Below are 144,179 nucleotides of genomic sequence, written 5' to 3'. Positions count from 1 at the left end.
TCCTTTGGATTTTTAAAAAGTCAGTATTTTAGCTCCCCCAGAATTTGCTCATGGAAAATTTTAGTGTGTTTCAGGGTGAGGTATAGCCACAAGGAAGATGCAGTTCTCCTGAATCTTGCGTTTTAGGTGAGAAGTGGGCAAGTGGAAATCACAAGGGCAGGTCTGCAACAGGGTAAAGAGCAGCACCAGGAAAAGAAATGGTTTGTCTAAAGCACGAGTAATAGAACCGAACTTAGTGCACCTGAAATCTTAGTCAGTAGCCTTTTGATAGACTACGTGGTTTTATGCCAGTAGATATTATAAATTTAAATAAGGAAACAGATCAATATCTAAGAATCATGTGATTAGCACTGCATTTTCATAAATGTGTTGGAGGAATTTCCTGTGCCTTTAGCAAGACAGAGTTAGGCCATCTCGATTGATTTTTGGGAATATTATGCCTGTACTTATATCCCTGGTGCTATCCCGTTATCTTACTTTTCTGCAATTAATCACTTCTCTCTAGTTTCTAACCTAGCCATTCTGTTTTCTTCTGTATCTGCCATTCACCTCCCTGTACGCCCTCAATTTCTTTTCTTATCAGTTAGGTTGAAAAAACTTCTTGCCTAAGTAGCAATATTTAAGACTGAGTAAATAGATGATTGATCTGGCATATAGACAATTCAAAGGAACATAATTCAGTTGTTGCCTTCTTAAAAACAGGCAACAACAATTTCTTTTTCTTATTTCAAATTACTTTCTGGCAAGGTCTTGGCACCTACCTGTCTAATTTTTTGGCTTTTTTTCAAGGTCATGCACTGTCTCTGTCTGTTCATTCTCTGTTCTATAAAGGAACCCTTTTTTGTCTGTTTTATCAGTGGTTTGTTTCACTGCTGATGAAACACCATCAAGGGTTACGCTACTCCCTAGTATAGCAATGCTGTGGGCTTTCACTGGATATGAAGCAGTAGTTTTTGCGATCAGAACATAATCAGTAGTTCCTTAGAAAACTTCTAGAAAGCCAGAATTGGAATTTTGCTTCACACCAGTGTCGAAAGGGTGAGGATGATATGTATGGAAAGATTCATTGTTATTATTATGTGGTGTTTATATGGTTAAAATGCCTTCAGAATTAGACGAGGGACAGGTAATACAGAATCATTGCAAAGAATAGAGAGATGCCATCAGTTTTGTCACCTCATACATGAAAATTCGAGTAAAAGCAATGTGTGGTGTGGGGAGCCTTTAACACAAAGACTCTCAATAACAGAAGACAAATATGTAAATCTTTGCCGTGTCCTGTACAATGTCAGTTGATTTAGTAAGCTAAATATGTGATGCAATACAAGGCAAATACCAGTAGAGGTCATGGAAGCAGGAGTAAAAGCATGAAAAACACCAAGAGACTTACAGAAAAGTTATCTGTGAAGGGTAAAAAATAAGGGCTGAAAAGCAAATTGAACAGTCAGAGAAAGTGTGGAGTACCAGATGAACGTCAGTAGCTCACAAACCTATATAATATATTGCACTAATTGCGAACTTAATGAAACTTTCACCATCTCAGAAACAAATCAAACTAATAAATACCAGTTGGAGTTTTAAGGTGCATCAAACTGCAGTGCAAAATTATCTGCTAATGAGATATAACTGAATCTTATACTGGATTAAAAAACATTCAGGAAAGTATTGCAAAAATTAAAACCAAAAGCAAAGTGCCATTCATCCCAATAAGAAATGACTGTTTTTTAATAAAGATCAAATTTGTATTCAAGGAAAAAAACCTTGGTTCAGGTAAATTATATTTGCTTATCCAAGCTTCTCTTTGTAAAATGTCAACATCTATGTATGCAAAGTTTTCATGATAGTATGCAGTGAAATTGTTTCCATTTGATTATTAAATCATGAAAATTACTTCTATTGGAGACTGGGAAGGTTAAATTTAGTTAGAAAGCTATTACATTCCATTTAATTATCAGGAGGAACTTTCAGTAGTCTGATTTAGGTAAAATATATCAGACTGTGTGCACAGTGCCATTATTTTTATAGAGCAAACAAAGACATATTAACAATAAAAAAATTAAAGTCCGTTTGTTATTGTAAATAGTTTGAAAATGTGTTTACAAAAATTACTTCTGTTTGCTGAAGTTCTGAAACTCTAACCAGGAAATGGCAATCAAGGAGGAAGAAGGAAAGCTTACTAGCACCTAGATTCGTGGCCTCTCTTCCCCTACATTAACGAAAGCTATCAATCACTTGGGTGTAAAAGTGGAATAATTTTTAATACCAAAGGCAATACAGAGCAATTTCCCTAAATGCCTTTTATGTTTTAAATGGTACTACAATGATTTCGTTAGAATGAAGTCAAGCTCCATTAGAGACAAATCTTTAGTTTTTAATGAATCTGGTAGTGATCAACCTGAAAGGTTTGAGCCAAACTTTTAAGCAATGGTCTCTATGTTTGCAGGTCCACATTTTTGTATGCTTCTAGTTTGGGAACCACTGTTTGGTTTTTCTTCTTTGCAAACGTGTGACTTTTATTATTGTAGATTACTGTATCTTCCAAAAATTCAAAGTTTGAGGCTTTGGCATATTTTACCCAGTGTTCATTTTAAGTTGCTGAGAAAAATAACCCACTTTTTTTTTTTTTTTAAGAAAGATTAATTTTCATCTGTCTCATTAAGAGATCTTTAATTGATTATACTGTGGTGAATTAGACTTGCTTATTTGCTCTGACAGTGGACAGAAAGAGGGGAGCTAGCAGTTCAACTCCTTAGTCTTTTTTTCATTTCAACTGGTCAGCCATAAATGAAAGTACACTTGGGTTGTAAAATGAGCAACGAAAATATGATTTCTTGATAGATATTAAAAATTCTTCCTCTGGAATCTGCCATGTTGTGATAAACATGGCAGGAGCAGAATCAATTATAACATCTTTCAGAAAAATGACAAATTTTAGAGATAAATATGAATATTCAGAGGGTGGGGTAACTTTGAGTTAGAAAACTTAATTTCTGGTACTTCCTTTTCAAATCAGTGTAGTCAGGATCGGAGTGATGGCAGCTGTCACCAAGCTTACATACTGTAAGTGGGAATATGATCTGATGAAAATGAGTATGTTCAACGACTTTTATGACTTCTGCTTGGGGAGTCTTTGATCCTAATTTGTAATTGCAATTAATTATCTATAAATTGGTAATTATTGCTTTTTTGGAAAAAATTATTCATTACTTTTAAATAAGACATTCAAGATGATATGTATCAAATTAGCATAAAAATAATTCTGTGAAAAATCAACTATATGACTAGAAAAATGACCTATAAGATGTGCACTGTTAAGATCCAATATTAAACTTTAGGTATGATTATCCTGATCCAAAGTGAAGCTTGTCAGCTATTGTGCAGGCAAGGAGGTTGTCCATTAAAAGGGTGATAAATTTAGCAGTGGTTCATAGGAGTAAATCACTTACAGTGAAGGCAGCAGTGAGAGTCTTTAGGAGTTTTGTCAGCTGCTCATGGTTAGGATCCTTTTGCTTCTGGAACAAGTAATGCCTATACATTTTATATCCTGTGTATCCATATTATCCATATTAGAGACATTGTGAAGCAACCAGCTAATTCTGTCTGAGTATGAGAGGTCTTAAAGAATGAATCGTTTTGTAAATACCTTTACTAAATAAAACAATGAAGCATGAGAAGTGCTGACTGATAAACCTTAACATAAACAGTGATCAAACCTGCCATCACTGGTATTTTCACGTGTGAACTCTTTGATGTGTAATCAAGAGTGCACTCCCACTACAGAATTAGAACAATTCAACTTTGAAAAGACAGTTAGTCACAAGATACAAATTACTGAAAACCGGAATTTTTCGTGCCAGTGATTACAGAACTCTCCATACTTAAGTTTGAGCATTTAATATTGTTTGATAGCAGTGACGCATTCTAGCCTTAGCATGTGATTCTCACTGCACTATTAGCATATACCTTCTAGCTTTACCGATTTCAAGAACATGTAACAAGTTCAGGCCACTGTAACTTTGTCTTTGACATTTATTTATTTTGGAATGCATATTTCATTCCGTTTACAAGTAACGGTACTCTCACTTTGTGTCCCTGTCCTCAAGGTACCTGCCCTTTTCACCGTGCCCCAGCAGTAGCTTAATACATTGCTATGGGTTCCACGTTTTAGATTTCTACTGCGTGATTATTTAGGTGATTGCCCCTCTGATCCCTGTATGTCTTCGCTGGAATAATGTGTGTGCCCCAAGTAGATGTGATCAAACAATATATGAGAAAGAAGGAAAGTTTTCAGTTTTGAACAGAAGCAGATATCGCAGAGGCTGTCAGTCGTGAAGTGGGAGACTTAACATCACCAGTGGGATGTAACTGTTTTTTGACACCTCTCTACCTCTTAGGTAGGAAACTTGCAGGAAACCTTAGAGAGGTCACAGACAAATGCTAAGTTAATTTATCTGAAATAAGCCGGGAGGCATAGGTTTGGGGAGATGCCTAGAAATAAAGATTTTATTCAACAAATCTCTTTAAAAAGTTATGACCCAAAATACATTTCATGAACTAAAATATGTGGTGAAAAAAGGAAAAAATCATTGCCAGAGGCATGCTGCAGACCTGACTGAGACTTTCCAAAGATAAGAGATTCGCAACGCGTTTGGTAAAATTTTGTGGATGTAAATTTGATCTGACAAACAATTTATTAAAATTTGGAATGCCATGTCTTTCCTGGAGTCAAATTGAGACGCACCTTTGGTAGGTAACGTTTATTAATTCCAGGGGGACTTGTGAGTAGAAGCAGAAAGAAAATGGGGTGGTGGAGAGAAATTGCTTCTGTACCAAATGGAGAGTAAATTTTAGAAAATGTGGATTTTAAGTTTCTCTAAGGAGTTTGAGAACAATATTTTTCATGAAAGCTGGAGTAATTTTTTTGGCTTGCCAGCAGTGGAGAGGATGTTTTTCCGTGGTTTGGTTGGGTTTTTTTTTTTTTTTGGAGGGTGGTGGTTAGAAAATTCCTTATGTTAGTACTCCTTTGCACAAAGAATGTGGGACGTCTTGTCTGCATACTACCATGCATTCAACCTTTAAAAATTAATATTTTAGTGCTGATTTTCCACTGATGTAAATGTAGTTGAGCTGTCTTCCGTGGATCTACACTGCTTTCTGGCAGCTGAGTGTCTGCTTTGTGGTATGCATATCCTAATTATATAGATTTATGCTCTTCAGTAGGCAGTTTCTTAATTTCTTTCCATGTGTCCATTATTTCTATGTAGAAAAAACCCACAGGATTCTACTTTGTACATCATATGAGGTACATAATGATTTTTAAATTCTAACTTAAAAAAAAAAGCTACGGAACCCCTTCACTGAAGAGTTCTTTATGGTACAATAGCTACTGTGTGAGGAGTTATGCATTAAAGTGAACATGATTATTGTTGAGCTTTGCCTCTTCTGCAGTGTTGAATAAATTGTTCTTCATCTCTAATTCTTCTGATTAAAATCTTGGCCCCTCAACTGTTCATGTAGATTGTGTACTGCACTGGATAATGTTTTGTCACCCTCTCTTATTTTCCTTTGGTTTTCCTTCATCAAATTGTTTAAAAAACAAAACAAAACAAAAAAAACCCAAACAAGCAAATGCAACTCCCCTTATTTCTTTAAAAATTTATTTCCAGCCCCCTTAGTTAAATTCTAACCAGAGTTACCTGCTTTAAAAAAAGATTCACAGTACACTATAGCACTGGAATTTGTGAGATGTAGTATTTATGTCAGTGTTCACAGAATCAGAAATTAAATTACGCTAACAGTATGTTTCCCTGAGATCCCAGAAGCTAAACAAAATGAGAATGAATAACCTTGCACTAGCTGTAAAAGTAATTTATACTGCAAGATACTATACCTGATTTGAAAGGATTTATATTACCTAGATATCTACTGGGTAACAAATCAAATAAACCCAAGCTAGAAATGCTTTGACTGAACTTAGTACTCGTACTAAACTCTTAGTACTTGTACTGAGAAACCTATACTTGTGTTGCAAAGCACTTTAAAATGTGAAACACTAATATTTCAGTAAGGGGGAACTAATTATGACTGATAAAAAAAAAAAAAAAAAAAACAACAAAAAAACCCCAAAACCAACCAACACCAATGTAAATTGTTTAGACCCTAGAGAGTGTGTTTGTGCACCACTGGACCAAATTTTGTCTTTGTTAGGCAAAACCCTTATTGTGTTTGTGACCAGAGGAGGTTCTAAGTTAGATGTTACTGTAGAAATGAGCTGTAGGAAAGAAAAAGCTTAGAGTACTTAGTGGCTTAAATTTAAACTAATAAAGCAAGTACAATAAATAAAAGCAAAAGGAAAAAAAAAATCCACATAAAAATGGGATGTATAGCTTCATGAGGATGTTCTTGGGGTTGAAAACCTCCACCTAAACAATATTCACATTCAGTTAATGTTTTTAAGGACGGGGAAAAATAGGAATAACAGAAGTACAGAATGAGTCAGTGCTAGCTAATGGGAAAAGTGAAGGATCCACCCTTGAGGGGAATGACAATTGGTGATGACTCAAGTTTCTGAAATGCTGAGCTTCTGTTTAAACTGTGGTTTTAACAGGGAAAATAGTGACAAGAAGTTGAGCATTTAGGCCACAGTCTGAAACGTACTGACCTTGACAAAATTGTCCTTTTTAATTTGAATGCATGCTGAACTATTATGGTAAATAAACATAAGGACCTAAGATAAGAAGCATTATCAAACGTAGCCCGTCAGCATGGTGAGATGCATATGACCAGGACAGGACCTAGTTTATCAATTCACCATAGCTCTTTCTCACCTACTGACCGTTTAGATCCTTAGTTACCAGGTATAATGAAGTAAATGGGACACTGTGCTTGACAAATCAATATTGATGAGGAACGTCTCATGGTTTTTAACAATTTATAATAAGGACCATAGAGGAGGGTGCCTGAATTCATAAAGGTATTACACAACTGTATGGCATGTGGTACTTCCTGATGATAATGCTCTTGGACACAGAGGAACACCACCACCTGCTTCTGAGAAAAGTGCCCTGCTTCTAGTGGTTCTCTTACTGTATTTTGACTACGCTCTAACCTCCCTAAAACTTACTTGTTTTCCAGTTGCCTGTTTTGCAGCTTTGCACAGCTTCTGCTCAGAAAAATAAAATAGAAGAATTAAAGATGATACCTGAATTTAAAAACAAAGATACTTTTCTCCTCATTACTTCCAAAGTAAGTTGTGTAGGACTCTCTTCTCCAACCCAAAACCATTAAGCGAACAAGCTCTCCATGTCAAAACCTTACCCTCTTTATACAGAAACACCTAATTCTCTTTCAGATGCAAATGCTGTAACAAATGAAAACCAGTTAATTTTCTTGTAGTGATTTATCACAGCATATATCTATTAACCATCAGGGAATGAGGAACATTGAGAAATTTTTAATGAAATGAAAGTGGCAGCTGTGTATGTTTTAGGGTTTGGGGTTTTTTCCCATGTTCCCCCCCCCCCCCCCAAAAAAAAAAAGTAATATTCTGAGGGAAATGGAGACTGGCTGCACTTGTGAAATCATTCCCTAGATCTTGTGACTTATTAGATGTATGTTACCAGAGAGTTCAAGAACCTAAAAGAAGGAAAACAACAAAATAAAGCATTACTTCTCAATGGGAACTTGGGGGTAGGGAAGAACAACTGCCTTTATTTCTAGAGTAGGCCACATGGAGATGGGCAGTGGCTCAAGGCTATGAGAAATTTTGCAGTAGAGCTAGAACACAAATCCAGATTAGCACCTTTAACATATATCTAAATCCATTGTCATTCCACTTTCTTCTGTTAATCTCTTGCCGCAGCCTTACCCGTCACCATTTGGTTGCTTATGTTGAAAAGCACACTAAAATACCCTGCCAACTAAATTTCTTGTATTCTTTCCCTCCAGTTTTTTATTCTACTTGGCAGATCTCTTGTGTCACAGGTTGTCTGTATCTTGTCTGGGTTTTGACAGAACTGTTTTGTTGTAAAACAAGTCACTGGGATTTCTTTCATGTCTATTACCTCTTCCATCTGAGAGAACCTTCCTCCTGTGTGTTCCACCAATTCATCTTAGTTGCTGAGCAGCATTAATGTTTAGTTGATTATATCAGTCATACTTATTTGGGCATTTTCAGTTATTCCGTTAGAAAACTTAGCTCCATTGTCTGTTTCGTTTAGATTATAAAGTCCATTGAGAAGGAGTTACACATGTTATTCTGCATATTGCATATCATTTTCTGCAAGATGGGTCATCAACAATAAAATCAAAAATAGGCTTACTAATAATAATGCTATGTTGCTTTTGGCAGTAACCTGATAGAGCTAATTTTTTTTCTAACTGATCTTTTTTTTTTTTTTTTTCCCCCCCTTCTCAGGAAACTAATCTTAAACTGGTATTGCTTATGAAGCTATAGTGTAACAAAAGTTACTTCTTTAACTAGCCAAAAGGAAGGGAAAATGCCATTATTTCCTCTCAAGAAGTTTATTTACTTTAATCCAGGACTATGAACCCTCTTATTCCTATTATCGACCAGTAACTCACATTTATAGGGAAAAGCCCTGCAAGGGAGTGCTCATCCATGAAGCAGGCTATTTCCTACCTGGCTCACAGTCAGACAGAACTTGAAAAAAGGCTGCCCCGACTTGGCCACCTGTCAAACCTCTTACTTTATCGACCATTGTAAAATAAATCTCCAAAGCATATTTAGTTTGCAAACAAAACTGGTATTGCATCTCTCTCTGTGGGCATTTTAAACCCATTGTTTTGTTCTATGTGATAATGTTTTCTATTGCTTATGACAATCATTAATGTTTTATGAAGTGCTGCATTTATTTACTTAATGTTATTCCAAATCTTGTCTAAACAGCCCTGAATCGGGCATGCCTGACTGCCTGGAATGCTGACAATATCAGTGCTCATGGATGGTTAACTAGGCAATGAGCTATTTACCACCCCAGTGTGGAACATACTGTATTTTTTTGAAAGGCATAAGAACAAATGCATTTCTCTCTCATGCAATACAGAATGTAAATTAGATTTATAGCTGGCAATAGCAGAAATAGATTAATTGGTATGGCTGATACAAGCTAAACTTTCCTTAAGTTAGGAAAGAGCACAGCACATGGCTTGTTTTCCAACAGAAAACTCCTGTCCCACCTGGTAAATTAGTTGGCTATTTAAGGGTCACTCGTGCACCAGAATGTATAGGTGGTTTTGATGTATGTGTTGTACCTGCGCTACAGCACCGTGACTCGCTGGTAGTTGCATAAACTGCTTCTTCACCAGTGATGTAAAATCCTACTTTGCTCATGTGAAAGGATTTCTTTCCTCCTTTGTTGGTCTGTTTGACTCTTTCTACAGTACAGCTCTAATTTGAATCTTCCTGGGTGTAATGACGGTGACTAATAGATATTTCAATAATATCTTTATTTCCTGAATTGACAGAAATATCTGAGATTAAAAATGAGTCATGAGAAGTTCACGTGTTTGTCCTGGTGAATTTACTGCTTGAAAGCTGGAAATTCACCTAAGAAATTTTAAATCTGAAGGGTTTTATTTATTTTTTTTTTTTAAAAAGGTAAACCAAAAAAAACTCATGCATTAGTATAGTTGGCATATATTTAAGCTTTGAGATCTTGGTTCCCAACCAAGCAGACAGTGGAGATTGGTGCGGCTTATAGCAGTCTTGTCCTTGATAGTAGATCTTCCTACAATAACCCGAGTATGTGGCAAAGCGGATGGCACAGTCAGGTCTTAGTGCAGAAGCAGGCTTACAGAAAGTAGTAATGTAGTAAAGCTGTGGGTTTTGTCAGTGACACTGGCCACTGAGCTGAATTCAGGGTTATTGACTCAGGCTCAGTATCTTGCAGAACAGAAGCATGCTAAATTCCCTGACCTCTCAAAATACACAACTTTAAACTAGCTTGCAGCATGTAATTTTAAAAAAGGATTGGTTTATTATTATTATTAGTATTATTTTTAGAAGCACTGTATTGACTTTGCTCTAGGCAATAGGTAGAAGGATAATGGCACTGTGTCTCAAGAAAGGATTGTTTGCATTCAGTTAGAGTAAATGATTGCTGTTAGTATTCAGCTGGAATAAATTATTACTGCCAAGAGACAGCTATACTGCAAACTCTTCAGCTGTTCTATTTCAGTGTTACTGCATATAATTGAAGGGCCTTCCAAAATCTTGCATTCAGTCTTCCAGAAGAGTTACCAGAGTACCAGATTTCTACTCTTCTGGGGGACTGAAGGGGGGACGGATGGAAATCTATGTGTTTGAATGTTTGGAATAAAGAAAAGGCTATAGTAACTTCAGCAGTTAGTTAGTTGCTTTGTAATGAAACTATCACTTATATGTTGATTAGAGGAGAAAAAGTTGGTGAGAGGTTAAAGGAGAGACATGTTTGCTTGTGGCTTTTTAAGTGTAATACCAAATGCAATTGGCCACCTACAGACAGAATTCATTAATACCAAATTTTATTTAATGTTGGAACAGCAGGAATTTACTGAAAATAATTGGGAAAAAAAAATGGACCATTTAACTCCTTTCACAGAAAATCTTTCTTGCAAAAGCTGCTATGAATTGAAAAAAAATGTAGGTCTAGTATAGCTACCTGAGGAAAGGGGGAAGAAAGGTAGTCTAATTCTAACAAAAAATACAAAATAAGATAATGTTAAATTAAGCCATGCTGTCATGAGGCGGGAGAGTCACTTTGTGTTGTCTCATTTACTGGGAACGATGGCTTCTAAAGATTTCAGTGAACACACAAAATATAATCACATAGCCCTTTCAGCTTCAATCATGCAGGTAGAATGCACAGTCCTTTGCAAACTGAATTCTCTGACCTCTCAAAATGTGCACCTTTAGCTCAGCTTCTAGAGTAAGATTTTAAAAAAGGAAGGATTAGACAAAAGTAATGTCTATTGAGAGTGGCAGTCTGCCGGAGGGGATGATGGCTTTCGACTTGACTTTGTCTATGTAGAATGACCCTGACTTTTCCAGCAGTATAACCTGGCCAAACAGCCAATGTCCAGCTCCTGCCCACGTCCCAATGCTGATGGTGGTGCAGGGCAGAGCCAGAGCTGCTGCCCAGAACTGGAGGGTGGCTGCTCCCAGCAGCTGCCCACGTGGCATTAGGAGCAATGGGCACTGCTCACTTGTTCTCCCAGCAGCAGCAGGAGGAGAAAGGCACTGCTGCGAACTCTTGATCCAGTTCTGCCAGCAGGATTTGAATAGTGAAGTCCACAGTATCACTTACATGTGTTTTCTATAGTTATGTTGCTGTCTACTTGTCACTATTCTGAATCTAGGTCCTGTTTCTTTAGCTGTCGGTGTGCAGGCTGTGATCAAAAACTTCAGCTGTGTGGAGCCCTGGGAAGAACTGAAAGTAGACTTTTTGGAACATAAGTATACCTGAAAGAACATTTCAGGCTTGCAGAAGGCAAGATAGGAGAGAATAATGCAGGAATTCTTTAATAATTCAATATATAAAAATTCAATATATAATTTAATTTGACAAGAACCTGTCAAATTTGAGGATTTACCATTACCTTCAAGTAACATAATTTTTCTTTTGAACGCCACAAGAAAAATAGCTGTTAATTGTGTACACAAAAATGCAACTGTCGTACAGAGCTACTTCAGTGTACGTGTTCATTTAAACTTTCTTACACAAGAAAATCTTGCCTGTTTCAGCTGTTGGTTTTACTGATATATTTCCCAAATCAACTTTCTGGTTTTTGTCACAAGAGTGGTTTTTCTATATTTTAGGTTAAAATTCTTTCCCAATCAAAAAGGTTACTTAAAAAAATTTGGCATATCTGTATTTTTAAAAAATAACACAATGAATGTGCTTATAAAGGAGGTATATCTGACTAGATTCAAACAAGTATTCATACTTCAATATGCAGCATATAGCATTAGGAAGGCAGGGAGAGCTGGCTTCTTTCTGAAGCTCTACAGTATGAGAAGGCAGGATTTTTAGCTGTAATCTTGTGCCTGCTTAAAACCAGGTACAGTATCGACAAAAAAAGATATTGGTTTAGAAGCCTTTGTGAATGTGCAACAGATGTTACACACTGATCAACTTTTTCAGGAAAGATGATTGCCAGTTATTGAGATTTAACTTTAGGCCACCAGAAAAACAAAACAAAAAGAATGAACAAAGAAGCAAAAGCCCCACGGCTCTTTCTTATCTTCACCTAATCACCTTGTAGTTACAAAGAACCCTAATGCAGCCTGCGGTGGTGCACTTTTCAATAGGTTTTGAGCCCAGCAATTGATATTCTCAATATGACCTAAGTATATAGCAAGCTGTTGAGGAAAAGTTATAGTGTAGAAATTAATAAAGGGTTATGAGTGAACAGTGCTTCACTGAAACACTGCCTTTCGGAGATAACAGTAGGTAGAAATTTTTTTGCCTCCTGAAGGCAAAACATAATGCTTCAGACATAGGCACTAAAACAATGTATGTAAAGGCAAGTTCATACATAGAGTGAGGACCACATATCCTGGTAGTTTTATTAAACTGTTCAAACTCAGAAGCACAAGGCCGATTTTTAACGCAATGGAATTAGTGGCAGGAAATGTATTTGGTTAAAGTTTGGATACCTGTGTTGCGTTTGAGAAGGAGCCACACATTCACACTGAACACAGTAACTTTTTTGGAGGAGCATAACACGGTCCTTAAATTGCTCTAACAGAATGACTGGAACTTCTTTCAATATTTATTTTGTTACCATTGCTATTACTGTAGCTGTGTTTACCCCCTGCTGAGTCCTGCTCCTAAGCTGGCAAATATAGCTCGGTGTCTATAAATAGCTGTTATTCATCGCAAAAATTCAGCTCCTGAAAGCAGTCACATTCTGATGAGTGTTTAAGTGGCAATCTGAGACCACGTATCAGCACCTGATAATCTGAGATTCATTTTACTTTGAAATTCACTGTCTTAAGTAATAGTATTTCAATCAATATATGTTTTAAAACATCTTGCAGTCTTTCATAAAGAGAAAATTTAATGCCATGAAAATTCCTTTAAATAGGTACTTTTAAATACTTGCTGGCCTATTAATCAGTGCACAGTAAGATATTACGAAGTAATTAATGGTATATTCTTGTCTTTGAAATCAAGAATAAAAGCCTTACGTAATTGTCCAGAATTCTTTCCTTGCTCTGGTATTCCAGCATATTCTTTTAGCACATGTATATACACTGCATTTTTCACTTCAGAAATCCTGTAGCTTGCATTGCAAAGTTAAATCATAGGCAGCTCAGTTTGTACTCTTCACATGCACTGAAGCAGCCATGTATCAGTATTGACTTCATTTGTCCACTGTGTCTTTAAAAAAATACATAGTTTGATGTCTTGGATAATTCTGGAGAGTCATAAGAATGGGCAACAGAGGAGGGATAGTTGCCATTTGTAAGCCATAACTTCTTTCCTCTTAGGCAAACCTTCATTATGTATTTGTTGCTCTCCTTTCCCTCTAACCTTGACCTTTTCAACTGGCTATTTAATTCAGGATATTAGCAGCCTCACTATGTTCACAGTTTATCACCTTTTTGTACAGTTTCTCAGACAACTGCAAGAAAATTGACTTGAGGTCTTCTGAATACCTTCTTTTCTGTGTAGGAGCCTATAGTTTGTTTTTCAAGGAAGCCCTCTGGTAGTCTGTGACAATTCCCTTGAACTGAACAAACTTAATACAAGACCTCTCAACTCCCTTGTCTGTGTTGCTCCCAAACAAATTCAGATTTTCAGATGGAGATGGAGTGCTAGGGGCTTAACTCTGCAGTTGTAGCTTGTTATCACTGGAGGCTCTTTATAAAGAGCCAACAGTGCATTTCAAACTTTAGTAGCTTTTGCAGGAGAGTGGGTTGGGGCTAGGTTTTTTAATTATTATTTGTTTTCTGAAAACCAACTGGGTTTCCTCTTTTGAAGATGTCCAAAAGTTACAATCTTCATTTGCTTTTAGTGCCTGTATGCAAATATTTCTCAGCTGTTTGATGCTGCAATGACTGCAAAACAGGCATTCACTGGCTCCCAATGTGCACTGCTTCAGGTGTACCTCTACCAGGTGTACTCAGATCTGTCTGACAATACTGAATATTTGAATAAGCTGGCAAAGGAGAATAAGTGCGTCAAAAGAAACTAGGTGCTCCAAATTCCTTTTTACAAGACAGACTGCTGCTTCCATTTTCCAGTATAGCCACAGAATTAATTTTCATTTCAGGTAACACTTAGGATGTGTTTAATCACCTTTTTTTTCCTCTCTCGAGTGGTAACAATTGTTGCCCATGGGGTTTTTTTGGTTTTGCCTTTTCCTGGTAAAAACATCAGAAAACCCACACAAAGACACAGTTCAGATGGCAATGAAAAACTCGCTGTTTGTTCTTAATGCTTGGGGGTCATCTACTGGAATCAAAGTGTGCAGTTGTGTGTGAGGACTGACCAATGTAGTATTGGCATTGCTGTATGCAATGATTAAGTAATCAATTTTGCTCAAAATATTCTAAAGGATCTATCAGGGTTAAACAAGTTATTTGAATTCAAGGTGAAATGTGGTAGGCAGGAGGGCTTCAATATTTTTAAAAGCATTTCTTCTTTAGTAATCATCTTGGACACAAGTTTACTAGAAGAAGTGTTCCTTTAAGCAGGCAAACAACTGTAAGCACCAAAGAGAGATTTTTATAGTGACAAAGTTCAGTCCCATTACTAAGAAAATGAGAACTTGACTCTACAATGAAATCAAAACGTGCTGACTGTAGCACTGGCCTCCAGATTTAGTGAAAGACTTTAAAAGAAGGAAAGTTAAGTAAGTTTTTAAGTAGTTTTCTTGTGTGCTAGTATGAAGTATCTCCAGGCAGATTTACCCACTTCAAACTAGATGATTCCATTTTACGTCTCCTCTTAAATGTTGTTTTTTTTTTTTTTTAATTGTGAAATGTTTGAGTTTAACCTACTTATAACACAGATAAGTCTTACAAGAAAGACTTACAGAAAGGTTACTTTCCAATTTGTGATGCCTATGGGCACTACATCGAGGCATAGATTTAGACCAACTCTATTCCATCTGTACCATCGCAGAAGTAAGAATAATGGATGTATAAGCTAAACTAGAAAATATACATAAACGTCATCCTTTAAGTTGTGTTAGCGTAAGGTGCTAGAAAAGTGACTGAGGCTTTTATTTGTTCACAGAAGATTTTTTTAAAAAAAAAAGCCTTAAAGCTTGCAATGTCAAAAATCAAACAAAACTACACTGCTCTAAGGCAGCTGAGGAAGAAAAGGTATATATTGTCTGGTAGTGGTAGCACTTCTGTTAGGGAGTTAATTGTAAGTGATGCATATATACTTATATAGACAGATCCATACTCTTTTACAAAGAATAACTGTATTTTCAACTGTATTTAATTTTAAAATAATATTATCTCATATTTGTCTAGAGTAAAATTCTAAAAATTATTTAGGAAAGTAATGGGCTTGGATATAAATTGCCTCAAACTGCACAGTACAGTTTGCATGTGACAGATATATTACAAAATAGGCATGGTCCTGACCAAACAGGATTTATGACTGTGAAGGTCAGCAAACTTTGCAATAGTTTTGCTCTAATTTGAAATTTATTGTGCTTATCTAGGTTGCTCTAACTTCCAGATGGATGATAAATGGTAGTGTACAGATGTTCTCACAGATTGTAATGCACATTACCTCTTAGGTTATTCTAATGTAATTAACAGAGGTCTGAAACCTATTACAAGATCAGTATCAAAGAGCATTGATTCCAGAATTTCCTTCCTCATGAGTCCAAATACAGATTAAGAAGGTACTTTTTTTACAGACAGTATGAAGAATAGGAGGGTAAAGACGCATTGACTTTATGCTGGAATGTGTTTTATAATGCATTTGCAATTGCTAGCCTTGTTGGCAACCAGGTTTCTCCTAGGCAACCACAGCCTCTCATTCGGTTGCCCCAAATAGTTTAGTTAGAGAAAAACAACATCAATTTAATTATCTGTGACTGATGCATCTGAATGTGAATTCGCATATCATAATTGTTCGAAAATGTGCTTTAGGCAACCCTGCTCTAGCAGGGGAGTTGGACTAGATGATCTCTAGAGGTCCCTTCCAACTCTGAAGATTCCGTGATTCCGTGAAAAGGACTTGCAAGTGTCTGTTTCTATAAGCAATGAGCACCCAGATATTCTAACTCAGGGCATCACTGATATCTGAGAGCTGCAACTAATTTGCATATCATTAAATTATGAGATATTTTGCAACCCCATAAAATTCATCTAGCATGTCCAGATATTATCTGTTCATAATTCACAATGGCTTTGTTGTGGGATCTCAGAAAACAGCTAAGGAAGTGTAGGATACTCTGCATTGCTTCTCTAAGTGAATTGCTTTCTTATCAGCTGAAACTCTGTTCTGGCACCATTGCCCCTTATGGATCAGAAATAGTGTGGATTATTTTATTGGCTTTGTCTGGGATAGTGTCAATTTCCTTCGTAGTAGTACTTTCATAATTTTATTTTCCCAAATGAGACAGGAAAAATATGGGATTTTGCACAATGGGCTAGTGGTTTATTGGGTCACATGGGCTAGATCGATACAAGGCAGCTCAGAAGGAAACACACAACAAAGAATATCCAAGGAGTCTTGATGTGAAGTGAATGTAGAATGTTAAGTAGATTTGGACAAAATCTACTTACACATAAGAAGCACTAATACATGATAAGTTTTCTATCCTAATTTTTATTAAATAGGGGACAGTACATGAAAACACAAAGTATTATGGTTTGATGTAATCCAGGAGAAATAGCAGAACAAGTTACAGAAAAATATTTTTATATCTAAAGTGTGCGCATTCCATATCTTGTAACTAAATGTTTATTGTGTTTTGGATCCTGCAGACGTTATTTAGGGCAGTTTTCCTAAAAGTCCTTTAATATCAGCAGGAATCTATTTAACTGTAAAACAGTTCCAGCAACCATGTGTTTTATGAAGATAGTAATAACTAGACATTCCAAAAACATTTAATTTTGTTATAAAATATTTCTTGACTGTTAATTTTATGATTTTGTAAGATTTATGGTAACGCTGCTCTACCAGGACACTATGTACAAAGAGAGATAGAAACTTACCGGCTTTGTGTCAGAATAAATATTTGGTGGCGAATGAATAGATTGGCTATATTCTTTTTGTAGTGGGTATCAGTAACAGTGGCAGATGAAGTCTACTATTTTCATAGCACAGCACTGAAGAGTATTCTGAAGTGCATAGAACCCCATTTCTTCCTCATTTTCAAAACTTGAATAGATTCATAAACTACAGAGTATAAGGAAAAGGCAGAGCAAGTGAAGAGGATAAACAGAACACAATGATGTGCAGTAAGAATGCTATGGGGCTACTATACAGCTGGGTTTCAAGTGGAAGTAAGTTTCTGATGAAAAAAAAAAACAAACAAACAAAACAAAAAACACCACAAACTGCATCCTGAAGAGAGTACTGTGACAGAGGGATTGGAGTCTCTTGGTAACATACTTTATATAGGTAGGAGAAATAAGTAATTTTATGATTTAGAGGTAATGTCATGCTGCTTCTGCAAGCTAAGATAGAAATCAGATCCATGAGCACCAATAGGCAAGAAGACACAAAAAAGTCAATCGTTTTAGTGGGAGGCTGTTGCACCACTACAGTAAAAGTGTAAAAGCCAGCAGCTATGAGTAACAAGAGGAGGAAGGGGAATAAATTGTATGATGTGTTATAACAATGCAGTTCTGTCTGGGATTGGGATTATACTGATGTTACTATCTCGATTAAAAAAAAAAATAATTTTAACTGGAAAATTTACAGTACTGCAATAGTTAGTACCTTTCTGGGAACAGGAAGCTCTTCTTTTTGTTTTCCTTTTTTAATTTTTTTTTTCTTTGTGCCTTAGCTGAATGTAATACAATACCCAATAGTATTACTGGGGTAATACTATAAAAATCCAAGTAATGATATAATCTACTTGGGTTTATTCTAGTGCCCATGATATAAATGGTTTATTTTGTTGCATTGCATTTAATTAAGCTGGTTTATAGAATGGGCAGATGTTCTCATTAATATTTTCATATAGGTCCTCCCAAAGTAAAAGGGATTTCCTCAAATTCTTCAAATACCCAGGGTAGGAAGGTTCTGAAGTCCATTCGTGATACCAGTCTTTAGAGGAGATTACAGGGGTATCCTTTCCCATTATAGTGCATTAAGAAAAATTAAGAGATTAGAAAAGACTGAACAACTTGACCTTGTCATTGGGCTGAAGGTAACGGAGTGGGAAGGAGGAAACGCAATACCATTACATTAAGAGGGAATGAAAGGTGAAGGATGTGAAACAGTCGACTGAAGAGACGTTTCTTCTAATCGTGACATGGCTTTTAATAATACTAACCTAATGCTGCTCTGCACTGCTAAACTCAGCACCTCATTAATACTGCTGGTACTGTTAACATTTAAACAGGAGATTCCTAGCAGGAAAGTCTCTTTAGGCAATCTTACTGTCATGTAGTGGGATAGGAGTTTATATTGCGATAGGTTGAGTGGAGACTCAGTTTGATTTGACTTCCCAAATATGTTGATATGCCTTTTCATAACCAAAAACTAAAGTGAAGGTGCACCAGATGGCATTTGGACTAATATTAGTGGCTACTTTGTAGGAATATTTCTTCTTTGTTATTGAAAACTAGAGTCCCGGCTCAACTTCTGTAATTTAACAGCATTCTCCCCTGGAAATTGCCTGACACGTGGTATTTTCCAGAGGCAACATAATTACTCCTTAGAATTACTTTTATCTACCTCCAGGAACAGAAGTGATCAGTGACAGAGATGAGTCAGTACTGAAGGCCGGGGCTGAGCAGGTACTAGCAACTGGGAATTTGCCACAGTACTCTGTTTCACTGTTACTTTATGTTAACAGAGGATGCCCAGAACTTTGTCCAGAGTTGTAACTGCAGTTCCTGCAAGGAGATTCAGGGCATCGTCTTTCCTGGGAGTGAGCCATCCTAGCCCTCTGAGTAAGCTAACTAAACAATAAGAAACAAACTATTGGATTTTAACCCTTTTGTGTTCCTGAATAATAACTGGGGACTTACTTTGAAAGAGAAACAAAACCAGAAATACTTTCTCATATTTTTAATGCTTGCCTACCGTTTATTTTTTCTGTGAACTTTTTCTCTAATGTTCAAGATAAGAAACTTACTTAATGTATATACATTAGATTTAAATGCTAAGCCAAAAGTCCACAGAAATGCATTTGCAATTGAAATGTAATTTGCAGCAAAGAGAATGCTCTCACTTTAAGCAGTATTTGTTATTTATGCGAAGTACCTAATCAGAAATTAAAAATATGACATTGCATTACTTCATTAACACCTCATACATATTTTGAACATCAAGCACTTGTGATAACTACTCCAAATGAGATTCATGGACTCAGATTTGTTTGCTAAGGGATAGGATCAAACATTTCAATTGATAAAGGAAATCGCAGGCAGCTTGAGAACGAAAAGAAGAAAAAGTAACTGACTATAGTTCATAACAACTCTCAAGATAATATTTCACAATTTACAAGCTAAGTCTTGGTTAACTATGCTTGTTCAGTAGGAAAATAGCAAACATCAAATTAAAATTTGCAATAGGTCTTCAAACCCCACATTTGGCTGGGGTGGCTGCTAGCAACATTTTTTGCCATCATGAGGGACTAGATACAGTTATAGGAAATGCTCTGCCAGGAGGGAGGAGAGACAACCAGTCAAACTGCTGCCAGTGGTCATGTCCCCTTCCTTGATAAGAAAGATGAGCAGAAGTCACTCGTTTGCTCTTGGTAGTTAGGAAAGTAACCTCTTTTTTTTTTCTTCTTCTTCTTCTTTCCTTTCTGCTACTTCTACTGTCCTTTTTCTCTATCCTTATGCTTCAAGCTCTGAGAACCAATTTGGAATTTGAGCTGTGATTGTGGATAGGGAAAGAGTTTCTTTCCTGTGTCCAGGCAGCCTGTATTACACCTAGCGGTCAGTCTCTCAGTTGGAGGACCCTATCCACACTTAGATACTGTTCGTCAGGGAAGACACAGAGCAAGTGCAGAGATCTAGGAGAGATCTTAGACCTCAAGAAAACCAAAAACTAAAAACCTCACCCCTACAATTGGGAGTGACTAAATGAAAGAGTAGGGAATTTTTTCAACCTAAAGATTAAGATAACAAATTCTCCAAAGTCACAAGGAGTTATGAGCTTAAAATATGGAAGTGGAGTTTCAGATTTGATGAGATGAATTTTTTTGAAGACAAAAATAATGAACCATAGAAATGCAGTGTCTTTGGATTTTCCATTGCTGCCAATCTTTAACAACAAATTAGATAAACATTTCTTGGAAGGACACTGCTAGGCATAGATAAACCTGCTTTGGGGCAGGAGAATAGACAATATAACTTAATGGAAGCCCTTCTTCCTTTACTTTTTTTACTATGTTATAACTCTAGTGTTGATTTTGTTGTCATTGTTCTGGTCAGCCCAAATGAGGGGACAAACATTGGGGCATTTTCCTACTTTGCTTTATTCTTCATCAAAACAATGAAATGCTTTCTCTGTGTTTTAAAGGAGGCATGTTTCTAATAAACTTTAACAGGTTTGGTATTTGTGAGCAGAAATAATCTAATAACAAAGGATAACTTTATAGAAAGAGTTATGAAAATACATACTTGTTCAGACACATAGATAAAGTTTTCAAATGCATGCCGCTGAACAGGTTATATATTGTATGAAGATGTAGATGGTTTGGAAGTAGACAATTAGTATTCCCAAAGACCCTCCTTCTCCCAAATGGATAGTGTTATTTATGAGGCAATGGGAGTAAAGATGCTTATTCTCTCTTCCTGATATGTCTGTTTGCCAGTAAGTGAATTTTAGTGTGAACATAACTGCTCTGAAGTTGGCAGCTACATCTGTCTATCCATATACTGTACCAACTATGACTGTCTTGGTGCTATGTGGGAAGATGTATGAGTGGGCTAGCAAAAAACTATGTTTTATGATAATGAACTGTAACAGCTTGGGAAAATGCCTTTCTGGCATGGAGCTGTCTGGACTGAAAGCAGGCCAGGCACATCAAAGGAATTAAATCCCTGACAAGGGGTTTAAAAAATAGGTCTGGGTATACAGAGGAAAAAGAAGCTGGCAAACGTGGAAGGGAATGGAAGTCTAAAGGATAATGTGCAAAAAAAAAAAAAAAAAAAAAAAAAAAAGCTTGAGAATGGATACCTCTTTCTAGAATTCAGTTGTTGCTTTGCTGAATGCTTTCTCTTAGAGGGGTTTCAGAATGATGCTTTCTGTCAACCATTCCTCCTACACAACTGCTACTTTTTTTCTGGTTTTCTACTTATTTCTAGTTTTAATGAAAGTCTTTGAAAATACCTTTTGAGAATTAGACTGGCTTGTATAGTTTGTCACCTTCAAGAGAATAAAATCTTTTCATGCGTCAAGAAAAATAATAAAGGATGAAGGCTTGGAGTTGGGAGTTGGTATCTTTTTCTTATTTGTTGTTTTCTTAGGAGACTTCAAAAACAGAGCAGACATAAGTGGGCAAGGAAACTGGTAGGAAGAGGTCCAGGAGCAGTAAACTACACTTTTTGAGATGGTAGCTGTAGTAAAATCATCAGACTTTGGTCAAGGAGTTGAATTTAGTATCATTTTGGGGTCATGCCACAGTATTTTTGTCTGTGAAAGTGGAAGTAGGAAGTGATGCTTGAAGAGAAAATACTTGAACAGCAGCAGTGCAATGCCTCCCTCCTCAAAATTAAACATTAAAAATATATACTCCACTGGACATGGTTTTAAATTTCTGTTTCATTTGCTTGGGCTAGCTCTGGGAAAATGGATAAAAAGAGAACTTGAAAAACAAGTTAGAAATCTGACTTGCTATGTTATTTGCGGTAGTTCTGATTGTGGTGAAGCAAACGGGAAAACTGTGTCTTTATTAATCCAGTATATTTTGCTGAGCTTCCATTTAAATCTACAAGCCCTTCTCTTGTCAGCAATGTATAATCTTTCGCGTGTTTGTGTTCATGTGTAAGGACATTATACTTAATCAGTTAAGCCAACATGATTCAAAACCAATCTTTAGGGATTTTAAAACTTTTTTCTTTAAATATTCTTATTGCTTCTTCTCTTTTTCCCCCAAAATAACACCCTGTTGTTTTCATCCAATAGTTTTTCATTCATATCCATTCCATTGTAAAAGTATTTTAGGCAATTTTCCAGAAATCTTTTAGATTTTTTTTTTGGCGGTGCTTATTAGTGATAATTTCTCCAGCAGCTCTCTTTCTTCTATCCTGCATCAGCAATAATTTTTAATACCTAACTGTTACTGGGCACTTGGCCCAAAACTACTTCTGGTCACTTTTAGTGACCTGAATTTCAGATCTGAAGGCAGTAGAAGCTGTTGGGCTCAGAAGCTATGAAAAATGAACACAAAATTAGCTAGCTTGAACATAGTCATCTTAGGCTTTCATTTGAAAGAAGAATTTTAGTTTTGTCTCCAAAAATCACTGCAGTGACCTGTCTTTCTGACAACTGTCCCTTTTGTAGTATTTTCCAGGCAAGGCACCAGCAGATGTGTTGATACTCTCCTGCCCTTTCTGGTCACCGACAGCCCAGTAACTTGTGATTTTCAGTCTCTCTCTAATGGATTCATACACAGTTAATTACAAAGGGCCATTTTCCTGGACTACAGCCAGAGTGTAAAGCTTTCTGAAAACCACTTTTCTATTTGTATCTGAACTTTTTGCTCCCAAAAGGTGAGGACAGTGAAGTTTGCTGTTCATCCACAGAGCAGATGGTAGCAGTGCCAATTTCTGTAGGACCAAGTTACATGAACCCTGACATGGAGGATCAGTCCTGTGGAATGAAAGGTTAATTAAATGTCTTATGCTTTTGAATCCTACTTTTTCTAATGATAGTGCTGATTTAGTCTCGCTGCAAATTTGAATAGAGACAACTTGCCTGTAGCAGCACGTACCATGTATCTCCATTGTCTTTCAGCAGTCTAAGAGCCAGACTCTGCAATTCAGCTAGACCTATTTTACTCTGTTTTCTAGTGAAAAGTAGCATTCAAGTTTGAAAGATTCACACTGTGTGAGGCACCTTTGGGCCAGCAGAGATACTATAGAAGCATGTCTTGTGTCAGCAAAACACTTCGTAGTAAGAATTAAAGAAAGAATATTACTAAGATGTGGTGGGACAGCTCACATGACTGGAATGCTGTCATGGATGGCTATGTCCTTTTCAGGAAAGACAGGCCAGCGAGGCGTGGTGGTGGAGTTGCTCTTTATGTGGGAGAGCAAACTGGAATGCATCGAGCTCTCACTGGGGGCGGATGAAGAGAGGGTTGAGAGCTTATGCGTAAGGATTAAGGGGCAGGCGAATATGAGGGACACTGTTGTGGGTGTTTATTACAGGCCACCTGATCAGGATGGGGAAGCTGATGAGGCCTTCTGCAGTCAGCTGACGGTAGCCTCGCAATCGCAGGCCTTGGTTCTTATGGGGGACCTCAATCACCCTGATATCTGCTGGGAAGACCACACAGCCAGGAATGCGCAGTCCAGGAGGCTCCTCCAGTGTATTGATGATAACTTTTTGGCACAGGTGGTGCAGGAGCCAACAAGGAGAGGAGCGCTACTGGACCTAATACTAACAAATACAGAGGGACTGGTGGAGGACATTAAGGTTGGCGGCACCCTTGGCTGTAGTGATCACAAGAAGATAAGAGTTCAGGATCACGGGTACTATGCACAAAACATCAAGAAGTAAAATTACAACCTTGGACTTCAGGAGGGCTAACTTAGACCTCTTCAAGAAACTGCTTGGAGAGATCTCATGGGATAGGGCTCTGGAAGGCAAGGGGGCTGAAGAGAGCTGGTTGGTATTCAAATGCCACTTCCTCCAAGCTCAGGATCAGTGCATGCCTAAGAGCAGAAAAACGGGCAAGGAACGCAGCCTCATAGGGAAGCTTAGGAATTGTGGGTTAGATGAATGGACAGCTGTGTGGATAGAAAACTGGTGGAAAGACAGAGCTCAGAGGGTCATGCTTAGGGGCACAGAGTCTAGTTGGAGGTCAGTGACGAGTGGTGTTCCCCAGGGGTCAGTACTGGGTCCAGTCCCCTTCAATATATATGGGTACAAACTTGAACATAGGAAGTTCCACCTAAACATGAGAAGGAACTTCTTTACTTTGAGGATGGCAGAGCCCTGGAACAGGCTGCCCAGAGGGGTGATGGAGTCTCCTGCTCTGGAGACATTCAAAAGCTGCCTGTACGCATTACTGTGCAACCTGCTCTGGGTGACCCTGCTCTGGCAGGGGGGTTGGACTAGATGATCTCCAGAGGTCCCTTCCAACCCTACCATTCTGTGATTCTGTGGTTAAAACCTTTTTGAATATAATTTTTGGCTTGAAAATGGAGGAGAGAAGCATAGTAGATTTGTGTTTAGTTGTATTTACTTATATAATATAATATCTTGGAGAGAGAAGATGACTGGATACTCGCTACAATTTGTTTTTTATTTCAACATAATGCTCTTTCACTTAGGCTGAGGCTTCTGATAGGAATGTAATTGTTGATTAAGTTTTCAGGAATAAGCCTTTGAAAAACATACGGTAAACTCTCAATGCACTTTGAAGGGATTTGGACTGTGAGGACACAGCTGAGAAATCCGACCATTTTCCTTCTAGAAATTTTAGGACGATTTTGCTCTGTCATCAACAGAAATGAAAGCAAGTTTTTAAACCATAAGTTTTGGTAAAAGGCATAACCCATCATGGCTTGCTTGTTTATAGAGCGAGCTCAGTCTTATGAGAGGTGATGGCTCATTTTACGATGGCTGTAAGATACTTTTTGTCTTGCGCTGCATTTCCACTTGCCTGCTCATATTCCCATCTCCATCCTACTGAGGGGACTCAACTGTTTGTGTAAGGATTGCCACCGTTTGCAGTGCAACACATTAGCATAGCCGAAGTCAGTGCCTGTTTACTGTATGATGATTCAACAGTTACTTCATAAACAGCTGAAAAGTCTCTGCGGTGGAAAAAAGAATTTTTCAGAGATCAGCAGAAATATATAGAGCAAGAAATGAAAAATTCCCGGGATAAGATCTTCCGTACTGATGAGCGAACTCCTTGAGTAACCTTATGATCTTGGTGTAAGTCAATGCTGCTACTGTGAGGCTATGAATTATGAATTCTCAGTACATCCATGTCTTGCAATTCTCTACTCTAAATCAATTCCTGATATTTGGGGTTTTTTCCCAATTAATTCAAGATTAGCAGATTTTAAGAGCAGAATGGACTACAGTGAGGTCACATGCTTTTCCTGAACTAATTAATGAATAAACTTGTGATAACAATTTCTTCAAAAGGGGAAAAAAAAAAAAGGTGTCCTATTATTCTGGCTTAAGGAAACTAAAACCATATAGAAAATAGAAAAACATCAACATTTTCAAAACGAAATATTACAAATTTTTGTTCTGAAGAAATTGAAATGAACATTTTAATTTGTTTTTTCATTACTGATTTGAAACAGATTATGTATACAAAATACTTAATACTCACACATACCAGAGGTCTAAGATTACACATTTTGTAAAAGAACCAAAAGAACCTTCTGTAAATAATTACCAGATCATAGACAGAGGCAGTACTTGTCTACCTGTTGCATTTGGCTGTGAATGCAATTTGTATACTTTCAACCTGAATGATCATTAAAAAAAAATAATCTTTGGGTTTTGGACTAACTGCTTTGTTACAAAAGTTGCAAAAGGTTCCCTGATGGCTTTTAGGAAATGTTCTTTTTTGTTATTGTTTAAAAACTAAATGTTAAAAATGAGGGTTTTTTGTTTCGAGTCTACTTAGAGTCCCCACAGCTGACAGTCCCTACTTACAGTCCCTCTTGTTCTTAAATTTCTAAACAGCTGTTACAATAGAAGGACTAGGAAACAATAGCTGAATTACAGTTTGGGGATGGATAAAGTCCTAATCCTGAATTTAATAGGTATTGTATTTCTATTGGGATATCCTGTTCTCCAGTCTAGATAACTTTTAGTATTTCAGAAGTTTCTACCAAAAGTAGTAATAACTGCTTTGTAGGGTAGAGAGGGATGCAAATTTCTTCCTTTTTCTGGCATAGTAGCTGCTATCCTGAAAGAGACACTAGCCTCAGACTAGTGAAACAAGAGGGCTATATGGTGTACAGTTCCTTTTTCAGAAAAACTTGGAGCTTCGTGAGTACAATTACTACATAGTGGGGAAAAATAATTTCTAAGTATTTTTTAACTGGAATACTATATCGACCGTATTTGCCTCTCTCATACAGCCTCTTCATAATCTCTTTTGCAAATGTGATTTGGTTTGTGTGAATACTGATTAAACATAAATTTTGATATAGTACTAAGATTTGTGTAATCAAGACATGATTTTAACAAATAGAAATAGTTTGCAAAGGTCAGATCACACAATTAGGAACAGAATCAATCTAATCTGACGTTGATGATCACAGTGCAAGGACTAAATACTTGAATAGTCCAATACACGTTTTGAGAGTTCTCTATAGCTTGAAATTCATAACTTGTAATAAATTGATAAAATATAGATAGTTTTGAGGGAGAAAAAGGGTAAATCAATTAAATGAATTGTTATCACAATGTTTTTGTATGGCTGTTCCGTTCATAATGTCACCACAGAATTTATTTAATTATGTGTTTAAGGAAAGAGTTTTTATTTTTTTTTTTAGTTGCAATTTTTAGATAAGGTTGCCTACATCAATACTGGAAAAAAATAAGCTGTCATGTGTTTACTACATTAACTTATTTAGAAGTTCAAAGCAAAAACTAATGTGCGGTACACACACAATTTTTTAGGTTAATCAAGAAAGTTAGAGAAGTTAAATAGTGAGCAGAATGTTTCGTGATGCCAGAATAAGCAATATGGGTATTTTAGTGTGAGTTTGCTGCTAGAACACCCAACTATTTCTTGTTGGCACTAGATGTTGAAAATTAATACAGTAATTAACAATAATTTATCAAACTTTTATTAATTTACATTTACAGTGGCAACTGATGCCATTTAGTCGCATCATTAATCCTATGTAATATAAATATAACCCGTTATAATCTGAAAAATCTGTTAATTATATTTATAGTAATATTTTTCCCTGGGGACTTGTGTATTTAAATGACTCAAAAGTTTAGACTCCTAATAGCTACCAGAGTTGGAGGCTCCAAAAGGAGAAGCAGATAAAGAGCTATCCACTAGCCCTTCAAACTGGGGAGTTAGGAAAAGGTTTGCAAATTTCTGTATTCCGTTTAATAGATCAGATTGCTGTCTATGCTAAGAACTTTCAGATACATGTGGTCTTTTAGTTTGATTCAAATTAGTCAATGATAAACTTAAGACATCTTAGCCTGTTAGAGGGTGCTCTGTGTGCAGGATGATGATTGAGGACACTATTTCAGCCAGAGACCTTGGAGTAGAAAGGCATGTAGAGTCAGACCGCTCTCTATTCAGCACGGTTAAATTACAATACAATGGAGCAATGGTTATGACCTGCTGACATTTTGTTCAAGAGGAAACTGAAAACAAATATGTCCACAATGTTAGAAAGGGATGTCAAAGCTTCAGGGAGTTGTGGAAGTATAAAGAGAGAGAGAAAGATGTAAACCAAAATCACAGTATGATCTTGGGGTGTTTGGAACTATCGCTGTCAAAATGATGCTTCATATTTCTGCCGAAGGAACCAGTATTTGAGACAGTGGTGGGTAATGTCAGGTTTCTTCCCGGTTGTAGGAGGTTGTCACCCCAAAGAGATGAATGCCACAGTGCACCATCCTTTCCAAATCCCAGTGGAAGAAATAGGAGGAAGCCTTCTAGCCATCTCAGGCAACAGCTATGGTACATTAAGAAAACAGAGCCATGGGATCCAGAAGAATGAAAACAGATGGTTTTGCCATCTCTCCACGCCCCTAGGACTTTTAGCCCAAACAATTACAATCGCTGTAGACAAACAGAAAATGTTGGCTCGGGACAGCTCACATTTTATACTGCGTGGCCACAGTACACAACTGCTAATGTTCCACTGCATCTTCCAGGCTTCAAGGTGATTTTGAGCAGAAAACAGATCAGGGATTTTGGCTGGTGAACATACGATATAAGCTGATCTATTTTCTACTATTAGTGAGATTTAATATGATTCCATTCTGACCTAGTGTACGTGCAGGGTTGAAGTACATTGTCAGCAGGTCTGGTAAGAGCATAACTTGTGGTGGAAGTGGGGAACTCGGGTTTCTATGCATTGTGACAGACCACTGTTATGCTCTAACGTATGTGGGAGCTCCTCAGAGTTTTTAATTGTGTTAATTGAGGTACAGCTTCTGTATCAAATTGGATTTAAGATACTTCCTCTCCATATTTGCACATTCAGACATGGGGTGTCCTAACAGGCTTTTATTCTCAATAAAGTTTTGTTTACCCTCTTCTCCCTTCCCACAAACTTTATTAGAGCTCTGTATGATTTTAAGATACCAAGAAAGGGGAAATGAACTTGCGTTGCCTAATTGTTATCATTGTGAATACTCCATGAGTAGTCCCAGGGAAAATTACAAGGGCTGCAGAATCTGTTAAAAAACCACTCGTTTATTCAGGAGCATTTGCAGAAAGTATTAACTGCTCCTCTGTGAGGGATAACAAGATTTTTTCACATATTTTTAATTAAAATGAAAACTTCCATGTTTGCATAATAGGCTGGTTTGCTTGCTTGCTTTGTTGCATACTCTTTTTGCTCTTTTTAATTATTTCTATTTCTTATGCAAGAATCCTTTTCACACCTTCTCTTTGCTCTCTCTAAGCAGTTTGTTGTTTTTCACAGTTTGATCTTCACTGACAGCTTTCTTTGCTGTGTTTTTGGTGCATAAAGAGCAAAACATACATTTCAGTATCAATGACTTTCATTTTAGATTGGGAAAACTGAAATACAAAGTGAGAACAAATATAAAATCTTCATGAGAGAGAAAGCAAAGAATCTCTAAGATCTGCAGTTTAAAAACCTCTGTAAAATCTTTCATCTTTAATCCTCTTATAATGCTGTCAGTGGCTGACAGGCAGGTGGAGAGATTTTTCATTTTATGGCATAGAAAGGACAGATTTGTGATTAAGGCATAGATTTGGTCTTAAAGGATTCTGGTTCAGTTTACATCTTTTGATACAAACTTTGTATGGGTGTCGGTTTAGGCTTCACTTTGCCTGTATGCTTTCTTTTCCTCTTCTCTGTAATGATAGCATTCCTTTGTCTATTCAGATGTTGTAATCTCAAAAATGCTGTCTTTTGCGCAGGAGCTGTTAACTTTGCTATAATCTGAAATTTAGGCCTGATAAATGTTATCCAACAACTCCCATTCAGGGATGCAGTTGTACATGTGCCTAATCCCTTTGGAAAGTCAGACTAAGAGCCACTCAGTGTATGTCTTCATACACTCGTCTGAACTGATGCCGAAGGAGGAAAACATACAGTAGTTTTCAGAGAAATTAAATGTACTGAACAATGTGTCTATTAGCAATATTAAATCTGCGTGGTACAAACATTAAGCGAATTTCTCTTCAGTGATGTGAGAAGTATGGGGATAGGTTTATATTTAAGTGTGTTGCTAACTCTGAACTCTAAGTACAAAAAAACTGTTCATCTTTTTGATGCCACGCAGACAGCAGTGGATATTCCAAAGGCAACTTCAGTAGAATTTGAAATGTGTATCAACATTTTAAAACAGTCTTATTGGAAGCTGTTATTTTTTTAGTCATGTTTTCTGACATAAAGGCAATTTATTTTGATGTTGTTCACATTTAGTTTTTGTTATTTTATATTTCATCTGATTTTTGTGCTCTTCAAGTCACCATGAAACCAGGATTCTTTTCAGCTAAAGAGTATCATGCCTTGTTTTATTTTAGTCCAGCTTTTGTGCATTGGGAAGCTATGCAAGCACTCACATGGTTTTCAGTCTTCTAGACTTGCAGTATCAGTCAAGTGAAGATCTCAGCACCAGTAAAAAAAGTCAATTTGTGATGGTTCAGCAAACAGAACAGATTATGTTTCCAACTTAGGAAACTAGCAAGATGGTTTTTAATTGCACATTAAGCAACCTTAAATGGTTCCTTGAAAGCCATCTGATATCAATTCCTTACAATTTTAATATCTGTAGGAAAGGAGAGATGTCTCAAGCTGGCTTTTCACTTCATCCAGAGTCTGCAAAATAGGCTTAGGAGGAAAAAAAATCAACCAAAAGAATGGAAAAAGAGAAGCAAGAAGAGGCTTGAATAGATGGCAATTGCATTTACCACTTCCTCCAAGAGCAGTACCATCAGAAGAGTTCTTGGTGAGAAGAATTGCTTGGCAGTGTGAACCAATTTATCCACGTTTTTCTTGCAGATCATGGAGTCTATACAGGAATACGGGATGCAAGTTCTGTGCAGGTGTCCAGAATTGCTGCAATTGCTCTGCCTTCCTGATTCTTTTGTCATTTTGTCTTAGAAGGTATAGGAACTGAGTCATCCTCCTTTTGTCCAGTGGGTTTACAGGCATTTCATGTTTTTATTCTTATTCGAAAAAAGCTTTCAGAAATACATTTCTGTTCGTCATTGCCTCCAAATATGCATTTCAGTCTTAAAATGGGCAAACTCAGGGGATGCAAATAAAAATTTCCAGATCAGCTGTAGAGTGAGTACACAGCCTTGGTTTCTGTGGTAGCAAAAGGAATTTCTTAGAAGATTGCCTGTACAAGTTAATTCAACGTACAATTTGTATTATTAGCTGAGTGTGATTGCTTAGAGGATGATGCTGGTTTTAACTATTGTTTCTTGAAACAGAAAAATCTTGATTTCATGTAACAATATTAGTCAATGATTAGGGAATCATTATGGGGTCATAGAGACTAAAATCTGTGATTTTTACTGACTGTGTGCGTTTTTTTCTGACATGTGAGATCATACTTGCCTGGTAGCAGCCAAAAATAAGGATTATTAATTTTATAAGAGTAATAAATAAGCTGAAAGAGCCTGGACGTAGGGTATAGGTTGCTATAGATTTTGTTAACATGAGGTAAAGGGGCTTTTTAGATTCAAAAGAGAAGGATTAATACAGTCTATATGGCATCCCCCAACTTGCAAAAAAAACCCAAATCAAAAAGCGCGCTTGAGACAAGTAGGGTTGCTGCTGTCTTGAGGTGACATTTGTAGTGCTTCTCTCCTTAATGGGGTTAGGCAGTTTGCTGGACAGGTTGAAAATGCAAGGCAATGCTTCACCTGCTCTGGGAACACATCCAGGTGGCATGATATTTCACAAAGAATGCCTAATGTTTATGAATGGCTAATGTTTATGAATCTCATAAAACAGAACACTTTCTTGTTTTCAATATTTACTGCAAAATATGTACTATGATAAAACCTAAGATTGTTTAAGAAGATGGTATACCCAAATGGTGTTCTTAATTTCAAGTGGTAGAGCAAATGCTTCAAAGGTATGAGTGAGGCGCATGCTAATGAATATTGTTGCCGCCTTATACACCTTAATATATAGCTTTATATAACAAAATGTGGCAAAGAGAGTGAACTAATAACTTTTTAATTCTGTATTTACCTGTCCAGCAACCCTAGAAGAGGAAAAAATACTCATTAACTCCTGAAGAACCTTGTAACTGTTTCCCAACATTTCTTTTTATGCTATCTATGTATCACTGTTGTCATCTATATATCTCTGTGAGCTTGGGTGTAGTCAGCAAAATTCCTGACAAAATGCCACAAGTCACAACAAACTGATAGTTCTGTAGTTTTGAGGACTATTTTTGCTAACACAGGTTATAATATTCTTCTGCAGTTGTGTGCTTCTGTTGTAGATCTCCTCAGGGATTTCTTTGGTACCTCTAAGCCCATACAGATGGGTGTGTGGAATCTTAGACTAATTACAAAAATGGGCATGTGTCAGAAAGCGACTAGGACCTTTATCAATTTAAAGGCCATTTCCCCCCCAGTTTTCCAACATATGACAATGAAATATTGGTGTTTTCTCTATAAAAGCTATGGAGAAAATGTGAAAATATGGATTCTGAAGTTAACATGGATGACTTAAGTGGCAACTCTCCGAGTTACATCTTCCTTTTAGTTTTCTAACTTCTCTCCTTAAGTTTTGGTTGTCTAAGTGTACTAAGAAACAGGTAAAATGAGAATGATTTTAAAATCATAAGTCATCATAAGACATCCATAAGTCCATGGGCCCTGACGAGATGCACCTGTGAGTGCTGAGAGAGCTGGCAGGTGATATTGCTTGGCCACTCTCCATCATCTCTGAAAGGTCACAGAGAACAGGAGAGGTGCCCGAGGACTGGAGGAAGGCCAACATCACCCCAGCCTTCAAAAAGGGCAAGAAGGAGGACCCGGGGAACTACAGACCGGTTAGTCTCACCTCCGTCCCTGGGAAGGTAATGGAGCGACTCGTTCTGGATGTCATATCCAAGCACGTTCAGGAGCAGGAAGGTATTGGAAGTGGTCAACATGGATTTACCAAGGGTAAATCATGCTTGACCAACCTCATAGCCTTCTATGATGTTATAACTGGTTGGCCAGATGAGGGCAGAGCAGCAGATGTCATCTGCCTTGACTTCAGCAAGGCTTTTGACACTGTCTCTCATAACATTCTCCTTAGGAAACTTGAGGAAGTGTGGACTAGATGAGGGGACAGTGAGGTGGATTGAGAGCTGGCTGTGTGACAGGACTCAGAGGTGTGTGATTAATGGAGCAGGGTTGAGTTGGAGGCCTGTAACCAGTGGTGTCCTCCAGGGGTCAATACTTGGACCAGTATTGTTTAACGTATTCATCAACGACCTGGACGAGGGGACAGAGTGTATCCTCAGCAAGTTTGCTGATGATACCAAACTGGGAGGGGTGGCTGACACCCCAGAGGGCCGTGCTGCCATCCAGCGTGACCTAGACAGGCTGGAGAGCTGGGCAGAGAAGAACTAATGAGGTTCAACAAGGACAAGTGTAGGGTCCTGCACCTGGGGAGGAAGAATGTCAGGCACCAGTATAGGTTAGGGGCGGACATGCTGGGAAGCAGCTCTGAAGAAAAGGATCTGGGGATCTTGGTAGACAGTAAATTATCCATGAGCCAGCAATGTGCCCTTGTCACCAAGAAGGCCAGCGGAATTCTGGGCTGCATAGGGAAGAGTGTGGCCAGCAGGTCAAGGGAGGCCATTGTCCCCCTCTACTCTGCACTGGTGGGGCCACAACTGGAGTACTGTGTCCAGTTCTGGGCTCCCCAGTTCAAGAGAGACGGGGAACTACTGGAGGGAGTCCAGCGTAAGGCAACAAAGATGACTGAGGGATTGGAGCATCTCCCTTACGAGGAAAGGCTGAGAGAGCTGCGACTCTTTAGCCTGGAGAAGAGAAGGCTGAGAAAAGCAAAGAGAAGGCTTTGAAAAGCACCTTATTCCTTATAACTGATAGTAATTGCTGAGCATCTTTAGAAACTGGCTGTTGCTGTTTAGAATAAAATGCATTCTGTTCTACTATAGTATGAATGATTTTGATTAGCATTTTGATTAGTATTTTGCCTGCTACCTATGAATTAAAAAGCTTTAAAAGTTAATAAGATCTTTGTCACTGAAATTGAAAAACTGGTAGTCTCCCTTTCGGTTTCAAAATGTTCATCGAACACGTTTTCTAGGCAACATCAGAATGTCAGTCCATTTATTGGAATTGTGACAAATTTTTCAGGCAGGGTAAAATTATTTAATTGTACTGGTACTCAAAATGATGTAGGGATCTAGTGCACTTCACATAGGATTGGTTGTGATGGTCTTAGTCTACCAAGGTTAATTTTCTAAATTATTAGCTGCTTTCTAATTTTTTAAGATTTTTAGTAAGACAAAAAAAAGCAAGTAGGCTGCCAGTACATTTCTTTTTCTTTATCTAGAAAAGTTGATTGCAGACTTAATTTAAAGTTTTTCTATTCTAAAAGTTCACCAAATACCACTTTTCAGGTCTATGCATTTTATTTATTTATTTTTTCTAAAAGACAGGGTAAAATAAAGGCATCTTTGAAAAGCATTATCTTCTCACATTGTGCTCTTCCTTTGCACCACATATGAATTCAAGTGTTCTGAGGGCTACCTCCTTCTGTGCCTAGGTGCCAAGGAGAGTGGGAGGGCAGGTAGAAGGAGCAATAACTTAATACTTAGCATTTATTTGGCAAAATCCTCAGAGGAAATTTTACAATTGTCTCAAATGAGCATGGGATGTGAACTTCAAGCTGTTTCCACAGCCCGTGTGTCTGCATTAACTACTCGGCATTATTGGCTGTTCCTCTTTGTACAGGTAGGAAAAATAAACTGGAGACTAAATTATATGCTTACACAATGTGCTTGTATCCAGCTCATCCTCTAGCAAATTTTACCATAGCATATCTTATTTCAGGTTTGGGATGAATTTTAAGACTTCCCAGGAAGATCAGTGTTTTATCCTTAATTATCCTTAAATTCCCTGTAAAGGACAAAATCACACAAAAAAAGTGGATCAAATGATTCTCAAATTGCAGAGATCTTGATCAGAGTTAACGACTTAAATTTTACTGGGCAGGTATCCTGTATTTTTGTTCACTTCACAATAGGTCTAAAATATGCAATTACAGAGAAGATGTATGCTACCATTTATACTTGGCCAATTTTTTGTCCCAACTGATACCATTACTAAAAGGAGCAGCCACAAACTAAACAAGAGTGGTGTAGAGTAATTAACAAAAACTTATGATTCTTGAAATTATATGTAGAAACCAACATCAGATTACGAATAACTATTACTAGATAATAACACTGAATCATTAATAAATTCTCCTGTTTATCATTGATGCTGTAACATTCTAATCTTACTGCTTTTTCCACTATGCTTTTACATGCTGCCCAGAACTTGTGTCATTGTGTTGCTTTAGGATCACTGGACCAGCAAATGTGAGTGAGAAGGCACCAGTAGCACTTGAGTAATGATTCAATAGGGCAATGGACAGTGTATGCTAGCGCACAGCTGCTTACACAAGCTGCAGCACACTTAATGAGAACCATTTTTCCATGATCTAAATTCCTTCACGGGCAGGTGAGAAGGCTCTTTAGAGGATTTTGGAAGAAAGCAATGATTTTGATTAAACGAATCTCTCAGATGTTTTGAGATTTCTGTTCAGTCCTAGTCTCAGATATATTTGGGACTTGGATTTGTTTCTTTGCACGTGAGTGGTAAGGTATGAGGTCAACGACAGCTGGAAGGAGGAACTGCCCTACCTTTTCTTTAAAGTGAATGCTGCAAAGGACAGAAAAGACTTCCAATGCCTAAAAATGTTATTTTATTTAAACATAGACTAATGTATAAGAACAAGATGACTCTTCAAATAGAGAAAGTTCTGATCAACTATGGCAGATCATACAGAGTAGCTTGAAAAAAAATCTCTCCGTGGATATTAAGAGTTTGCAAGGTAGGTTCTTTGACACAGTTTTGCTTTCTACTGTACAGATTTTGGATAGATTTGTGATTCGAACTAATGTGTTTCCCCACGTAGCATTCTCTCAGGGAAACCACTTGTTTTGGTGGTTTGGACCTGTCTGTCCAAATACTCCATGGGACCTAGAGGGGAGCGGAACAAATATGTGTGTACTCCCTGTTGCTTAGTTACCTTTGTAACAAAGTCTAACTTAGAATGCTTCTACAGTTAAATTAAAAGTAAATAAATTATCCTGATAAATTGAAATTAGAGGTATACTTGATAGTCCTTGTAGTTTGTTTTAATACGGATAGTTTCTTTTTTTTCTTTTTTGCTGTGGTATTTTTGCAAAATGATCTGTAGAAATAAAGGGAATTAATGACAGCTTTTTTGGTGTGACCATTGTCTTTACTTTCCAGAAGTATTTGAGGAGCTTCAGCATCTGTAGATAGTATCGTCAGGTGCTTGACACCAGGACGAATGCTGCTACATGGGGAGGGCACTGCTTTGGTGAGATTTATGCCACACCTAGATGTTGTCAGTGTCAGGGTTTGCAGGTTTTGCGAATATGGGTACTCTCTGGGCTATTACAATTCAGTGTAGAGATACTGGGCCTTAACAAGAGCTGGGATCAGCTCTCCTGAAAATAAGTAAAATAAAGGCAAGCTTGAAGTTAGCAATGGGTCTGTCTTACCTCTTTTTAGCTTCCTAGTATTGAGTCCATTAACTTTACAAGTTCACCTAAAGTTTCTCTAAAATTTCTAGTTTTCAAACTAAAATAATTTTTCAGGATTAAAATGGAATCACAAATTTGGGTGAAGCTGTGGGGATGGTGTTTATGGGACAGAAGCATTATACATGCAAGAAATATCAAGAGCTATCAAATTCAGGTGACTGTTCAGTGAGGGCAAAGGAATTGGAAAGAGCAAAAGGCGAATGCCTTTTTCTACAAGAAATCTTACTGTGTCAGCAAATTAAAAAGCACTGATATAAGTAGAGCAAGATCAAGAAGCAGAAAACCCTGTGAAATCTGAATAGATTTGTGAGATTATAGAATTGCTGGTATTGTCGGTCTAGATTTCACTTCAAGTCTTCAGGGAAACACTGAAATGAATTCTGAGAATTTATGAATATGCATTATTTGTCAATACAAACATGCAGACTTTTTTCCTTTTTAATAAAGGCATGTCAAATGTACAGGTGTGGTTTTTTTTTTTTTTCTTCTTTAATACACCAAAGTATCCAGCTATGCTAAATCCTCTCTAACAGGTCTATCTGACTTTCAAGCAGTTTGTAGCCTCATCTGGTATTTTTATAGACAACTTGTAATGAGAAGTCTTGGTTTGGAATTTTTTGGGAAGAGGTGGGGTTTTTTGTGGTTGTGTGTTTTTGTTTTTTTTTTTTTTTCTTTCTTCCTGTGGGTAAATTAATGTTAGGCTTCTCACAGCAAAATGACTGAATCTATAGTTAGGCTTATAGTGTATACATGAAAATTCTAAAGAGAATGATAGCTGATTAAACCTCATCAGATACAGATTTCAATATGCCAGTATCAAAAAGCATATGTCTGGTGGAAAGATCAGTATTTCTAATGTTTATCATACTGGTTGAAGTAAAGCTCTATTAATCTTTTCTCATTTCTTATTTTCCTTTTTCTCATTTTGATAATTAAAATGAATTTTATGTGAGTCCAAATAAGAAAATCTTATCCAATCTTATCACACTGTGCTTTTTATTTTCCCCCTACAAGAAAGGCAACCTTTTCTTATATGTTTTTCTGAACTAATGCAACATTCTGGAATGAATTATTCAAATGGGTTTTGCTGGCTTGTAAGCAAAGCTTTTAGTTCATGTCTGTTATTCAGGACCTTTTAAAGGTCATGAACTTTCTTTTACATATTCAACAGATACGTTTTTCACTGTAAATCTTGACTTTAAAAAGAAAAACACAGTAATGTGTAAGTAGAAAATCTAAATATTTTCATCTACAGGATCCTTCTAAATAAGGAGGGGAAAGTGCATTGGCTTTTAATTTTTATAAATGGAACAATAGGTCTCTCATGGGTATAATACACTGATTTACCTGTGATGCTTTTCATAAGCTTTAATTAAATTAGCTTTGCAAAGCACCTGAAATTTTGTTTGAAAGACAGCACTTGCATTTTAAAATGTCACTTTTCCCCTGGGCTGTAATTAACTTTCATTTAGATGGCTCCTTTATATTTTTACTCCTCTTCTTGTGTTCATACTTACTATTGGATTCTGCCTTGGATCCCATAGTTTAAAATAACAGGCTTTATTCTTCCACCTGCAGAAGGCCATGAACAGGCTTTATTTTTCACTAAGTCTTTATCTTGGACCCAGCTTTTCATTTCCAAATAACATTAACTTTCTGCCACAGCATCACCAAAATCTGTTTCTTCATCCATGTAGATGAAGCCTGAACCTTAAACATGCACTATTCAGTTCGGAGAACAATCTTTATTATCCTGGCCTTGACAATTATATTTTCTATGGATCACATTGCCTCTGAATTCCTCTTCTTAGCTTCTTGCTTTCGGCTGCCTCTTTAGTCCATTAATGTACATAATTCTTACGTAATTCAGCAAATTATTTTGTTTGCCTCTAATTCAGTTCTCAGCTGCAGGCTGGATAGAGCAGATCAGCTCAATATTGACTTCAGCCTCTGTGTCACAGTTGTGCCTTTCCTCTGTAGCATGAGAAACACTTCAGCAAACCTGAAAAAATGCTTGCTTATCCTCATTCATATCCCAATTTACAGCTCATCTCTACCATGATCCTAGATTTTTGTGGTAAGGCAGAAAATGTAAAACTGTATTTTCCCAATTCTTTTTTTGGTTCCGTGTACAGTAATGCTATCTAGTAAAATTTGTGCAGTTAACAAAGCTTTCTTGCTCCATTTCTCACGTTATTCATTTGCTTGAGTATCTTATAACTATTCTTTTGCCTTTTTCTATCTGTGTTTTTAGACTGAAGGCTTTGGGGGCACAGGAGGAAGGAAGTCCAAATATTTGAACCTCCAAGATATGCCAATATTCACTGCTATAGCTGCGTCATTGAAACTGATACACATAGTATATTTGACCAGTCCCTTCATGTTAGATAGATTTATGTGACTCTGGGAAAGTGAGGTAGAAATGAATGGATTAAAAAAAGACCACTTGCTTTTCTTTTTTTTTTTCTTTCTTTTCCTTTTTCTGCATGTGTGTATATAATCTGTGCTGGGAACTGCACCTTTAGGAGCTTTATCATTTTTTATTGTGCAGAGGCTAAAATTATTCTATACTGGCTAGATAACATATAGTCTTTTTTGGTTGCCTAACATTGAAAATAGGAGAACTGTAGTTGAGTCACATTGTCTCTCTGAATACCAGCTCTTTATTTACAAACTGGGGTTTGTAAGTGTTATAAATGTATAAACATTTATAAATGCTTGGAGGTGTTCTCTTTCGTCTATATATGACATTATCCCTGGGACAACAATGCCTTGTCTCAGTCAGGACATCTACATACTCTTGGAATATAAATAGTAAGTAAATAATTGTGCCACTAGTGTATACTTAATAAAACTCTTAATGACCGTCTGAGCATCCTCAGACATATCCCAGAGCAGTAATAGCTATCTGCAATACCAAGAGCTTGAAAACATTTATTAAGTCTGTTGCATCAGGAGTGAGTTTCTTCCCTAGACTGCAGCTGAGTTAATGTATATAATGTATATATTAATATATTTTATATAATATGTATGTGTGAATGTGTCTACATAGATAGGTTTGTGAGCAGTTTTCTTCTGAATTGTAATCCTCATCATACCCAACTGCTATTTTCTTGCTATTTTGTATGTTGTGGTGGCGTTTTGGCTTGACAATACAAAGGTCATCTTTTGATTCTGTACTGAACAGCTAATTTAGTCTCTATTCAGAACAACGCTATACTTTTTGTTTAGTGAGCACTAGATTGTGTTTTGGTGTAATTTTCTCACTAGGAATTATGTGTTTCTTCATGAACTGTCCTTTGAATCTCAGCCATTTTCCCCAAGAGGAAATGACAAATTACCTAAATAAGTGTGGCAGGAGACAAGGCGTTGGTGTTGGGTAATTACAGATTAAGGGTTTATTTCCTTTACTTATTGATATAGGGTGAGAAAATTTCACTCAAATCCTTAACTGTAGGTGTGGTATTATTGAGAGGGTGGTATATCAATCTTTTAACTAAACTCCTCCCTTGCTGGAAGAGGAAGGACAGCTTGCACAAGTGAGGGATCCATTTGTTTGCTCCTTGTTACTGCATCTGATTCTTGAGTGTTGCAGGCTTTCTATAGGCACAGGTAATCTGGTGACTGAACTAAGGTCAAGTACTCAGTGTCACTGAATTCTTAATTTCACAGGCATTTAAAAAAAAAAAATCTAAATATGTTAACTGAAATGCACTTGGACTGAGAGAATTAAAGGGCTGGGTTGGGCTGAGATTCATAATGATCTATATAAAACCTATTTGGTAGCAGGGAAAAGATCCAGATAAAAATTGAAACCTTAAATTTGTAACATCAGCCACTCTTATTAACTGCAAGGAACTAACAGAAAGCCATTAAATCACTGACCACTGAAAAAAAAATAAAATAGTGATCTGTCTGGCACCAGCTGAAACACATTTCCGTGTGGAAGATGACTGACGCTCATTCAGGGAGCGGAGACACTCTCTGCTTTGAGTAGATAAAGAAAGGTTATCTCTCTTCATTATGATACTTCCAATTCAGTGATTTCTTTTTATATTTTTTTTTTAAGAATAAGATAATCTTAAAAAAGGTTTTAAAGATTTAGTCTCCATCCTTGAAAGTCATGTGGGTGAGCCATTTGACTACAAAATGAGACAATGCAGAGGGTTGTGAGAATTATAATCACTTATATTTAGGCAGTGGATGAATCAAACTAGTCAAGGAGTCTAGTCTTTGGAGCATGCTTTTAACAAACTAATCACAAGAAAACTGGAATTGAGTGCAGCAGTTTTATTGAAAAAGTCCACAGGTGTGTGCAATTCCTTTATTAAAATGTTTTCAAATACATTGGACAAGGAGCAATTGATGATCAAGAGTTATTCCTTTTCTATACATTTTTATTTCCAAAACTATACAAACATCGGAAAACTTTCCTTTTTCCTCCATTTTAGCTATTAATAATTCTGTAATGGTAAGTTATATATCTCCCTTTTCAATATGCAAGCCCACTTTTGTGGAGGTGACATTTTACATCTTTGACAATTAAAAAAAAGGTCAGTCATATTTACATGTGCTTAAGGTTGCATAATTGAGCATCATACAGGTTCTGAAAACCAGTGGATAAATGGGTTTCAAGATTCACCCAGGTGGGTTGAAGGTTTTAAATACACATAAACTGCATACCATGTGATTTAGTAGCCAAGACACCCTTTGTTCTCTTTTATTTTCAAGGCTATCTATAAACTGTGTGCTAGCCATGGTAAAGGTTTGTTTTAGTAAAGGTACTCACTGAGTGAAAAGCAGCACTGACAACAACTATTGCTAATCAAGGACATGAATGGGCAGAGAATTGAATGTGCATATATAATACAAAATCAAATGTTTCAAAACGAACTTGAAGCTCTTATGTAAAAATAATGTCTAGAATAAAAGCTATTTCCTGGACTGGATTAAAGAATAAAACCCCACAAACACTTTTGTAAGGAAAAAGGTGGAACTCAAGGTAGGAAAAGAACAGTAGAAGCACATGGATTAAATTCAGAAGCTGATCTTGCAATGTATAATTAGTGGAAATTCAGTTGAAATATAGCAACATTATCAATGGAAAATGAAGGCTACAACTGCAGCAGACACATACAATATACTTTATGAGCTATTATATTGGCCATACAGATTTGTCTACATGTTATTTATTTGAATCCTTAAGGCTTCTCTAATGTCTTACATGAAAGTGCTGTCTGCTTGGATCTTCCATGCATGAGGGAAAGGGGTAATTTTTCAAGGAAAAAAAAAATATTGTCCACATTTCAATTACGATAGCACATCCAGAGACACAAAATAAAAGACAATACTTTATGGTACCTTTGTTTCATTTATTTTGGCCCCCAAAAGATGCATGCACTAGACTTTATGTACTACAAGGTATTGAAATATTTACAGCATTGTACATGTGCTCTTAAAGGGATGGCAAAGGGAAAGGTCTATTTTTATCTTGGTGGGAGTAGAAGTTGTTTTCTTAGCTTAATAATACCTATTCAAAGTGAGAGATGACTCTTCCAAAAAGAAAAGCCCACAGAGAATAAAGCTATAGCATAATTATAGCCAATGTTAACAAACTGTACAGCTCTTTACCTGGGAATTCTCCTCTCTCTCACTCCTGTTTGAAATAGCAGTACCAACTTTTAAGTGATGTTGCCACGCTCCCCTTACGCTGTCTACTCGGTTTCTCTCTGTTCCAGCAGGTATAGCTGTATATTACCTGTTTATATGATTTTTATTTCAAATTATTTCAGCATGTTGAATGGACATTTAATTCACAATAACCTGATGGCAATTTGTGGACTAATGATATGATTGATATTTACCGGGTTATGGCACTAAAGAATTCAGACCACTATAAAGCGTGTCGTAAATACTTCAAGTGGACATAGGAAACCATCTCTCTAAGAAATTCAGTGAGTAAGGCTCATATCACTGATTTCCTTCTGCTTTTAAAGGTAAAGATATGATACCCAATACACCAGGTTAAATAAACAGAAGGCAGTTGGGAAGAAGATGCGGGCATAGGAGTCCATTTTGGCAATGCGGATGTGTATTCTTCCATGCCTCCATGCTCCCGTTCGACAATCCTCAAAGCAGCAAAAAAAACTGGCACAGTCCTTGCCATCAAGACACTCATACCCATATTCTTCATCCCTTTCTTGGAGGTGTGTAGCATTGTTCATTTGAATAGTAGCTGATCGAGGCCGGATGTCAATTGTAGGTGCCTAAGGTAGTGTGGCAGAAAAAGAAAAAGATGGCAGGAGGGGAGAGACTGTTATTATCACCAGACCAACAGGGAGATAGATAGTAATGGTCAACATGTGAATGATGGTTCTGTGGGTGGTACATGGGAAATTGCTGAGGAGTTCTAAAGGTAATATTACCTTGAACTCATTAAAAGTAGCATCATACATTATAACTTTATAGGAAAGCAGCACAAATCAATATACAGTTAACAGCTGTGGACAATTTGCTTTAAAGCCAAACTAAATAAACATTAGAGGTTAAAGGGAAAGATTCAGGCATGTAATTGATGGTATTTTGAATTTCTTTGGTGTTTTATATGTTATATAGCTGCTTGATATCTGAAGGCAATTTATGTATTGCACATAGAAGGAACTGAAATAATCAATTGGAAATGCAGGATTTTAACATAGAGCTGGTTCGTGTTGAGACATGAGCAAATATATATACAGGAAAAAAGGCAAAACCTGAGTCTTTTGAATAGATTAGGAGACTCTCTATAAGACTTTCCAATCATTTGAATATATGCAGTTCATCGTGTACTAACGTTTACCAACTAGAAGGTTCAACATATTCCAAATTTTATATAGTAGCTGTAGATATATATATATATATATGTATATATTTGCAGTGAATTCAGCAAATGAAGCATTTAAAACACATTTGAGGACTTGGTAAACATTAGGATGACAGGCATTGACATTTTCTGCTGATAGTTAGGGTAAAATAACAACAAATTCCATGAGTAAGTAAATTTCTTGTCTTTGTTTTATGTGGCTTCTTTTTTCCCCTGTTTTTTTGTTTGTTCATTTGTTTGGTTTTGTTCTTTGTTTTACAAAATCTCTGCATTTCTAAATAAAGATAGGGTTTAGATGTGGAACATAGCTAGATATATTTGCTAAGAGTGTGTTGATCCAGGGACAGCATTAAAAATATATGTGCATCTTAAACCCTTTCAAAACTCTGACTTTATTGCATAAGGAACAGCATTTGAGTAATCGATGATGACATTGAATTTTGTTCAGGTCAACATCAGGACAGATTTGGTTTCATAATTTGGAGTGAAATCACAGAAGTTATAAAGGGCGGGGTCAGAGCTGAGTTCTAAAAGGGTGTATTGCAGGCTTCTGGTGTAGCTGGTGGTATTGGATCCCATGACAAATTGAGAAAGAGAGGAGCAGAAATGTTTCAACATCAAACTCTCTTAATTCATGCGATCCAATAACGTTGACCACTCTTGAACTTGGGTAAGTTCAGAACCATAGTGAATCAATATTTGGGCTGCTGAATCAACTCTACAGATTGTTTAGAAATATGTAACCATTCTACTTAATTAGGAAGTTACCTTGAGTAGAATGCTTAGATGTCTCATTTAAAAAAAAAAAAACAAAACAAACAGAAAACAAAAAAAAAACCCCAAAACCAACAAAGCACCACTCTCATATAAGCTCTAGTAGTTAAATTCAGCAGTCGCATGCAGTGAATTTCCATTCCAAAAAACATTATACCTTGAAGGAAAACATCCGAAGAAGCTTTCATTTTGTAGACAGAAAAGAGAGGGGTTTGTTTTAAATTAAAGAAAGAAAGGAAAGAAAGAAAGAGACAAAAATAATGTAAATTAAAAATATGTTTCTAAAACATAGTAAGTCAAAAAGAACTAAATTTATAGAAAGGTTGGGATAATAGCAATTTAAGCAAGTATCTGTAATATAAAACCCGCACATTTTTGACTTTTCACTATCTTGTAACTACAGCTGGTCCAAAGACGTAAGATATCAAACTCCATTTAGATCTTTTCATATTCTCAGGGGATTCCAATCTTTTATGTTGAGCTGTTTTGAGAGGAGACCATTCACAGTTTATAAAAACACTTTTTAGAAAAAAATCTTTTTACCTGCAGACTAGGTCCTGAACACTGTACTTCTAAGTTTTTTAGACTCTGGGATTAGGATCCAGGCAATAATTTATATTTCTGTTTGTCCCCAGATGTTCACAGATAAGTAACGTAAAGAACAAGTAATCTGCCCTTATATGGACATCTTTAAGTGAAACAACTAAATTTGAGGTAGTTAATCTTTGCTCCTTTAATTGACTGTGAGAGACACACGTGCACACAGACGGCCTTTTATTTCGGCCTAAGACAGGCCAAGATGCATCACCGTCCGGAAGTGCCTTTCTTTTGACCAAAAGAGAGGTCTGTGATCAAATCCAACTTTAGCATACCTAAAGTTACGTGAGAATTCTTCCTCTGTAGTTTTATAGATGTTTTTCTGGCTGTTTATTCACCACGGAGTACATCTGATTTGTTGTTGGTTTTTTGTTTTTTTTTTCTTTAGAGTCTACTTCTCAACAGCATTTTGAAATTACAGCAATAATGTGTAATAAAAGGTTCTTTAATTACTATTTTTTCTATATTCTTATTGTGCTGTATGTTATAAGTAAAAGAGAATATCTTCAAAAGTCCTTGAAGATTTTAGCAGAGCATATCTAAGTGACTTCATTATTTTCTAGATGCCTGAAATAGATTTAAAAATACTCTCTATTAATGTAAAATACTTGTTCTTCACATTTTTCACAGGCATATTTGGGGTTTTTTGTAGACTATTAGGCTACTTTTCCCTCTAGGTTTTCACACTGCTTCTTTTCACCTCAGAGATTCTAGACAACAGACTTTTCAGCTCAGTTGCAAAAGGAAAGGAGAAATCTGTCCTGGATAAAATAAGCAACAAACAACTTCTCTATCTGGGCAAAGCCCCAAACCCCTGCTGTGGGTATTTCCAGGATTTTTTTTTTTATTGTGGCTATTACATACATTTCTTTATTATTGTGTAGCATGCATCCATCAGTAACATTGTAAACTACTAGCCAAATCACTTTCTAAGGGAGAGAAGTAGATAAAGGAGGTAAGAAATACAAGAAAAAGACGATAAGGAAACAATAAAAAGCAAACAGATGCTTAAGGGGGGATTAGAAAAAGCACATTCTGTAGTTTGAATATAAAAGTTTAACTGTTAATCCTGATAGTAAGAAAAACAGTCATGTCAATAATACAGGCATAAGTTACTGGCAGAGAATATTGCTAAAGCTAAGACTGAGAAACTGATAATTCTTCCATAAAGGTCACAGCAAGAGCTCTGTCTGTAACGTAAATAATGGTTTTGGTGGTAATTGTGATTTGCAGAACACTTTGGTTAAAAGGATCCTTATTCTAAGAAATTAGTTTCTCTGGCATCCAGACAACCATAATATATGAGCTTTTCATTCTCAAGGTGGGTGTTTGCATTCCTATTAATACAAAGGAAGAGTGTATATGTAATAGCAGAATCTGAAAAGAAAGTACAAGCATAAAGAAGGATTTAAATGCTCTCTCAGAAAACCTAATTGAATTTTAGACCTTCAGACCAGTAAAAAGATACATACTGGATTTTTCTTCTTTTTGTCTTTATCCTTGCTTGGCTTTCTGTTGCTGACAAAGTAGTGCAAAGTTCCATATTCCACCAGGGCAGAGAAAACAAAAATAAAGCAGACTGACACAAAAAGATCCATTGCTGTTACATAGGAAACTTTGGGAAGAGATTTACGAGCAATTGTACTTAGGGTGGTCATTGTCAGGACAGTTGTAATACCTGGTAGATAGATAGAAAACAACAGAAATATTATTATTTCACGTAATAAACTGGTTTTGCCAGTTATCTCTCTCTGACTGCTTTTGAAGTATGCCTGGAGTTCAAACATATAGCAAAGATATTAAACAGCACATTCCAGCAGTGAAATGTGGATTCAGTGAGAGCTTTGAGGATTAACACAGGGTATGAAACATTTTTGCATGGTCACTGGAAGTGCTGCTCTGCAGAATACAGATGGATTCTGATTCTAAGAAATCTAATTTAATTTTTCAGTTTTGTAGTTTACTTCTAGGGGGCCTTTATTTTTAATTGAGAAGTTTAGGGTTTGTGTGCTCAAACCCTTAAACAGAGCTAGACAGAAGACAACTTGTGTCAAAGTGAGAAAATCATGACGGAGAATAAAAATGGCTTTACTCCATTCTTCAAAGTAACATCAAGACCAATCTCAAACTTTTTGTGCTTTTTGGATGAGTTTTGCTTATTTTCAGTTGCACGGTAATCATACCAGTGTCAGTAAGAGACACACTTGCAGCCATTCTATCAGTTCATGTAATTCAGCAGGAACTTCAGGACAAAATGTGTGTAGATTTGTACGTGTGCTACACAAAGAAATAAAACTGTTCCTTTTTTCTTGCCTAAATATATTCTAGTTGTATGCAAAATATGCTGGCCCCACACAAATTATCTGCTGCTTGTTATTTAAGTGATTTCTTTCAAATAAAGCTGGAAGGGAGAGTTTCTCTGGGCTCCTTATAATTGTAACACTGTGGGGTCGGATTTCTCTTGGTGCCAGAGCTGCGTCTCTTCTGGCCTTCCTAAGTGACTGTAGGCTATGACTGAGAAGTACTGTGACATGCCTAACCATCCTTCTCCTTTCAGAACATTATTTCCTGTACTAGGATGTGAAGAACATTAAAAATGCATCAAAACAGTTAAAATCCATCACATTTTATATGGAAAATTTCTTATCACTGATTTTACCTCCTCAGTGGTACAAATGGACTAATTCTCAACGGAGGGACGGGTCTATCTAAGTAAAACTTAAAATAACAGCTGAATGCTTTCATTAATTTTATACTTTTTAAAAGCAGATTTTAGAACCTCTTTTTAGAGAGGATGTGAAAAGGGCAATAAAATGCTTAAAACTTTCTGTCATGGGAGCCTCTGTTCCTGTGTTTCTTTCAAGGGAGTTCTGGAATGAAAATGCTGTCCCTCATTTTGCACTCCAGTGCCGTGTGCTGTAGTTCTATGAAGAAATGAAAATGCAGAAGGAGAAACTAAAATGATTCTCACTTCTGTTGATTTAATGCAAAAGTAGAAAATGTATTTAACTTTCTCTAGTTGAATGTTTCTATTTTGCTAATTCTTACAGCTGCTTTGCACAAGCCAGGTTAATTTAGTCTCTCTTTTAGTTTACTTGTGGAATAGTTGCTAAATGTGTAGAAATTGCTAACGCTGATTAGTTACCTGTCACGTTTTCACGTATAGGATTTTAGATACCACCAAATTCAGTTGATTTTGTGTCCTGAAAGCTATATTTGATTGTTGGTCCCTAAAGCAGAAGTCAGGGTACTACATTCTCCCCTTTTTACCACTACGGCACACAGACATCCAGAAAGATTGATTCCCCTCTTGGTATTTACTTCATTTGTATTGCTAGTCACCATGATATGGAAGTAGAGCAAATAAAACTAATGTGTCCCTGCCTCTAACCCAGCAATGTTCTCCATCCTCTTCATGTTTATAAAAATACTGCTGTCATCAGAAAAGATGCAAAAGTTTTTATTGCAGGCAATCTACAATACTCAGAGTTAGGATGTGACATAGTAAAAAGGAAGAGATGCAAATATGGTTTGGGCTGTGTTATTCCCTGGAAATGACTACATCCCTCTAAACAAGGAAAGCTCATGGGAAATTGTCTCTCCTCTTACATTTACAAACTTGTGATCCGCAGAGGTGTCAATTAAACATCATAACGCTCGAATAAAAGCAGGAAGAAAAAACAACTTACCCAGTGATGTTCTGGCGGGAACGGCATCCTTATTAATCCAGAAAGAGACCCAGGACAACACAACAATAAGTGTGCAGGGAATGTACGTCTGAATAGTGAAATAACCCATTCTCCTGCTCAGGTTAAAGTAAACAGACATGACTACGTAGTCTCCTGTAAAATAAAAGCGCACTGAGATAGAATAATATTTTAAAAGCCCAACATAGAATTTTTATATAATAGCTGGGGTTTTCCTATTCTATGTCTGGGGTATATATGTTAAGCTGATTCACCAGATATACTGGTGGCAAATACATGCATGCCTCTTCTTCAACACTGGCATAGCTCAAGAACTAGTGAATTTTCCACACTATGAAAGTAAACAGACTTGCAGGTTCAGTTAGGTGACTTGGACTTTAAGATTTCAAGGGTAACCTCCCTTGCATAGCACAGCAGGCTTCTTTCTACCCGAGTCACTCCTCATAACTTGTAAATGCCTGGTATAGTCCTCTTGGAGCAACTGAGTGAGTGGTGGTGGTCCAGCAAACCTCCAGTCACCATGCTGTCCCTCTTAGCGTGCTCTCAGCCCTGTTCTCAAATAATGCATGCTTTCAGATGTATTTCTAAATTATTCATGTTCTCAACTATTCTTCAGGGCTAGGCTGTGTCAATAATTAATTTTTTATTTGCTTGCAGATCTTCTGTTGTATTATCTCCTCTAAAAGCATTTGAACCTACATCTCCTAAGTGCCCAAAAAAGCCAGGCTATATGTTACCCTGGTATGCATAACACATCATTACCATTCAATAGTTTTGTGATTCTATTTCCAGTTTGTTTTCCCCTCTCAAGCTATTAATTTAATTCCATCTGGATTCGGGAATACAGCAAAGCTTCAGTTTTTGACGCATTTTTTTCTAAACTAAAAAACCCCCTCATTCTGATCCTTACTTCAGATTGCAGCACTCCTGGGAAATCTTGATTGCAAAAGAACTACAGAACCCCAGGCTACAAAAGACTTCATTGCAATTTGGTGAAGTGCAGTCCAGAGAAGTCTCCAATTGCAATGGAACAGGACTTGCAAATTTAGACTGAGATACTTTTCCAGCATTATCAAAGATACTCAGTGGCTAATGTGTATTCTGCTTAGATCAGTACCTTTAGTTAACATCGAATTCTCTGTTTTCAGGCATAATTAAAATTTTAATTTCCTCCAAAATAATCCCTTTGAACCTGGTCACAGAAGAAACTTCAGAGATCATTTTTTAGCTGTTGATTCTTTGTTATATTATTTTTTTTCAGTGTGCATGTCCATATCCTAGGGATTAACTGGTTTTAATTTAATTATATTATAATTAAACCAAGAACTTAAGAAACAAATTATATGTGTGTGATTTATAAGGAGATACGGCTGAATAAGGAGATATGGCTGAATATGAGCAACCAATTTTAGTAACTGCTGTCTGATTATCCCCTTAATTCACAGATAAGTTTGCATTATATGTGTATGTCCTTCATATACCAAAAAAACCTCAACCCCAAAAAAATACCACTGATCAGGAACACTGTAAAACTGAAGCCATAAAATTACACTATGACTCATTCCTCGTCTCTCTGGATCATGTACTAACTTCCTGAGAAGTGATTATTTTGTCAATTTTGGGAACTAACTTTTTTATTCATTCACCTTCATATGTGCTATTAATATAATCGGTATTTCAAAACTGTTTAGTGGTTTGGGGTTTTTTTTTGATATACTATGGTAGAGATTACTTTAAGCAGTAGCTGTATTACTTCCACGCAAATGGTTTTAAGAAGGACTTTTTCTTAAAAGACAAAAAATTATCAGAAGAGGTGAAATGTAAATCTGAACATAGATGTGACCATAAAAAGGTACAAAAGATTAGCTCACAACTGAAATTAAAAAATCAGCTGTTTTCTGTTATTGCTTTTTTCTAAAGCTGCAACTGCTATGGACTCTTGGAGTAGCTGAACAGACATATCAAATGCTAGGTAACTACTTTCTCCATATTTTTTGTCCTGTACTCAGACAGGTCTTTTAGCTCAACTGTTTTGGTAGTTCTAGCACTCTTGCCTTGTAGGATCTTTTATTCAAAAGAACAGAAAATATCAGAATGTAGTACACAAGCCAGCACTTTCTTACAGGTATTGGAGTCAAATCCAAAACTCAGCGCAGGTGCTGAGAAAACAGACACATCCAGATGACCTAGACCAGGGCGTACTGTAAAGACTTCATGCATTGTCCTTGTTTGATAACAGCCTATGCAAACCAAGCCAAATGGTGGTGTGGATAACATATGAATATACATGTATGTGTATATAGAGAGAGTAGCCTCAGTCCTTCCATTTTGTAGACTATTTCCATATACGTTGTTTTATCGTGTTTTTCTAGAAAGCTTGCTGGTGATCATCTGGTCTTCATGGAGACTTGTTTGGATTTTTCCCTTAACACAGGGAGGTTTTTTATACAGTAAGCTATTAAAATAATATTTTTACAATATTTTATGCATTATTTTAAAACAGAAACATTTTTTGTTTGACATGTTACGTACAAGAGCTTTTAAAATGTTAACTAACTTGTAAAGACCACAGTCCGTTCAGCAGCAATGAAACATCTCTTTGAATTCTCTGTTGTCTCAAAGATGCACTTCAGAGGACAATCCATTTCCATAGAGCAACAGCAGTGTCCTGTCACAGAGCTTTGGCTGCACAAGCTGGAGACACTCCCGGTGGAAGTGTTTTATGTGTAATTGAACATAGTTCCCTCTGCGCTTTTTTTTTTTATACTGGACTTCTTAACCAAGTATGGTTAGAAATAACATATCTCTGCTGACATGTTCCAATAAGTTAAAGTGATGTAATCGTTCTAGATTTTGTTCAACCCTCACAAGTGTTATTGTACTTTCCTTTAGGCAAAGACTTTCTTTCTTAATGGATAATTGTGTAAAAAAAATCCCAAACACTCCAGAATGCTATCCATAGGGAACACTGTATCAGCTCCTAATATTTATAGACAAAGTCCACAGAACTATTCTGGCAGACCTTGTTGCTCATGTCTCGTAGAATTGGAAACATTTTACTGAAAGCTCAAGGAAACGAGAGACCATATATACTTTATATGGGCTTTAAAGTTTCTACTTAATGGCAAGATTACATCAAAGGAAGCGAAAACTTCAGTGTCAGCTATAACTTGCCAGGCAGTGTGGAGTTGACCAGTCTGAAGAAGCATTCAAGGATGCATAAATTCTTTTAAATTACATTTTGCTTTCTAATCTGAAAGCCTGCTGGTGCTGCAGAGACACTGTTGCGTTGTGGAATGAATTCCACTATTTCAGAGAATCTTACTAAAGGAAGAAATAATGTTAACATCACAAAGAGGTGTTTTGTCTATTTCTTACCTTGCTTGGTTGGGATTCTGAAGAGTGAGACTAACAAGTATAAGTTAGGAAATGCCAAGACAGGCAAGCCAATAATTCTGTAATGTACTGAACAGCTCTTTTAGCCTTGAAGTTAATACAAACAATTGTAAATAAAGCATTAAGGAAAAGAGTGGTGGGATGTTCCAGAGAAGCATTTAAGTTTACGTAAGTGATGTTGGAATGATGTAACAGCAGGCCTTCTCAGATTTTGAATAAGAAAAGTACTCTGAGCGTACAAACTAATGCAAAATCAAAGACGTGCAATTTAGGACCTAATAACAGTTATCATAACACATACATGCAAAATGTAAAATGCATTAAGCCCTCTGTGGAATGTGGACTCATGGACTTGACAGTACTTTGCTTTAATCATACCTTTCATGATGGAATCTTGCCTCAGCCCTGTTTTTATCCACATTTGTTTTTTCTGACTCTATTCATGGACCTCTCTGCTCTTCATCTGGGACCACTTTAAATATTCTCTGTTTTTTTCGGATTATCTCTGTGCCTGAGGTGATTTTTCACTCCTGGTGTGATGCCTGCATGAAGCTGTCAAACTAAGACATTATTTTAGTAAAAAATGGCCAGACTTGATCCTTAGCATGGTGTCATTCATTAGCCCTCACCTGGCAAATTGATAATCTTTTCATTATTACTTCATCCTCTTTCCCAGAGCTCTGGCTCTTGTTTATCCAATATTGTCTACTGCAGCAAGAAAGCTTCTCAGACTGCCAGATTGCTGTTTGGAGGGCTAATATACTTTTGGATTTTTCTAGAAATGAATGTTAATGCAATCTGGCAGTATCTTTGTAAGACAATATACTCAATTACTCAATATTTGGCCCCCTAATTAGAAGATTTTTGATTATTTAGCCTTTCACCAGAGACTTTACAATCCTGCTACCTATTCAAAGGTATATATAAATCTTACATATATCTAGAAAATAAATCCTAGATAATTTTCAGTTTTTAAAGAAATACAAAATTTCCCCAGAAAAAATAATTTTATTACATTGAAAAGCATAGTAAGTCATCCTTAATATATCTAGACCTCATCTCTCCCTCTGAATATATGTATTTTTCCTTTTCCTCTGTATTCATCTATGTTTGTATCGATAAAGTCTTCCTCATCTGAAGAGATGATAACCAGTTAATCAGTTCCTTCAGTGACATATATTTAAATCAAAATGCAGTCCCTCAGGAAAATGCTATCCAGGTCATGTTTATCCTCATGTATAAATACTCATATGATGTTTTCTACGTGAATGAATGGATATTCCTGCTAATTATGTTTTGGAAGATCACAAGACTCAGGGCAGGGTTCTGACTTGAGCCACAGAATCTTCATACTGCTGCTGTGAATGGGAAGTAGAAGATATCTCTTGGTGGCAATAATCCCTGCTCTACGCAGAGAAAGTGCGCGGGCCTAAAGCCACTTCTAGAGTAGGATGTGTTTTGCAAAGGAGATACATACCATCAGTATCTAGTGATCATGATCTTACATGACCTTACAAAATATTTTATTTCTAACAGTCCTGTGCCATCCTAATTTACATAGATTCAAAGCAGTCTATGTGAACTTTGGAAATAGGTAAGCTCCTCCTACCACACACTTGTGTGATATAGTAATTTGAATACCAGGATTCAGGCTCTGTTAGACAGTAGGGAAGTGAATTCCTGATTTGAGGAACCATCTGTGCATACGTCCTGGCCTAAGTCCCAAAGGTTCGATAGAAGGAATTAGTCGTGCCAGGAAGTATAGCCAGGGGGAATGTACACTGCACTTAACGGATTTAATCAGCACAGTGGGTGTGATCCTTCATTGCTTCCTGGTTGTGGAATCATTTATACCTGTGCGAAGTCAATGGGAAATTATACCCATTAGTACTCTCTTTATGCATGTTTAAGTGACTGTGCAAAGTGTAAGGTACTGGGAAAACAAGCCTCTAATTTGTACTCAGAAGTGATTTGGAAGCTAGTACAAATGCTAGAGAAAAGAACAGCTTTCTAGCATTACAGGAAAATGGTGTCTTAATTATAGTTCAGGTAGTAACACTTATAGCTAAGATTATTTTACACTTACTATTATAAGATTGTTTTCTGTTGTTTAAAACACTGCTAGATTTAAATTATTAAAAGAACTGTAGAAGAGCTTCAAAAATTACATGTTGACCACCTGGTCAAGTTATTTGTGTGTGTGTCATTTCAGTTCATTCTCATAGGTGGTTTTGGTGTGGAAAAAATTCAGTATTTCATTTCTGTTAAATATATGGAGAGGCTGGCCTTTTTACATGTTGGCATTTAGGTGAAAATCTTTCCTGGCAAAGTTAAAGGTTTTGGAATACAAGCAATGTGTGCATAGGCACGTGTCCATAGATAGAAGTTTTTTGAGAGTTTATAAGATGACTTTGTTCTGACTAGCCCCGTGCTATCTCTGTTTCACACAAAGCTACACACCACTCTAAAGGGTACAGCAAAACCAGATGGATGGTAGAGGTCGCTCTGTTCTTCTCAGACTTTATTTGTTCCATCATACAGTCTACTACCTAAAATCTCCAGAATTCCTGTGTGCTGAAAGTATACAGCACACGAGCTCCTCACTTCATTCTGACTCTGTGGTGTCAGGGAGCTTCATTGTGGAGCTCTGCCCCAGGAACTGTTCTGTCCAGGGCCTGAGCAGATTTTTCCTTGAGTATGTGGTTACCTTAAGTATTTTTGCCAGTGTTTAGTAGTATGAAAATCAATATATGCTTTAGTAATTCTGATAATGTTTATAATTTTTGCACTTTTTATGCCTAAAATGTAAAAATCTGTGGCAAAAATAAATTATATAGGAGAATATTGATGATGAAGCAATAATTGGCAGAAAAATGCTACCAAGTATTTTTATTATATCTTTTTAAAACTTGACGTTTTCCTCCACTTGATAGATTTGTGAAACTGCCAAGAAAAAAACCCAGGAGAAGAGTAATGTATGAGCCAAACTCTCCCAAAATTTCAGGCCATTATTTGTTCTTTAAGGACTTATCAAACGACTAGCAACTAGGATTAATGTAGGTACCTGTTTACATGGTAACTAATAGGCACAAGTTTGTTAGTGTGGCCAGTAGCAGCCACATGGTTCATACAGACCCAGACATGTACCAGCTGTCCAGATTTCCAATGGGTTTTTCTTTCCTAATTTTACACAGAAAACATACAGAAAAGAGCAAGAACTTTTAGAAGGTTTGTTTAGAGAACCATAAGAAAACATAGATAGAAATGGAACCTTTTCTCAAAATGAGCTCATATAACAAGTGCATAAATAAATTACTTGTTTATATATGGCAAACCCTATCCAGTTAATCTTTCTGGATGGAGTATATATAGGGAAAAAAGCAAATAAAAAAAATCGTGCCACAGGAGGGCACTGTCACCTCAGAATAGAAATGAGAAACAATTGCAAGTCTGCCAGTGGAAAACCGAATCTTAAAAATTTCTAATTATTCTCCCCATTGAGTGTTTATACAAACACTCAAATGGCATAACTGACTTTTGTGGCTCTGTTAATAGAGGAGCACTTGTAAAGAACTAAACCAGCTCTTGTATGATAGAAATATTACCGAAGTAACATCACCTTTATGCTACAAGTAATGAGTATAAACTACATAAATTGTTAATGAAGAACAACTGTGTCAGCAGAATTTGTCTTCTTTTCCTCATAAATAACTAATAGATACATCCTTGTTCTCTCTCTCTTTTACTGTTAACATGGCCAACAGTCTCATTTTCTGTTAGGCAGAGATCACAGCTAGCACTGTTGTTTGATTTTTTTTTTTTTTTTTTTTTTTTAAAGAATGAACAGGTAAATAGTAGCTTAATAGAAAATATATGTTTTCTTGGGTTTAGTCATGATACACGGAAATACCATTAAAATAGTAACATATGATTTCTATAAATACCTTTTTTTAAGGAAGGAGCTTTATTGTAAGTCCATTGTTGTCAGTACTCTAAGTAAGCTCTCACTCTGAATTAATCATATTTTTTTAAAAAATAGACACTTGATGAATTTGGGGAAAAAAAGTTTTTAAAAAAGTGTAAAATATTTTAACATAACTGAAAGGCTTTAATCATTGACCATTTTGTTTCATAATGTACCCACACATAAAACAAGATGATCCCAGACCCAAACCAAAGGGTTTATTGGCTTAGTCTGCAATATTCAGATTTCTAGAACATGTGAAAATAACATCTGTTATTTTTCTAGAGCTGGTATTACTGCATCTTGCTGGGTATTAGTTCAGTGCCTTACGTTTCTGGGCTGGAGCTACGTACCCAAATCCTATTGAATACCAGATGAACTTCCAGTTCTCTCTCGCTGTTCAAATGCTAACCTACTGGATCAATACTGACTATAAAAATAGTAGCAAATGGGACCAAAAGGATCCTAAATACATCTTCCTCCTTTAAAAAAAAAAAAGGAGTCAGGCTTGGTGCCATTTTTATGCAGATATACTGTAATAACAAATAATTGGTAAGCTTGTGGGGCATTTTGTGGCGGTCTGCTCTCCCTTTTCCCCCTTTTTCCCCCCTCGGCTCCTGCTCAAGCCATGGCCATCAGCGGGAGTTGTTCTGAGTTGCACTTGAACTGTGGGAGATGGCTGGCAACATAACCAAAACACTGTCTGGAGTGGGAACCTAGGTATCTTGTTCCCATGAGAATATGACTATAGGTCAATTATCTTACTCCATAAATAGCGGACAGCCCAAGAGCCCTTTGAGCTCTCCTGCACGGCAGCGGGCTGCACGACAAGATCTCCCCTTGAGTGGGGACGCTCGCTTAAGGCTCTTCTCCTCGAGGTTGAGAGATTCCTTGCCGCCACAGATTCTCGGTAAGTGACTAATTGCATGCTAAACTCTGAAATCTTAGCTAAGTGATATAAGGATTGATTGCGCATATATAATCCTTTAGACATAAATGGTTGACCAAGTCTGGGACTAGGATTGGGTCCATCCGCACCTAGACTCCTCTCTGAGAAGGAGTTTAGAAAGCCAGGGGGTCCTTTCTGAACCTCGGGACTCAACGGGAGGGTCTCCCTGAGAGCTTGTCTGACCCTGGCCTCTATGCAGTAAATAGTCAAGTGTACCCTGGCATCGAATCTCATAAAACAGTGTTGCATTCACGACTAACTTGGTTAAATCACTGTTTTATGTTAATAAACATTTCACTGCTTCTCTCTTACAAGTGAAGTTATTCACTCCGCCCGCAACACCATTGCCTGTAAAACAACCAATTTATTTCACGTTGTGTGCTCTTCATCCACTTCCGGCAGACTGGAGGGCAGCAGGATTGCCCGAAAACTGCTACGAGTGGAGAAATAAAATAAAATAAAATAAAATAAAATAAAATAAAATAGAAAAGGTAAAATATGGGCAAAGCCTTTTCTCTTTCATGTCAAAACAGGTGATGGTACCAGATCTCTGGTGTATACTCTGCTCAGCAGTGACTGGATGCAGTTTACTGCTCCCAGCAAAGGCAGAAAAAGGGGCAAATGGGAGAGCGGAGTCAGATCTCTCTCTCCCAAATCAGGCTAGTGTCAGACTGGACTATATTCTACAGTGTAGCACTAATCTGGGATGAAAAATCACATAAATAGTTCAAGATTGGTGTATTTGTCCTGATGCATCTTCATTTGGCTTATGTCCCCATCTCTTTTCTTGTCTTGACGGGGTCTATATTTGGAATTCTTCTGGCATTTATTGTCTTGGTGAAGGTACTGAGTCAGCCTGAAAATGCAGTTCAGTGTGATGTCTTGCACTGTTACTGTGGTATGAGGAAAACAATATTTTTTCTAAATACGCAGTTTTCTATGAGGATTCAGATTTAACCTATTTAAATGACTCTCTTGTATAAAACCTGAAGTCACCTATTTTTGATGGGTTTTTCTTCTTCCATCAGATCAGAAAGTCTATCCAGTTCAGTACTAATGAAACAGTTCTTCTAAAAGTGGTCATTTATCACATGAAGAAATGATATTAGCTCCTACAGTGCAATATATGTTTTTACGTATATCACAGAAAATAATTTCAGCTGAAGTATTTGATCACTGGGGACATGAGTGAATTTTCATAAAGATAGGACAGAACTTTGATCACGGTGTTGATCATAAGCTGATATTTATGAGATTTATTGGTGTCCACAGCTAGAAATTAGAAGTCTGGGGAAAAGGCAAAATCAGAAAGACCACTGTCCCCTGGAAATCTGACCATGAGACCTTCTCATTATCTCATCCTTTGCTAAATGCCCTTTTCATTGTTTCTGTCCTTCACAGTTTTTTGTTTCTTTCGTTGACTCATTTTTAGATTGCATAAGGGCCAGACAGTTTCAAAAAATAATTAAGTCTCTTCCTTTTCAAAAATGCTTGACAATCTCTTTCCCTCTGAGGTTTAGCAGGAAAATGCCGCTATTGTGTCATAGGGAAGTCATGATGTGAAATAAAATACAGTGAATATTTAGCCTTTAGGGCAAAGAAAGAAAGAAAATCTGCCATGGCATTGTAGATATTTGCTTGCAGCAGACTTGAAGCACTTGGAAATGTTGCTATTCTCTACCTGACTGTTGGCACTCACTCTGTCTGGGCATTACGTAAAGAATGGGGCGATTCATGGTCACTGCTGATACAGCACAGCAGCTGTACTAAGTGATTTCACCCCGATTCTAAATATCCATTTCTAAGCCGTGATTAGAGCTTGATTATGTAATGAGGTAAAACAATATTAAGACTTTGACAAAGCCTGCACTATAGTCCATTTATATAAGATTATCTCTGGGATTCAGATAGCTGCAAGCCTGGTTTTCAATTTACATTCCAAAGGATGAATCCTAACTACATTGCAGAGCAGGGTGGAGGGCAGGGGATGGGAGCAGATTTTGTCTTTTTTTTTTTCTTTTTTTTTTTTTTTTCTGTTTTTAAAGAGTAACGTGTATGTCTATATGTGAATGTGTCTGACATCAAACACCTTGATTTCCTGCGGGAGCAGGGAGAAGAGAACTGAAATTAGTTTATGTTTGTGTGAAATGACAACCCCAGCTGATGAAGCTCCTGCAAAATGAGATGAATCATTACAGCCATCCAAACAAATGAAATTTCTTTATGTATGACGTGTCTTTCTGCCTGACAGTTCTCGATTTTATTTGGTCCTTGGCCGCTCATTCCACTTGAAGTGCTGTTTTCTCAGTTCATTTGACAGAATGTGTTCCACTTCTCATTAGTTTCTAATTATAGGAGGAAAGAATGTAATGACACTAGACAGTAATTAAAATCTATTACTGTTGTTCCCACCTTCCCTTAGAATTCACAGAGACAAGATTCACCCTAAGAATTTTTTGTTGCTGAAAAATGTCAGTATGTGGAAATGTATTGAGGTAAGGTAAACTTATGTGTGTTTGTTTCTAAGGTTCCATCTGTGAATACTAAAAGTTCAAAGGGAAAATGAACATTACTGACCCTATATATTTACATATGATTTTTTTCCTATTTGGGGACATAATTACAAACAACTGATCTTTTTTGTTTGTTTTTGAAGGCAGCTAAGCTACTATACTGGCATTAGCAAATACAGGAGACTTTTTAATGTGCAGGATTAGTGTTCAGATATGGCAGCAACACGATGTAATATAGTTCAACTGCTGTGAGTGAACCGTTATGCTCCAGTGTGTAAATAATCTGCAAATTATAGAACCTTCTGCTCCCTTTCCCACTCCCCTCCTGCCTAGGAAGCATTATCCCAGGGTGAAAGTTCAGAGTCTCATCTCTGAATGCTTAGGAGTGGTTAGGTTTCTAAATAACCTCTTTGACTTACTGTGACAGAAAATTGGAACAAAGAAATGAGAAAATGTGAGGATGACAGAAATCTCGAGTAATGTGAGAAAGTAGAGAGCCACAATTTCCAGGTAACACAAGCCAGTTGGGGTGCTGTTCTGTTAGAAATCTTGCTGTGCCTGACACAGTCAGGCATCCTGTGTCCTTGGCCCTTTTGGATGGCTGGTTGTTATATGAATACCTAAGGAAAAGCTGTCTGCTTCAAAAAAAATATGCACCTACAGATAAGGGCTCCATGCACGTTTAAAGCACTAACTTGATTAATTTTGAATATTTCACATATTATCATTACAATAATAAAGGTTTTGAGATATGGTGAAATCACCACTGTAAGCAAATAAGAAATATGTTTTATTAATTACATTCATTTCAAGGTATCCAGATAGTATACCCGCTTCCTGGCAACATCCAATTTACATGTTCTTACATACAAGGAGAATTGGAAATAACTGGTTTGTTTCCATACTCCAAAGCATGAAGTACACCACATCTCTGGTACTTTAGATCAAACACGCTATCAGGATTATGAAACAGCTTGAAATAAGAATTATCAAAGCTATGTAAATTTTATCTTGTTGAAATTTTCAGCAGTTTGCACCAAGGAAAAAAGCACAAAAAGCTGGGTTTTCTGCTTTGCAAAGGTGGTAAAGCACAACATTTACACGATATCGCGGGTCTACATGTTTGGACTTTCTAGACAAGAATGCAAAGGATTTGTGTGAAAAGGGAGTGTGGGCAACTCCAGGGGTAGTAAGATAAATGTAGGATGTGAAAATGGGAATGAAGTTAAATGTGGCACTTTGAGGCCTAGGGTAAAAACTGCTAACATTGAGTACCTGAAATAACAAAGTAAAAAGCAAATGGTCAATCAAGAGGGACAGAAAACTCCCAAAGGGAGTCAGATCTTACGTGGACCAGTTCCCTTCGTGATCTCATCTCAGCTAATCCGCTATTAGACATCAGGGCTCTGTTTGTAGTCAATGGATAAGTCTGTGGACAGAACTGCTGCCATACTGGCTGAACAAGAGACCCAGCTGCCATCCATGGACTCTACTGTAGGCTTCCCAAAATTTCAGAAGTGGTTGAAAATTAGATACAAACCTATTTGGTGAACGCGCCACAAGAGAAGAAAAGAAAGTATTTAATATTTTTGGTCTAAATAACAACAGACTTACAGACATGTTAGAAAACTCCCCTGAAATTAGTACTGTTTAACGAGCTTTGCGCATGTCCTGGTTGCTGAAATGACTGCAGAGGACTAATGCAGTTCATAAAACACCACTTCTCAGATTTGCTTTTACATCTTTATAAATTGTCTTGCATGGCAAAGGTCATTCTGGAATTCCTCTGAAAGCCTTTCTTTCTGAGAGAAGAGGAATTTGAGGATACAGTACATTTAATCTTTGATCTTGATGTTTCCAGTTATTTTCAGAGCCAAGAGACAGTATTATGTAACCCGAGGCTGCAATAAAACTTGATGTTTTCTTCTACTTCCTCTCCAGAGGAGAGAGGGCATGACTGCATGGGGGCAATGTTCTGCAGGGGAGCTACAGATTTCACAGATTCATTCTGTCTGACCCCCCAGCAGAAGAAATATTTATACAAGAAAGTACCACTTGAACACCAGCATCTCACTTCCACTGAATGCACAGGGAGATTACTGGAAAGACAGTACCATAAACAAAGCGCCCGAGGGATGCTGGGAGGAATACAACATGCTTTTTGCTCAACTTACAGCGCTATTTTTTTTTTTTTCAGGACTTCAATTCCGTTTATTTTTGGCTTCCTTTAAATATTTTAGAAGATTTCATCAGCAAATATTTAGTTTTAAACCCCCGGGAAACCAATCTAAGTAACCAAGAAAAGACTAAAAATCACTTGGGTATGAAATCCTGGAAGGCAAAACATCAAGGGGCAAAAGTAGTACAGATCAAACCCAACTTTCTTTAGAGCTCAGTATGATCAGCTACCAAATGTCATGGGCTTCAGAGAGCTAGGGCAGCTCAGTAACAAAAGATGATGACTTTGAGCACAAGAAGTCAACAAAGATAGGTAGTAAAAAGTAAATTGGCTTGTTGGAAAACAACATAGCCCAAAAATACCTCAAAGAAGCAATGTGGATTATTGATTAGGACACTGAAGAAGCAGGCAAGGTATCTCAGGTTTAGTCCCACTGCTCTCACTGAGCAGCTGTAGGACAGCTATTTCTCTTATCTCAACCCATCTTTACTCTCGTGGAGTTTCTTTGGAGCATATGCACACTATGCTTCAACAACATCTGGCATATCAAATAATAAATATATATTCTGTTTCTGCTGATACTAGAAAGTACCAACGTAGGCACGGTCATGCAAAAAAGCAAAATAAAGTAAACTCACAAATATTCCTATTTAAAATCAGAGCCCATAATCATTGCTATAAGGATTGTCCTGAAACTTTCTGCATTTTTCCAAACTTTTTTTCTTAAAATACAAAGAAAAAAACCAAACTTCATTCAGTTTTGTCATGTTTCTGGGTTGCCAAAAAATAGCAGGCTGTACTCTTTGAAAAAGAATTTTAATGCAACATGGAAACAAGGTGACACCTATGCCTATGATGGTAAGAAAATTCAGAAAACAGAATTTTAGAAAAGAATAAAAACCCTCATGCACTGGGGCTTACAAAAAATTAAGACTATTAAAGGTGACAGAGGCATGAGAGTTAGATTATTTCAGTGTTGTGTAGGATTGGATCTCTGCGCCTTCCACTGAAAAACTTGTCCATATTCAGACACTAAATGAGATCAGTTCTTGAATGATTATGGTAGTATTGAACTTCCCGATACTCCTGATTCTTACGGGATCCCACTATGTAGTTGAAGGGTAACCAGATCATTCATTTAGGAGTTAATTAAAATGTAAGTAAGCACATAAACCAGGTAGTGATTATGCCATTGAGAGAGGCAGTCCACGATTTTCTGTTTCTTGTATCAATGACAGACACAGCAATGCATAAGTCCGTTATTTGTTTCTGTTGAATATTGACTTAAAATGAAATTCCATAGCAAAAGATAATTCTATTGCTTAAAAATTCATGTTTTTATCATGAAGGCTTTCAATGTTGAAATTCCTTGCAGAATTCTGCAGGGAGTCCTCCTAATCAGCTCTCTAGTTTTACTTGTTGACAGATTAAGTTCTTTAGAAACCTGTTGTTTACCCACATACGCAGGTAGGAAGAGAGGATGTTTATGCACCTTGTTAAACTGAGTTCTAACGCTAACTTCTTGTTTAAGATTTACTGGTATTTGTGTAGGAATTCCAGTGCATATCTTAGTATTCATCTGCATTAGCAGACGAATGTATAAATTGGTCATACCAAGAGGAGTTGCTGTTTGAATGAGCCTTGAACACGCCTGCATATATGTATAATACATAGGGTTGAAAGGAAGAAGGGAGAAAAATAGTACACTTTTTGTAACTATTTGTGAAGTTCTAGTATTCATCAAATTATTATTATTTTTTAATTATAATAGTGATTACCATCGCAATTTCACTGTCCGTATGTAGCAGGGTATGGTCTGTTTGTATACTAGGAAAGTGAGCCCTGTGCTCCTGCTGCTGATGTTGTGTGACACCTTTCTGAACCTGCAGCCAAACGCAGCTACTGTCAGGGTTCCCAGCATCAGTGCTACTCATTTATGGGCTAGGTAATTTTTCTTTTCTACTTACATCTAACACTATGTTACTGTTTGTGAATGGAATGATTACTTTTTTTGAGACATGGACACTGGTAGAATGACCCTTAAAAACAGTTGCCTGACAGAAGTTACTGGTTTCTTAGACTTATCAAGTACAAGGAAGCTTCCCACCTGTGCCTGCAACCTTTAAAGCTTCTTCAGTTTTGAGTCCCTCCCCAACATGTTTTACAGTGGCAAATAGTCATAGATCTATGTAGATTGTGTTAGGGTGTTTTTAAAAGTGGAGAAAAGCATACTTGTCATTTTCCTCTAATTGTTAATACGTAGCTGCCTAGAATTGAAGCTGAGACAGTTGCATTTAACTTCTACAAAACGTTCAGTTCAGTTGCATTTAACTCTCACAAATAAAACCAGGAATTAAACTAACCCATAGTTAGTCCATGCTCAGAGTTTGGTCATTTTGGTGAACATACGTTCTATTTTGCCAATTTATGTATGTCTGCATATATGGATTTAAGCTTATTTTGTAGGTCCTAACCAGAATTTTGGCTTGTAAAAATCCACCATAGCAGAGTAAACCCAGTTTGGACTAGTTGAAAGAGCACCTTTTGACCTAAGAGAATGAGTGTGACTCAAAAGAAATCAGTTTTCTAACGTGAAATGTAGGAAACCTGAAAAATATGCTGTGTTTGGCTATTACAGAGGTCTTCATTGCTCAAAAGAACAAAACGTTTTTCTTTACTTCACGGCATGGGAAGAACAGCATTCTCTGTCTCAGTGAGTATATATCTGTTGCCTACCTACTTTCTGAGCAGTACATGCTGTCTCACACAAGTACCTTCTCTCACACGAGCTCTACTTTTCTCCTGCTGTACATGTAAATGGCTGTATCGGAGCAGGTTATTCCTGTTAATGTACATGTTTCAGGAAGATATGCATCTGCCTCAGGATTGTTGCTGACTACTAGGATTTTGAGCTCTAGAGTTAGTTTGCCATGAACTGAGTTTAATAAAAGATCATTTTTTTATGTAATATACAAGACACGAGGTCATGTATACTACATAAGTAAAATGTTACATCTGTGACTATATTACATACAGTCGTACACACGTGACTTTTAAAAAGCTTTCAAAATATCATAAGTCTACACACTAAGGCTTAGAATGATTTTCATGAGAATCTGGATCTGTATTTGGGATCACTTGTTTGAGAGTAGCTTTTTCATTGTCAAGATTTTGTAAACGTATAAAATTTATTAGAAACATGCTTTAAAACTATAACATCTGGGTAATAAAAACTGAATTTTTCTAATGAGAAATGTGGAGTATTTTCAGAGACATTTTGTTCAATATACTTAAGTAGATAAATCCATTATATTGCTGTAAGAGATTGCCAAATTACCTGGAAAAGAGTGTTCCAGAGTTCACATCTACAACTATTAAAAATAAGACACTCTGAATCCTACTTGTAGGTTTTTATAACTACTTAAAATGATTTCAAATAAAAATATATTTGTTTGTATTTGTATTTGTTTTCCACTTTGAGACGTTCCTCCAGGAAAGGCTATTGTGGACTAATGTTTGAGAGGTAAACAGTATCCTCATTCTCCTGCTCTCAGTTTGCCCAAGGACAATGCCTGCTCTGTGTGCAGATTCCAATTGTTTCTGGTTTCTTAAGCATTTGGTCTTGCAGAAAGCAGGTGCAAACCTTCAGCAATGTGCAAATTAATCTTGTTCACAACCAGAGCTAACATGTAACAGCAGAAACATCCACTGGCAAAAGTAGGTGTTGCAAAATAGTCTAAGGTGTAATTGGTGAGGAAATGAAAGGGAAAAAACTATGTCTAACAGAACAGTTATTTATATACTAAGAAAGGAGATGGCAAATGTGTTTGGGTGTATTTTTAACCTCTTGAGCTTTCTAGGAGGATGTTATTGACATCAGGTGGCGTTAAAAAAAGTAGATGATACCGGAGATAGTGAGACAGGAAGAGAGAGAAACTATGAAAAATGGCAAACAATGACATGATGTCCTAAAATTACACTTAATACAAAGAGCAGGAGTAAGACAGGCTACAGGCCTGCATGCAACAGGCCTGAAGGGAAGAATAGAGATGAAGAGGATGCTTAGTTTGAAGATCATGTCTCGGAAGAGACAGCTATGAATCATGAATAATTTATAACCAGCATTGCCATTTGAAGTCAAACAGATCAAGCTTAGGATGTAAAAAAATTCTTTAAAGACTACTGATACTATCTTGAAGTTTCAGTTACCAGCTTCACAGGAATAAAGGCAGAGCTTCTAGGTGTATCTAATCACCCTAGTCCAAATCCTACAAGGTATTTAAGTGGCTTGGCCGTTTCAAGAGGAGGCCTTTGAAGAATTATTTATGTCTCAAACAGACATATTCGGGATAACATTCACAGCTACTACAAAACAGGTTCCCCTGGGAGTGTCCATTCCACGTCACAGTGTGAATACCATCACGTTGTATGTTTTCAGGCCAGGAAGTGCAACCTCTTAATCTTTTCTTAAAAGTGAGGTTATAACACTGTGAATCCCTTGGGTTATGTTAAGACTTTTCTCTTTTAACATTTGAAAATGTTATGTCCTGGAAAGCTTTTAGAAATGAACTGGGAATTCTGAATCTGAAACATTGTGTGGCATACAGAGAAGGATGCATTTGGAGTCCCACAGGACTGTGGTGAGGGAACTGTGGATTGAGCTTTACCACATGGGCTGGAGTGTACTCTACATATTGGTGATGTAATATGAAGTCAGTGGAAGCTAGATCTCTGTAAGCTCTCCTACCTTGTTTTTTAGAAGTTAAGCTGCTATGTATCTCCACAGAGAGGTAAGTCTGCAACTGGTGCTAGGCACCAGAAAAGGTTAATATGCTCAAGAGAGTCAGCTATTCCTTTTTGCATTTATCTTTCTGTGGAGGTTGCTGTTGTAAAAGACTTATGAGTTGAGATGATAGGTTGGATACAGAAATGATGCAGTGGTCATTCATATCTTGCAGGTGTAGCTTGTTAGAGAGATTCTCTATGAGGCAAAGTCAGTCATGATGTTACCTCAGATGCCGTAAGAGAGAAGGATACTCTAAAGCCAAGAGGCAAAGCAATAAAATTGCAAGCAATAACTTCTTACACCCAACAAAACAATATTTGTTTTGAAGGAACTCATGAGTTTCCTGGAAGGGACGTGGATATGGAAATGCCACCCAGTTTCCTTCAGGAAACCAACATTCCCACCAGGCAAATGCAGCACTCCTCCTCCATGGCGCTGTGCCCAGCAGCAGGCCTCCATTTTGGTTCAGCTCTGCTGGCCCCCTTCCTTAGCAAGCACTTTGCCATTGATACGCACATACAGCAGGTGGGAGAGAAAGAGTAGACAGAGCCAAGAGAGCATTCAAAATACTTCAGCAGAATGAAAGAGAGAAGTCCGAGTTTTGGGGGTTTTGTCATGACTTCCATTTTTTACCGTGGAAATTACATCAGTGTTCTCAAATTGCATTTCAACAGTTCCCAGCCAGATGAATTTTAAACATTTTATTATTTCTAGAAGTAAAATAAGTTCAAAAGAAGATGACTGATGGTAGTTTTTGAAAAATACGTTTTACTGATGTTGTTTCTTCCCTGTTTCTTGATCCTAACAACTCTATGTGAACACCTTTCTAAACAAAGTGAATGTTTGAAAATATGAACCCAGGTGTAAACAAAGTTCTCCAAGCAGCTCTCAACATGAAACAGTTTATATGTTGTTTAGTTGTATTACCAAGAGCTAGCAACCCTGATCTTGGATAAAAATTTCACTATCGTAGAAATTATGGCTAGTCACTAGCATTAAGACACACAAAGGGTGTTGTGGTACTTTATGCATTAAATCTTGAAAAATATTTCAAAATTCTCTTATGTAGGGCATGATACAAGAAAGTAATATTACATAAATTTTATCCTGCAGCTCTTTAGCCTTAATTATGCAGTCTTCTTGAGAGTAGCAAAGAACTCACTTAATAGACTGTATCACTTTTTGAGATAAGTGGCATATTTATAGCTTCTATAATGTACATCGAAATGAGGACGATTACGCCTTGTTTAAAAAGGCAATGCTAAAACACACACTATTTACAATTAAGAATTTGTTTTACTAATAAAAATGAGGGAGTTAATGTTTGTGAAACATAAAATGATAATGACAAATATTTGAACATTACTACCTGCTTAACATTATCATAGAATAGTTTGGGTTGGAGGTGACCTTTAAAGGTTATCTAGTCCAACCCCCTGCAACGATCAGGGACATCTTCAGCTAGATCAGGTTGCTCAGAGCCCCCTCCAACCTGACCTTGAATGTTTCCAGGGATGGGGCATTGACCGTTTCACTGGGCAACCTGTGCCAGTATCTCACCACCCTCACAGTAAAGAACTGATTCCTTATATCTAGTCTGAATCTACCCTTTTAGTTTAAAAACCATTACCCTTTGACCTATCACAACAGGCCCTGCTAAAAAGTTTGTCTCCATCTGTCTTATAAGCCCCCTTTAAGTGTTGAAAGGTCTCCCTGGAGTGTTCTGTTCTCCAGGCTGAACAACCCCAACTCTCTCAGCCTGTCCTCACAGGAGAGGTGCTCCAGCCCCCTGATCATCTTTGTGGCCCTCCTCTGGACCCTGTCCAACAGGTCCATGTCTTTCCTATGCTGAGGGCCCCAGAGCTGGACACAGTACTCCAGGTGAGGTCTCATCAGAGCAGAGTAAAGGACAGAATCACCTCCCTTGACCTGCTGGCCACGCTGCTTTTGATGCAGCCCAGGATGCAGTTGGCTTTCTGGACTGTGAGCGCGCATTGTTGGCTCATGTCCGTCTTTTCATCCACCGGTACACCCAAATCCTCCTTGGCAGGGCTGCTCTCAATCCCTCCATCCCCCAGCCTGTATTGATACTGGGGGTTGCCCTGACACAGGTGCAGGACCCTGTACTTCGCCTTGTTAAACTCATGAGGTTCACAAGGACCCACTTCTAGAGCTTATGATCCTGTATTCCTCTGTGAGAATATGTTGTCAACATTATAGGATAGTTTTATGGAATTGTAGATAACGTATCTAAAAATGTAAGTAGAACGTTTTATAATCACAGTGTACTGCAGAGAGTTTAGAAGTTTGTACATACTATACATATTTTCGTTTAACACCCTAGTCTATTTTCTTTCTGTTTCTCCTATTTTATTTGATACAAAAAAATTAAAAATCAAAGCTCCCTGGGAAGGTCTCTTTAAACTTAGTGGTGTTAATTAGTTTCATTTGCTTTTTACATGGGATAGTTGGCTCTATTTGAGTATTATTAGCTCCCATTGATGCCGCCTGACTCAGATGCTCTTGTTACACAAACTTGTATGTCTTACTTCCACTCCGTCTTTCAATTATGTCTATTCAAATACAGTGACAACCTCCCCCACCAAACAGCATCTTAGATAAGTTGGTTACTAAAAATGCTATGTAATGACATGCGATTGAGAAGCTAGAAATTGCACTTGCAAACTGAAGGGATTTAACTGTATAAGAACTGCCTTAGAGGCCTATGTTTAGTATTTAGGACATATATGTGCCCCAGGCATATCCGAACTTACTTCAAATGAACTATCCCTACACTATACACATAATGAACATCAAGCTGTCCTCACCTTCAAACATCCTTGATGAATTTGTTTTTCTCCATTGAAGGAGCAGGAAGATGGTAATAAAGGGAAAAAAAAAAGTGAAAGAAATTTTCTTAAAATATTTGTACTACAAACAGTTTTTGAACACGAAAAGTGTCTGGAAGTGAAAAATCAGTGAGGAAATCTACCGTCAGTGCTATGCTGATCAATGTACAGGTCCCAAAGGTTACATTGTGACTCTACAGCCAAAAGGCTGAAGTGCTCAGGAGCCCTCCAGTTTATCACAGGATTGTTTGAAGTTTAATTATTTAAGCAGCACAATAAAACATTTATTTAAATCAATATTTTGAACATACTTATTCACTATGAAGAAAAGTCTTCTGAAAATGCTCAATATTCAGAATTATTTTAATGCTAAAATAATTGTGAATATACATTGTTTTTTAACTACTAAGCCATTGTGTCTAATCCTTTCGAACCAAAGATTTCTCACCACAACTCATTATAATTAGATCTAGTTCCAGTTGCAAAGTGTGGAATCATAGTGATTTTCTCTTGTGATATTGCAACAGTTTCTGTGGAAGTCAATGAGTGGGTGCCATAGGATGATTTCATTACCAAACAGGAATTACAAAGGGAGATGGGATGTTAATATGCTTTGTGTGTCAAAGATTCATCAGTTCGTATGAAAATACATTCGTGGGGCATTAGAGGTATCACAAAAATTTGTATGCTTAGTTATTTGCAGGAGAGGCTATAAGACATAGAGTCACTTTGTTAATTTGCTTATTTTATCCTAAAATTTAAAAAATTCAAAATTTTGCTTTTTATTTCTTTTTAAATGATTTAAATTTCCTAAAAGATATAATTATTTTCTTGCTGTTAAATGAACAAATATTATTTCTTAAAGCCGCTGTTCTGTTATACCTATGAAACTACATTTATTACAAAACCAATCTTGCTTTTAACATCTGTGCTTTTGCAATTACCCTGCACTAGATCCAGTGGAAATGCTTATAAGATTCCACATTATCCCTTATTCTCTGGTTACTTGTATATTAAGCCTTTTTATCCTTACCTGACCTTTCTAAAGCTCAGTTTAAACTGTAGCCAGCTATGCTTTCAGATAGGGCAAACCTTCAGAAAGACAAACTCAGAAAAATAAACTTGACTCTCAAGAGTCCTTGTTTAATTGGGAAGTCATGCTGGTGTGGGTTGAAAGAGGATTCAGGCCCCAACAACCCTTTTCTTCAGGGATGGTCTTGATTTTACTTTCCTGGGGTGACTCAGTTGACATTGAGCATAGGAAAAACTGAGAGTAAAAAAGGGCTGAATTACTGTCACTGGAATTTTAAGAAAGCCTTTAACTCCTCACAAAAGATAAAAAGTAATCATCAAAGGGCCTTTCAACTCTTTATGTGATTAGTTAGAAGCAGGTGAACTTGAATACTTAAACCTGAAGCTATACAGATACAAACCTCAACAGAAAAGTCAGATTCTTTCAGTCTGTAAGAATTTTAAATATATTGATTCAACAGGAATAGCGTTTTTTTTTCCTGCCCATTAAACCACAAAGATCTAGCACATCACTGTGCAAGAGACAGAAAAGTTAAGGAGTGTTTGTGCTCTGGATGCTTTTTTGCATCAACACCAAAGCAGTGATGGCCGTTCAATCCTCACTCGCAGTCACTACTACCATGGCTTGGCGTGTCTCACTGCGTATCAGCAAGCTCTGCCCAAGAAGTCTTACAGCAGCTAACAACATTACAGAAACGATTCACATGGGTGCAACCACACTTGCCACATAAACTGGAAATATCTTTTTTATTGTGTTCATAACTGAGCGTGGAGCAGGAAAACAGGCCAAAACCAGCTATTAATTATATCTATTACTTGGACCCACAGGCTTTCTTGTTGGATTTGTCATTTGTGTTAAATCCCTGCTCCTTGGCCTATACTGTTAAGTGGCATGGATTTTCCTATTGCTCTACTGTCACAGGAATAGGACCATAGTGATTTCAAAACCAACTACAGACCAGATGATGAATAGGGAGGTGTTTGGATGAATAAAGAAAGTGGGAAGGCAGCTGTACAGATTTTCTCAGGTCTTTCAGGGTGTTGCCAAGGGCTGAAGCAGCCAGTACAGAAGACACTCAAATACAGTTGACTCAAGTGCTTCCCAGCCATTCTGGGAGAGGTCTCTGTCCCTCTTGTCTGCAGCTCATTGTTCAGTTTCTCAGGAAGCCTTCAGCTTATTCCTGTTGTCATGTCTGCCTCACAGGGATTATATAGGGATAAATGGTTCTAAGGTGTTCTAATTTTGCTGTTCTGAAAAAGTGCATGTACATAGGTCTTGGATGTCTGCATGACAGCGAGGAACCAAGGAGCCTGCCTACTGAATTTATGCAATCATGTGAATTCATCTATAAATGCTCATTTGCCACACAATTAGCCAAGTTGGATGAGAAAATGTGGAGTATAAAACAGGTATGTGGAGGGAATTGTATTACATCTTTACTCTTTAAAGACGTGATCCTGAGAAGCAGACTAATCCTTTTCAACAGTTATAACTTTAGCAAAGTTCCTTAACTGCTATGATTTGATGAATGACTGAACAAATAGGACTATCTGGATTATTTGAGAAAAGTTCATTATTCATATTTGATAAATCTGTTATTCATTGTCCTTCAAAAAAATATGCAGGAGTAGTTACCTTAGACTGGTTTTATTCTGACAGCAGTATCAAGCTGTTGTAAGCTACCACCAAAACAAAAATCCTCCTCCTCACAGAATTGTGTGTAACCCTTCATAATGGGGGTATATGAAAGTTAAATAACTCTGCTCCTCCTGTATTTTCTTTCAAATAATGATATCTTGGGTACAGCGATGATAAACGGCGGTTCATGTGACTTAAAATAGGGGAGACTTTAACTAAAAAAATTTAAAAAAGGACTAATTTATAATCAAAAATGCTCCCTGGTGCTCTCTTTCTAGACAGGTGACAAGAATATTTATATGAGGAGTAAAATCTCCTAGCCATTAGGTGTAGCCATTAAGATATTTTAGGATTATCTTAAGGATATTAATTTAGAGCTGAGGATTTCCTTTGAAACAGCAAACAGAAAAATAGGCCTTTCAGTCCATTGTGTCTGCCTACTGCTTTAAATGTTTCCCTGTCCTACAGAGACAAGACAGACTTTTAGCAAGTATGTGTAAGGCAATAATTTAATATAGCTTTTCAAAAAACAAGGATATTGAGATAAATACCTTCCTAAACTATAAAGAGAACAATACGGATACACAGAACAATTTAATAATAGGCTGGGTTTTCTGACTTAAAGCTTGTGTCATCATTTGCTCCTCTGCAAAGTGGATACAAAGTGTGTTTGGAAGGAGTTGCAAGGGACCTTAAAGATCATCTAGTTCCAATCCCCCTGCCCTGGGCAGGGACACCTCCCACTAGACCAGGCTGCTCAAAGCCCCGTCCAGCCTGGCCTTGAACACCTCCAGGCATGGGGCATCCTGCAGACCTGCCCACAGTTCAATTCATTACAATAACAACATTAAAATGAAGTATGCAAATACATCCTCTTCCACAACGTAGTAGCCTTCATGACATTTTCCTGATAAAACAGAAACCAGAACCAGATCCATTTATGTGGCTTAATAGATGCATAGCAAGATAAAATATTTAATTACCAATTTGACACTGTTTATTAGTTATAAGCAATACACCGTCTCTACTGCACATCTCTGATTAGCTCTGTAAAACACAGAGCAGGAAGAAAATAAAAAGGAATTTACAAGTATTGGCTCACCAGTTTCGTGGATCCTGTGCAGCTTGTTGAATTGCTATTTATTGATTATTCTTATAATGCCTTTGTATCTAATTAAAAATTCGGGATGGATTCTGTGATAAGCAATAGGCAATGTGTGGTCTAAAAAAGGAACTACCCCGTCATAGAAATGAACTGGGAATACCAGAAGCTCCATCTGTCCTGAATAATTACACATTCACAAACTGTTTTGCATAGTACAGTATTTTGTACATTTGAAAACATTAGAATAGTGAGTAGAAATGCAGTTTATCTAGTAATTTTTATGAAATTCATGGAAACTTATTGACAGGAAGAATTTCAAGATATAAGCTAGTCCTTTCCTCCTGCTCTGAGGTGTGATTTCATAAAAGCTCTGATTTTAGGGGTTTTGCAGTCTTCCTAAATAGTATACACTAGTGCTGATTATTGTAATGGTTTAAAAATATGATGTTTGTTTTACTCCTTTGATCACCAATTATATTTTCTTCCAGACTAGTTCCATGCTTCCAAATATTTCCATAGCTCATGTTTTCTAAACCCTTTGCTTATTATACTTTCCTGCACACCCCTGTAAAAATGTTGCATTTAAAAGTGAACTCTTTTTTTTAATCAAGCAGAATGCAGCAACCATTTGAGTGCACTTTTTCATAGAGTAGAACAGTGACTATTCCTCCCAAGTTTACACAAAACACTCAGAGTAATGCATCCCAGAAAAGGTGTTTTCTTGCAACAGTATCACTTTCTCTATCCTCGTGTGTTTGTCTACAGCCCACAGAATTTTTTTTTTACATAACTACTGAATTTTTTTATATTGGTGCATTTGATTATTTCCTTCCTACAATCTCTCTTTATTTAAAGTAACTAATTGAATTTTTGGAATTTTCCTATTTTCCTGATCCCTAAGTACAACATTTCCCTGATCAGTGTCATCCACTTGTGCATTACATTTTGATAATCTTATATTTCTGTATCACTTGTTGCATTGCATTAACAATCAGAAAAAATAAAGCTTATCATTCTCACTAGTCAAATCTGAGTTGAGAGAGTTCTCTACAAAACCTTCCTTGAAGTCCCTCCTAAACAATAGACACCTTTTGTTCTGTAACACGATTTTCATTTTGACCTCAAAAAAAGTGAAGAATATCTGCATTTTCTGATGTGATTCACAAGTGGTGGACTTGCTGGACTATTTCCTCACCTAATTTGTTTCTTATTTTTAATCCACAGTGAATATAAAAGGTCAGAAACCAGATATAGAATAGCTTTTAAAGCAAAAAAGAAGAACTGACATTCATTTGAATTAAATGTATCGTGCAATACTAAATGAGAATATGGAGGACGGAAAAGTACATCCAGTGCTAGAGCAGTGATTGCCACTTATTGTATGATATAACTCTCTTTCTTTTTGTGCTGTGTCCACTTTCTGCCACATTTGCCAGTGAGTTTTACATTTGTCCCTTATATAGACCATGTGTCTAATAAATTACACACCCTTTAATAACTAGAGACATTGTAAGTATAACATGAACTCTGAACATGTCAGTAAAGCAACTGGCTTTAGTAGTCAACCGCAGCACTAGGTTTGAGGTAGGATTTTGTAAATCTTATGCTTTCTTTGTAAGGACTACTCAGGGCAGCATCCATCCAAATTTCAGGAGTTGGTGAATTTTTATTCTCTAGGCTTTTCCGTTAGTTCATCCCTTTTTTATTGGAGAATCTCACAACCATTCAGCGGATGGGGCCTTATACTGTAAGCAAAAAGGTTACACAGCAGAAATGGTAGTTTCTTAATAAATGACTGTGACACGCACTGTTAGAGCAGTGATTATGGACATACTTCAATAATACAATAATTCCTTAAACCCATCTGAGCTTGTAAGTGTGTTTGCTCAACTATAGTAGTTTACATAACTCAGATGATATTGTGTCTTAACGTGCACTTTATTGCAAATAATCTGAACTAAACCACTGCTGTTTACACAGCATAGGTTGTAGTGAAAAAGCAAAAAATTTATACAGGCAATATATTATTAAATGTACAGGTTATTTAATGAAGTATTCATAGGGTAGAAGGTTTAGAGTTAACTTTTCCTAACAGTCCGCTCTATTCATGGACAGTGGATTCCATTAGCTAAGTCATTTCTTATTGCTTGGTCTGTGGCTTTCGAAGAAAATTAGTCACGTGAATATTCAGTTGGGAGAGAAACAAGCTGGCAATTCAGGATGACTCATTTCAAATAAGAGAAAAAGACCAGGATGATTTGTAATATTCCAGTTGCTTTTTTCTGCTGTTGTTGGGATTCGCTAAGTGATCAAGGACAGAATTCTGACATCTGGCCCTTTCGGTTAATCTTATATCTCTGTAGTACATGCAAAGGAAGAGCAGAAGATAAATGTCACTTCAGCAAGTCTGTCAGATCTTATGGAGCTTACACTCAAACAATCCTTGTCCTTCTCTGCCCATAACTCAGCCCAGATCTCAAATGTTCAGCTATGGCATGACAGAAAGAGAGGTAACAGAGTTTGTAATTACCAGGTCTCAGCCATCCTTTCTGATTCTCTTCTCTGCTCCAGTCACCAAGCAAGCACAGCCCTCGAGGACTAGGATGTGTTAGTCACTGGGAGGCATGAAGCTGGAAACAAGGGTTTGTTTTGAAATGGAGTAAATGCAGATATGGAAAGTTTACTCCAGTTTCAAATGCCTTAACAGTACTCCCAGGCTCCTTCTCTTCGGTAACTGTTCAATCTCATATTCTCTAATTCCTCCTTCTTGTGTTCAGATTTCTCTGGTTTCTGCTGCCATCTAAATTTTGTGGAAGAGTTTTTTGGAAGTATAGTATAGTCCTCTTTCCAGCTTCTCAGTAATCTTTCCATTGCCTCCTTTTGGCTATATGGGCATTCAAACATTTGTACTTGCACAAATTTGTATTTGTACATTTCAAACTTTTCTACTCAGGCTGCACATAGGTTGCTAACAAATCTATAAGTTTGGAAAAATTTTCTCATCTTTTCTTTTGGGGAAACTATTGAAAATGTGTGCATGTAAGAGAGTAATTACAGGTAAAAAGAGAGTATGGGGTTGGCTGACGAATACTTGACTTAATGTAGTTCCCAGTATGCTAATAAGGCATTTAAGTAAGCATTGAACACTCTTTGGGCTCTGCCAGCTTTAGCAAAATATTTGTAGGAGATACACCAGACTTGAGACAAGCCCTGTTGTTGCTGGCTAATTTTTTCCCCTCACACTCTAATTATTTAATACTGCCCCTAGATCAAAATCAAATCCAATTTTCTTGCGTATCTGTGGTCATAAAAACAAGAGGAGCAAGGAAATTGAAATATAAGATAACTGCAGCAAAAGAAATATGTGCACAGGACATGTTTTCCAAGTTTTTACACTCAGCAGGTATGTGAAAGCAGCTCAGCAGGCTGAGTAGCTTTCACAAGTATTTCTTCTTAGGAATCGAGTGATGACTAGAGTGACTCTCTGCTGCTTTAAAGTGCATGCTAGCTGCTAATTACTTTTTTTTTTAAAGCAAATTAAAAGGGCTGGTGTGTGTTATCATACTAAAAACTACTGATGCAACACTATGGTAGTATGCCAGGTGAGTACTACAAGCTTGAATGGCTATCCCCTGAAAAAAGAAAAGGTTTTCTTTGCATAGGAAAGTATCTTTTTGCTTTCTGTGTTTTACTCTTTGTTTCCCAGTGTGCACCTTCTTCACATTGGCAGAACATGAGAGAGCACTTTTCATTCACAAGTGCAAGATGTGCTGAAATCAGTGGATCTGGAGCTTGTAGCATGTTAAGATTTTATTACTTTCTATCTCTGGCCAAAAAAAAAGTTCGTTAGAGGATGGCTTAAGCAGAAAAGGAAAGAAAAAGTGGAAATAAAAGAAACTCAAATTAAGGCAGAAATAAAGTGAGTTCTGAACCTGGGCAGGATGAGACCTTAGACCACACTTGGGTACACTGCTGCCTTTTGTGCTTTGCCTGTTGCAGGGGCAGCCTGAGGTGAGATGTATTGCTCTTTTTATGATTGCTTTGAGAGCAATTCCACCATGTCATGTGTAATGGCGATTATTAGCAGCTTTGGCTTGCGCACATGCTGCTCTCTTGTCCTCTTTTGCACCTTTATTTTTGTTTTCCTGGCAAAATGAAAAAGGTCAAATGCTTTCTTGAATAGATGACTAAATATCTCCCTCAGCCAAAATGGCAGAAGATGCCATAAGGCAAATGTGGCTACAGCTGCGAGGCTTCATTCCGTTTTTGCTCTGCTCATAAGACTGAACATGTCATTGGTGCTTAATGTCCAGTGATTCAGGAGTTGGGACTTGAATTAAGTCTCAGCCTCTTTGTTTGCACTCCAGGGTAATGCACAGCATGCTCCTCTGAACTCTAGCGTATCTCACTCTCCTTTTCAATATAACAGCAATGCTGACCTTTTAGAAATAATATGGATGGGGATATTTCTGAAGTCAGAATTAACACAGAGGTCTGAATTTAAATCAATATATTTGCCAGAACAATAAGATAAGGTAAAAATCAAACGTAAACTGAAAAGAAAAACTGCTTTCATTTCACTGTTCTTTTTGAAAGTAAGAAATCAAAGACAAGGCATATCATGCACGTACAAGAATATTAATATGCAATTCCTCTTTACATCCTTTCTCATATTCACTGATTTTCTTTCCACTGAGAAATAAAACAATATATATATCTAGAAGAATGTATTTTCCTGCTTAGTTAGTAGGGTTAAAATTGCTTTTTTCTATTAAGCACTGAGTACTTCCTCATTTATCATTTTAAATTCCATTACTTGTTTCCAAGGAGATAGAAATATGCAGGAAAATCATCTGAAAGACTGATTTGTAAGGCTGTTCTCTTTAATGAGAATGGAATCTGCCCTGTTTTAAGGGACATAATAAACTTGGAGCTGCTGTAGTAAGAAGCTGGGACTTCAAATTTAATTTCTGTTCAGGCCTGCTTTCTGTTTCTGGAAGCTAAAAGGGGATTGTAAAATATTCAATTCAGTATAAGATTATCATTTAGTGGCTCAGCTGTGCTGCTTTCTACACTGAAGCAGGATAGGAAATTCCCTTGCCCTCACAGACCTTGTAGGAGTGGCTTTCTCCTGACAGCTCTAGGTGTTTCTTGGAGGACAAGAATGGACAGTAGAAAACAACTTATTTTACTTCCTGTGAGGAGTTCTTCAGAAATACTAATGCCTGGATGGTTCCACAGGTATTTAAAAGTCTGTAATTGTTCAGTGAAGTGCCAATGCTAAGTTCTAAGCAGAGATATCTTTCTTCTTTTCTTTCTGTTAATAAAATCCTAAATGAATCTGAAAGTAAACAGATCAGTTGTCTTACCTGAAGTAGTCTTCACCACCTCAGTTGTATTTCTTAATCCTGTAAAGGAGAACTGGTAAAGCCTCCAGGACCTGGTGTCCCCCACTTCCACTGAGCTGCGCTTCCATTGGTAAATGATCTCTTCTCTTGGGTAGCCATCTTATTGCAATGGAAAATACAGAATGCTTTGTTTCATAGTGATTGCTAGGATTTTAGTGTACTTTAGGGAGTAAAAACACTATTTTCTATTTCTAGAAAAAACTGGACAAGCACATTGCAAGTAAATTATAGATAGGTTTTCCTCAAGTTACTTAGTAATGCATTTTACTTAATGTCACATTTTATTTTATTTATTATAAAGTAAAATAGCACTTGAGATAAATTTTTCAAAAATGAGTTTTCCACTTTTGTGGACCCAATAGGAATGCAATTTTGCCCATCCTTCAATTATGCCTCAAAAGTCCGCAGCTGGACCAGGAATTCACACCTTGACCTGACTGCAAAACATCAAGCTCTTGACTCCAGCTATTGCAATAGTAAAACACCCATGCGCAGAAAGTATCAGGCTTTGATGCTGAAAGTATGAATTTCTACTGTTATGCTAAGGTATAAGCATAGGTCCCAGAAATTGTAGCAAATTTTATATAGCATTCCTTCTTCGGTTATATTTGTGAAGATATACGATTCAGGTGCTTGAAAACAAGGTCAAAATAAAACTGAAAACCATTGGAATATGGTTCTACTTAACAACAAAACCCTCACTGACTCTTAAGTATATAAATATAAATTTATAATAAGGGCTTCAGCGAAGGTCAGAAAAGGGATATTTCTAAACATGTTACTTACAGCTTGAAAATTCCAAGGGGCAGGAATGGGCATCCATTGGGAAGTTGTGTAACTGTAGCTGACATTCAGCATCAATTGTCAGCCTGAGGAGAAAGGGATCAGGATATACAGAACATACTTGAGAAGTTTATCCTGAAAACTACATCATGGCAAGTAAAACGAGATTCTTACTGCTATGGAACCTGACTATGAAATATGCAAGTATATAATAAATATATAGAGAAACAAAAGTAAACTATTGACGTGTTTGTATTAATTTGGATATTCCAAGCATAGGAAGACATCGTAGTTACTGATAAGCAGTGTTTCTTTTTTGGTTATGAAGGCCCTGATAATCTACTTTCTGGACTGTGTAATAGAATAAGGTATTAAAGTTCTGTTGCTATGCATCTGAAATGGCAGCATTACTCATGACTGGCAAATCCATAAGTAGATATACAGGTCATCTCATAAGCAGTGATGAATCTCTGTGTCACAACATGCCATAATGCACTAGGGAAATGTATTTTACGTGACAAAAATGCTATTTCAGAAATGATGGATGAGACTCCAGATTTAGACATCTACATCCAAGACAGCCATCTAGACTTCCTTCATAGCTGGTGGAAAGGCGCTCTGAGGATATACTTCATTTCATTCCAAAATAAGACATTTAAATCAGAAGAAAAATGTACCGAAAGGTGTTTCTCTCCACTGAATATCAGGAGAGTCTCCGTGATAACTCAGGTGGTATAGGTGCTGTAGATCAGGGAGAGACATGTACTTTTAGAAATCCAAAATCAGATGAGATGTATCCCCTGATGTGCATGCTAAAAACTCTACCATTTTTCATTCAGTCCCTTCATTGTTGCTAGTCTATACATAGCCCTGGCCCTGCCATGAGCAGCGCGATACTTAGACTTTGGGGAGGAGGGAGGAGGAGAGAGGGAAAAAGGAAAAGGAGAAGAAAAAAAAAAGAGCCGAGTGATGTTTATTTGTTCCATGAGTCTCTAGGAAAACCATAGGTTTATGGTCTTTGATGATTCCCGGGTGTCCAAATGAGCAACGCTGTGAGCTGGGTTTGTCTCCTGACTCCTGCATGTAGGTGCTGCGTGCAAATGACTCCCCGAGTCTCACACTGTGGGATGCAGAGGGATCCTGTGACCACTAGTCACCAACTTAATGGCATCAAAAGGAAAGTTCTCTGCATTAGGGATTTGGGAACAAATCTAATTTCTTTTGAAACTAAGGGAAGTTCTGTTTGTGACACAGAAGGAGAACTGACTCTGTGCGCTAACCTTTCTTTCTCTTCTCATTTCCATCATCTTCAGTTTCATTTCAAAATAATCATAATATGGATCCAAAAAATGATTAAGTTCTTGCTTTGATATTGCCTTTTTTCTGGTGAATAACACTGTTTGAATTTGGGATAGGCTCAGATTTACTGCTGGTTTTTTATTTGTTTGCTCTGTGGAATTGAGTCGATTTCATTCACCAGCACAAAGCACAGTCCAGGCTTTGAACATCTCCAAGCTTGGAGTTTTATGGACAACCTGTTCCACCATTTGACCATTCTCCCAGTAAAAAAGCTCCTTCTTATGTTTAAAAAGAAATTCCTGTTCTTCAGTTTGTGCCCATTGCCTCCGGTCATATAACGGGATAGCACTGAGAAGATTGTCTTTGCCTTCTTTATCTCTTCCATCCCCCTGCCTTCTTTACCTCCCCCCCCACAGTACACACATTGATAAGATCCCCCAAGCCTTCTCTTCTCTAGGCTGAACAGTCCCAGGTCCCTCAGCCTCTCCTTGCACATCAGACGCTCCCTGCCCTTCAGCATCTTAGTGGGCCTTCACTGCACTTGCTCCAGTAATCTCATAACCCTCTTGTACTGGGGAGCCTAGCACTGGACCCAGCACTCCAGGTGTGTCTCACTAGTACTAGACAGAGGAGAAAGATCATCTCCATTGACCTGCTGACTTCCTAATGCAGTCCAGGATCCTGTTTGCCTTTGCTTCAGGGGTACTTTACTGGCTCATGGTGAATGCCCACCAGGATCCCCAGGTCTTTTTCTGGAAGGTGCTGGTCAGCACCCAGGACAAAGTTTTCCATTGTTGAACTCCATGAGATTTGCGTTGGCCCATTTCTCCAGCATGTTACAATCTCTCTGAGTGGTAGCCGAACCCTGTGATATACCAATCACTCCTGACACTTTCGTATTATCTACGGACATGCTGAGGGTGCACTCTGTCCCATTGTCCAAGTCATTAATGAAGATGTGAAGATGTTAAACTGTATTGGCCTAGTACAAAATTGGGGAGTACACCACTAATGACTGCTTTCCAGTTGGTCTTCATGCCCCTCATCCCAACCCTTTGAGCCTGACAGTTCAGGCATATTCATTCCACTTCAATGTCCACTTATTTAGCTTATACCTGATCCTCCTCCACTAAAGGTAAGTCTTCCTTGCTCCACTTTCCTACTGGTCTCGGGGATCTGGGATTGCTGAAGGCAGGGTTTTACCACTGAAGACTGAGGCAAAGAAGGGATTGTATACCTTGGTGTCCTTTGTGACAAGGTCCCTATTCCTGTTCAGCAGTGCGCCCACGTTTTCCCCAGTCTTCCTTTTGCTGAGGATGTATGTGTAGAAACCCTTCTTGCTTTCATGTCCCTAGTCAATTCAATTCCAGCTAAACTTTGGCTTTTTTAACCCTGTCCCTGAGTCTTAAGACAGCACCTCTGTATTCCTCCTGGGTCACCTGTCCCTGCTTCCATCTCTAGTACATGTTCTTTTCATGTTTGAGTTTTGTCAGGATCTTTATGTTGATCTGCGGAGATTGCCTGCTAACTTTGATTTCCTGCTGGTCAGGATGTACTGTTCTTGAGTGTGGGGGGAGGTGATTGAGAAAATCAACCAGCTCTTGCGGAGCCCTCTTCTCTTCAGGACAGAATCCCAGATCTGTGATGATACTGTCACAGTTCACCTCTGGATTAATCCAGGTTGAATCCATTCTGGTGCTTGCTCTGTGTGACTCACTAGAACAACTAAGTATACATTAATAACAGATAACCGTTTCTAAGTTCTATCAGATATATCTCTTTCTCATGAGAGAAACTGAGGGGTTTTAAGAGAAATGTAATGAAATCCAAAGAGAAAGTGTCTAACTCTAAATTTAACATTTCAAAAGCGGACCTAGGATCTTCTTTATCAGACTCTTTGATTTGCACTGTATTTCAATTCCGATCACTCTCTTATCTCTTCTGGCGATGCACTGTGTAATGAATGTAAAATAACTATGAAATAAAACTCCTTTTTGTAATTCAGACAGTGGCAACATTAAAAGGTTGTCTTAACCAAAGCTTCAAATCTATTCATTAAAATTATAATGAGTGTACTTTTCTTCAAAGCTTTGGTTTTGGCACCCAATAAAACAAAGGCAGAAAAACCACTTTGAAAATAATGCAGTCTAAAACGTAGATGGTCTTATGCCTAATATCTTCCATTCTGTACTGTCATTTAAAATTATATAATATAATTTATATGTTATATTATATAATATATTCTGCTGTCTTTATCTACATTTTATGTAGAACTAAATATATCACATGTAAGAACAAGTAAAAAAAAATACACGTAGGATTTTCACATTTAGGAAGTATCATATGGTCATTTGGAATACGATATTTGAGTTGTTACATAGTGCACATGTTACACTTAAATGTAGGCATACGCGTAGCGTAGTTATTGAAAAGTTTTTAAAGGTAGTCTGTCTCAAAAGAAAAGCTATACACATGATGAGCATATCACGTTAGATTCATGAAAATTTTAGTGGAACAAGGCATGTCTGTAGGTTTTGAATTAAACCTTAAATGACCCCCACCGAAATGATAATCCTTATTTTCATAAAATATTTGAGGATTGAAATGCTTTTGCAGGGTGGAGCTTCATCTAGCTAAATTGTAATCAATTCAGAATAAGAGGCCTTTGATGTATGTAATACCCCCTTTTATACCATCTACTTAATTCAAGGATATTTCAAATTCATCAGTTTAACCGAATAAAAAGGAAAAAAGGCAATATGGACGAAACCAGTGGCAAACAATAAAACATATGTGAAAATGAAGATGAATTGCTATAACAATGCTTATATTCGTTTTAGTATAGGAATGTGACTACTGGGGAGGAAGACAGTACAATCTATAGGAAGAACTCTTTACTGTGACAATATACCAATATAAAATAAATTGCATGCAAGTGATATCTTCTAAATATTTCCCTTTTTCAGGGTTCTATGCGTGAGTAAATAGATAATATCAAATGACCAGAATTCACTAAAGAGAAACTGAAATTAAATTTGGGTATAAATACCTCAGTGTGTACAACACTCTGCCGTCATTCCAGATCCTGAGCATCCTATTAGGAGTTGTTATCCAATGTGCATCAGCTTTCTTGGAATTTCGGAAAAATGTATCTGGTATCCAGATCTTCCCAACCATGTTGCTGTTTAATCTGAGCACTTTTATAGTGCTGTTGAACTTCAGACGTCTGTCATACCACGTTTGGGCGAAAAATATATCAATTGTGTATTCCTGTTGTGTTAACCAGAAATACTGATGAAAACATAGCACTCAGCATTTCACATAACTCCTGATATACTTTCCTTAATTTCATATGAAAAAAATGTGAACTACAGAAGATGGTACTAGAACTTATAAAAAACAATTTTTTGTCAATTTTTGAGGGCACGGTTTACCAAAAATTATTGTTTAAAAACAATTTATTCTGTTGTTTTCCCACTGACAGGTGAAACGAAGATGGAATTGAGAGGTATACACATCTTTCTAATTCACACCTCAACGCACGCCTGATCAGGTCAGAGAAAAATTACTTATTCACTTGGATCTAAGACGGGAAAAATTGAGCCGATTTGGCTGCCTTAATTGCCTGTGACCCCCAGTTAATATCAGAATTGGTGAAATCTCACTTTCCCTGGCAGCACTGGGCAGCCAGAAACTGCAAAGGGAATTATAGAATAGAAAAGAGCAAGCTGGGATTTCTTTCTATGCATAAGAACTGCAAGAAAGTAGACATTGTGCTAAGGCTGTACCACTTTCCATCACATGTGCCGAGATATAATTATATTTTTCTGTAGGAACTTTGGAAAGAGGAGAGGAGAGAGGATCTAGGCTTTTTTCTTTTTATCTCTTGGTGGCAAGAGTGGTAGTATCACTGGTGAATGTTTTTGCTTATTTCGTAGCCATCTGGAAGCTCAGTTTTACAGGAGCTAAACTGTCACAAAGCACTTGAAAGTAGAGCACGTAGAAGTGTGAGGGTATGTTAAAACTATTATTATTACATTTTTTTCAGCATAGAGCTCAGTTTCCCATTACCCTGTCTTGTAGAGATTCATAGCTCATATAGTCCTCACATCCATAATAATGATGAGATTTTAAAAATAATATAGGCATAGCACAGCATTAAAACTAATGGAAGCTTTGTAAAGTCAAAAAGGATGGAGGCTTTGTAACAAAGTGAACGTTGTAGGAAAATGGGCAATCATTTACCTACCATATTGATAGCATTCACAGGCCCAATGCTATTTACATACATGTCAGTATGAATTACTGTCGGTTTAACTGTAAAGGAAACAACAAGAATCAGTAACCTGAGTGAAAGTCAGTCCACTACGTGAAAGTCAAACATCCACTACGTGAAAGTCAAACACAAGAAAAAGATTATTATAGTACCTCTCTTGTATGGCTATGTTTGCCTCACATTTAAATGTGCGTATACAATAAAAATATATTTGCAGTATTGTCTCCAGTTTGAAAATAGTTGGAGACACTTTGAGACAAATTCTCATATCATACAGTCTATCAGAACAAATTCACATATGCTATGAAAACAAATACTGAAGCCAGTGTTGTTACCTAGAGTGAGTCATATCTGAGCGTATGTACATTTTGTGTCAGGTCACTGCAACACATCTGACAAAACACCATCACTTGTTTTACATTATAATGCCAAATGCAACATGTCTGCTGTTGCCTCCAGAGATGTCTGTAGGCAAGTAACAATTTCACGAGCCCAAAGCAAAAATAATACTCAAGGCTCTAAAACAGGACTGAAAAACAGTTAATTTATTTTGAAATTACTTTATTGTAGCCAGATGCTTTTATGAATGCTTAATTCCTTTCTGTTCTCTAAACTCTTGGATTGGGAGAATAAGGGATATTCCTCTGCTAATTTACACCATACACATACATTGAAGGTTAAATACTTATGTTATCCCTCACTGTGAAAAATTCCTTAGTTTATAAGCCTCTATAAACTTGTTAGAAACAGCTTCCTTCATTAACCTTGCTGCTCTCTGCTTTCCTCTGCCTGCCTCATCCGTGAATTCTCTTTGCGTTTTTCTATAATCTTATTACTGTTGTATCCTCTTCTACAGCAGTATTGTCTGCCTGTTCTGTGCACGCATGAGGCCTTCTCAAACTGACTTGCAGCAACTCAGGGAGATTTATCTCTCCTAGCTCCCTCATTAATCTGTGGAGAGAAAGATTCCTGAAAAACGTGATTCAGTCTAGTAAGAATTCGTTATGAGTCCAGGCTTGGGTCTATGTACTTGTAGTGGCTGTGGAGGAAATCTAGGGAGGTTGGCCTTACTTGACTGCAGTTATGTTTTGTGAATCTCTTCCTCTGTGCCCCATTCCCCAGTCACTTCTTGCCCTGCTGAGCATGTAGAGAGCCCATGCTGCGTCAGTCAATGCAGAACTGCTGCTGTTAGAGGCTCTGTCTGTGTCCATCACATCATGCAAGGATCAGGCTGCGTTATCCTCATTTTGGCCTTTGTTTCCAATATATTATTTTTGATTCTCTAGCACCCTCACTTAGATAGACAAAGAAGATAAAAACTTGCTTTTTCATTCCCCAGAAGTTAAGTTCCAAACTTCCTATGCAGGTGCATCATTATAAGCAGCCTGATTCAGCAAATCACAACAGTCTAATTAGATGTCTCAGGATAGATTTAGCAATCTTAATTTATGTCAGCTTCCAAAATCATGACTACTTTTCATGCTACTGATATTTTACTGCATTGTATTTTCTTTTCATAACTAGTTTGAATGGATTCTGCTTCCTGTGTAGCATAATATGGTACGAAAATTATTTCTATTCACAGCTTAATCAAAAGTGGTCTAAAAAGAAAACCAACACACCTCCTATGTCAGGTCTCAACTTGTTGTCATATCCTTCCAGCAAGCCATTTAAAATAAGAGTGACATCACTCTCATGGACTTTGGGAGTCAAAACCCAAGTCTTATTTGAAGTGTAATCTTCATAATCATCATCTCCCTTTTGGGTGGAACTGTTAAAGAGATAAAAATGAAGAAATGGAAAGCCTTGAAAAACATGAATTTGTAGGCAACTTCTTTGGACACAATACACACATAATTCAGGTTTTAATAGTACTGCACAAAACGTTGAAAAATTGCCTGTTTTTTAAAAGGAGACTCACAGTAAAGATGTCACATAACAGTTGAGGTTACAGTTCACTTTAGCAACATTTCCTTTTTGTACAGTTGAGATCATAGTCTGTCTATTTGAAGGAACATCAATGCTCATCACCTTTGGCATGCCTATTTTTTCTCTCACTGACTCAGGTGGGACCTGTTATGAAACAAATCTAATTGTCACTTAGCTTATGCAACGCTCCACCAAAATATCACTCAGTATGTACACAGTGTTGTTGCATTGCTTCTCTTTGAGAGAACAATTTGATGCAACTCATTACTGGCAAGACCAATAATTAGATTCATTCAAACAAACTGTCACACAGCTTTTCTCCACTCTGATGAACTTGAGCTTATTGTGCATTTGGAAAGTTCAGCACAAATTTTTGCCAATGATTTTCATTTTCACTTTTGCTAACAAGAACCCAGAGAAGATAAAAAGTCTGTCTACCATTTTTTTCTGCTACTGAGCAGTATGACAGCAGATCTAGTATAATTCAACCTGCTTAGCACAGTAAAAGGGGCAAGGTAGGAATCAGGAATGTGTAAACTAGCCTTAATGGATATTTTGTTTTCTTAAAATCCGTGCCTCCAGTTCCAGTGGAGAACGTAGAAACTACTTTAGAATATGACATCATCAGATATTTTAATTTCAGAATGTCAGTGGTAATCAGCTCAATGGTGCTAGGCAACTGTAAGTTTTTTGCATAATATGGCAGTGCCCTTCTTTCCTGACCTGCTTCTGTGACAAAGTTTGAACAGTGCTGGATGTGAAAAATCTTATTGATACTACAGATGTCTTAAGCCAGTGGATGGAGTTTGGGTATGAATGGGTCAAAGGCCGAAAATTTAATTATTTTCCTGTTTCAGCCAGAATCTGTATAGAAGTGGGAAAGAGCACAGAGAAGTATATTCCCGTGGGTGCTGGAACTCGTGCTTGGCACACAAGATGGAAAGCAGACAGAGCTGACCGTGGTCAATAGTGAAGGAATGACTAGTCCTAGAGGCTGAGCGCGCCGTTCTGTTAACACACATCTTTGCCTCGCTGAGGTCTTGCCCACTCCTCCCTACAGTGCTACCCTGCTGCATCCTGCTTATGCCTACCCAGAGTGGATGGCCTGAAGGCTTTCTCATGTTGGGCATTTGGGAGCTGTAAGCCAACTGCACAAATACAACTTAGCTATGGAAGACGCTTTAGCTTCTTTCATCCCCAGGGGCACAGCCTAAGGGAAAAGAGCCACAGCACATCTATGCCTCTCTGTGTAAGACTCTGCTTCCCAGGAGATACTGAAGGTATGGTAAAATTTGAAGCAGCCTGAGACTGTGCATAGGGTTGAAGCAACTAGGAACGCATAGCATGTACAAGAGAGCCAGTCTGCATTGCACTGAATTGAATTGAGCTTGGGAGCTGCTAGTGAAGCTGGGTTAATTTGTGGTGCCTTTATTACATGTACTGAGTACCACTGAATGCAGCCTCCAGGCACCACCTAACCCACCCTGCGCCGGCCATACGCAGCTGGGAGCCTCAGCTTCCCAGACCACGAATAGGCAACCCAGCCGCCTCCCTCTGACTACAGACACCTGAACCTGTAGTGTTTTACTGGCAATCAAAAGCAGAGTTTTAATTGGCAATGTGCTACATAGTATTCTGCTGGTACTGACAAACAGACCAGGATAATTAAATTGGTGGGGGAAATTTGTTTATTCAGCTGTCTGGAGTTCAAAGATCTAATTATAATTCAAAGGAACATAATGGAAGCGAGGTTCTCCCTCCTGGAGGAAAGAAAACCCTTCTAAATAAAGTCTTTGCAAACAGAAGGCACTAGATTATATGTTTTCAGTCTGTGCAAAGTGAATGAAAAAACTAACTTTATGTATAAAAAGCTGTACTCCTGTTTTATAACCAACTAAGCATCCATTCTCTGAAAACAATATTTTTTCTGAATGGAAAAGTAAATCAAATACATTCTTTCACAAAGGCAATGTGTTCTTGACTATTAATGTGATGAGAAAGCTTCAGAAGTCAAGCATATTGTTAGTAGAGTCTGGTGTACTGGACAGTGCAAATTTAGAAGATGAAAACCTGTGCTTGTCTAGGACTTGTCTCAAATCTAGAACAACCTTATTGAACAGCAGCCCACAGTCACTAAAGCTTCCATTTCCTCTTGGTAATTATTTAAAGGAAAGAAAAAGCTATTTGTTTGCTCATCTGCCATTTCAAGCCATTTTGGCACTCCAAATCTCAAAAAATCAGTAAATGCCTTAATGAGATTACTGTGAGAGGGAGAGGAAAGGGAACACGGCCCATGTAATTAGGGAAAAAGGCCACTGAATTCCAGCTTTTCTCTGAATTCGAAGTGGATCACAAGTAAGTTAGCATGGTTATCCAATTGTCTAGATGTCTGTCTGTGTAAAACTACGTACCAGCCAGACCAATCAGAGTTGCATCTCTATCCAGATGAGCAGGGCTTTAGCTGTGCAATGCCATTATTACTAATGAAAGTTATAATGACAAAGCCCTTTTCATCTTCTTAAGGCTGTCAGATCGGTCCTTCTGATTATACGTCCTAAATTTTGCAAGTGCTTTTAATGTCCAGAACAAAGGCGATAAAGCTCAGACCATACCCAAATGCATATTGAGATATTTTTTTATTTTTGTGACTGCTAGAAGTTTTCAAATCTAGTAATATAGGTATGCAAAGAAACACATATTTACCTATTTGCAGATTACAGTATAATTTTTTGAAAGTTAATGTTTCAGACACATACACAATCTCACCGTTTGAGATATTCCTGCTTCTGACATTAATGCCATTGCAAGAGGTGTGCAAGACTGCTCTACATAAATCCAGTTTCCCTATTTGGAAAAGAGATGGCTTACGAGGGTCAGAACCCAAACTTGAAACTTCAAGTTCAAGTTGTAGAGTAATTGAAGTTAGAAGGCGCTTTTGGAGGTCATCTGGTCCAATCCCTTCTCATTTTGCCAGCTAAGCCTGCTTGGGGTAGCTATGATTGTAATTACTTACAGAGATATATATATATATATTTTTATATGTGTACATATATGTAACCATAAGTGTGCCTAACATTTAGGGGGACTCTTTGTGTGTGTCAAATTACTTGAAGTACATATTCCCAAAGCAGTTAGAAGGTAGAAATCACTACGTGTTAATAAGCATTTATTAATTTAGATCAGAAAGTGCATTAATTTGGACTGCAGGTATATTTGGGGGGAGATGGCAGCACAAGATTGAGTCCTTATTTTTTTTTATAAAATATGCAAAGATCTATATACTGGTATCTCGCTCTACAATTACATACACACTTCATTCTGCCAATGAGGTTTTTACCATGGCAGGGGCTAAAAAGACTTTTAACTCATGTTTCTTATCTCCCTACTATAAAACACACATACTAATCCTAATTCTGCATTACAGAAGTTATTACTTGATTTATAGCATTTATATAGCTCTTTGAAGCGCTCATTGGTGAGGTGTAACTTAGTACAAACTGAATTACACAAACTAAATGTTCAGGACTGGATTCTCCAGATCTTTGCTAGTGCACATCGTCCATAAGTTTTTTGCAATATCATCTGAGCTACATTTAATCATTCATGGAGCAAGTGTAACCTCTGTGGGCAGAGGCACCTGCTGCAGGTAGAACTGGGTTCACCAACCAAGGGATAAAGAAATAATGAAAAGATGCTCTATTTCATTGGCATAGCCTCTTTTAGAGACCTCTTAGTGCTAAAGGCATTATTTCTATACTGGAAATATGTTGAAATAGTAGATTAGTTCAGTCAGTCCCAGAGGATATCTCTGCTGAGAAATCACTGTTGTGTTAGAAAAATAATTTTTTTCCATCTTCTTTTCTGAATCTTGTCCAGAAGACATGGCAAAGCCCATTATTTAGTGTGCTGATACACTATTCTCTTAGCAGTCCAAAACCGTGGATGTCCACATGACAGTTTGGGAATCCATTCCTCTTTTTAATAGATTCAGTATGATTTATTTTCTTTTTTGCTTTCATTTCCATAGAAGTAAGATTGATACCTATGTAAAAATAATCATCACTTTAGTAAAATTTAACAGATAATTATATTATTAATGGTCTTTAGCTTTCTTACGTTATTATCCTTTCAAGCACTTTGGCTTAAATTCTTTAGTTCAAAATTTAAAATGGAGGGTGGATTATCTATTTCAAAACTACTATTTTTTATCTAGTTGCTAACATAAAGTCAGCATTATAACTTGGGATCATCTCTGCTGTTCCATGACATCTCTGTATCGGAGACACTCTAATGTAACTTCCAGAAGAATCATATGTAGCATTTCTTGGAAAGACCCTACCATATGTCGGCAAAGATACACTGTGCATTATTTAAAATCATACACAGCAGCAATAACTTGTCAGTCTAAACTGAGGGACAGACTGGGCACATCTTATTTCATTAGTGAATAATAACTCACAAAGGATATCCCTTTGAAATAAGGTAAATATTTCCTAATCCACAGGAACGTGTTCTCCACAACTTGTTACGAGTAGTAGAAGGGAAACGATGCTCTTCTCTGACACCAAAACCTCCCATGACTGCCCAGTCTTCCAATGTTCAGATGTGAGGTCATGTATTTAGCTGGTCAAAATCTCTTATCATTCCAGTGGCTTTGAGTAAGATATGCCAATTTTTGCCTGCTGTGGCTCTGTCCTTTAACTTTTCTAAATACAGAAAATGAATTTTAACTATTTCCAAGTGTTCTATTAAGAAGTTTCACACCAGAGTCAATTATCCCTGCTGGAATCTGACTGCTGTTGCATTGCTGTTTACAAGCAGAAGCAGAGTAGCCACAGAGTGCCTAAAGAAGACAACCAGTAGCAGTTCTGAATAGTCAACAACAAATTAGTTTAACTCTAATTAAAAACTTAAGTTTATTTGTTAAAAAGATCTGACCAATTTCATCTTTTATACCAAGCAGGCTATAGCAGAGCCTACAGCAAAGACTTAATAAACTACTCACCCATACGGTGAGTCTTCCACTTAAAGCACCAGTATTTTATACCTCTCAGTGAAGGACCGAAACAAGGCTTGCTATTTTACCTAGCAGCACTGTTTAACTTAATGAATAGTCAAGCTAAATTCATTTTCCGATGTGCATAAAAAATTACCCTAATCTATAGGTCATACATTATTCATGATAATACGATCACTGTGAGGGAAGGACACATCCCTAGTTCCCACTATGGATACAGAAATGCTGTATGCAGATGTGACATATGAGTATGTAGAGAATAGTGTATTTGCAGGAGATTACAGTGTCTGTGGAAATCAACTGTATCTGTATTTTTTCTTGTTGGCAGCCAATCATATTTTAAGTAAAGCTATCTCACTTAAAATAGAAAATGTTTTCATAAAGTGTTATGCTGAATTCTCTCTCCCTGTTCATGTTTCTGTTCTGTCCATTTGTCTTGTTTAAATCCTAAGGCTGTGCCCAGAACCATGCTCTTATCTTTACCATAAAAATGGTCTTTATTTTCTCTTTTACTACTAAATGTTCATCACAATACCCAACCTTCACTTTTCTCGGGATTGCAAATCATGTAATGTGAAGATTAATCTCGGCCCAAGTCAATTCCCACATCAGAGGTGGAAACGCAGAATAATGCTTTTCTTAGAGAGGAAAAGAGGAGATCCAGTCAGTTATTGAAAGTTTCATAAAGGGAATTAGAGACTGTGTTGAGAGATTTGGGCTAACAAAACACAGAGAAAGTGTCTTGTTGTCCTGCTCCCTCCACCTGGAGCTGTGGTGCTGTTGAGATTGCAATTCTGGTAACTGGATGGAGCTCTGTTTCAGAGGAGCCTGAAATACTAGATTACAGTGTTTCCAGAACTGCTTGTTTCAGACTTGGTTACTGGGGAGTATTAGCTGTATTTTGGCCATGATTAGTCACGTGGCGAGGGAGGCTGAGGAATTCCACAAGGAGAAAGAAAATAGTTTTTACCTCTACTTAACGCTTTGGGTAGGTTGGATTTTAGGTAGGTCACCTGTAGAAGTTTATTTTCTAGGAAACTGCTACTGCTGTCATTCCATGAACTGTTCAAATCGTGTAAAGAATTTAAAAACAAAACAAAGCTGAGTTTCTGTTTCATTCCTAAGTCACAGAGGTACTGAAGTATACAAGAAAAAAATTATTAAAATAATACTACAGTTCTCATAAATAAGTTGCTACAGCTGAAATACTAAGATTAAGTAGGGACTGAGCAGACAAGTCTCAAAATGGGTATTCAAGACCCAGAAGTCACTAAAGTAGCATGGACGCGTACTCCCAGCAGATGACTTTTCAGTCATCTTTACAGTCCATGAAGGTCCAATACTGCCAGCAATCAAACATCATTTCTGAAAACTATGCCTACTTTGAGATTTAAAGGCCGGCCAGATTCCTGGGAACATTTACACTATTTTCCTCTGAATGAGGTGATACCTGGCAACACAGCGCCTAAGTGTCATGCTGTGGATTTCACAGGCCGCCTTCTAGTCATTCAGCAGCTCACAGTATCCTCACTGGTACTTGTCAGCCATTTGGAGTAAAGCAGTCCAGTTCTTAAACCTCTTCACAGACTTCTAAAATGTTACATGGCAATGATGTTTTTGTATTAGTCACTATAAAACTGTCAATCATATCGGACTGGTTTATCTTACAGTCATTCTACATCTTCCCTGAGACATGCACTCACATTAGCTACTGCACCTTATCACATCATAAATTTTAGCCCCTCATAGTTAAAGTTAAAGCACCTATTTTCCATATTTGCAGCTTCAGCTGCATGTGGCTACAGCAAGGGTTTACACAGAAAGGTTGAAAATTAAAAATTTAACTTGGTTTAAGTTTTGTTTCCTGCCTGTAAGTTTGTGAAAACACTTCTTAAAAAAGCCCTTTGGAATGCATTTATTGAGAGTGCTACCAATAAAACTGGTTTGTAGTATTTACTGTGTTTTCTAGTTCACTGTACTGAAAAATTGCAGTACAATTTTTGCATTGCACAACTGATCGGATTCAAGTCGTGAGTGAGCATGAGGATTGTCGTCCCTTTTAAAATATTTCTAGTACAAACAAAATGGGCTTATGGCCAATTGTCACCAAAATTACCAGAAACAGGGACCAGCGTTAGCAGTCTTGGCAAAGAACCAGAAGCTGACACGTAGCCACCCTGTCTAGAATCAGTTTCTCCAGCAGAAGGTTGAGGCACATTGGTTAATAAGTTGATAAAGGATTTCCATCTTTAGATCTATCAGAACAGACCAATGTAATTGACCAAAACTGAATTACACCACAATATAAAACTTGTGGGCAGGGAGAGGAAATATATGCTACCCCCATAAGGACAGCAAAATATAGAGGGATGAAACAAACTTGTATAGCCGGTAAGGAACAAGAGAGATAATTATAGAAACAAGTGCACATCATTCATTTAGAACAGCCTGAGCTTGAAGTGCAGCATTTATAACTTATGCGAACTCTGGAGGAGTCTAAGATGTGATCAGATGATTCAGATAAGCCTCCATAACTTAAGATGATTATTTCAAATCTTTTTGAGATGGAATTTTGTATGAATGTGTTTTCTTACATTTTGTTTACTGGAGGTTACATAATTTACTCACGTATCTCTTTTTACTGCGGTTATGCCTAATGCCTACTCATTTTAATGGCAAGCAAAGGAAAGCATTAGATAGAAACAAATAGAAAAGGGAGAAGCAGGTTCAGATATTCTTCTACATCATAGGGTTAGCTTGAGATGGTCTACTTTATTTGAAATTATCTAGCTTTATCTAACTGTAAAAGGTGTAACCTTGGAAATATGTGAACCTCAGAAGGTTTATTTTTTGGTTTACCTTCCTCTCCTCTCCACTCCCTTGCCATCTCCTTCCCTCCTCCTTTTTCACTTCTTTTGAAACTGTTCTGTGCATCTCTGTGTGTGAAATCTAAGGCAGTTGGGGCATGATATTTGCCTGTTGCTATTACTCAGCTCCTGCAGATTTCCGCTATAGCAGGGAGAGCTCCAGAGAAGGGGTTAAGTTAAATGGCTATTACCGAAATGTGATCCAGTTAGGTCTTTTCTACTATGAGCTCTCTTCATTTTTTCTGGCTGTGTTTTATTGTATGTAATTGTCATCAGTTACTACTATATGTAATTCCTCCTCCCCCATTGCTTTTAGAAAAGATTGCTCTAAAACCTCACTATAAGTTAACTAGAAGAGCAAAAAGCTTAACTCTGTTCTCAGTGAGTAAGGTTTGGAAAACGTGGATGGCCTCCAGCCATCTATTTAAACAACATTAGCTCAAAACTCCCAATCCTATTGCTCGATTAGATTTGAAAAATGAAAAAAATATTCTTGTTCTGTGATACCCTATGAGGTACTCATAGTCATGGCTTTTCAGAATACTTGTGCAACTTTTTCTATATTTTGTCAGCATGGTAATTTCACCCAGAAGGAAGTAACTTCTGGAATCAATCATTCATGATGTCGTCATCTTCACATCACTATCTGTCAATGTTTAAAAACAAACATGTCAGGTGCTAGAAATGCCAGCAGTTTTGCTTATTGAGTAACCCTCCTGAGCATTTTTTTGAGATTTAGAATATCTTCTTTTGTCTACAGATGGGAGCTTTAAAACTGAAGTTAAACTGAATATTAATCCTCATTAGAACTAAATCTGTCACAGAACGTTTTAATTCTCCTTTTCTATGTCCCATTACATGGCAAAGCGCTATAATGTGGTGTTCCCAGTGTTGGGTTGGGAATCAGGAGCATTGAATGCTTACCCCATTTAAAGGACTAGTGTCCTACTTGCCATTATAAGCCAAGTTACATCATCTCTGCTTGTAAGTGTAAATCATTTTTACAACATAAATAGGCACATAAATGTGCCTTATTATTTGCATTTGGTGAAGACTAGGCATGATGGTAAACCATCTCATTACGGAGGAAGAAACAATCACTAACCATGCCATAGGAAATGACATTGTATTGCTGGGAATCACGCTTCCATCGCGCTTATCAGCAATGTTATAGCCCATATCTTTGGGAAACCAAGTGGGTCAGATAAACCCTGCATCATCAGCGAGCCAGTCAAAAATAAATTTAAAATCAGTATGGGTTTATTCTGAGGATATTCTTAATTCTTGCTTCTTTCAGATCATGGAAGTATCATTACTGAAATGTTTGTTAGATAGAAACGTGTCTTGAAGAAAGAGCTGAATGAACAGAGAATAGTTGCTTGATACATATGTCTTTAATTAACTCATCATGAAGCTAACTCATTCACAAAATGAGTGTAAGCAAATGGTAAAAATTAAACTGGTTTTGGGGTTTTTTTTAAACAATGCTTCTGATTTAACTTAATTTTTAATGCATGGTAACCAATAGTAACCCATGTGTTCCCACATAAACCAACTTATATCATGCAAGACGCTGTTTGCACTCATGCTCATAAAACAGACTGTGCAGAGGTGGATGTGGAATTTAGTTCTGATAACAGGGTAGATGTGTGATAGATTAAGAATGTAAGTGGCAAGCTGATGTCTCTATGTCAGCTGAGTAGGAAAGTTGTCAACAAGTGTGCCTGAATTTCCCCTATGGAATTTATTTATTTTGATTAAGTGGCCTATATTGGTTTTGTTGTGGAATTCTGGTGGACTTTCCTTGGTGGTTGGTACTGTCGGGGTGGCTTCATATCAGGGTCTCCTTAATTCTGTGGGGCACGTGAACATCCTTCGTTGTGGATAAAGATCGTTAGCACCTCTGCTGTAATATGCGCCCAGGCAGGGTTATTGTATGGGACTGTCACCCTGTGCTTGTAGCCCTCTCTGCTGCATTCCATGACCACTGCTCAAGGCCTCTGCTGTTGTACTTTCTCTGCACTACATAACCATGTAAATAACTCATTCTTCATAGAGTCACCGCTTGTTACTATTGTCTATATAAAACTATGGTTGTACCATACAAAACGTCAAACAAATTAGCCATAGATGCCTAGTCAATTAGAGAAGTTGCTGTGGGAGCTAAACCAAGTAAAACAAAGCTGGGAGCAGGTCAAGAAAAGTTCAGACCCAGCAGAGCTGACAAACCCCTGGCCCGAGGCCTTGCAAGCCCAGTGCAAAAATTATGGCGTGTCACTAGCAATGGCAATGTTGTTTTGTAGGGCTACATGCTACAATTCCCAAATGCTCCTTCCAAGGTAAATATTGATGCAAAGCTGCTACATCTTCCTTTCCTATCTGTGCCCTGCTATGACAGATGTTTTGGAACACAATTTCAAAAAGAAATGCTGGGGTACAGAAAAAGATGTAAAGCACATACTTTGGATATTTATTCTATAGAAAGATAATCTCGCTATTAAGCATATTCAGCTTCTGATCCAAGGACTTAAAATCTTTTTCTGAAAAATGGTAAATTGTTTTAATGTTGCTAACTAATGTATGACATCGTGGCTCTGCAACTTTATTTTAGTGAGAAGAAACTGTGTATGGGTTCACTCAGTGTCTTATTTCTCTCTTTTTGGTCTTTCTATCAGTCTTTCTATCAGTCTCTAATAAGTAAAATGCAAGGCACATGACATGCAAATTCTACCTAGCTCTGAAATTTCTGACATTTGAGTGGGCTAGGCATAATGATCACTGCAAAGCCTATCTTCCCATCCCTTATATTTAAATGTGACTATTAAGGCTAGTCAAAACACCTGGAAAATAGGAGCAATTTTGGTTTCACACACATACAAACATATAGCTCCCAGACTTTTCTTTTTCCTCCAGAAATATTTTGGCATACCTTTCTTGATTATCTCTCACCAATGTAGTAGAATTTTATTTTATAAATTGTCATTGTTCTGATGATGATCAGAGAAGTTTGTCTTTGGAAAAGGAAAGAAACTTTTAAAGAGAAAGCCACTAGAAACTTGTTGTATAAGTAGATGGTATTCAGGGACAGAGAAAGATGGATGCCTCATAACTCAAAAAGAGGGCAAGAATCAGAACAACCACCAAGTACAAGCTGAAGCTAAGAGTGGGTTTGATTAATGTGTGGAACTGGCTACAAGGGTCAGAAATAACAGTCGATGTAGCTATAAACATATTCCCAAACCATTATCTCCTGGAGGGGAGAAACCACATTAAGGTCTAGGAGGTGTAGACTCATGTAACTAGAGTTTCAAATATGTTTAGCAATGGAATAATACATGATGCAGAAGGTACTACAGAGAATGATAAAAGGCACAGAAAGACGTACAGAGGTGAAAATCTTTCTTTCAGTTCGAAAGATTGTATAAGAGGTGGGTTTTTTTTTCTCCTCATCTTCGCTGCAGCTCCGTACTGTGGCTAACTCAGAGGATCTACTAAATATGCTGCAGAGACTGTTTTGGATGTAAACCAAAATGTCCATATATTCAGGCCACAATGTCCAGATTCCCAGCAGGTTTCCTTGGCCGTTTCTCAGAGCTCTGTGGAGCTCCCACCATGGCATGACAGCAATAAGTTTTAAAGGTGAATCAATACAAGACCAAGCAGTGATGGGCAGCTGCTACCATCTGACATTACTAGGTCATCTTGCACTCATCCATTCCCAGCTGTGGGGGCTCTGTTTAAGAGATGTGAGCACCAGCTACATGTGGTGTCATTTATGGAGATTGTACTGTTTGTGAGCACTGAAGCAATATCCATGAAGATATTTAGGATAGCCGCAGAAAGCATCATGGCAACTACAAATAAGCTAACTGGCAAAATGCAGATTGTTTCAGACCCCTTTTTCTAAGGGTACAGAGAAGGCACCATGATGCTTCAGTGATTTCATTGGTCCTTTGTGGATCTTATCCAAACTGCATAATCAGGAACTTATTAAAAACAGGAAGAGTCTCTTCATGACTCAAGCCATATGGGACAATCAGGTGAGCACAGAGACCTGAAAACTTGGAAAGAGGGCAAACCCCTGAAATTAATGGAACGTGAGCAGAAGCTAAGGAAGGATAAAGTTGTTTTACTAATCGCAGCATATCTCCCACATGGATAAATTCATCTTCAGTTTCCCTTGCTACAGCTCCAGCAACTTTTTATGAGCTATGGACTTATACAGAATAACTGGCAGAGTATTGATGAGAATAAATTCCACTGGAAGCTGCTGAAGCAAAACCTTCTAAATCCCTGGGGAATTTGGCAAACATACTTCAAAATACTTTGTTATATTATGAACAGGTAATAGTCCAAGCCCTACAGTCTTCCAGGAGACATTACCAGTGAAATAATTTATAAGAGAAGATATAACTGGAATACCCTTGCTGGCAATGTTGGCATTTTTAGCTCATATCTGTCAGATTTTCCATGATTATGCTTTTCATACTGCCAACTGCTCAGTATTCTGATCCTGGTGCAGAAAACCATGTTAGTAAACATTTAAACACAAGTGAAAGTGCTTTCCTGGATGAAGGCTTGAACACTAAAACTTTGCAGAATTGAACCCCAGCGTAGCTGCCTCAGCTGGTTTCCCAAGGTGTCATTGCAGACGTGATGTCTCTGTTAAAGAAATACATTCTTCACATGCTGTTTGGAATTCTTGCAGGTAAACTGACAAGTCCGATTTAAAATATGTACTATTTATGATTGGACATAATTTGACTATTTGACTATTAAGCTTCTTATTAAGTTTTTTTCATTAAATCCTTTAATTACTATTTCACTGAGGAGCTCAGAACATTGCATATGCAGGTAACAATTGCAGATAACAAATGTTTCTCATTTTTTAATCCGAATATATGTTACGTTGAATTTAATCACCTCTGCTGCTTATCTGCTATAGGGATATTAAAAGAGATAGTGCTTTGGGGACCATAACAAAAGAATTGATTTTACAGATATAGTGTATTTCCTCTTTTTTTTTTCTTCCTTAAAAAATTGTATAATTAAAGCTGCAAAAAACTCTATCTTCTAGTACTCTCCAAAAGCCTTCACATACTCAGAACTTTTTCAAAGTTACCATGTGACTTAAAATTCTTGGTTTCTGGCCAAAGATTATTTTTATTTCAAAGCTTAAAATAAAATCCAGTTTTTGAAATCGGTAAGGCTAAAATTATTTCTATTCCCTTTTAAAATCAAATCTATATAGGGTTTGTTTTCACACATATAATACCTAGAGGTATATAGTAATACACTAATATTTAATAATAGTAAATTCTGGAACTCATTATAGAAATAATCCTTATTAAGAAGTATACCCAGAGTAAAAGTGATTGGATATAAAGTGGTTAAAGTGTATTAGGTGGGTATAAAAGTGGTTAAAGATGGTTGGATATTAATAGCAAATGGTTTGGAATTGCTTAATTTAATTTCAGAGAAACGAACTCTCTCTAGAGGCAGGGGTGGCATGTTGTGGGAGAAAAGAAACCCTGTTCTCACCTGGGTGAAACAGAGGTGTCTTAGTTTTACAGGCCTTTGACATCAAGGAGGCAGGGTTGTGGATCTGTATCACAATAACCAATGACAGAGAAGAATATTTTCATGTTGCTCACCATTGCCTCTTAAATATGGTGTTCAGAGCCTTATTAATTATGCTGGACTTGGAAGTTAAGAATTTGGCCCTAAAGATTTGGGGTGACTTTAATCTCATGTGCTGCATTAGAGCTTTATTAAGGTTTTAAGTCATTTTAAGTGCATGCTTTAAGTCTTTAAAGCAGCTTAGTGAGTTTTTTTTAGCATTCCTTTAGAAACCAGGGAAATAAAATGAAAAAAGCCATTATTAATATAAGGTTGGTTGTCCTTGCCCCAAAGAGCTTACAAACATCCTATATGGTTACTCAATACAATGCAGTCTTTGATGCTAGTTAATTATTTTGGTCCAATAAAAGAGCAGCAATATTTTTTACTGCTGGTAACCTTCCCCTCTTCCAAATCCTTACTTTCCAAGAAAATAGTGATTCCTTTACTACGTTCCAAAACAAAATTGTAATACTCAAACATATTTGGGTTCACAACCCTCACAGGCTGTAGGAGCAAAATGCATTATTTCAGTTATGTATCCAGAAGCCAAAAGGTGTCTTCTCAGTCTTCAGCTTCTAAGACAGTTCTTGGCAGTGTAGATACTGTTGCATGGATCACAAGCCTCATCTTCTTTTCCAAGCTATCTTACAGAATGACAACTACTCCAACCAAGTTACTTGTTGTAGTAAGGGGAATTACTTTCTCTGCTTCTCTGTCCTTTTACTGCGTAACTCGGAGCTGCCACCAGCTTTCTCACTTGTGTTCTTACTTGAGTGTGGCATTTCTCAAACTCTAACTTCTAAAACCTATACACAGGCTGTCTTTCCTGCATGCGAAAGGTTGCCCTGCATTTGTCATCTTTGTTAACTTGATCTTAATAACTCGTCTTTCTGAATCCCCGCACTGTTTTTTTTATTTGAAGTAATAGCAGGCTATTGCCACTATAGTAAAATATTATATTAAATATATTAAAAATGCTGTATAATTCCAGCCTTTGTAATTCACTTCCATAGCTCCTTCAGTTCTGCCTCCTATTCACAGTAACTCTACAGCCTTTCGGGGCTCATAGCTAAAGTCCTTACTCTCTGTATTAAGTAGCTCTAAGAGCTATCTATAGAAGGTCAAACTGACTGTAATTTTAACTATATATCAATTATTCGGTGGCATTCTTCATTCACTGGCATTTGTGTGCTTGTTTGCCTTTGGTGTGGAATCTGTTTGGGCAATGGTTTCATAATCGTTTTGAAAATATTGGCCATTACCACAAATAAGCATGAGCTAATGATCTGCATATCGAATTAGAGTATTGATTTTTTGGGGTCAGGTGATTACTTTTCTGCACACAGAGGCAGTCTGAATGCCTAAATTTTGGTAGAATGGCTCTTAGACCTATAGAAGGGGAAACCAGAGATGTTGTTCAGGATAGCAGATGGGATAAGAGGATTGCAGGCTCCTTGATGAACTATTCTCCCTTGCCTGCATCACTAGCTGCTGTACACCTGATTGGAGTCTTTTTAGTGTTAATCCACAGCATGAAATGTTTTGTGTCTTCATCAGTTTTTGGAGAGGAAAAGCAGAGTACATCTTATACCACCCTTTCATAGGACATACACGAAATGGCCAAGAGATGACTGGTATCTTCATCTGACCATTATGAGTATAATTCGCTCTGGTTTGGTGACGCACTTTCTCCAGCTTTATCAAACATATGCATGGATCAGTAGGTCCCAGAAGTGCATTATCATTTAATAATATATTGAATAATACATTGATTAGTTTAGTAAGGCTTTCTAGCATTATCTCATTAATATTAATTGTTCCTAATTGTTCTTTCCTTTCTTTATGCTATCTCTTTTCCTCTCTCTTGAAAAATAATCTAAGGGAATTAAATGAAAGTAGAATTCAGTAGATAATCCTCAGTCTGTCACAGCAGGCAGATTTCTGTTTAGATCTGAAGATATTTTACTGCAGATTAACAAAAGCTTCATATGACCAGAACATGCCATTTTTGTTACACAATGTAACATTGAATCACGGTTGAAGGAAAACATTCATTTTCTTGTATCACCCATTGTTTTCCAGGGAACTCTGTCAGAAGGTTATTTTGGGTGTACATGAGATCCTTTTGAAGATGCATTTCTCATCAATGTATAGAACCAGAGGTATTTTTCTGTAGAACATGGAGCATTCAAAAAGCTTAAGATGATAAAAAGCTCAGAAAAAAAGCTGGCCTTTCATCTCAAGGGTTCACACCAAAGTCCAAGATGACATTCAGTAAAAATACAATTTCATACATGATTACCTGCATCATTTGGAAAGAGCTAATGCAAGTATAAAAAGTAGACATCATCTCATTCCATTCCTTCCAAATGATCATTATTATCCTTCATTTCTTTTAAATAGTTTTTTTTTCCATATATTGATGCTTTATTTCTGGTACTAATCTCTATATGTTGGCTTAGGTTTTGCAAAAATACTATGTCTTTAATGTTTTGCTGGCTGTCTGTGAACAGATGAAAGTGCTGTCTTAAAAGAGTAATATTAGTTTCGTATACAATGGCCAGATTTCACAGCTAGGCCCACGTATTGTGTTGTACTTTACTGAATATGTGTGAAAATGTCCTTCCACTAAATCAGAAAAAATAGACCTGATCCTGTAGATAAGAAAATCTGACTTGCTCATTGGTGATTTTCTTCCTTAATGGTAATAATTTGTTACATTGAGATTCTTGTATAAATTACTGAAGTTCTATTACCCGCTATCACTTTGCGGTAATCCTAATGTAATGATTACTCTGGGTCACATCAGCTGTATCTTGCGCCACGTATTTTGCATCTGGCAGATGCCAATAGCAGAAGCTAAGAGCAAAAGATCAGGGCAATAATATAACAATGCTTCCCTAGTAAAATCTCTTCACTTCCAGAAACATGCAGATAGAGAGTTCCTGTAACAAAATGTTAGCACTGAGTTTTCTTCTTTTGGATCTACATAAATCTTGGGGCTCTGCATTACTTCACTGATTAGAAAGAAAACCATTTTCATAGGTTTTCAGGCAGCCAATGATAATTTCATTTGGTGCTTTATGCACTTTATAGAAGAGAAAACAACTAATGCTTCTGTAGTCAGCTTTTTCCATGTTGCTTAGGACATCATAGGAAAAAGCATTATGCAGCTGAGGTAGTCATTTACATGGGAAGGTGTTTGCTGCATTTCTCTTCTGCTTATGCAGTCACTGGTGATTTTCAGCAGCATTAAAGCCTCCTTTTTTTTGGCAGTAGTTGTGTTAAAAATATTACCCAGTTATATAAATAAAAGGATATCACCCTGTGTCAGACTGAATACCCAATATTTAGTCTGACAAGACTCGCATATTAATTCCCCATCACAACTATACAAATACCCCAGAATCACACTAGATGTAATCCTCACTGTTCTCTCAGTAGCTTTCTTCAAGCTACCACTTTCGCCCCTCTTTTACCTCAGTTTGTCTCAGACAGTTGGCAGGTGCTGGGACTTGTGAAAATATGTACCCACTATCTCCCTCTTCCCACTCTTTTTTCATATAGATGAAAAAAATGAATAGATTTTTGTACATTTCTCACATTGAAGGAGATGGTTACACATTCTGATATAAATGAATTTCTAACTACATCATATGACAAGTTTAAAAGCAAGTAATATTATTTTCTTGTTTCCAAAGATAAAATTAAATGCTGTTTTCTCCACCTTCTGGCTTAGTGCAAAGCTGAATTTCTTTTTAATTGGGAGAATCAAATAAGCAGGTTACTTCTGGACATCACAATTAGAAAAGTGGACCCAATTCTAACAACAGCAAAGCTCCTACTTACTGCACCGGGGCTCTTCTGAGCCAGGAGCTCACCTAAATAAAACACCTGTAAAGACAATGTGCCCCTATAGGTGTATAGGTGAATTCAGACTCTCATGGTATGCTTTTTATTAGCATCTTGACAATTTGGGCCATAATCCTGTATCAAAAGGAAGCATGCAACGAATGTTAAGTCATCAGAAGTCACTCATCATATTGAGTCTAAAGCCCCCCCAAAATCAGTGAATTTAGAATGGACACTTTACGCTGTTCCTTTCTCATCTCCCCTTCAGCTCTTCACCCTGTTTTTTGTGCTTTGGATATATTCACTAGGGGAAATTGTAGTCCCTAATTTCATTAGCGCTCAACAAGTTTGGTTTTAGTCTCATTCTATGAAACAGGCTCTTCCTTATCTATTAATAATTATAGTTACCTGATTATGGTGATAGACTCCTTTTTCTGAAACTTTTGATTCTTTCCTGATACTTTCTACAATCTTTTTATTCATCATATAAGGAATGTATCTTGTTCTAAGTAGGCAGCCTCCACCTTTGAGCCTGGACACATACCTCTACTTCCAGTGAGGTTACCCAGACGTCTATTTCTATCATCATTTGTCATATCTTTTCTAAAAAGAGATAAATAAAAATGCCTTTCTCTCTTTTACTGCCACAAAGTCTCCCTAGTTTTTGTTCAGAACTTCCATTCACAGAAAATAAGCTCTGTTCTTGAATGGAGAAATTCCTTTATATCCAGAGGGCCAGGATGAGATCTATGTGCCACTTGAGTTCAATTTACATTACAGTCTGTGGGCTGAAGCGGAATGTAAAGTTTAAACTGATCTTGTATACAGAATAAAAAAGAAGGAATGAAGAAAAAAAGTGTTTAGAGGTATTGTAAATCAGTTAGCTGGAGTGTAGGTTGAGAGCTTTCTGCAAAAAGTAAAAGCATTATGCAGTGTAAGAAACACTTCTTGAAGATTCTTACTGAGTTATAATTTAACTTTGGGTTATTTCCCAGTTTTTACTCATAAACACATAACTACCTGTAAGAATTTATTCCGGATAGGTCCTGGCTTTTCCCTCAGCAACAGACTGACTTCAGTGGGTCAGGGATTACTGAGAGCATAAAACTAGGCCCATTGTGAGATTTTCAGCATTAGGTATAGGACAGCGTGTTGATTTCTTAGGAGAAATAACTGGGAAAATGGACAATCAATCCTTACAATCTGTTTTAAAGGGAATATATATTGTAATGAGTGTCCATGAACATAGTACACTAGATAGGCTATGAAACATGAAAATAAAAAAAACCCCATCAGTTCTAACATCTCTAGTTCATTTTTTTTAATGTGTATATTTTCTAAGCCCAAATTCATACTAAGCAAGCCCCCAGCTAGCATTGTATTTTTCACTGCCATTCTCACATAATCTACTCCGTTTCTGTGTAAGACTGTGAGTGGGGCTGCAGGTACAGTAGTTTGTAAAGCAGCAGTTCAGACCGAACTAATGAAGCAGAGAACCACAGTGCATTCTAGTTATTCTGTTGAATGCCTAATTAAAAAAAAATAATTAAATGATCACCCTAATAGAATCTTTGTATCTAGGAATTTATAGAACTTTTATAGCTAGAGGGAAAAGCTACAGGGTACTGAGCTAGCTTCAAATGAGCTAGTGCATCTCCACATCGCAGGACAGTGCCAGTCAGAGGGATTGGCCTTAAAACTGCCTTTGCTTTGGAGCTTACTTGAATGTATCTCTACAAGGTTCGGTACGGATCAGTACAGATACACTCTAAGCAGGCACAAGAGAACATGAAAAAAAATCAACCTTCCTGTAAGCATGTGCATCTGGTATTGCTCACCTGTGTCTAATGCTTTATCTAATCCTTTATTAATTCATGCTTTCAATTCACAATTCAGTTATTTGTTGGAGAAAGTGGTGGTCATTACTTAAGTATATAAGAATTTAATTGTACTGGGACTGAGACTTGGAATGAGTTTCCTTTGACTAGACATTTGCTGCTTTTCCCTTCTCTGTTAAGTCCTGTCAGAGTCTTCTTCCCTTTTAAATTTTTGTGCAACTATTACAGAATTTCTTGACATAGGCCAACAGAGCAAACGTAGCATAAAGAGGAAAACAGTGCGACCACAATCCAAATCAGCAAGGTATTTTTTCCAGATTAGCACTAATCAAGAACAGTTTAAACTTGAGACCCAAAAGCATGATTTGGATGGCCATGAAGAAGACATACAACATGAATCATATGGGAAATACTACATTAAAAAAGTAGATTAATTTCCTAAGCTATTTTTATTGTAGTTGGTTTCTATAGTTTTTTACTAACGGATTTTACTTCTCAGATTTTCAAGGACTGAAACTTTCTGAAAGACTTTCTAACATCACTTTGCATATTCATTAGAGTATTTTGGAATACATGAATTTTGGCATGCAGGTTATGGTTAGGTGATACAGTCACTAAAGCAGAAGTTAGTTAAAGGGCTTAATCCACATCTCCAAATAGTTATATGCCTGCAAGTAGGGAAACAGCGTCTGTAGTCTTTTTTGCCCCATCAAGTTACTAATAATGAGACAGTGAGAATTTTACTTAATTGTTCAAATCTACATTACATTATAGAATCATAGAATTGTTAGGGTTGGAAGGGACCTTAAAGATCATCTAGTTTCAACCCCCTGCCATGGGCAGGGGCATCTCCCACTAGATCAGGTTGCTCAAAGCCCCATCCAGCCTGGTCTTAAAAACTTCCAGGGATGGGGCTTCCACAGCTTCTCTGGGCAACCTGTTCCAGTGTCTCACCACCCTCATGGTGAAGAACTTCTTCCTAATGTCCAATCTGCATCGACCCATCTCTAGTTTTAATCCATTCCCTCTAATCCTACCATTACCCGACATCCTAAAAAGTACCTCCCCAGCTTTCTTGTAGGCCCCCTTACGATACTGGTAGGCCACTATAAGGTCTCCTCGGAGCCTTCTTTTCTCCAGACTGAACAACCCCAACTCTCACAGTCTGTCCTCATAGGAGAGGTCCTCCAGCCCTCTGATCATCCTCGTGGCCCTTCTCTGGACACGTTCCAGCACATCAGCATTTCTGGTAGTCTTTCTATTACAGTAATAGTTGTTCCAAGTTTGTATCCCAGCTGATAGCAGTCAGGAACGCAGCATGGCTGTGAAGAACTCAAAGGCCGTCTCACCCTCCTTGCTACCCCTGAAATGTTGACATAGAGTGCAGGTCTTGTGTCCATACAGCCTCAGCTCTGCTGAAACAAACACTGTAGTATGTAGGCCAGTCAGCACTAAATATTCAATCTCATAGTATCATAGATAAGGATAAAGTCATCATCTAGCAGCGCCTAGATTCACATCTTCTGTCATTACACTTCTTTAAAAGGGACCATTCCTTGTTAGTTGAGAAATTGTCTCTTGCTGAGCCACATTTTATTCCAATAATGCTCCAAGTGACTTCAGTGGGACCTTGGACTTAAAATTAGTGCTATACACTGTGTGAAAGTATTGGAAGCTAGTGTATGAATAACGACAGCTGCAGGATTAATACCAAACCGATATTAGCAACCTTTACAGTAATGCTAAATGACTGTTCAACTCAGGGATATTCATGCCCCTTTTAATCATTGTTACTATATCACTTATCACACAGTGCAAGAACCCAACTGACAGTGCTAGTGCTTTACAAGAACGAAATAATTTTATTAATTCCATGTTCAGTAATTTACAAGTAAAAATACATATATTCACATACGCACCAAACTATTTTGGTGCCAAAATGATTGCTTTATTTGTGCTTTTTTTCTGATAAGTCTTGACAGTTTTCAGTTTTAGGTATCTAGCTGCAGCATAGAAATATTGCCATGACACTACTTGAGCACTAATGTGTGGAAAAATGAAAGTAGCTACTGTCCAACATTTCATGTCTTTGCAATGTGTTCATGTGATTTTTTGCTAACGATTTGTTATAGCTAAGGACTATGCAAAAAATAACTAACAAAACCTGTATGTAAATAGTGTGAAGAGTATAGCTTCAAATCCATTTGAAACTTTGCTGGTGAGTGAGCTCTATTATATGTAGCATGTTAATTAACTATTATATGTTCAATAAGTGTAATCAAATAATTGGTTCCATTTAAACCCCATATTGAGGTGTGCAAATATTAAACTATTTTATTTATATTTTTAAAGTGTTTCTAAACCCCAAGATTTTGATGAACAATTTTCAGAAATGTGGATTGTGGTTTGACTCATTTTCACTGAAGCATAGCTTCAGGCAATATGATGGGCTGCACAATGCTGTTACAGTAGTCTGAGTGGTGAGATGATGGGGGGACTTCATGCAAGAAGTTTGCAGTACAGGTATGAATGTCAAGAAACAAATAGGAAGAAATCACTTCCAAAAACTTTAGTGTACACAACTGTAAGGGTGTACTCTGTGCATGTAATAAAATACATAAAATTACTCTAAGGGTAAAATACTGCAGTTCTGTAATGTGACATTTGTTCTGAATTCATTCAAATCATGGTTTGCTGAAGTCAATGCCAGACTTTTAGTTACTTCCATTAATGCCTGAATGATGCCTTAACTTTCTTCTTCTTTCTCTAATCTTCGAATTACCAACAATTGTGCAACAATTAATTTCTCTGTATAGTAATTTTTTGTATTAATAGGAAAAACTTCTGCAATATATTAGTCATCAATTTTTATGGTTTCAGTTACTGAAATACTTAAACTTTTGTGTGTATTCTGATTGATGTCAACACATTTATTAACATGCATAACATGGAGCACATACGTTAGAGTTCAGTTGCATTGGCCTTTAAGAATGCCAGTGTCCAATACAAGTGACTCAAAATACAATAATATTCCTCTCTTTCTAAAGTGTTTGATGAGTTCTTAACAAAGGAAAACTTTCATTCCGGCTATAGATAAACAGTATCTACATTCAACTTTTCGAACTCTGTCTTGGTCCATGAGTTTCCAAAACTGATAGTAAGGTTTCTTCCACAACAGAAGGAGAACAGTGTCCTAATTATTAGAATTAAAATCATGTTTGCATGTTGACTCATTTAAAATATTTTTGTAAAGCACTAAGGATAATTTTTCCCTTTACTTGTAGCTTTTTAATATTGTTTCTCTGTCTATTATTTATTCTTTGAAACTATGAGGTCAGGAAGCTATCAGAGGAAACCATCTTGGCTGTCAGATGGCTATGAACAGAAAACAATCTTTTGCTGAGATAAAACTTTAATTTGCATTATGAAGAGTTTCTTTTAAAGCTTATGAAGTAATTTTGGCAAAATTCCTCTCGGGCTATGTTATTCTGAAAGATGAGTGAAAAGAAGGAAGTGTGTTAAACTAAATGTCTGCGGTTACTGTAGTGGAAGTTTTATGTCAAAATAATCTGAGACCCTGTGCTCATGAAATCCTGTAAAAGATCATTTTCTACTGCTGTATTCACATAGTAATCACAAATTAATTTTGTAAGAATCAGAGATACCTTACGTCTGTCTTACTCCCAATAACAAAGTATATCCGTCGTGGCAGGCTCACCAAGTTGTATTTACTTTCTACTCCATTTTCAACCATTTTAAACATCTTTTCACAGGAGTTCTTCACAAAGTCCGTTTTGCACGAAGAAAGTTACTCTGAAACCCAGCAACTTTTAATTTTCCTGGCCAATAATTTTGCCCTTTTATTTTGCTTAGAATCAAAACCCTACCACTGCAGGTACAAACTCTGATTTTTCTTAAACAAACAAACAAAAACCAAATGGAAAGAACTCACTTTTTAGTATGGTAATGTCCAGGTAAAAGGACGAAGGTAAATTTGGATGAGGAGCCTGTGTGAATACAACATTAATAGTAGAAAAGAGAATGTGCACTAACTTCTCTTATGTCTCAATGACAACATGGCTTATGCCACTGTAAGGAACAGTCTGTTGCCACTTGGAAGGCCAGGTACTTTGCAATGCAGTGCTACTTTCTCATCTAACCTGTTAAATGCACAGTCCACAAATTTTTGCAAGAATGTCTGGTTCAGCGTAATGCTTGGCACTGCAGCAACACTCGCTCCCCCCCGCCACTTTCTACTCATCCACATATAAACTACTTCTTCCTCTGCTGTTAAGATTTTTACCTCTTTACATTTAGGTATACAATACACATATGCAGCATGCACAGGTTGTCTTCAAACAGTACATGTGTCAGTGTGGGGGGGTAAATGCTATTGTAAACATTCATCTCATATGATCAGCAAACACTATGACATCCCGTTGCTCGTTCCACCAGCATGGAAAGCATTTCAGTAAGTGAGAAATGCAGGCAGCCCCCGCTGGCTGCCCTGGGAGGGCTGTGCGGGATCCGCAGCCCTGTCCTTCGTCCTACATCCTCGCTCTGGCTCCCTACAGACGGAGCAAACGGACGGCGCTTCGCAGCCCACAGCCCAGGCACAGCCATGATGTGGCTGCTTAGGTGAAAACAAGCATGAATGCACTGACATTCTGCCCACAAAACATAGCTGCATTATAACTCCATGCACTGTAGCAAACAACAATTCCAAGATAAAAGGCTTCGTTAATATGGCATCAAATTCTGTGAAACACCCGGCATGTACCACCATCATACACACCCGCTGCTTACCCTCCCTGTCCATTTCAGAGCAACAACAATTGTAAGAGAAATAAAACATTGTAAGATCTCAGCTGCTAGGAGATAGATGAATGTAATGCTCCGGCATTCTCACCACAGCTCTGCAAATTTGCAAACAGATTCTTCACCCCCCAGCCCTCCCTCTTCCCCCCCCCCCCCCAAACAGAATCAGAAAGCACATCTTACCACTGGATGAGAGAGAGGAACAGAAGTGCCCACACCATCATTTTGAGAGAAAATGCAGGATTCGAGAATGCAGTGCTCCCCAGGCTTGTTGGATTTGGAGGAATCATCTCTTTTTCTCCCCCCCCCTCCCCCCCCCCCAGTTTTTTTCCCCTTTCCACTTGGTTGCAGATGGATCCGTCCCCTTCTTTAATTTTTTTTTGGTAGTGGTTCTCTCCCCCTCCCTACCAGGTCCCGTCAGTGGGATGATACATTGCGCCCAGCTGCGGGAATTAATATGCAGGGGGACAGAAATCAGATCTGCACAAGCCTTTTGCAGATATAATCAGAAAACGTCAGCTCAGGCAGCAGGCAGCAGCTTCCAAATCTAAGGGAATAATATAATTGGGAGAAAAGAAAAAAAATACAAAACCACAGACACTCACAGAATAAAACGGGAAAGAAGAAACACATACACATGCACACATTTACAGAATCACTCACACACACGCAACAAAATCCGATAAAGCAATAGACAGAGTAAATGAGAGGGGAAAAAAAAAAAAAAAAACCAAAAACGAAAAGAAAGAATAAAGCAATGGAGCTTCTGCCTGAATGCAGATTAACTCTGAGGTCAAAGTGGAAATGATGCACTCTGCTGCAGCACAGATTAACACATGCGTGGTGTCAGCCGGGGTGCTTTTTAACCTTTGATTACACATATGCAGGCAGCCTGGATTTTCATTTTGGAGGCGAGAAGGATTTGGCAGGCATAAAAAGGGAGGCTGGAAGGAAAAGCTTGCCCTATGCTGCTGAGCATCCTCATTTTTCTAAACAGCCTGGAAATCGTGATTGCAAAGGGAAAAAAAATGAAAGGATGGATGGGGGAGTGGAAAAGGGAGGGATGGTTGTTGCTAAGTAACTCAGGAAATGGGGAAAGCAGCATTGGTGGAGTCAGTATGAATGAGGTGATTTAGTGTGTGATAGGATTAGGGGGAACATACAACGTTTTTATCTCCCCTCCCCCTAATAAAATCAGGCTACGCAAACATGGGAAATGCTTCCTGGTCAGAGGGGAAACACTAGATGGCTATAAAAGCTGGACCTTGCGAAATTTTGGAACCAGAATCCCAAGTTACATTGTCCAAAAATGCAGTTTAGCAGCTATTAGTTAAGTAAGAAATTCAGAGAATCTCATTTTTTCCCAAAGCAAGAACACCTCAGTCTAAAATAGGTACTTGGACCATGACTTACAATAACAAATTTTTTATCTCCCCGATTTTTTCTGCCTAAAATCAAAGCAAATATAGACATCACAAGCCTCCCAATGCTGTTTATAAACTGGGAGATTGATGTACAAACATAATCATCAGGAACCGGCAGATGTGACTTGACACTGTTTCGGTTCAAAGCTCATCTTTCTAAAACTCAAGGGAGAAATAAAGAAATAATTCTTCTGAAGAACACTTAAATGGAAAGAAAGTTCCTAATACAATAAAAGCATCAAAATTTCCCTCTGGACTGAGTCTAGCCTGTACCAAATTTGACACTCGGATCCTGCTCAAACCTGCCAATACCCAGGCCAGTCTGGTAATTCCCAATGTCCAAATGCAGAATGAAATTTACCCATCAAAAATACATAGTTACAGTAGTTGCTGTCCCAGGTTCTCAAAAAACATAGATCCAGCCTTCAGCCATCAAGCTAATTTTTTTTTTTGTTTCTGAACACAATATATTTAACTACAACAGTAAGCGATATATCAGTGTTGTTAGTGGAATGTAATACATCTTGGCCCCTGGATAGTTGTGATAATTTTGTCACTGTGTTTTAACAGTGTTTCCAAACAAAGTAACAAGTTATGAACCTGGTTCTTAGTATTTCTAGTCAGTGGTCCTAACCTTAATTAAGTCACTTCACCAACTTGTGAAATACAGCCACTTCAGAGACAAAAAGCTATAAAATATTCCAAATGCTCTCCCCGCCTCTCTCTCTCTCAGAGCATATAGATATGTATGTATGCATATCAACATTAGCTCGTTGTTCATTACCTGTGAACATGACACTTCTGTGATTTTATTGCTGTAATCTCTCTCATCAGTTATCAAAACATCCCTTGAAGGTTAACAATGCTGTGTATATTTTGATGAGGGAATCAAAATTTTTGATATCTAAGAATTTGAACTGTGCAAATAATTATTGTCTTAGCTACAGCAACTGTGTCTGCTGTAACATAGGGAATATCAGCTTTACACTGCACTTTGGTGAAATTTGTCCCACAGCAAAATGCTTCACATCCTTCTTGTCTGAAAATAGTTCCTGGACTTCCAACAAAATTGTTATGCAGTTTCACTCCAGAGGTCCGGCTCATTATTCTTGTTGAGAGAGTCAAGGGCTCTGCAATAGAAGAAAAACCTGCCGGTGTCAAATTCTAAGAGTTTCTTTCCAGGCTTCCCATCACATAGAGCGTGTGTCAAAAGGAGTTAGCTACTGTAATGCTAATCCTTGACTGCTTGGAGTTCATTAAGAAATACAGAGACATAGCCAGTTGATCATGTTATTCCTGTAGGTGTTCTATTAGGTGTAACATCTATTCGCGTTGTTAATTTGATATCAGTGAGTTTTGATGGACAACCTTGGCTGACAGAATGGAAAGCAAAACCAGGTTTTATGCTTAATGCATTTCAATGTTATAATCTCTGGTTATGATGATAACCTTTGCTGGGAAAAAAATTGTTTATCTCTAGCAGCTATAACTGCTACAGAAAACAAAGATCTAATAGGCTGTTTTCTATTTGGACACATTGTCTTTGAAGCACAGGGTTCAGCTTTTTGTGCCCACAAGCTTGGATCAGACAGTGATGTTTTAGAATGCCATCATAATAAATTATCGCAAAGGACCAAATTTACATGAGGACACTGCCTAGTGTGAAATGTTTTCCTCACACCTTTTGTGTGATAAATCAGTCCCATATAGTAATTTGCCCCTGAGCACAAATATGGTATCTTCATAACAAATGACTTAAAGTTTTTTTTTTTATGGAAAAAATGTCTTATGAAGAATAGTTAAACACAGAAGTGATTGTTCCAAAAACATGCATTTTATATCAGACCAGAACGATATTCACAAGAGTATCTTACTACACTTTGGCAGACAGGTTGTCCATGTACAAGGATGTTCTCAGCTCCCATTGATTTCCCTAGGTGTCTGTATCTTTAATCCCAAAGAAAACATGGGTTTTCCTTACTCTAAAGTTATTTTTTCCTGTGTATCAAATACTACATCATACATTAACAAAGAAGACAAAAGATATATGTGAAAAAGCAAATGCAAAAGTAAAAAATAAAAGATAAATAAAGGAAAAAAAGGATACTGTCATATATTGACAAGTTATTTACAAAAATATTATTTTTTTATTTTCTTTTACCATATGTTTGTATCTGGAAGTATTTTCTGTTTCAGCTTGTAATTCCTTGTATTGCTTTAGACAAAAAACAACAACAAAAAACCCCAATTTCACTATCTCTCAAAGGGCATCAGATTTGGGTAAGAGGTAACTGGCTTTTATGGGTTGTGTTAAGGATGCTTAAAGGATGTTTAAAGGCAAAAGAAGAAAAAATCGAGGTGGGTAAATTTTGTAGTGATGATTTAGGAGACTGTTAATTATATATTAAGTAATGATTTGATGATTAGAAAAATGTATTAAATGTTTCAAATTGTTTTTATCCAGAAGTAAAATATCCTAGTTATAAAAAAAAACCCTTTTGAAATGCATGAATATTTTTAAATATATAAATATAAATATAAATATAAATATAAATATAAATATATATAGCTGTTTAAAGCTATATATAAATATGTATTTTATAGTAGTAGTAATAACATTGATAACATTTTGGTTTCCTCCAATATTCTCCTAGCACATTGTAGCCCTGGGGAAATATATTAATAATGAACGCAAGAAGAAAATAGGGTCCAGTATAAAACATTTCTTAGATGGAATTCTAGGATTTGATACAATCTCTCACTTTTCCTGTGGCCTGTCTTGTAATACATTTTCTGCTCATCAGTAGGGGTAAAACTGTACATTAAAAAATGGAAATGATTAAAAATGAATCTTGTAAAACTCCTAGAAGAAAGGTAGCTCATGTTTTTGTACATTTGTGAACATACACATGTGTTTGTGGTTGTGTGTGTATTTTCCTATTAGCTTCTTAGTTTATTATCTCAATGATGAAGAAAATTCTGTGCCAGAGCAGGAACTACCAGGTCTGACTTCTTACTGCCAAGTCAAGGGACTGTGGGTGGACATTTCATTTAGCAGACCTAGACGTGTAGTTCTCTTTTAATTCGTGTGCACACAATGCAGCTATTTTGTGAAGGAGTGAGATGGAGGTGGACTGAACAGAAAGTACATTCTTTAGTGCTAGACTAAGATCATAGTACTAAGTAGATGAACTCAAGACTATAGTGCATCATGTATCCAAATACAGATCAGTCTATTTTGGCAAATGTAACTGAAATCTAATTATTTATTGTTATATAACTAAATATAGTCACTTCTTAATATTGAATCTCACTGCTGCTTTTCCTTGGTAAATACTGGATGGAGGAGTCAGACAAATTGCGTATCACTGAGTATGGATATTCTAGATTGACAAAGTAGGACTCCAAATGGATTCTATTATTTAACTGAAAAAGTATCATTTAAGCATTGTTTCAGTGCTATTTATTAGAACTAAGATGATTCACTTGAGCTGTCAGAATAAAAGAAAAAATAAGACTAAAAAGGCAAAACCAATAATTATTTCAAGAAAGTCATCAAGCTGAAGGCAACTTAGATTCATAGAATGGTTAGAGTTGGAAGGGATCTTAAAGATCATCTAGTTCCACCCCCCTGCCCTGGGCAGGGACACCTCCCACTAGACCAGGTTGCTCAAAGCCCTGTCCAGCCTGGCCTTGAACACCTCCAGGGATGGGGCAGCCACAGCTTCTCTGGGCAACCCGGGCCAGTGTCTCACCACCCTGACAGTAAAGAATTTCTTCCTGATACCTAATCTAAATATATCCTTGTCTTACAGGATTCAGCCTACTGCATTTTTAAAAACGCCAAAATCTTGTCCTGCTTTGGAAATAATTTGGAAAATTATTCTAGAGCTCAGCAATAAAAAAATGGGAATTCATTCCTAAACTATGTATACAGTGGTATTTCAAGTTTTTATGCAAAGTGGACATTTTTTCCGAAAGATTTTTATTTAAACTGTTTCATCAGGTTTCTATTCCAAGCAATAACTTTCTGAGTATTTGACTTACAAGAAAAAATGCTGGTAGCCTAAATACAACCAAAACACAAACCTAAAATACTGTGTTTGTTTATATGCTTTGATCTTGTGCTGTAACAGTAAAGAAAACAAGTTTTTGGCTAAGAGCTCTCTCACTGTACTTAGATTTACAAGCTCCTGCCAGTAACAGACTTAACAAATGCTATTTTGTGCTGTAAAACATCTAAGATTCTCTTCCCATAAAACTCTTCCAGCAAACTGCGTTCCCCACCTCCCTGCCACTGACCTGAGAAAGCTTTCTTACCCTGTAATACAGCCTAGAGGACACAGTTGCATTGCACTAAATTCTTATGGGAAGAAATCACCATGCTAAGATACTTTCTGAGGAACACAATAATGGTTGTTTCTGAACAGTTTTATTAATACCTGAGAGAAGTCTCTGCTCCACAAGAGTTTCAAAAAAGCATGATTTTCAGGAGCCATATATTGACATACATTCATATATATTAGTCTTTAGGAGGGTTTCTTGCGCACAGTATTTTGAGTGTGTTTATGCTGTATAAAGAGCTCAGGTCAAAACTCTGTGTTCAAACTCTTGCTTTCTCACCATACCTTGTGCTAAAGCTCTAAGTTTGAGATCAATGGCCTTGGAAACCATCCCAGGAAGGCAGTGGCCACTTCCTGTAGTCAAGCACCGAACCGAAGGGGAGAGTCGAATGCAGGAGTTGTCCTCCTCTCGTGTCTGAGAGAAAAGAGTGAGGGAGAGCAGAGAGGCAATGCTGTTGTCGCTTCTGGGATGATGCCAGAGTCTTTACATGGAGGAATGAGGGACCCCTATTCACATAATGTGGACTTTCAGTGGGACGAGTTTAGTTCAATTGTTTCACGTGTGATTATGATCAGTGGTCATTCAACCTGCTTGCATACTTCTTTTGGAAGTTACCTTTCAGTACCAGCATGGCATAAGTAAACTTGTAACTGCATATATTCTCTATTTAGCAATGAGAATGGAAGCAATACAATGTGTACAGAAGTAGCACTGAATACCGAAGGGGAGGACACATTAGAAATTTGAGGAAATAATTTCGAAAGGGTATTTTTCAATAACTGTATTCTGGTACTTGATGAATATATGTCTGTTGGAATGAAACCAAAGAGGTGTTCTTGAAATCATCTCAGAAACAGCACATTTGATGGACAAACGTGCTTGCAAATGTGTTTTCCTCTGTGTGTACTCACAATGGGCAGGATTAATGTGTTTTGTAAATGAATTGTTAATGTTCTAAAGCACTGTATATATAACACAGAGCTATCAACACTCAATTATTTCATACTGCTAATGGCTGGTTTGCCATTACATTAAAAGCATTCACTATCACTCTATTTTATATTAAGGTATAGGTGAGTGATAAAGAGGGAGAGTCCTGCGTTTTTTCTGTAGTTGTTCAATTCAATCTTTTATTTTCTCTATAGAGCATGATTTTTTATGCTTTTAGAAAATTAAAAATTTAAGAATTTTTCTTATTTACTCTTACCAAAAAAATAGCACTCTTGAGGATGCTAAATCTGTTCATTTAAACTGTGCGCATCTACAATATTATTTTTATTCCCAGATGAAGAATGAAAATTCTCATAGCCCGGGAAAGAATGGTTCATTCATTTATTAGTTTTCCCCAATCTATAATGCAACAAGATCAATATCAATACCAGATATTTGGCTTCCACACAAGAAAAAGACCTTGGCTATCTTAAGAGTGATTAACTTCTTTCAGAAATAAGTATTTTATCAGTTTTTCCACAAATGTATATATTTTTCAGAAGAGTAAAATCTGCAGATTCCTGTCAAGAGGCCACAGGAAGCAGCTTGAAATGCATGCTTAGAATAAAGCCTAAGATCAAGTCTTACAAACTTTGATGAGAATTAAGAGCACGTTTAACTGCTGTCTATAACATCAGAGTTATCTAAGTCCAGGTCTTACTTTGCACAAGGAGGTGGAGCCTTTTTTTTCATTAATGGAAGAAAAGGCCACTACTTGACAGAAAACAGTTCAATCTCAGAATATCAGTTTTCACAATTGTAATCACTGTTTTCTCAGTAAAGATATTTTTCCTATTTCTGATTTTCTCTCGTACCAGGAAAGCGAGATCTAAAAGTAAAAAGGTGAGATTTAGCAATACAAAACCTGACGTTGTCTGTGAATATTTTAAGACACCAGTCTCCATGTCTGTATTATGGCAAATATTCAGAGCATGCCACTCTTCCTATCAGACCCAGCCTCATTGACTTTTTCTGTAATTGTCATCCCTTTTGTGTAGAAAATCTGATTTGACATACAATACAGGTTTGACGTTTTACTTAGTGTTCTCTAACACAGAGCAAAAAGCTCTGTATTTCCATGCCAGATTCAGTATTTCCTTTAGACAGTTTACACAATCTTAAAATCTATTTTGATGTATCATTATTTCCTATGACTGCAATATTCAAAGTCCATTTCCATCAGCAAGGCAGTATCTCTTCCCCAAGTAAATGTGAGGAAAAACTTCCTGCCATTTGTGTAAGAACACAGTTGGGCACAAATATGTTTTTGTGCAGGTTGAGTGGAGCAGGAGTGCCTACATCAAGAATGGATCCAGAGTCCTGAGGTCCGTGCAGCCTATGCTGTGAAAGTCTTACAGGCAGCCTTGCCAAGAGAATGTTGTCTCCATTCTGTATAATCATTAGAAATGGTTTTTGATATCTTCGTCCAAAACATTATGGAAGTAGTAGGCCATAAAGCATGTTTTTCCCTGCAGAAAGGAGGCGGACCATTCTCTCCTTTTAAGAAAGAAGAAAAACCGTAACAAAATCTGTGCTAAAGTGTTGTATTAGTTATGCAAGAGTAAGGATACAGGACGGTATAAATGGTTATTGATACAGTATTTAACATCTGGTTTTCATGTCTACGTTTGCTTTATAAGTTTGGCTTACTTTTTCCTCATGTTTTTTGCCTTTATATGATGCTGAACAAGTCTTATAGTATGACCGTGTTTCCTGTTCAGGGTAGGCTCTTTTGATCTCTGTAAACAAACTTTCAACATTTTGAAGGATCGCATTCCATGCAGTGGATGCAAATACACGTTGGAAACGATATCCGATAACAGTCCACGGGTGCTAGCAGGCAAGGAATACATATTTTGACTCTGGACTTTTAATATTGTGTATGATATTCTCTTGAGCAAACTAAGGATATATGATCTAGTTCTAGAAATTTGTTCTCAGTTATTTTCAATGGGTTGCTTTCAAAATGCAGCTGGGTACTGAGTAGGATTCATCAGGTGTTCATTCTGGACTTACTTTTATTACTAAATATATTAATCAATGATCTGGATGATAGTATGGATAATATCCTCACTATATTCATTAAGGATGCCAAGCCAGAGGCAGGAGGGGGTTAAGCATGGTAGGGAATAGGGTTAGACCCTAAAAAAATAGAAGTGGATCTGAAAAAAATATGATGAATTTCCAAACGTTCAGAAAGAATGGCCAGAAGTCTTGAAAATTGTTTTCAAAGGAAAAGGGAAAAAATGGGGTAGATGCAGTTTAGTCTGAGAGGAATTATGCCAAGTTTTCAAATATGTACTGGTGGAATGAGGAAGGGAATAGCTGCTATTTCTGTTTTGTAGGATGATAGAGATTTATCACAGCTTCTTGGATTAATTATCTTTGTATAACTCAGAAAAAAATTCCTATGGTGGGAATCTCAGAGCACTGGAACATTTTGCTGAAGGTGAAATATGTATATGAGATCCCTTCAAGATTGCTTTCTGTGACTGATATAGATAAGTGCTATGTATAAGTTAAATACTGGGCTGAAATTAAACAAACAGAGAATTGTTCAGTTAAGCTTTTAAGCACAAACCTGAAAAAGTGGTCTCCTACTTATATTTTTATCTGTATTTATCAGTAAGAACTGATTTAAAGGGCAATGAAAACATTTGATGCCATAAAAATAAAGGCATGCAATTTTCATGATTTAGATGAGAAAAAACAATGAGGAAAACTACACATATTAGAGGTAATGAAAAATCAGGCGTATGAGTTAAAAAGCAAATGGAGAAAAAGTAATGGGAAATTAGGAGTACTGCTTACAAGATCAAAGGAAAATGAAGAAAAAATAGTTATTTCCAAAGATGTTATATGAAGTTTATAGCGTCTTTTCATCTCTGTCTCTCAAGTTCAGTTTTCTGACACGAAAGTCCACTGCTAAGTAATGACTTTCAGGAAAATATTCCTATGAAAAGCCTGAACCTTATTACTTCTCACGTTGTTTGGTCTTGTGTAACAACATACTCAGAACTGTAACTTCATTGAAAGTGTCTTCAGGTTGCTGGGACTGCAAGAGACCTCTAAGGCTTTTATTCCTCTTTCCTGTTTGCTGGTCCGCTTGCCTTTTTTGTGTGTCTGTTTCTTAGACATTAGAGAGTAGCATAATTTCCTTATAGTGTCGTCTTTTGCACCTATAATAACATGAACCATAGAATAACAAAAAAAAAGAAAGATCTGAATCATCCCTTCTCCATGGAAATGTGGATTGCCTGATAATCTCAGGTGCAGACTAGATGCTAGCTTTTACCTATGTTAACGGATTCTGTTTCAATGTTTCTCTATGGTTTTAAGTTTTCAAGAATCCTTGTACCCCCAAATACAAGCTGCTTAATATATTTTAAACAACGACTCATCAAGGGAAACTGAAGTGATGTAGTTCTATATCATTCATATACGCCACTTAATAAGTCAAGTGTATACTAAAGAAACATTTCCCCTAATGTGAAGGCTTATACTGATGACTTTGTCCTTAACTGGCTACCGCAGTTTATTTTCTCAGATAAAATGAGTCTTCAGGAGCTGCTTTGAGGCCATACGGCGACAAGTACAGAAATTGTAGGAATTTAGTATTTGACTCTTTTTCAGCACTATAAGGCACTCGGAACTGGGGCTGAGAACACAAAATCTCTAAAAACCTGTCTCAGAAAAAAGTGCCTTATCCTCAGGCTAAAACCTGAGGCCTGGGTCCGTTGTTGGGATGCACTCAGAGAATCCGAGGACAGGCAGGGAGGGCCTGCCTGAGGTCTCTCATCCAGCCTCCTGCTCAAAAGCAGTGTCAGCACTGACTGAATTTAAACCAGACTTTACCTGGCCAGGTCTAAAAAAGCTTCAAGGATAGAGATTTCACGACCTCTCTGAGTAACTCATTCCGATCCTTAATGGTTCTCATAGTGAATTATTTTCAACCCCGCTTTGATTAATGACCCTTTTCTCTGGCACTGCCTTCTGGGGATCCCTACCTGGGGGGCCTGGGGAGCTGCTCCATGTGCAGCCACCTTCATGGCCCTCTGGGGGCCATGTATTAGGGCCCCCCAAAGGGACTCAATGCTCCAGATGTGGTCTGATGAGGCCAGGTAAAGGTGAATGATGGCCTCCTTACTCTTTGCCTTCGTCACTGCCAGGACGCAGTACTCCCATTTCTTCCTGCTTCCCTCCGGTCAGTCCCCGGCCCTTACCTTAGTGGGCAATCAATACATCCCATCGGTAGTACTTTGTGTCTGTCCTTGCTGAATTGCATGGTATTCCTGTTGGCACATCGCTTCAGCCTACTGAAGCCTTTCTGAATGGCAGCCCTGCCCTCAAGCACATGGACAGCATGCCCCCGTTCGGTGTCATCCACAAACGTGATGGTGGTGTGTCCAGTCTCCTCTGCTGTTGAATTTATTAAGAACAAACTGTAAAATGTAAAACTGCTAGCTAAACCAGACTGAGAAAAACTGTAATTAATGTTTCTTTTACATTAAAAGAAAAGGTAATAGTTTATTGTGAAATACCATCACTTGCAGCTTCCCAGTGGAATATTTTTATTTACTTATTTATTTGTGTCTGCTGTGTATCCTAGGTGATTTGTGCACCTTCTCATGGTAAAAAAAAAAAAAAAAAAATCTGTAAACTGCCTTTATTTTCAAAGGAAGCTAGTTTAGTTTCCCAGTTCTCTTACAGTAAAGGCATTATTATCAGAGGGGCTGTTACAACTAATGAGTTCATGTTTCAACACAGTCCCATTAGAACTTTGGCAAATTAAACTGCATTTTAAAGCAAAAATAACTGAAAAAAAGTAGAGTTCAAATAAATTTAAACATACAAAACATTATAATGTCTTGTCAGGTTAGGACACTGATTATTATTAGCAATGGTAATAATTAAATAATTGTGATATTATTAAAATTGATCATGTGATAATCATGATTAGGCTGCATTACCTAGTTTGAAATCTGAAAGCCTTGAGATGTGTGTGCTGTTTTTGCAGGGGCTTGGACTAAAATGAATAGTAATGTATATATTAATGAAAAATAAAACAAGTAAAATGGAGTTAAACCGACTACTATGAGAAAGCTTCATTTTGAATATTCCTGTATCAACTGTCACTTTCAGATACGTAGAACCAGGTAGCAATTAAAATGGGAGAATCTCAAAATTTACTCACTTGAAAATGAAGTGTACTGTCCTCTGACCCAGTAGTGAATCCACTAGTGAATTGACACTGCAAGAAACCATTAGAAAGAGGCTTTCAAGTACTTTTTAGTTATCGGTTAAATATTACACACTCCTCTTTCTTTAGAATAGTGTCTCAGAAGCTATAAACCAAGGTTTATTTTCCTGAAACTTTTGATCTTTTTCATTCATCAAATATTGGTTTAATTTTTCATACTTTTCCTAAAGAACAAGCCAAGAAACTAATGGACTATACACTTTCATCTTTGTCAGATGATGTCAACAACAGTGATGTCAGAGTGAACCCAGGAATAAAGGCTGACCTGCTGCTTTTGTGTCTGGATGTTTAGCAGTGGGCACCTGCACCGTTATTTAAACTAGAATTCAAAGGAAATGAAATGATTGGTTCTTTCAGAGATGCTTCTTAAGTGAGTTTTGTATAATTTCAGAGCAATACTGAGGACTAACAGCAGCAACTTATTATGCTTCTGAGGTAGTATGTTTGCGTAACCACCAGCAAAACATTTACTTATTTATGTATTGTATTATTCATCAGCGTCTATGGAACAGATTCTAGGAAAAATACAGAGAGGTGTGGCAAAGATCACGAGTTTAGATTCAAAACTGAAATTTCATAGAGCTCATCGGAGATATGTGAAATCAAAAATACAGAAATTTGAACTTGCTTTAAAGCTGATTATCCTACTGGCCCTGAAATAGTTTTTTACACGTGAAATTTCTTTCTTCCCACTCTTGAAATAGCTAAGCTCACCCTACTGCCCAGAGTTTGCCTTTGAAATACCCAGGCAGAGCACCATGCAGCTACCCCAGCACTTCATGGACAATTTCTCCCTGCAGGGTGAGAAAGAGCACTGCTGTGCCCCTGCGCTGCCAGCGCCCACGCTTCTCCACTAAGGCTGCACCAGAGAGAACGAAAAGTGGCATTTCTTGCAGGCAGAGTGCATTGGTGAGATTTGAAGGGATTTAAGCCACAGGTTACAGTGCATTAATAGATGCACTCTTTATTTTTACAAATATAATATTCTATCTGAATGTAAGACCATTCTTACTTTCAGGTAAACAAACATTGTTCTTTGAGCCTGCTCTACTCAGTTGCATTTCTTAGGTGTTCATTCCAGGCTGTTGCTGCAGAGCGGCGATGGAATATGTGGACAGTTTTTTTCTAGGGAGGAAAAATACTACTTAACACTGTTTAAAAGAGACAACAGATGGGGAGACTATTTCTCAAAATAATCCTGCCTAATGGACATTGCAGTCACAATCCTGCAGAAAGAAAGCGGGGAAAAAAATCTCTTTGCAGCATCTGTGAAAGGAAATCCTGGGAAAACAAATAAATTGGGCTCTTTTAAACAGACAAATGACTGCACAAGGACCCAGAGTTATTTATACATAACAACACGCTTGCTTAGTTACTTCCTTCCATTTTGTTTATGGATGATTTAACTGAATTTTCAGATGTGTTCTGTCAGATCACGTTCCCAAGCTTTTACACTGCTTCAAAGTATGGACAGAAATTTGCTTAAGCGGCTGGGAAATTCTTGGCATCAGGATCCCAAAGGTAATACCAGTCAAGCTTAGGCCAGGTTTTTTGCCACTTATTCTTGTCCTTCTCACCAACATAGAAAGCAAAATGTCAAAATAGAAAATTCTCCCTTTTTTGCTTGAAATGCCATCCATATATGCAAATATTTCTCATCACTTCTCTTCTCCTTTTGGCAGTGAATAAACTATTAATCCGTAAAACTTCACAGAGTTCTAGTTCTGTCCCCATTCATTTTTTAGTGTAATTAAATCATATTTTTATTCTATTTGTTGATCTGGGCAGTGTCTCATATATTCCTTTGTAGTGTCTAGAGGCTAATTATAATACTTGTTCTGCGTCGTAACATTCATTACAGCTGCTCTCTAATATTTTGGTTCTGTATTTATAGGTAGATGGTTTTCTTTTTCTTCACAGCTCTCTCTTTCAAAAGTCTTGCTATTTCCAGAATTTGCATGTTCATTGTTTGATTGGCTCTATTAAATTGTATGGAAATAAACATGGATTTTCCCTGTAGCAAAATGTCACAGAATGAGCTCCAGTACTGCTAAAATGAGTTAAACTAGGGAATGAAACAGAAAAAAAAAAAGTGTGCTGGAAATAGGAATAAGAACAGATGGCCTAAGTTAGCATTTTTAGATATTATATTACATAAAATGGTAGGAGGGAAACTAAAAAGGTAAATAGCAACCTTTTTAATAGTAGAAATGTTCTGTTGATACTCTCTTATCCAAGCTCATCTACAATAATGAAGTAAATAGATGGCCTTAATAAAAAGTAGTTATTCTTTCTGCCTTGTATGGATACGAAAACTGAAAATCACACTGCTACATAGTACCTATTTCAACATGAAGATGGTTAATTAGTTAAATTGGAATTGCAAGAGTACCTACAATAATTACGAGTATCTGATCTTTGTGGGTTTTTAAGACCTTTGCATTTATTTGAAAGAAAATATTTATTATTTGACATGATCAGATCTGCACGACTCATTTGCAAATTAAATTCACAGCAGTATCCATCAGAGACACTCTGCCACAATGTGTCTCCAAAGGAATGAGGAGTGTCTGTAGTTTCTGACTTGAAGCTGTCTACCACGCTTCATGCTTGATTTCTCCAATATCTAACTCTTTATTTAGGAGCTCAGTTACTACCCAAAGTTTTGTACCATTGCCAAGAAACTTCCAGTTGAATTCAGGCAGCACTTCTTATCTTATTGTGTGAAAAGAAAACCAGAGTAGAGTTGCTTGCATATTCTGCACAGTGAAAGGTTATTCAACATAGTGTCTGCAACTAGAGAAAAGCTTCTTTTGGGTGTGTGTTTTTCATTACGTAAAATGGAAACTGGAGAGATTCTTAAGTGATTGTTAAATTGTCACTGTCATCATATTAAAGCACAATTATACATGTAAGGTTAAAGAATGTAGGTCATGTTTAAAATGTAAAGAGTAGTACCAGACATGCAATGATTCTGAAAATGATCTGGGATGGGGGTTAATCGTGTATCATGGCTGAGAAAGTTGCAATCCAAAACACTGAAGTATTTTGAAGTACTTAGCTTTTAGGAAACTGGTTAGGATATGCTCTTTTGAGGAATGCAATGTAGATTTGAATTTATTTGGGGAGAAGAGGACCTTGAACCTGTAACAGAAATTAATGTTTTAAAGACTTTTTTTTTTAAAGAAAAATGCAGGCCTGCCTGGTTTAAAAGAAATCAGCCATATCTGAAATTTGTCAAAACACTCTTCATTACGTGTGCTCCAAAAACATTTACCAGCCTGATTAGCTGGGATGGGACTGGGAGCAGAGCATAAAGTGCAGTACTTCTGATAATGTTTAGGAAAAGCAGGTAGAGAACTGATCAGCATGGTCAAAACAGGTACTGGGGGTACAAGCAGAATGAGGAGCATCAGGAATCTCTCACTGGCAGCATGTGGGCCCCATCAAGGTCACACAGAAGCTGAATGACTGGTGTCAAGAGTCACACATCAAAATGTAGGTGCTTACACCTAAAACGAAAGTTCCCTTCAGGTCCTTGAATCCTTTTCTGATTCTGGGCAAATACGCTGAAGATATAAATAAGAACAGAGGATGAAGAAAGGGTAAAATGAAAAAAGAATTTCTAAAATATGCATTTACCTACCAAAGGTTGAGCATTTTAGTGAATCCACTAAGGCCCAAAACACAACACGAGTTACGTCTTTAGACGGTAAAATTTAGTATTGAAGTCAGACGTTCTTCACTAATTTATTAGCTAAGAAACTTTTCTTACTTATTCATTTAAGACATGCTATCTCTCTAGTCCTGTCTAAAGCAATTTTTAATACAAGTATTAAACACATTCCACTGAGACATTTGTTTGGCTACAATACATCTTTCCAATTAGGTAAGACCTGAGCAGCTGTTCAGAATATAGCCATAAACCTCTTCAAGACTGTGCCTATTTCACATGGAAAATCAGATAGTTTCATTACATTCACAGCTTTGAACAAAGTAATGTTCCCCTACATTATAAATAGCCATTTTCTTTGCTGTTCAAAGAATATGTCATTTACAATATGCTAGTCAAAATGTCATAGGAATCAAACTACTTCTGTGAGCAACTATGGTGGGTCTCGTTCATCTGTGGAATGAGAATGCATATGTCATTTTATATTTTGTTTTTGTAATTATGTTTAATATCATATTCTTACTGTATATTTTCAAAGAAGTATTTTCAAATAGATAATGGATAACTACATTACATAATTTCTTAGTATAACATGATTTTAAAGAGTGCTCTGAATGACATTCATCATTAACAGACTTAGCTGCCTGAAGAAACTGTCTCTCTACTTTTAGAAGCTTTGTCTATACCAGGAAAAAAATCAAAAATCGTTTTCTCTGGATTTGCTTCCATTTATGCCAGGAATATTTGTTTAAAAGCACAGGCAAACATTGATGAGAGCATGATTCAGACAAAACATAGAGAAAAGGGTTTTGAATAGATACATTAAGAACTGAAATAAAGTACATTATAAAATAGCGCTGTGCTATACTCAGATCAGAAGACCAGACTGCAGTCAGATCCTCACTTCAGCTGAACCTCTAGTGTTTGTAAATTTTGACACAGTAATGGCAGGGTTTTTCAGGTTTCCAAGCAGTTTTTAGATGTCTTTCGCGGTCTCCATAATCTTTCTTGTAGACATTCCGTTGGCTACTTGTCTGCTCCCTGACAGAGTACTGCTGGTAAATTGAGTTTAAGAGCTATACTTTCACATGCACTCAGTGACTTTTCTAGCCTTACTGGATTATATTCCTGCAATAAATTCTAAATTTCTTCCTAAATCTTGCTGTGAATATTCTGTTGTTTAAAGACCAGGCAAGAATCTATAAAAAATAGCCACCCTGATAAAATCAAGCACACCATTAATTTGGGGGGGATTTATGTTGCATCAGAGGCATAATAGGAAGAAAGACCTCAGGAAATTAACCTTTAAAAGTACACAAGTCTCTGCCTAGAATCAACCAAAGATTTTTTTTTTCTCTGCCCTTTTTAAAAAGTTTACTTTCTCTGCTTGCCCTCACTTTCTTGGACAATATTGTACTCTTTAGCATTGAAATATCTCACCTTTATCAGTCATGTTTCAGAGTAGATTAAAAGAAGTGGTGTTGTTCTTCCATGTGATTATTAACTTGTCTTAGCTTAGCTGAAAAATGCTTCTATCAATTCCAGAAGTATGTGCACCAAATGAGTGATCAAATTTCATCAAATTCCAGATGAAACTATAAATAAAACTGTCAATAATTAATTAGTATTAGTCGACTATTAGTAGACTTAAATGTATTTTCACATCTGACCCGATTTATTAGTCTATGTACCATATCACAGAATCACAGAATCACGGAATCTTCAGAGTTGGAAGGGACCTCTAGAGATCATCTAGTCCAACTCCCCTGCTAAAGCAGGGTTGCCCAAAGCACATCCCTCAGGGCTGCATCCAGGCGGGTCTTGAAAGTCTCCAGAGAAGGGGACTCCACACCCTCCCTGGGCAGCCTGTTCCAGTGCTCTGTCACCCTCACTGTAAAGAAGTTTTTCCGTGTATTTGAACGGAACTTCCTATGTTCTAGCTTGTGCCCATTGCCCCTTGTCCTGTCGCTGGGAACCATTGAAAAGAGCCTGGCTCCGTCCTCCTTAAACCCACCCTTTAGATACTTGTAAACATTAATCAGGTCCCCCCTCAACCTTCTCTTCTCCAGGCTAAAGAGTCCCAGCTCTTTCAGCCTTTCCTCATAAGGGAGATGCTCCAGTCCCATAATCATCTTGGTTGCCCTTCGCTGGACTCGCTCCAGTAGTTCCCTGTCCCTCTTGAACTGGGGAGCCCAAAACTGGACACAGTACTCCAGTTGTGGCCTCACCAGTGCAGAGTAGAGGGGGAGAATGACCTCCCTCGACCTACTGGCCACAGTCTTCCCTATGCAGCCCAGGATGCCATTGGCCTTCTTGGTGACAAGGGCACACTGCTGGCTCATGGATAATTTGCTGTCTACCAGGACCCCCAGATCCTTTTCTTCAGAGCTGCTTTCCAGCAGGTCCACCCCTAACCTATACTGGTGCGTGGCATTCTTCCTTCCCAGGTGCAGGACCCTACACTTGCTTTTGTTGAACCTCATTTGGTTCTTCTCTGCCCAGCTCTCCAGCCTGTCCAGGTCACGCTGGATGGCAGCACGGCCCTCTGGAGTGTCGGCCACCCCTCCCAGCTTGGTATTATCAACAAACTTGCTGAGGATACACTCTGTCACCATATTTATTTTATTTTATTCTTGATATAGTTTTATAACAGTAGAAGGAGAAATACATCATAATTAAGAAAAATATATATATTCAACTATTCTTTGTTGTACAGACGCTCACCTCCTAGAAGGCCACAATAATGTAAATGCCTTATTTCCAGGGAGGACAATTTTATTTTGTTGCAAAGTAATTCTTATTTAGACTAGTGGTAGAGAGGAAACACTGAAGGCAAGAGTCAATTGATAATTTTCCTACAGCAATTGAACCAACTGTAAGTAACACTACCTGTTAAATATAACTAGTTTTGTTAGAAATGTTCCCATAAACTTTCAGGCTCTGCTGAACTGGCAATGTATGTTAATCCTATCAGAGAGAGAGAAACTCTTGTGGAAATACAGTAAACTAGCCTCAAGTCAAGGTGAGGAGTCTACCATTATATTACTGAACCGAGAGTGGCTCTGAGTGGAAAAAGGCCTTTAAGTGGTCGGTCATCATTAATACAGTAACTGTTTAAATTCTGTTAGGTATTGTAGTTGTATCTTGCTTTTTGAGAAGAGTGCTTCACTGAAATAGACCACTTGTATCATATGATACATATGATCATACGATACAAAAATAATATTCAGTGATCTTTTATAAACTGTCTTATAATTTAGGAACCATACACTCTGTTCTTTAATTTCAGTTAAATTTATTCCCCTTGACTGACCAGACATTACAAGAAAACTGATGAAATAAAACTAGAAATAAAAAAGGCATGCCATGAAGATTTTCTATACTCAGTATTTGCTGTTCCTATGTTTCTGGAAACTTCTCAGGCTTTTTGCTGTGTGCATATACATCAAGTAGCTGCTAGAGTCAGAAATACCTCTGGTGCCAAATCAACTATTTTTTTCTTTTCCTGTAGGCTTGAACTGACTCAAGGTAAATCATACAGCTGTAAATATATTTATCATGGGTTAAAGGGTTTGTAAACACAATGACAATAAATTGGCTGTCTACAATGAGCAAGAAAAGTGAGAGTAATGTACTGAGTCTTTGCATATTCTTGCATATTCATAGCATAATACCGGTAACGTTTTACTTCTCTAGTTGCTTTTGAATTCCTACCCACCTTTTAGCTTTATTTTCACTCTCATCTTTTTTATTTTCCCTTGGTATTAATTCAGTTTCATTAGAAATAAGTTCTTTTCCACTATTTTGAAAATAAAGTTCAGTAATGAGAAAAAGAGACACATGGATTAACTACAAGGATTTTTATTTTGGGCTAGTGTAATGTAGCTTACCAACAAGGTGATTTTTTCCCATGATTACTTGCCATTCTCACATGAGCTCCATTAGAAATCAAGATGCAAATGGCTGATATTATGCAGGAGGGTAAGAACAGAAAGTTTCAAAACATTTCAAAGTACCCTAGATGAATTACAATTTTAAAAATTTAGTAATGTAAATAAACTTGTAGTTTATGTGCATTGGGAATAGAAATGGGGTACAGCAATTTTCATGACAATTTATATGCTTTGAGAAAAAAACCAAATTATTAGTAGGAGTTAAAGTCATCAGAATACTTTATGAGCCGACTTTAAATCAATATTAACATGAAACATTCACAATGAATGTGAATCGATATAAAACATCCATTTGTTAAATAATTTATGGTAATTCTTTTTCCTGTTCATCTATCTTACTTTCAGATTATGCTTATACTCTTTTCAACTTGTTCACTTTTTTCAGCAATAAGTGGAGAACTCCCTTTGTGTAGAGGTTTTATTACTAAAACTGTATTAATAAGTGATTGGTTTAGTTCAGAAAAGAAATTTTAATTAGTCCAGATAAAATCTTCATATAACCTGAATGTTCCCCCCCGCCTTTTTTTTTTTAAATTATCAAATGCTTGAAGCAATAGCAAAGGCAATGAAGAGTTAGATTCACAGATTGCCAAAAGCAAAGGGGAGACCGTTCCTCTTCTTTGAGGGAAAAAGGAAAAAAAAAAAAAAGAAAAAAAAGCATTTTTAAAACTTGATTTATCCAGCATTCTGTAACACCTAAGTTCAATTCCTTCTACTGCATAGGGTATCTCAACCTACAGCACCTACAAAAGCCGCCTTCTAACCGGTGCGTTGTAGGGTAACATGGAGTAAGGTGCTCACTCACCATTTCCCCTGTGTGATGTTATTGATTCTTGTCTATTCTTTTAAGCAATTACTAAACGGAGGAAGATTAGATCTGTAGTGTTGTCATCAGTCTCTTTGTTTCTAATCCCCAGCCTGAATCAGATAAAACTAGAAAAATTAATAGAGCTTGAATCACCTATCTGCTGTGAAAGTATCCGGTAAATACCAGCTTATTATATTAATCAATAGGAATGAAGATGTTCTACTTCTAGGCTTGATCCAAGACTAACAGACACAGGAAATAACATACAAATAGGTAGGTAACTTGAGTGCCACCTCTTCTGCCACAGATTTTGTACGTCTCATTTCCTTGTTTGTAAAACACAGTTAAAAAGCATGTTTTTCTTTTATTTTTTCAAAGTATATTGTAAGATCTCAGAAGAAATAAACAGTTCTTGATGTATGCATGAACTACATGTGCAAGTTCTGTTCTCAGCTGTGAGTGCTATTGTACTACAGATAAATTAACTAACAGGAAGTTAAATTAGATTAGGCCTCTAATTGCTAAAGAAATCTTAGTCAACCATTTGCATAGGATCATGGCGGCGCTCTCTTTAGCTCTTTAGATTAAAATCAAGCTAGATCCTCTTAATGAAACTACGACATCATGACAGGAGTAACTGTATGCAGATTTGCCACTTATAATCAAATCATCATTTCCTCTATCAGTTTGGTAGCATTATTAAGTGACACAAGTAATCTTGATGATTAAATGAGCTCTTCTTCACAACAAGCAGGTAATTTTCTGATTTCCATGAAGAATACAAATCAAGACATAATGACAGAAGTTTTGTAACCGGTGCATCTATGCCAGGTGTAAGAAAATTGGTCTGGAGTTTTACGTCCTTCTTTACCTGCTACTTAAATGTTTCCATCACTTGTAATATATCTTTCTTCATGTTTTTTATTTGATAGTGAGGAATTCTTTTGCTCCCAGAGGCAATCCTGACAAAAACTGTGAATAATTATGTTTGCTATTATTTCCTTCCTGGGAAGGACGGTGAATATGCTGATTCAATTGGTGCTGTCCGTTTCTTTTGGAGTTGTGAACCATCATTGTGACGTCAGGTGGTATCTGGTATCTCCATTTTTTAAATTTACTCTACAAGCCTCATGTAAGCAAACGGAAGCATTATTGTTTTCACTCAGGCCTCCCACTCAAATGTTATTCACGCTGTATCTAAATGACATTCGATGTAAGGAAAGTCTATCATGTTACATTTCTTGTTCAATATGATCAAAGATATTAAGAAAACACAAGAGGTATTTCATATTATGACATCTTCATTAAAGTTGTCATTATATGACTAATTTTCATTAAACATAATATACGGTCTCTTAACCCTCTTAGCTATGTGTAAGAAATGGCAGCAACTCAGTTTACGAAGGACTTTTCAAGCATGGATTTATTTGTTTTCCTTTGATGCACAAGTGTTGAATTTTACTTTCTGCAAATAAAGGGCTTTAGCTGCTACAGTGATAGATTCTATGTATTAGTTTGACAGGTGAGACTTAATCATAGATGGAAGGAGACCGGAGACATATTCTGTTAGCAGGGAACCACATTCACAGCTTCATCTGTATACATTTCGTGATCTTTGAGCACAATATTCCTGTTTTGTAGATGTTCATTTTATTCTTTGCTGGAAAGGCTAGAATTTCTGGTTTTATACAAGGAAGTTATTTCAAATTCTCAGGTCAATTTGAGAACTGATTGCTATTGTATAAGGGTAACCTACCTTCAAAAATGCAAGGAAACTGTTTGTACTAGATTTTCAGACCTCTAAGTCTTAAATGTTTGTGCCTGTAGCAATAACATTTGCAACATTCATAAACTTAGGTTTGTTTCTATCCTTCACTATTTATATTAGAATAATAGTCAGGCTTACGAGAGGTACTTCCTACTGAAAAAAGCCCACAATGGAATAACATTCTGGCCTTGTTTGCACTAGCAGGAGTTTGACTTTGGTGTCATTCGTTGTCCCTTTTCTAGATATCTAACATACCAGCCACGTGTTACCAGAACATTTACAAAGACAATTGTGATCACGACAGCAGTTACTATCTCCCAGGATCTGCAGGTGGTGGCCAAAGAGCTGACAACGTATCAGATTGTGCGTCCATCAGGGGAGGTGAATGAAATGCGTCAGTGTTGGGGGAAGCAGTCAGTGTCGAGCCAGGCAAGCAGAGGACCAGCAGCCTGTGAGCGGAGCTTGCTGGCCCAGGGGTACAGTAGGAGGAATTTCAGTTTTACTAGGTCAAAGGCTTGCACACAAGGGAGCAATTCAGCCAGCCTGGTTAAGAATTGAAAGACAAGAAGTATATAATGCTATAAATACATAAAATTTGATGAATTTAAGACAACAAGTGATGTAACCTACTGATCAGTGAGATTTTTCGTTTACATCACATAATCCTAAATTATCTATTAGTCTGTACATCTTTACTCCTGTTGATACATTTCAATTACGGTATGTTTCTTTTTCTGTTGCTTACTCAACCTTTGTTGCTTTTTTCCTTAAAGACAATTTTATTTTATTTTTAATAATGTATTTCAACACGAGCTTTTGGAAAACTCCAAAAATGATGGAAGGAATTTCCAAAATGACAAGTGCTGTCATGCTGCTCAAAGAAAATTTCTATCGGTTCTAAGTGCTTCATTAAGTCTGTGTCTTTAGAACTGACTAGTCAATATCTAACTTTATCGGTTCTTTGAAAAATTAGAGAAACACATACATATTAAAAATTCTGTTCTGTTGGCTGGGAACGTAGTATTATTGTAGAAATGTCTACAGCAGTATGTTACTTGATTGTTCTTTTTGTAGCTCAAATTCAATTTTAGGTTATGTTTAAAATTAGCGGCTGTATTCTTGGTATCAACTGCCAATCGCATGATATTCTGGAAAGCTGGAACGGCTAAACCTCTTATGGAGATTTTTTTTTTTTCTAAATGTTATCCCTAATTTTAGCACTGTTGACATTGTCATCTTGCAATTATATAGGGGCACATACAGCATGACCTGCAAATAATGTATCTGCAAAGGGTTTTCCCTCCTACAGGTTTCTATTTCAAATGTTTCATGAAATCAGAAGGTATGTAAAAGTTATTCTGAGCTACTAGCCTACCCACAACGTGTCACTGTGGATTGCTAAAAAGTACTATTAAAAAAACAAATTTAAGAAGGTGAAGAGGATAGGAGTCATTATTACATTTCTTGTGACAGAATTTGTAAGCTGTTCAGCGTTATGAGTCAGTTAAAAGCGAAAGAGAGAAAGAATGCAACATTTCAATCCACAGCTTCACCAAAGTAATTTCATGAGTTATTATGTTGCCAAGTGCCAGACGGTCAGTGACTTATCTGAGGGCTTAGATAATTTATTGAAAATCACATTCATTTGTTTCTATCAAGTTTCTGTTTATGAACAATTTGAGGTCTTTCCGTCTTACTATCTTTCTTCCTACACAGTGAGCGAGTAAATGAAGAGACTTGACATGTCCTTGTTCCTTTGCCCTGTCCTTGGGCAGGAATTCACGGGGGTAGTTTGAGCTTTTGGTAGATGGCAGGACAGGGTATGTTGAATACACAGCTTTCCAGTTCTGAGTCATTAGGAGACTTCTAGCTGAGAGTAAGGAAAAGGGTTGATCTGGGCCCAGCTGGTACAAAGTTCAGTAACATATCATACAGCAGACATTGATGAGATCAGAAGGTTGCAGTTCAATAAGGAAAACATACTTCTGTGCAAGGACAGTTACAGTATCCCAAACTGTGCTGCAGGTGACCATGCAAAGGATGGAGGGAACAAAGAGGCTCTTTCTGAAAACTGACCTTATTTTTTTGCCTCCCCTCACCTTCCCTCTTTTTTTTTTTTTTTTTTTTTTAATTTCTCAACTCTAACTGAAGAATAAGGAGTTTTGAATTTCTAAGAAGTATGGGACCAGCAATATTAACTGCCACAGTCACCAGACGTATGATAAATACAATGGTGTAGAAAAGGTGGCAGTTCACAAGTTTTACATAGCTGAAAATTGAAGTCCTGGACTAGGGATAAACTTTTAAGAATTGAGCACAGCTATGGAAGGAATTGGCAAAACTCATTAACGTTGATTGCTTCAGAGTTTAGTCCTAAGTACTTTCTTAAAAATCCCACTTTACAATAATGAACGTTAGTGAGGCTTTCTAGCCGAGATTTTCTTCAACGAGGGGTTTTGAAACAGAAATAGAAATGGTTTTCACAATGCTCTGAAGCAAGTCCAGCCCACAAAAAGTGTAATTTCATCATATCCAGTGTAGCTGTTCTCTCTCTCAGCAGTGCCCTTGTTGCCTGAGTACTTGCCCAGCTGTACTGTGCTCAGGTGATCTTCAGTCTTGCTTGAACTTGGGAGGTGATGCAGAAGGCAGATGTAGAGTTAGTAATTAATTTCTCTGTACTTTAAATTGCAGGTAATTTCTCATAACTGTTTGCTCTTTGATACCACTAGGTAAATGATACTTTTTTTTTTTTTTCATTAAAAGGAAGAAGACGGGAAAAGAAGTAAAAGACTAAAATGATACCATCAGGGTAAAACAAATGAAAATAGCAACTAAAAAACGAAGAAGGAAGGCTGAATAGTCAAGAGATAAGGCACATTAATGAAGAGGGTGTGTCTGGCTGATTTAAGGGCGGTGTTAGGGCTGGGGAGGAATGGAAATTAGAAATAGACCCTATTTTATTTCATTGCATAATAACCTCAGTCAACAAAGTGATATACTGGAAGTTGAGGCACTTAAAGCTCTTAAAGTTTAGTAAAAAGCATTTCAGGGTGTGATATCTCCCTGTTAAGGCAGGATCTGTCTTTTGTTGTGCTCTTTCACTGCTTTGGACTTGGGATTAAGATTTTACTTTATGTCCCAGGTACTAATATAACATAGAAAAAAACGGGAAAGTAACTACCCGCAACATTCACTGGGGCTCCAATACTCTGATAAGCTGTATGTGCAGATGGGATGTACTGTCTATCACAGGAAAAACGGGACATTTTTAAGCTTAGCTTCATATTCACGAAGATACTATCATCCAATAGTCTATTCATCTGTTGAAAGCTAGACAACAAATACTGGGTATTTGGGGCCAGTGTCTTGCCTTCAGTCACCAGGAAGTCAACAGCAGAGAATGTAATTGAAATCAGGCTCCTGAAGGCATAAACTAATAATAACCTAACTGCTGACCTTTTCCTCTGAAGTATAAACAACAAAACTGGAGTGAAGCAGTCTTAGCATGAGAGAAAGATGCTACATGTTGCTAGTGGGAGCAGACACAACTTCTAAATCTTTGTAGTATTCAGGTCTGGTGTTTTTCTTTATGTTAGAGCATGTTGCTTAATTCAGTGTGGTTGTCATTCCCTGGTACTGTTGTTGGACTTGTGCTTGTTAAGTGCAAGGAACCGGCGTATGCTCTAGAAAATTAAATCCTGCACTTATCACAGTAGAGTACTGAGTGAAAAGCAGAATAGTTGAATTAGATGAACTCTATTGGATGTCTCATATCTTAGCAAAAAAATACAAGTAACCAGAAGAAGAATCCTGCAACCTTGACTCTAATAAAAAGAGATAAGAGGGAAAAATGTGCTGGCTCTGAAATTAATTTTTCTAAGGGCAGGGGGCATAAATGGAAACTGTATGGTGTTCCATAGTAATATCACAACTCATATGACAGTATTCTTCTCAAGGGTAACAGGGACATACCATTCATTTGATATGTGATTTATGGGAAACATTGATAATGCTGATGAATCTATCATGTAAAGGAAAAAAAAAATGAAATAGAGTTATCCAAATGAAGAGAGAAAAATAAGTAAAAAAATTCTGCCCAGAATGATGTATTCATCTACCATTCTGTAGAATTTGTATTCTAGTACTGATCTTACTAAAGCACTGTGTGCCAGTTTTGGGTATTTAGGGTTATATTTAATTTAAATCTGTGATTGACTTCTGGAAAATCTAACAAGCATTTAGTTTCATTTATTAACATCTAAAGATGCAGTATTCATCATCAGTGATTTTAATTAATGTTCCCCTTCAGCAACGATATACAACAGTTAGGTGACCTTGATGAGAGAACATTCCACACTATTAAATAATAGACATCCAAAAGATTATTTTGATTTCTGCATCTGCCTGATTCATTCATTTCTTTGTCAAAACTTGTTCTTGGTAGAATAAAGCCATGCATGCAATGACACAATTCTTTGAATTTTAATCCATTTTTCTTTAACTTTTAAATTGAAGTTTAGCTTCCTTTGGGGGGGATTATCACTAGATATTAAAGGTCACTTCCTGATTAATTGTATTTGTCTGGTGACTGCCTGTGCTTTAGAATTCTTCTTATCTTTTCTAGATAATCCTTATAATGTATAGACTAAAAGTTACAAGTATTAATAACTAAATAGTACATACTGCATAAGTGCTCCTCTAGGATACTTTGGATGAAATTATTCACTGAACTTAATAAAAAGACTTGGCGGAAAAAATACTTTTATGTGTCGCTTAACATGGAAATGATCCAAAGGTAGGAAAAAGTTCAATAAGGCTGAGAAATGTATTTTTATGGTTAAGGATTTGATTTAAGAAATAATGTTTGATAATAAAGAACTTCAAGGAGGGATAAATGATTAAGTGTTACAGGAAGAAAATATTTTGTCTTGAAAATGTATACTTTAAAATATACAATTTCAATTCATGGTCAGTTCCAGTCATGAACACTATGGGGCAAATTCATTTTTTAGTTATTATTGCTATGCTAGTCACGTGGAAGAGAGAAACCTTATTCTGGACACAGAATCACAGAACGGTAGGGGCTGGAAGGGACCTCTGGAGATCATCTCCTCCAACCCCCTGCCAGAGCAGGGTCACCCAGAGCAGGTTGCACAGGAACGCGTCCAGGCGGGTTTGGAATGTCTCCAGAGTTGGAGACTCCACCACCCCTCTGGGCAGCCTGTGCCAGGGCTCTGCCACCCTCAAAGGAAAGAAGTTTTTCCTTATGTTCAGATGGAATTTTCTGTGTTCCAGTTTGTACCTGTTGCCTCTTGTCCTGTTGCTGGGCACCACTGAATAGAGTCTGACCCCATCCTCTTGACACTCACCCTTTAGATATTTATAAGCATTGATGAGATCCCCTCTCAGTCTTCCCTTCTCCAGGCTAAAAAGACCCAGGTTTCTCGGCCATTCCTCAAGAGACACTCTAGTCCCTCGAGCATCTCACAAACACAAATTCTTTGGGCATAACTTCCTTCTTAGAGTGGACTTATTCTGCACGTGGGGCCATCGAAAGCCTTGTGATAAGATACCACAAATGAGGAGACACGACACTGGATCCGCTGTGGTGAAAATAAATTTTCGAGCCTTCCATTTTCAATTTGTCCCTCACCTCCTGAAATAAAATTTATTAAACATTCTATGCCAAGGCAAGTTTGAACATTTGCTGTTAGTTATATCAGGATTTGCCCTTACCACATTTCCCAGGAAGCCATTTCTTAATTCACTTCAGAAGTACATAGGTTTTACTCTATTTCCAGTGGTGCTAATGTGCTAATGTGGAAACAGTGAAAAAACATCAGCAGTGGTATTCACTTAATACCAGATAAACTCGGTCCTCAGATTGCTTCTTATGTTCTCTCACCAGTGGAAAGGTTAACAACTTCTTAGATTAGCTCTGGAAATTTCCAGCCATGTGCCATACGGCTACTGATGCTGACAAAGTTAATAGCAGCTGTCTCATCTTACTCTCTCTTAAAACAGAGATTACAGGGATTTTGGGTTTGGAGGTGGATAATATGGCCTTTCTCCGTGTGTGTTTTACCCAGAAAAATTATCGCAAGCCAAACGCTGGAGCACTATAAGCAAAGAAAACTATGGTGAAATCAGTAGAATTCTTTTTTGTATATTTAAGGCTATCTTGAATTTGACCAACTGAAAAACTTTTTGATCTCTAGCATGTAGATTTGGTTTAAAAAGAAGAAAAATAATAAAAGTTCCTTAGACAAACTATCATTAGAGGGGGGCCAGGGATATTCAGATTCAAAACATGGAGAAGAGGAATAGAACTCACCAAAAGGAAAAGCAGAGAAATTGACACCTTTTCACTTATACTGTAACTACCACTTTCCTTTCAGTGTCTCATGAATTGAATTTGCTCAAGTCATGAGGTATCTGCTCCTTCTTCTTGAATTATAAGGTCAATATAAAAAAAAACAAAAAACAATGAGATCTTTTTGCTTCTAAGTTCTTGAAAAGACCTTTCATTAGTATCATTTGTTTGCAGTTAGCTACACGTCAGTCCTTGATTTTGCTGATAACTTAATTGATGATGCAGCAGGGGAAGGAAAGTGCTTTGGAAAGTGCACTCAATATATACCTATGTTCAGACTCCTAAATACCTTTGAAATCCAGCCTCTGGATTCCACTTAGAGTGGAACTAATTTCCATAGAGTTCTAGTTCATAGGAACACTTGTGGGAAACACAGAGGCTGTCTTCTAAGCAGTAGTCTCTAGTTAGGAGAGCGTGTCTGCAATTGGTCGCTCTATATCCTCAGTGAAAGGGAGAATGTGCTCAGGTGTGGACACTTTGGTAAACCGTCAGAGTCTATAAAAGACTGGTACCAGAACAAGCTGGTTAGCAAATGGACATCTGGGTTTAGTTGCTAAGAGGAGAGAGAGGTAAGTGCTGTGAATGGGATATGGGGCTTTGGGGAACTTGGCTGAAGGCTGTTAAAAGGAAGGAAGTGTTCAAATTTTAGTGACATTCTGTATTTGTTAGTAGTAGTGTAAGGGAAAAGCTATAGCAGCCTACAGTAAAAATTTTTTTGTCAACATGTTTTACTTACGTGTTATCATTCTTTAGGTAGCATACAGGTCTGTTCTCTCCTTTCATACCGAGTGTAGCCAATACTTCTGATCTGGACTGGCTTACTTAGAAAGTGATGTATTAATCTTCACAGATTTCTCAAAAATCTGTCTTTAATTTTTTTTCTAAAGATAATTGCCTAGTTTACCTCGACTTCTTGATGAGAGAATGTTCCAGTAGTAGTGTGTCTCCGAAAAAAACTGGCAGCAGGATTACTGGTTTTTTGGTATTAATTTAGTAGTTTAGACCAGTAGTTTACACTCACTGACAGAATTAAAAAAGACCAAATAAAAATAACGCAATGACTGAATAACACATCAGGTGGCCATGCTGGGGTGTCTAACCACAGCCCTTATGTGCAATCAAGTGGAATGAATGTGGAAAGTCTGACTTGGTGTGGTGGGTTGACCTTGGCCACCAGCCACGTGTCCACCCAACTGCTCACTTGCTCCCGCCTCATCGACTGTTTGGGGGGGGGTGTGTGTGTGTCAAACAGGATGGAAAAGTTCGTAGCTCAAGACAAACCGACTGCTTACCTGTTACTATCACAGGCAAAGCAGACTCAACTTGGGGAAAATCAATTTATTGTCAGGTAAAATAGGTTTAGGAGTGACACAGACGAAAGAATTAAAACACGGCCCCCGGCGCTGGGCGGATGGGCGCCGCCTGGCCCTCAGGGCTCTGCTGGAGCCGGGTGGAGGCGGCCGTTTGCAGCACGGGCCGGGCCTGGGCCCTCCTCAGGGAGAGAGGGGCCTCCTGCTGCCGGGCCCTGGCACCTACCCTCGGTACACCCGCGTGGTCTTAAAACTATGTCGATAAGCTCGAGGCAAGAAGATCTGGCAGCCTTTTCTTCATCAGGGAATAGGGTAAGTGCTTCTCAGAATTTAAGTTCAGGATTATTTTTTTAAACCAAGTCCTTTGCTCAGCAAGGAATATCCAATTCGGTAACAGTGGATAACGCCCTCTGTAATTCTTTTTAAATTATTTTCTATTTAAGCTTACAATTATAAATCTTAAAGTAAAATAGCTAAGTTTTATCATTAATATAAGCAAATCAAAGAATGCTTAAATGGAAAAATAATTTTGAGAATTCTGTAGCTGGTGTTTTGGAAACAGAATGGCCGGACATATTTGCTGAAGAGATGGGAAATGGAACAATATCATGCAAATGAATGCAAATTAGACTTTTTTGATATTGCTTCAAGGATTTAGCAGCACGATTTAACAAGGTAGAAAGAAGAAACTTGAAAATTGAACAATTTACCTATTGGAATGACATTCGAGAACAACTGGAACAGGAATATTCCAATCAAACAGTTTTAGGAATATTTGATTAACTATTGGGCCTTTTAATGCATTCACATAATTAAAATTGTTTATTTCTAATATCTATTTTTGATTCAAGCTTCTGTTTTTAACTTCTGAAAAGTACATAATATTTTCTCTATCATAAGTTTAATATTTAGAAAACTAAAAATAATTTGCTGTATAACACAAACTAACCATTCTTTTAAAGAGAATCTGAGGGGAAAAAAATTAGAAAATTTAGAAATTTTACCTTTCGATGACTAGGTAATCTTTTTTGAAATTTGTAAATGGTGTCCCTATATGTAGGTTTGGAAACAATAAATATTGAAAACTTGGATCCCATATACGTTTTAATCATGATTGTCTTCAAAATGTGTAAAGCTGTGCCTGTTTTCCTTTTTGACTACTTCCTGTCAGTGATTGTGCCATAACTTTACTTTCTTTCTCTGGATGCATATAGTTGTTACTGGACTCTGCAGTAAGATTTTTAGAAGAGACCAACCCATTTTCTGTCATGCTGTTTTAAGTCTAGTGTGTGTACAAGCTGGCCAGTATCATGGAATTACACTTTCTAAAACTTTACACATTGCCACCAGGGTCAAGTTTATGATGAGGGAAATACGAAGTGACATAGCCAGGGCCACAGAATTCATACTGATATGTCATTTGTGTCTAGGGACCATAGTGGCTACTGACGAAGCAGCTCCTCAGCTGAATCTGATCCGATCCCATTCATCTCCTTTAGATTTATAATGGATTATGTTTAGCCATTACTAACATAACAGTTAACATTGCTTTTACAAAAACATCTCGGTGTCTGAAGAAGTCTACGTTCATTTTCAAGAGTGAGTTCAGCATTTTGAAATCTAATTCAAATAGGCTAGTTTAAAGTTATAGCAAACAGGACTTCTAAGAGATTTCAAGTTTTTGTATGATTTTAAATATTTGTAGCCTTTGTAGATTTTTGCTATAATGGGATTCAATTGTTCATGAACTTTTCTTGGAGTGTTATTGGTTTATCTTTGATTTTACTTAACATGGCAATTGAATTTACCAACATGTTTTTAACAAAAAAAGAACTCTCAGGATGTCAAAATATTTTTCAAGGGATCAGGTGTTCAAACAGGCATTTATGAAACTCAGTTCTTAAGTTCTCATTTAATTTGACTAATTACCTCGTTCCACTAAGGTCAGTTTGGCCTTCTGGAATCTCCTGCTGAATTAATGAGGGAAACTTTATCAGGGATATTTTGGGCCTACAGCATTAACAATATTCTGGAATAACAGCATAAATTATTTGATACCACAAAAGAACTTCAAGTCAAAGCCTTTTATTGGATTTTTGCAGAAATTAGATGATCTGGCTTGGAATTAGTGTCATTCAGTAGTAATTAAAGAGCATGAAAAAATTAAGCCCGTTGGTAGGAAGCAAGTTCTCTTATAGTCAGCATAAGTAAGCATCCTAGTAGATTAGTATAGGAATGTGACAGAGCAAAACATTTCTTTTATTTACGTCTATGTTTCCTTGTAATAAATATTTATTGTGCTATTTGTCACTGTCGTTTTCTTTTGACTTTTAATCTTCTGTCACTCATTTCCTTGGCATCATTTTCATATTTCACCAGACTTGCTATTTTATTTTTCCAGCTTCATGCCATATTTCTGGAGGTTCTTATTTGCAAGCACAAACATTTCAGCCCACCTCTAGAATGACAGTACGACATGATTCCACCTGCTCAGTGTAAAATCATGACATGTTTTTCTGACTTGTCCTCACACATGACTCCATCTCCTCTCTAGGCAAAACCATACATGTTTTCCCTTTTGCTATCTCCTTTCTCAAAGACTACAGCTCTTTCATTTTTGTCCTGCACATCACTTTTTTGCTCAGACTTGTATTTAGGCCTTCATATATAGGCTATCACTATGGTTATCGTCAACAAAGATATGTAAGATAGGCTTGTCTTATCTATGCAATCAGTAAGGCTCTTCTCCACTCCTCCTCTAGCATCTGGTTGCTGCAATGTGCTTTTTCTTTGACCTGAAACCCTTAGTTGAGTTATCCAGGCCACCACTGTCAACAGTCGTTTGACTCACAAATTGCTTTCATTACCTTGTACCTTTCTTGATCTGCTTTTTCTTCCCTGTTTCACCAAATAGAAGCTATTTGTCTCTATTTTCACTTTGCAGTCACCTTTCCATAATCTGTCAGTCACAACCAAGAGATCAGTCATCACAGCCTGCACCGTGATGTTGGCTTCTAATCTACATGTTCAAACAAACAAATGCTCTATTGTATGGCTGTCATTGTCTTTGGGAGGGAACCTTTCATGAATAAATATCATGATTTGAATAAAAGACACTGACACCTTTCTTTCTACTGTCACCTTCCTGGTTTTTTGTTGGGTGTGATCTTATTTGCATAATTACATCTTCAGGCAGACCACTTTGCACATCTAAGTTAATATTTGCATGATTTTTCAAATTCTTTCATACTTGGAGACAGATTTATCTGTCAAATGTTCATTTTTAAATTTTACCAAATCAACTCTGAGGTATTGTAGAGAAAAATGTCACAGCTAAATATCCTTAATTTACTTCACAAAATGGTTAACAATAACGCAAGGGTGGTTTCCTAAAATGCTCTAACTACTGATGTACTTGCACGGTAATATTATCCCACTGTTAGTTTGTCTTCAAGCACTTCAGACTCAGAACTTATGAAATATGAAGCATTGTTATGTAAACTTATTTTGAATTAAATTTTAAAAGATCATCTGTAACTGTCTTCACCTTTGCTCTTTTGAGAGTCATTGAATTGTCCTAATATTTCCAGCAAGTTGCTAAACTGTTTTATTCTAAGCTTCTGCGGCAGTTCTCAGGATGCTGTAGTCTATCATTTTCTGTCAAAAGCTTTTAATTGTCAAGAAGTAGCAGTGTATCACTGTCCTCCGCATTTTGGAGGGGTTTTGATAAATCAAACAGTTATAATTATTCTAATGCTCCTATGACTGGACCTTTCACTTCCATAGTACCTGGTGGTTTACAATAGCACTACATATACTATACACAAATCTAGTTAGAGAAGTGCCC

General features: G+C 37.2%; 1 protein-coding gene across 3 annotated transcripts; it reads right to left on the bottom strand.

The window, feature by feature from the left end:
• Positions 1-40,593: 40,593 nt before the first annotated feature.
• GABRG2 (gamma-aminobutyric acid type A receptor subunit gamma2) lies at positions 40,594-110,726 on the bottom strand. Of its 3 annotated transcripts, XM_054217285.1 has the most exons (10): positions 110,613-110,726; positions 86,109-86,257; positions 84,460-84,527; positions 83,260-83,480; positions 78,915-78,997; positions 78,090-78,227; positions 48,291-48,443; positions 46,074-46,279; positions 44,162-44,185; positions 40,594-42,634 (listed from the first exon to the last, which is right to left on the bottom strand). In XM_054217285.1, the coding sequence occupies exons 1-10, from the start codon at positions 110,717-110,719 to the stop codon at positions 42,359-42,361; spliced, it is 1,425 nt and encodes a 474-aa protein (XP_054073260.1). In that variant the 5' UTR covers positions 110,720-110,726; the 3' UTR covers positions 40,594-42,358. The 3 variants fall into 3 exon arrangements, with proteins under 3 accessions (XP_054073260.1, XP_054073262.1, XP_054073261.1); XM_054217287.1 differs by lacking the exons at positions 84,460-84,527; positions 86,109-86,257 and having other exon boundaries at positions 110,613-110,720; XM_054217286.1 differs by lacking the exons at positions 40,594-42,634; positions 44,162-44,185; positions 46,074-46,279; positions 48,291-48,443 and adding an exon at positions 75,015-75,077.
• Between the last annotated feature and the right edge of the window lie 33,453 nt (positions 110,727-144,179).

Source organism: Rissa tridactyla, chromosome 11, assembly GCF_028500815.1.
Source record: "Rissa tridactyla isolate bRisTri1 chromosome 11, bRisTri1.patW.cur.20221130, whole genome shotgun sequence".
Classification (NCBI taxonomy): Eukaryota; Metazoa; Chordata; class Aves; order Charadriiformes; family Laridae; genus Rissa; species Rissa tridactyla.
This window is presented reverse-complemented; position numbering and strand designations above follow the sequence as displayed.

Bases quoted from the DNA above. Each gene is read 5' to 3' on its own strand.
- GABRG2 (XM_054217285.1), bottom strand. From the start codon at position 110,719: ATGATTCCTCCAAATCCAACAAGCCTGGGGAGCACTGCATTCTCGAAT. The intron at 84,528-86,108 runs GTGTGTTGGTTT...TTTCCTTTACAG, and splicing joins GTTGAGACCTGACATAGGAG to TTAAACCGACAGTAATTCAT. The intron at 46,280-48,290 runs GTAAGTTGTTTT...TCTATCTACCAG, and splicing joins TCCCGCCAGAACATCACTGG to GTATTACAACTGTCCTGACA.